Genomic DNA, 144,179 nt, shown 5'->3' on the forward strand with positions numbered 1-144,179 from the left:
GGTTGAGCAAAGAGGCTCCAAGAATCCTCCAGCCAATATGGCTATGCTTAGTGAAGATTCTCATTTGTCCAGAAATGTAGCCATTTCAAGTGCTACATGGCTTAATGTTAAATTAATCTTGAAGTAACACAAATACGTGGTAGTGGTTTACAGAAGCAAATTTAGAATTCTGAAAAATTCTGACATTTAAGAAATCAGGTAAAAATGGCTTAAATAAGAAGGATACATCTTGATTGTCTTCTTATCATCACAGTGTGATCCATAAAGATTTTACTCTTTTGTCAACCATGAGTATTTAAAATATATTAAGTTAACCGTAAGTACTTAAAATACAGTACATACTTTCCAAAAGTGATGATTACAATTAGGTGATGAGACTTCTCATCACGATTTGTTCTTAATGATGATTAATGTATTCTGTCTAATCTTAAATATGCCCTGTTCTTGTCTTACAGGTGACTTTAATCCCCACCCACGATTCAGAAGTGATGAGGGAATGGTATCAAGAAACCCATGAGAAACAACAGGATCTTAACATCATGGTTTTGGCAAGCAGCAGCACTGTTGTCATGCAAGATGAATCTTTCCCTGCATGCAAGATTGAACTTTAAAAAAAGCAAAAAGCAATGCTTCGCAACATTAAACTTTGTTTCCAGAAATTCTTCAATCTGAAAACACCTTTTCTAAAAATGTAATCCATCTAATTCAGCTGCCGAACTATATATACCTGCCAAATGCTATACTGTATCACAGTGATGCAAGTCACTATTTTTTTTCTTCAGTCTTTGCTGATTGCTAAGGGAAATAACAGTATTCCCACCATAGGGTTCAATAATTGCAAAAACCGCAGATCCAGGTTCATCTCTGCTGAAAACTTGGAAACCATGCACTAGCAAACACTGCTGACTTCTGCCAGGTTAGAGGCATTTGCCCTTGAGAGAAACAAGGAGAAAAAAGAGGGGGGGGGGGGGGGGAGAGAGAGAGAGAGAGAGAGAGATTGAGAAAGAGAGAGAGGAGAATAAAACCATTAGTTCTGCATTACTCTCAAAGCAATCAATGTATTGCTTCCTGATGTCTGCCATCACATAAATAGAAAGAATGTTTGCATCAGTCTGAGTTATTGCAAAAGCGGGCGTGAATTTATTGGTAAATTATCTAAAACATTTAAGTGAAACTGAGCATGGCTTTGAAGGGTCACGAGAGCCAAAACACTCCTTCACTGTTAGCAACTTCACCTTTAATGCTTCATACTCACATAACATAATTCTCTTAGGCAATACTGTGCAAATTGTTTCAACCCCATTCAGTTTGACATGCAGACATGTTGGTCTAAGGCATGCTCCCAGTAAAAGCCCACCTAGTCCTCTTAAATTTGACAAAAACATGTGTGCTGAAACACCCAAGTCACAGTCAAGTTTACTGAAGCAAAATACCAAAGCAGTTGGGAGCACATATGGTTGAGAATTTGCCTTAGAAAGTGACTTGAATGTACAAAGATACTTGATGCACTTATTTTTTAATGCAAGATAAGACATTTCTAAACCATCTGTGTAGGATTATAGTTACACGAGTACAGAAGTATGCCTGTGCATGTGTGCTACTGGAAACCTCTCTGATTAGTCAGTTTGGTGCTATGAATTATGTATGTAAGTTGAACACTTCATTGGTGCACCTGAAGAGCAACCCTTTTTAAAACATTTTTTTCTTGCCTTCCTTTTTTCTGCTTTATGGAAGTATGGAAGAAAGGGTGCCCAGTACCAGAAACAAACATATACAGAATGTTGCAAAAGGGTTCTCCGCACATCTGTACAGTCTTTTGAAGCCTTCCTTTGTCTTACGTAATCTTGACTGTTAATTTAAGAGTGAATATGGAAACAAATGTATAGAAGGATTTTTTTAGCTCTGCACAGACTTTTAATAGATGAATTTTTAAACAGAAGTTTTGTTTACAGTAATAATGCAAAGAAAAAAACATTCAGGTGAAGGCAGTGTAATTTCTTTTTTTTAATGTAAGGTAGTTTTTTAAGACAATGCATAGTGCTGTATTAAGGTTCTGCAAAGAAGGAAGTTCAATATAGCAGTAATGTATTTATTGAACACAATTAACTACCAGGAATTATTTTGCAGGGGGCATACTAACAAATATTGTTATGTGGTAATGATTAAAGAACTTAGGATGGAGAGGCTAGTTGTCTTCCTTTTAATCAGAAGGTAGTCTAGATTCTGAGGTGGCCCATGAATGCAATCACATTAAATAGTCTCTTGTTGCAGCAATATTTTTTCATGGTATTAGTGAAAGTGTTGTATGTTCTGAAATTGCAGCACACATCCTCAGTGATGCTTTGAATAACCCTGTTGTACATCTCTGAAACTGTCCAGTGCTGCTAATTGAGGCTAACCAAGTCTCTTAGACTTTGGTTCTCTTTCTCTTAAGTCAAATTAGTTCAAGGAAGTCAAACAGTTTGTCTTCTCATAATTTACAGAACTCTCTGAAAAGTTTAACTTGGTCTGTGTATATGTTGCATTCTGTAATAACACAGAAGAATGGCATAATTTGGTTCGGAGCACAGAATTCAGCTTTCTAAAAATCAAACCTCCTTTTAAAAAAGTTTCTAACCCGTAATGCTAAAGGGAGAAGGCAAATTACTTGCTGTTCAGGATTTCTGGCAGGCAGAGTGTAGGTCTTAGGTACCCTGTAAAGCCTTTCCCCAAGAACAAGAGAAGAAGAGAAATAATTCAAATATGCATAGTTTAGGTAGGTTGCAGAATTAAATCTTAGTTCTTACAGAATTGGGATTGTCCAAAATTTTGATTAAATCATGCACATTCTGAGTAGAGACAGCCTGAGTAAAAAGTACCATTTATGAAGATTATTAAATTCTTAAAGAATTGGAAAAGCATAGACCCTTTCATAGATGAATCTTCCGAGAGCTATTACTGGTGCTGGTAGAAAACTTTTGAGGACCAGGCTACATGTATTGAATACATGTATTGAAAACCATTATATTTTACATTGCAATTATCTAAAGGATTTACATAAGCTCGTTTCTTCTGTAATAGGAATTTGTAGTGTTCTGTGCCAATAATTTTTGCAGAAGGCTTTGGTTCCATTAAGTAGGGGGCAATGGCAGCATTTTATTTTCTATTTGCTGTATAATTTATTTCAATTGTTAACATTTGTCTATTTTTGTTTTATTTTATAAATGTGCATTTGCACTGCTAATTTTTATATATTTTTAAAACCCTACTCCAGACCCCTTTTAATTTGGGCCATGTTGCCCTGTTAATGCTGTGAAATATTGTTTGTTAAATGTTTTGTGCAGTTTAAAATTCTAATATTTTATTTTTTGTTTGACAACTTTAGAAATGCTGCTTTATTTATTATTTTATCCTGGTGGTACTTCAAACACTTGTGTTCTTGTAGGTTCCTGTGATTATTATGGGAAAAATAGACATGAAAGCACTATTAAGTTTGGCCCAAGTTTGTAAAAAAACAAAACAAAACAAAAAAACCCCTCTAATTGTGGTTCAAAAGGTGAAGGAAAGCATATTGTGGAAAGAAGCAGAATTGTTGAGCTCATAGTCCTCTAGGCTTCTAATATTAGATCTTGATGCTAAACATGGCTTTGCACCACAGCAAAGAGTCATAGCAGACTCTTGGCAGGGCATATTTGTCCTGCTTTGTTGCCTTTATGTTGAAGTACCAGGAAGCTCAAATTCTCACCTTTGTTGCTATGTTATTAAATATTACTTATTGCTTGCCCCATCCCATCTCAACAGTGGCTATTAGATAGATGATAGCTTTCCTGCATCTACTGATGTGGTGGTGCAACTTAACAGAGCATTCATCCACAGTGGATGAACCAGCACACTCCTGTCAATAATGCATTATGTGCTGCTGCTGGTGGGCCTGTGCTGAGTACATCATTATTGCACTGCATCCTGAGATTTGCTTTGCTATCAGATTACCTGAAAACCTTTTACAACCTAATCCTACACTGTATGTTTACTTAGGAGCACGTCTTGCTAAGATCAGTGGGGCTTCATCTTAGATGTCCAAGAATCAGAGCTCAGAAAAATTATTTATTAGGGTGAAAGCTCTCTTAATTCCCCAGTCCATTTTTCTGAACTCTGCCAGAAATTGAAGGTTAGTCTATCTAGTTACTAATGCAATATACCATATATTCATTTTTTTCATAACTGATTTTATTTTATAGTTGTTCTTTTTTAAAATCTACTTTGTAATTAAGCAGAATTTAAAGAATTTTGTCAAATGGGAGTATATTTCACTAATTTGTTGCCAAAAAAGAAAAGAAAAGGAGAATGTAGTTTTATCTGAGCAATGATGCTGTGGCTAGTGTGAAAATTGTCACTTGAAAGACTGCTCTTAACGAGGCTGCTTCTTTTAATGAAAAAACATGTTATTTGATTCATTGTTCAGCATTAAAGAACAATATTGCAGGCATATGCACTGCCTTACAGAATTATTCAGTCTTCTCTGACTGTTCCACATTTTGTTCCAGTACAGTCTGGAACTGAAATAGATTTGATTGGCATTGTTACCACTTGATGTACACTCAACATTATGAAGGCACAAAATATTTTTTGTGGCACAAAACATAAGTAAGCAAAACCAAACTGGCACTTGTTGATTGCCTAAGGTTTCACCTCCCTTAGTCAGAAGAATTACTGTACCTTAGTAAGTAGTTATAGGAGCCCTGGTGGCGCAGTGGTTAAATGCCTGTACTGCAGCCACTCACAATCCATAAAGTTGCGAGGGCTCAAGTTCGACTCAGGTTTGCATCCTTCCAAGGTTGCTAAAATGAGTATCCAGATTGTTGGGGGCAATTGGCTTACACTTTGTAAACTACTTAGGGAGTGCTTAAGTGCACTGATAAGCGGTATAGAAATGCACTTGCTATTGCTATTATACCTTAGGAAGCAGTTGCAGCTATAAATCATCTTGAGTAGCTTTGCTACCTGCATCCTGTAAAAAAATTCCTGTCCATTTCCCATTCTGTCTCTGTTGGGTTGGACCAGGGACCACTGGTGATCGCCAGCTTTTAAGATCTGTCATAGATCCACAATTGGACTGAGGCCTGGGCATTTGACTGGCCCATTTTAAAACATCCCAGTTCCTGTTTTTAAACCATGCCAGTGTTATTTTGCCTCTTTGTTGAGGGTTATTGTCTTTCTGGGAAGGTGAACCTCCACCCAGTCTCAGGTCCCTTGCAAACTTCAACCTGTCTTCTCCAGTGTTGCCTTGTGCTTACCTCCATATGTTTTACTATCAGTCTTGGCCAGTTTCGTATTTTAAAAAAATAATCCAGCTGTGCTTGGTACTTCTGCATAATTTGATCCTAATTGTTTTTGAATCACCTTAGTCATCATGACACTTTGTTTAGGTATACTCTCTAGTATACTCCAGGGCCTTCCAGAGACAGGGATATTTAATCTGAGATTATATGCCACTGAAATTACACACAGATGAACTTCATTTAGCTACTTCTGAAGGCACCAGAGCCTGCTGAGGTGTGTGTGGTTAATTTGGAGTATTAACCATACACACCTCAGGGGGGTTAATTTTGTGCTATAATGAAATGGTACAGTTTGGCAAGTTCAGTTTTGAATATCTTTCATAAATTAAATGATAGTAAGGCCAATTACCATATATACCCGACTATAAGTCAACCTCATGTATAATTCAAGGGCAAGTTTTGGGACCAGAATTATGGATTTTACTATGAATTGTGGATAAATCGAGGGTAAAACCTAGGGGCATGTAGCAAAGGATCTAAAGGATGAAACAAATATCAAAGAACTTACAAAATTCCAGCAAACATAACTCTTTGTGGTTACTCTTAAGGCTGGATGGGTGAGAGAATAGAGGGGGTCATGGCTTCCAGGACAGATTATACTCTTGCTTTTCACCAAGGCATGGTTCCTTCTTTTAAATAAGAGTTAAGATACAGTACTTACATTGACCTGTGGATAAGTCGGCTCAGTTTTTTTGGGTCAATTTTATGACCTAAATTTCTAGACTTATACATGAGTATATACAGTAAATCTATTTCAGTTGCAGGTGGTAACAAAGTATTGAAAAGTTAAAGGGAGGGAGATACTTCTGCAAGGCACTGCACATTTATAGGTGCAAAAGAGTCGTAATGGCAGCCCTACTGAAAGAGTTTGGAAAAAATTACCATTTGGGATACTGGTCATTCTGGCTGGGAGATTGTGAGAGCTGTTCCCCACCCCACCCCCCACCCCCAAAAAAAGGATGCCTGGGAGATCTTTTCCAGTCTTCAGATCATTAGCAGTCTCACTGCAGTAACATGTTTGAAATCAACATGACAGTACAGTTCTGTAGGTGTACTCATAAGTAAGGACCATTGAGCTTAGTGGGATTTATTCCTATATTTCAGAGGAAGGAACTGACAGGCCAACTCTGAGTATTTTTTGCCTAAGAAAACCCTATGAAAACTATGGGGTTACTGTAAATTGACAGACGACTTGGAGGCATATATACACACAGAAATAAGGTTAGGATTGCGGCCTTAATGAGGTTCAAATTTGGCCTTAACACTCTTTCACTTTAAGCAGATTGTTGATCACTCTCCTACATATGTTTTTATTGTAGAAGCAAAATTGTAATTAGGTTCTTATGTCAGCTGCTCTTTTTTATTTTATTCTTCAGAGTCTTTCAAAGCCCCACTCAGATCTTGGATGTCAGCAAACTTTTTTCTTTGTAATACTGGAGTGGCCTTCTATGGCTTGAACTCAAAGATCCTAATTGTGTAGAACTAGTGTCACTGATTCCAATCACTGCTGCTGTCTATTGTGGACCCCTGCAGTTCTTGAACGCTGGCATCTGAGAGCTGGCCAGTGATCTAGAGTTGCTTTTTTTGAGGATGCAGGAAGATACAGTGGGAGTGAAAGTGATAACTTCCCTACATGAGTGGAAGTGCCTTCCTTTTGTATTGATCTTTGGATCTAAGCCTGTGATAGCCATTTTAGGTTTCTGAATTAAATCTGCAAAAGTTGGGTATGCTGTACATTTCACAAACGATGCATTTTTCCCCTCACACATATAAACACATTTTATGCAGCAGCCAACTCTGGTGTTATGCTTTGCTTTGTTTTATATATATATATATATATATATATATGAAGCTCCTCTTGACCAGTTTAATATCTTTCTTGCCTGTGCAACTAACCTGAGTGTGTTAGTCACAGCCATACACAATTCGCTTAGCAAAAGTCTATCAGGACATACCCTGGACACCGTTGAGTTTCATGGCTCAGGACAGATCACTAAAAATGTGGGTTCAATATTGATTGGTCTAATTTTAATGGTGTCAATACTTGAGTGTTCAGAACACTCTAGAAAATATTACCCACTGGTAACATTCCCCTGATCATGGCCTTTCCAATAGTACTGTACTGCTGGATGAAGTTCAGTGACACAGCAGTTGAGGTCACAGTTCATTTTCAAACATAAAACAGATCTTCTTTCGCATACCTTTTCATTCTCCTATGGTGGGTCTAATTACAACGATTCCTGTCTTTTAATCCCATTGGTCCATTCTTCCATGTTTTCATTTTGACTTCACATACTATGGCGAATGGATCCAAATGTGTATATGAATGTATTTAGCTGTCTTTCATAGCTTAAGCAGTTTAGGAACCTTGCAACACAGAATCAAGATGATAAATTTGCTAAGGGAAATTGCCCTGGGAACTCACGCTCCAAGGAGTTTATCCTGCATTTTCAGATTTTGTCATAAGCCTTTCTTTTGTCCATATGTAACCAGAATTTATTGCTCAGAGGGAAATAGTAATTGTAGTGGTCTGGCATTATTAGCAATGGGAAAATATGTTTACACTTACCCGTCCCCACCCCCACCCTGCAATCCTGTGTTTCTCCTTTTCCCCCCACACTTAAAAGTTGAACAAACTATGAAAATCTGTCTAGGTACAAGCAGTTCTTCAAAAGCATCTGCAGTTGCATTGCTTGCCTTGTTAAAGATGTTTGCTATTAAAAAAAAACAAAACTATTGTGATCTTACAAATAAAATGAAATAAAAATGCGGCATCAAAACCTTAAAGGTTGGGGGGGGAGGGATGCTTCTCTGCACTAAATTAGCTTAGGAGTACCATATGCCCAGAGCTACCATTATATTCACGCAAGACTGGGCTGTAACCATGCCAGAAAAAGAGCAATTCTGAAGTTCCAGGATGCTTTCACATGTTTGCATGCAGCCATTTATTCTTCCAAATCATGGAGAGAAAGTCTTGTTGCTGGCTGAGAAGCACCTCACACACTCCTCTCTCTTGTTCCAAATGGTCTTGTTTGTGTCGGTCTGCAGCTGTGTATGGTTTTGTCTTATAATCCTTCATCACACTATTCTATCCAGTCATATCTAATGTAGAAAACTAGTTTCCAGTGAAAAGTAATATGTAGTGCTTTTATGATATTTGTGTGCAATATCCCCTCTTCCATTGAGGATATTTGATGTAAAAGAAACAGGCTCAGTTCCACAATAAAATACAAAAATAGTGCAAGTGCTGTTGGTATGAATTTTTGTCTTTAGATGTACGTTGGGGGTGGGAGAATGCCTACTGTAACTACCTTCCATACCCAGCTACAAGTTGCTGGAGACAAGGGGGAAGTTAGGGTGGCCATTCCTATCATCATATTTGCAAACTTTTCAGGACATCCCTTCGTCAGAGTATTAGATTAGGTCAAGCCAGGGAATGTGTGGCTCTCCAGATGCTGTTGGACGGCACTTCCCAAGGGAGGCGTGCAACTAAACTGTTGCAATGGGTGTTTCCCCAACTAGGTCGAAGAAAAATGCTGTGACTTGCTGGTTCATTTAATAGATAAAAGGAATAAGGAAAGTGGAGTTCTTGGTGGTTTTTAAATCTATAGTCACCCAATCTTTCTTAATTAATCCTAAATATCTGTATGTTATAGATCTCTCAAGTGTGAAGGATCATGTGGATATTCCATGTACAGTGGATGACAATCAGATTTCTATTGGTACCAATAGATCTACCAGACTATCTGCAACAGAATAACAAGAGAATGACATTTATGCAAAATTTGGCTGATGTTGGAGGACTGACATTGTTATGACTGACAGATCCTTTGAACACTTGCTCCGAAGGGATTTCTTGTTTCTTCAAGGATTCACCTCATCTCCCATTCCAGTTCAGTATGCATAATGAAGCCACTAAGCAAGTGACAATATGCTGAAGACACTTAATGTTTGTTCCCTTTTGTTCTTTAACCTCCCCAGAGCAGCTTAAGTCTTTTTATACAAGCCTGGTGGCAGCAGCCATTACACAATCATATTTATTTCTTCAAGTATTTACATTCCACTCTATAACAGTGTGATGTAATGGTATGAGTGTTGGACTAGACTCTAGAAAAACAGGTTTTGAATTCCCGCTAAGCCACAGAAACCCACTTTGGGCAAGGCGCATTCTCTCAGCCTTAGAGGAAGGCAATGGATAACCTGGAATAACTGTTGCCGAGAAAACATGACAGGGTTGTCAAAAGTCAAAGCTGACTTGAACACACTTAACAAAAACTCAATACTGTATAACCTCAGGACAATGCACAATAAAATCAGTAATAATAATCATGTTGATGGAACAAGGACTGTGATACTGATGTACCAGTACATGTAGCTACATATAACCTTGCTGACAGTTTGATTTTATGCTGTTTACACTGCATCTCTCAGACTAGATTGGCTCCTCTTTTCTGGGTGACTGAAGGTAAAATGATTAAAGCTCAAGTTTGAAAAGATCAGTTTACCTATGAGAGCACCACATATCTAATTGTGAGCGTTCACCAGTCAAGGAAAATGTAGTCCCACAAGCCCTCCCCATAATTTTTAGAACAAAAAATAGCATTTAGCTTGGAGAGGTTGAGATTCTAGAGCATAAACCAACGTTTAGTGTAAATAGTCTAGCACCCTACTCACATTCTGTTTTGCTCAGCTATAGTCTGCAGCTTGGACCTTGCTGTTCATAACTAATCTGAATGTGAATGGACTTACTAATATTCTTTTACCAGCTGTGTAGACAGTTGCTTGATTGTAGGATAGCAAAAGACTGTCTGACACTGAGCTGAAATGAGGGGAAGTAGATGTGTAATTTTCCTCTTGTGAATAATGGACCTTTCTCTATTGGATTGAAAGTGTTGTGAATAATAAAGGAAAGGCAGGGTTGTATATTTGCTTACTTATTCATTAAAGTATTTGGTGTCTGCTTTGAATTTGAATCAGCAATTTGCATTTCAAATGAAACAAAAAAATTAACTCTTTTGTAGGCATTACTGGATATAAAAAGCTCTCAATCATGAGCTGTCATTGGATTAAAGCACAAGGGTTCTTTAAAGGCAGGGCACAGTGTGGACACTTCACCCATTTTCAATTCACACCCTGTAAAATACAAAGCATGTATACAAAACATAATCACTATAGGGAAATACTGAATATACAAAGTGTTGATTCTTTCTACAGCATCCTCACTGGTTATATGCTTGCTGTTCATAAATGAAGAATCCTCTTTAACGGTCTGCAAGTATAAGCAATACAGATAATTGCACAGGGAAAAGACAGACTACAATCTTCTATCAATTTACCTGGAATAATCCCCATTGAACACAATAGGATTTATCTCTGTGCCCTGTACTTTTCTTAAGTGTTAAAGACACAGGACCTGTTTCTGTGCAGATATTTTGCTCTGTGTCTTCAAGTTGTTTCTGGCTTATGGCGACCCTAAGGTGAACCTATCTTAAGATTTTCTTGGCAGGATTTGTTCAGAGTTTTGCCATTGCTATCCTCTGAGGCTGAGAGATTGTGACTTACCCAGAATGAGTTTATGTAGCTGAACTGGGATTCAAACCCTGTTTTCCAGAGTCCTAGTCCAGTGCTCAAAGCACTGTACCAGATGATATCCTACATAAATATGGAGAGCAGTTTAATGTATCTCCCAAGCATTTACATATGTATAATTAACAGAAGAGTCATACAATATATGGTAACGTACGAACTGATGTTACACTGTGCTGCACCCAACAAAGCCATATACCCTCCACTCTTCTTGTCTATTAGTCTTGCATGAATGCCTACGTGTCCTCAGAACTTCATATATGTACACACACCCTTAAGACTTAAGCTTAGTCTACTAATGCTGTGGAGCGAGGGAAGAATCAAAAGCTTTTCTTGCTGGGAGGATGAAACTGCTAGTAGAAGCAGAGAACTGGGAGCTTTGTGGCAAGTAATCTCTGTACAGTCCTAAGGCACTGTTAGAACTATCAGCCAGACTTCTTTGGAAATCTTGGAGCATAAAACAGGCCAATTCCTATTAAAGCACCAAGTACAAGGACTGGTTTATGTTTTGTAACTTATTTTCAGTAAAAATTATAATCCACATTTCACCAAAAGGATTAATATGCTAGGCAAAGACTGTAACAACCACAAGTTCTCAGCTGTTTATAGGTAGACAAATACATAGAGGAAGACACTTGCATTCTTGGAGTTCCTTGCCTGCTGAGTGTATAATCCTTGTACGTGCATTTCCTTATAAAATGGCAGGTTATTCCTTATGAGCTTCAAGAGAGTATCCCTGAGTATTACATTGTTCATGTTAGTTTATACCGAAGACATCTAGAGCAGCTGACAGAGAGTACCCTTTCCTTGTCTAGGCAGTGATCAAGTAGAATTTAGGATTACATAAATCAGAGCCAAAAGACTATCGTTCAAGACAGTTGGATGACTGCTACTGTCTCTGCCGCAAGGCAACTTCATCATGTTATGGGCCAAACTGATGAATGCTCAATTCAGTATCATACTTGACACATATCTTTTGATGCTTGCAAGAAATAGATAGATAACAGGTTTTTAGCCACTGTAGAAAGGGAGAAAAAAACCTGATTTTTAGACAAAAAAAAAGAAAAGAAAAAAAAGAAAAGAAAAAATATTTTTAGGCAGTGTAAAAAGACAAAAAGCAGTATACAAAGAGACTGAAGACATGGTAAAGGTTCCAGGACAGAAAGAACACATTCAATTGGGAAGCTTTCTGCAAAACTAGAAAAGTTACTAAGTTCAGTACTTCCATAAAAGATGGGATTCTGCAGATCAATCAGAAAATATGAAGAAGAGTCAAACATGGAGCAAGAAGGGAAAAGATAGCATTCTCACAAAATTAAAATTGGTGAAGAGCAAACAATGGTCTAAAACCAGTGTTTCATCAGTACCTTTCCACTGCAGCATTCTGCATTGCCTGAAAATGGTCTGGAGGATTTTCCAGTCCTTTAGAGGTTTCAAGATTTCCTGGGTAGCTGTGGAGCTGGGTGTCAAGGGGGGGGCGGAGTCCTCTCTTGTTTTCTGCTGTCTAAAGCAGTTTTATTAGTAGGCCACTGTACTGGGTACTGACTCTTAGAAACTATGATATAGTTTGCAACACAATAATAATAATAATAAACCACATCACAGAATCACAAACATTTCAGGTAACAAAGAATACATTCTTATATCATGGAACTGATGGAGCCAACTCTTCAATCCATTGCAATAAGAACTCAAGACACTCTATAGGACAGGATAGCACAGCAAGCAAACTGGTTATGTGATATAAAAATAAAGCCTAAGAAAGTGTCATGATAAAGTTCTTCAAGAACATTATGCATTTGCAAGTGGTCAGAGGTTAGTATGTAAGCTGAAAAACACAGCCAAAGCCAGGGGCAAGCTGCAAACAGAAAAGGTCAAAACTGATCTGCACAAGGATTCAAAGATTATGCCTAAATGATCTGGAATTTTCAGTTTGAGCCATGTAGCTTATCTTGCTAAATGAGTCTAAAAGCATATTTAGAGCAGAACTCAGATTCCTCAAAAGTTTATAGATAAATTGCTTGTGACAAGCTTGGAAGCAGGCCACAGAAGAAAAACCTTGCAATAAAAGTTTGCAGCACAGTACATGGCCCTTGATGCACAACCCTCCTTGAAGGCTCTGAGGCAGTAGAGCTGGAATGACTATCCAGGGAACCTGGAGAGCTACTGGGGCTTTGGATAGATACTGCCAAAGATAGATAAATCAACGTTTTGAGCTAGTTGGACCCATTATTGGTATTAATGTAAGACAGATTCAAGTGTACTAAATGAGGAAGTTCCATCTTTTTGAGCACACAGGTCAGCCTTCCCTAATACTGTACATTGCTCTACAAAAATGTTGTCAACAACATTGCTTCTCAGGCTGTATCAAAGACCAGCCCATTGGATACAACTCTTTCTTTCCTAGAAACTTGTGAGGGACCAGCCCCAGTCCAGGGACCACGTTTGCGTAGCACTAGTCTACAACTTCTATCAGTCGCAGAGAGCATAGCATGGCTATATAGGATCAGTGCCCTGGTGGTGCAGTGGGTAAATGCCAGTACTGCAACCACAAGGTTGTGAGTTCAATCCCAGGGGCTCCAAGGTTGACTCAGCCTTCCATCCTTTCATAGGTCAGTAAAATGAGTACCCAGCTTGTTGGGGGCAATTAGCTTACAGATTGTAAATTACTTAAGAGAGTGCTGAGTTCACTAATAAACAGTACAGAAATGCACGTGTTATTACTATACAGCAGTATAGGATCAGCAGTCCTATACATCTGGAGGGTGTCAGGTCAGGAAAGGTTAATCCAGGTTAATAACCATTAATAGCTGTTTGAATAAGTAGATACTTGTGGCCCCCTGAGTTGAAGGATGGACCCCAGCAAAATATATAAAGTTTTGAATTACTGTTAGTAACTGTGTAGGTGTGGGCACAACAGCAAATAGTGACTGTGGCCACGGCATTCTGACTATACGATCTCACTGAGCTTGTTTTAGAAATGAGTTCTTCCATTACATGACAGATATTTGCTTCTAGACACAATAGAGAGAAAATGAAGATATTCAGGGGAAGAATCATGCAGCTTTTACAGGGGCAAGGAAACAGTTTTACTAGATAAATAAGATGTATTTGAAAAGGTTTAATTGGAATACAGTCAAGGCCACATGTCAACATGGTTTCTGGCCTATTTCATAGTAGCTCCTGTACATTGCCAGGAGCATCTCTGTCACATGAGAAAGTTTATAAGCAGAATATCAAGCAGATGCTTTTACTGCATCGCGGGCTTCCAGCTCCTGCTTGGCCTTTTCCCTCATTTCTCTCTCCCTTTCAGTCAGAGCAGTTCGCTCTTGCTCCCACTCCTTTAGTTTCTGTTTGTATTTTGTGGTGTCTTCCACTTCAGCTGCTGGCAGCTCCTTCTCAACAAGCTGGGTGGTCAGTGTCAACAACCGAGCAGATTCCACCTTGCCAAGCGACTGTAGTTTAGAATTCAGTTCCTGCCACAGTAGGAGGGGAAGAGAGAGAAAAAAAGAAGAAAACAGCAGGTAATCAACCCGTCACAATACAGTAACAACACAATCACCAGCCCCAATAATCTTGTTTTCACTGGAACTGGAATATGGAATTTCTACAATAGTATAGCTGGATTGGATTTTGTCTTGGAAAAGTGTATGCCAGCTGCAACAAAGGATTCCTTGTACCTTCCTTCCTTCCTTCAAAAAAAGAAAAGGAGAAGCACTAGAAGAAGGAGCAGGAGAATTTATAGGCTGGATTTGTATTATTTAGCAAAAACAAAGAAGAGACAAAAATGAATCAATTTTTAATTCTACTAAGTGCTGGGGTTGGCCATGCTTCCACAATGAATGAGAAACATCACTAATAAAAATGTTTTAAGCCAAGAAATGATGAATGGCTAAGCTAGCAATCTAAATGTTTTAAGGCTCCCTACCCCCAGTATAATGCTGTCACAAGGATGTGCCCTGAGTAGCTTTGGCTAACCTTCCTCTCAACAGATGGGAATAATTTAAATAGTCTTGTGCTAATGGCATACTAAATAGATCCCGTGAGCCCCCACGTGTTTGCCCAGGACATTTCTATATGGCATTTTTTTCGAATGCATCATGTGATTTTAAGATCGGCTCTAAGTACACATCCACTATAAATGCTTTCATCCTTCTTTGCTGTGTGGGTGTGTGCTGGAGCTGGGGGTGTTCCATGCCAGTCATGCTGCACTTGGCCAGACATCTAGGCAGTATATCTTATCAGAGTTCCACTTATATATGTGGTGCAGTATTTCATGCAACACACCCAGATGAATCATAAAAAATATTAATTCACTTAAGTGCTTTAAGATGCAGAGCCATTTGTGGTTTTGGAAGTTTTACTGGACAGCTTGATGTTCCCCAGGCAAAGTCAAATTAATTGCCCTAATGGGGAAGCTTCCCAGAGTGTGGGAAGAGAGCTGCCTAGGAAGGAGACAAGATGCCAGCCAGAGGTTCATGCTTTTAAAAAATGGCTTTGCTATAACAGCAGAAAGAGTCATTTCCTCATACTGGATGTATTTTAGTTATGTAAAGATTAGATTATATTGACATCTAATGTAGTCAAATAATATTAGGCAATGAATCCTCCATCCCAAGATTCTTAGGCTGCAACACATCTGAACACAACCGCTCTTACATTTGAGTAGGCATGTTTAGGATGTCAGTGTTATTTACTCAATAGCTTATTTATTTAACTGTTATCACAAGGGCATGTCAGGATGAATATGGAACCTGTGAATCTCCAGATACTGTAGGACTCTTAACTGCTATTGGATCCACCACTAAGCATGGCTAAAGGCAAGGAATGACAGGAATGTTGAGATGTACCCACGAAGTCACCCCATCCTTGGTGTCAATAGTGCATCCCTCCCCATATAATGTTATCTTTGTAATAAATCTGTGTAGCATGTAAGGCTAAGAACTATCCCAAATCATTTGCTGATGTTCATGGAAATGTGGCTTTTTGAAGATCAGTCACCCCAGCTCTAGCCCATCATTCTAACTCAGCAAAAAGGAAAGTAAAGCCCTCCAAATGTTGCTGGTAATAGCTCGTGTGAATAGCTCATGTGAAGCTCATGTGTCATTCAACAAAATCTGGAGGAATGCACTTTGCCAACTTGTGCTCTAACCACAACTTCACATTGGCTTGCTTCACAATAAAGATACGCAGGATGCCTATATAATAGAGAAGACTGAAAAATGTCAAATCACAAGTGCAATTTCTGCTATCAACAATAGCGACAACACGAGCTGTTTCAAAGACCACCTATGTTTGTACACTTTCCTGTACTCCTTGCTTTATGTAACCTGTAATTTCCATCTGACATTCAATTCTGATCTCCACCAATGCTCACAACCATCCTCTTCTGCAGGGTAGGTTTCAAAATAAACAGCTAAAACGTTCATTCTGTGTCACAGCTAAGACAGAACAGAGACAACCATTTCCACCCATCTTGGGTCTCACACACCTATAAAATGCCATCAAGGTGGCTCTCCTGGGATAGGAGCAGCTTTGATATAATATGTGTTAACAATCTTCATCTTCCTTTTTGGCCCCAGATGACGTAACCAATTGTGAAATCAGACATGCTGCAAATGAAGATAAAGTAGTGCAACAAAATGGCCTGCTCCACATAATACTGAATACAATTAGAGCACCTCTCTGTAATCCAGCAACCTCCAGTTGTGTTGGACTACAACTTTGGTGGGGCTGGCTGGAAGATTCTGGGAGCTGCAGTCCAACACACATAATAATTAATTTAATAATTTGTTTTATTTATATACCGCTATTCCAAAGATGATAGCGGTGAACAGCAAGTAAGCTAATTAGCAAGTAAGCTAATTTGCCCCCAACAGTCTGGGTAATCATTTTAGCGACCTCAGAAGGATGCAAGCCTGAGTCGAGCTTGGGCCCTTTTGCTGGTCTTGAACTCGCAACCTTGTGGTTTTGAGTGAATGGCTGCAGTACAGGCATTTAACCACTGCGCACATGGAAGGTGCTGGGGTACAAAAAGCTGTACTAGAGTAGGACAGAAATGTTATCTATTTATAAAGAGGCTGTCTTTATAAATTGGTTTGGGTTTGGACTGGAAAGATCCAAGAATGATCCTTCCAAGCCCAGTCAAGTGATGGAACCTTCTGGCACTTGCATCTCTCAAAAGACCCCTGCCAGGTTAATTGTGATAAACATTCTGGATAAGTTCTACAGAGAAGATAAATAGGAGGAGCCCTGATGAATCAAACCAGAAGCCTATCGAGTCCAGCAACCTGCTTCTCACACCACCTAACCAGATGCTCACAGGAAGCCCACAATTAGGACACAAGGGCAATTGTGCAACCTGCTGTGTTTCTTCCCTACAACTACATCTCCACCTAAGCATTTTTAACATGTTTGAACCATCATCTGTCCTCAGGGGGAGCGAGGGGCAGGCCAGCTCCATCAGGCCAAGCTAGAGGAAGAAGACCCTCCCTCCATCCACTCACATCTGTCCTCAAACGGAGTGAGGGGCAGGCCAGCTCCATGAGGCCTAGCCAGAGGTAGAAGAAAGCCCTCCTTCCAGTCCATCTGACATGGTCCAGACCTCAGAGAGAGAGAGAGAGAGATCTGCTGGACTTGAACCCCTTCCCCACTGCTATTCCCTTCTCCTTTTGTGTCATGTCTTTTTAGTTTGTTAGCCTGAGGGCAGGGAACTGTGTAATTAACAATTTGTAAAACCATCTGAGAGTCTTTTTGGCCAAAGAGCAAGGTATAAATACTTCTAACAATCATCCTCAGGAAGAACTTCCTGACAGTAAGAGCTGCTCAGAGTGTGGTGGAGTCTCCTTCTTTGGAGGTTTTTAAACTGAGGCTGGGTGGCCATCTGTCGGAGCTCTATTGATTGAGTTATTCTATGGTACTCTATTATTCTATGGTATTCAGAAGCTGATAAGGATTATTGCCCATTCAACTGGTATCATTCAGATGTTGTTGTTAACTGCCATCAAGTTGACTCTGACTTATTGTGATCCTATGCATGAAAGACCTTCAAGTCACCCTATTATCAACAGCCCAGCCCAGGTATTGAAAACTCAGGGCTGTGGCTTCCTTGACCTAGTCATTCAGCTACTGCATGTTGCCTTGCTTAGCACCTTTTTTTTTACTCTTCCCCAGCACCACAATGGCAACGTTCTTAATATTCACGCTTAAACAGAAAATGCCCGGAAATATCATGTTGTCTCTTTTCTGAGAGATAGGCATGAAATACAGGCAGATAAGGATAAACACTGTGTGGCGCTCCTCCCCTGGTGCACCTGGTCCTGGATGACACAGGTCACCTGGCTTTTTCAGAAAGATATGCCCCCTTCTCAGAGTTGTGTAATATGATATGGATCAACAGCATGGGATACTGTTCAAACTGTGACAAAAATGACTACAAGCCACCTGGAAGGCTGTATGCAGATAGACAGTAGTAATCCATGCAAAGAACAAGGCAAAATCTATTGGAGGCTGGGCAGGAGGGAGGAAGAATTCCTGGATGCAGATAACATTTCATTTAAAACAAGTAATCAAGCCAACACTGCTGCCCATCAGAGGATCACTTTTTAAAAAACATTTCCTCTATACACTGGCTGCAGGTCTAAGGCTTGTACTGAGAGGAGAACCTGCAAATCTTGTTTATCTCCATCACACTTCTACCATTATGTACTTTTCTTGAGCCTCTCACAGAATAATAGATCTGGAAGAGACCACAAGGGTCATCCTGTCCAACCCTCCCTTAATATCAAAGAACCTGAGTAGCCAACTTGAAGGCACACAACAACAAAACTATTATTATCCCACATTTTGTAGATGGAAAGACAGAGTCAAAGAAACAGAGAATCTACTGTGTTTGTGGCAGAAGTGAATTTGAAGCATCAGGCTTCCTGACACATCGCTCAGGCTCTTATCCATTATGTGATAAGACCCACTGGACTCACTGGGAGTAAGCTTCTGAGGAAACAATGAAGTAAAATCTTCCCAAATCCTACAGCCAGCACAGTCAGTGCGGAGCATAGGCCATGCAGGCTAGTTGTAGTGGACTAATAGTTTTTGTTCAGCAAGCCTTCCAAAATTTGAGCAATGCTGGAGGGTTTATTCTAAGTTCACCCCATCCCCTGCATACAAAACTCAAGGTACCATGGAGGTGCTTCTCCCTGATCCATCCACCACCATATGTTACTTTGCATGGCCGAGAATGTGATATTTGCCCAAGGTCACCCAGTGGCTTTCCATGGTCAGGCAGGAATTTGAACCCAGATCTTCCAGTGTCCTAGTCCAACACTCAAATCAATACACCTCACTAAACCCTCTTACCCCAGCAATATACTATTAATATAAGGTTAGTTAGATCAAAATATAATAGTATTTATTTTTAATTTTTATTGCCTTACCTTTTTCTCATTTACTTGATTTAGGAATACTTTGTTCCTGATTAAAGCTCATATTGCTAACTACACAGAAATCTATTTTCTCCTGCATATTTTATTCTCCTACAGCACAAAATTTGTCCAGCTGTACTTCAGAATAATGCCTGCATTGCTGTAGATATTGATCTGTAAAGCACCATCTATGCCATTGCTAAAAAGGGCCTTTCCAATGCCATGACTAAAAAGGAATGTAAAAAAGTCTAAGGCTACATTTAAAAAACAAACCAAAATATAGTCATTTACATACAGAAGCAACAGTTATTAGCTGGTTGCATGAAAGAGGGCAGGGGCTAACAAAAGTATTATGTTGTGGTAACTTCTTCCACACTTTTCATAGATGACTAGTATGAAAAAATTCTACTTCATGAGCGGATATGAAGAAAAGGCAACAAACCTTTGACAGAGAACCATTTTAACCTGAGAAGCAGAGGTGAAGAACAAAACTTGCCTGAATGAGCTAGACATAGAAGGGCAAATAACTGATCCATGTTAGTTAACAGGTGCCTGTATTACTAACTTTGATGTATGAAAAGCTAAAATAGCATTTGAACAGGGCAGGAGGTCTGCAGCATGTTTGCACAAGACATATTCCCGTCTGAAAGACTAAGAACATTATTCACTAGCAGCCCTAAGCCCAATTGTTACAAAACTCTCATTGATTGCAATGACCTCCTCTAGTTGGGATGAACATCTGGACTCAAGGAAGAAAAAAATGCCCTGATATATATTACAGGTGGAGTACCTAGACAGCCTCTGTGTAAAGGAGAAGCAATCATCTCTTTTACTAGAAACAGTGGAAGCTAGCACTAGCCGGTTAATGCCCTGGGGGAAGGAAACAGCATACCGTAAATCGATGCAGGTACTCAGGCAGCTGAGCTATCTGTGTTTCTTCTGTTTGTGCTTGCTTCAGCGTTTCTTCTGAATCCTTGGCGTCCTCTTGTGAAGCTTCTGCCATAGGAACAGGCTGCAAAATGGCTGCCAGAACATCCATCTTTGCAAGAGAAAGAGGAAAGACAATAAATGGCTTGGAAATACAGTGAAGAGTGTCACAGTAGCCAAAATTATAGGGATTGCCAATGCGCCACTCCCATGGGCATCATTCTGAAGTTAGAGGATCCTTGTTAAAATCTTGAGAACACAGCCATTTTTTTAAAAAGTACATTTCTAGCCTACATAAGTCACATTTGAAAAAAACAAAAGTAAACTGGTAGAAAGCTTCAAATGAGATGTCAAACCAGCAGTACCCTAATTCATGCATGGTTTTCCAACACTCATGATTTTCTGTTCCTATTATTGTTTTTTTCCTCCTTTAGAAAGAACTACAGAACAGCTGCTTAAAAAGACAGGCTGCTGCTGTTTGAATCACATTTAAAAACAGAAATGCACCAACAGAAAGGAATCAGCAATGGATTCTCTGACAACGGTTTGAGGGTGGGTGGGAACCACTGGGAATTTAAAGACAAGTTTTGCTTTTCTCTTGAAAGTGCCTGAAGGCAGATCAAAGATAGTTTATGAAGCTGGGCCTTTCTGAAATGACTATTGATTTTCTTATTGGCTCCAGATAGGTCATAGATTCCCTTGCTGAAAATCAGTGAAATGTTCCACAACGATTACATGAAGAGGAAGAGATTACTGCAAGCTTATACAGTGTAACAGGCATCACAATTCTTGTTTTGTCAAAATGCATCATGGCCTTATCTTGTCTTATTTGATTTTCAATATAGTCATCTATTTGTTTCCTCACTTTGACAACAGGGGAAAAAAAGAAAGCCTGTCCAGGTGAGGAAAAGGCACACACTGACTCTGCACTAATGCTCTTGTTTCTCTCATATGGGAAAGATGCAAATGTTCAATTTCAGTCAGGACAGAAAGGTGAGGTTACAGGAAGCACAAAGAACATGCTCTTGTATTGGTGTCACATCCAAAATCACTCATTAGAAACCCCATGTATTGATTCTCATTATGCATATGAACATGTAAACAATTCTGTTTCCGTAAGGATGATAATTGACTATCCAATGGAGCTGAAACGGCTGCAGAAATCTTAGCAGCTAAGGGTGTATCCACACTGCACAATTAAAGCAGTTTGACACCACTTTAACTGCCATGACTCCATCCTGTGAAATCCTTGGATCTGTAGTAGGGCCACTGCGTGGAGAAGATGGCAAAATGCTAACAGAAGACAGAGAAAAGGCAGAATTACTCAACACCTTCTTTGCCTCAGTCTTCTCAGAAAAGGCAAAGGGTGCTCAACCTGAGGATAATGGAGCAGAGGACAGAATAGAGGAATTTCAGCTCAGAATAAGTAAAGAGATAGTAGAGGAATATCTTATTAATCTAAATGAATTTAAGTCTCCAGGACCAGATGAACTCCATCCAAGGGTATTAAAAGAACTGGCAAATGTAATATCGGAGCCATTGGCAATAATCTTTGAAAACTCCTGGAAAACAGGAGAGATCCCAACAGACTGGCGGAGGGCAAACGTTATCCCCATCTTCAAAAAGGGGAAAAAAGAGGATCTCAACAATTATCGTCCAGTTAGTCTGACATCAGTACTAGGAAAGATTCTGGAGCAGATCATTAAACAGAGAGTCTGTGAACATCTAGAAGGCAATGCCATAATCACAAAAAGTCAACATGGGTTTCAGAGAAACAAGTCATGCCAGACAAACCTAATCTCTTTCTTTGATAAAATTACCAGCTTGGTAGATGAAGGGAATGCTGTGGATATAGTATATCTTGATTTCAGTAAGGCCTTTGACAAAGTTCCCCATGACATTCTTGCAAACAAGCTTGTAAAATGTGGGCTAGACAAAGGAACTGTTAAATGGATCTGTAACTGGTTGACCGGCCGAACCCAAAGGGTGCTCAACAATGGCTCCTTTTCATCCTGGAGAAAAGTGACCAGTGGGGTCCCACAGGGCTCTGTCCTGGGCCCAGTGCTATTCAACATCTTTATCAATGACCTGGATGACAGAATTGGGAGCATACTTATCAAATTTGCAGATGATACCAAATTAGGGGGAATAGCTAATACCCCAGAGGACAGGATCAAGTTTCAAAATGACCTGAATAGACTAGAAAGCTGGGCCAAAGCTAACAAAATGAAATTCAACACAGAGAAATGTAAGGTATTGCACTTAGGGCGGAAAAATAAAATGCACAGATATAGGATGGGTGACACCTGGCTGAATGAAACTACGTGTGAAAGGGATCTAGGAGTCTAAGTAGACCACAAGTTGAACATGAGTGAACAGTGTGATGCGGCAGCTAAAAAGGCCAATGCTATTTTAGGCTGCATCAATAGAAGTATAGTGTCTAGATCAAGAGAAGTAATAGTGCCACTGTATTCTGCTTTGGTCAGGCCCCACCTAGAATATTGTGTCCAGTTCTGGGCGCCACAATTCAGAAAGGACATTGAGAAACTGGAGCGTGTCCAAAGGAGGGCGACAAAAATGGTGAAGGGTCTGGAAACCATGCCCTATGAGGAACGACTTAGGGAGCTGGGGATGTTTAGCCTGGAGAAAAGAAGGTTAAGAGGTGATATGATCGCCCTGTTTAAATATTTGAAGGGATGTCATATTGAAGAGGGAGCAAGCTTGTTTTCTGCTGCTCCAGAGAACAGGACCCGGAACAATGGATGCAAGCTCCAGGAAAAGAGATTCCACCTGAACATTAGGAGGAACTTCCTGACAGTAAGGGCTGTTCGACAATGGAATGCACTCCCTTGGAGGGTGATAGAGTCTCCTTCCTTGGAGGTCTTTAAACAGAGGCTGGATGGCCATCTGTCAGGGATGCTTTGACTTGGATTTCCTGCATGGCAGGGGGTTGGACTGGATGGCCCTAGTGGTCTCTTCCAACTCTATGATTCTATGATTCTATGACTTATTTAGACTGGTTTGTCAGAGTTCTCGTGCCTTTTTTGACAACTGGCTGTTTTTAGTTGTTGTTGTTGTTGTTGTTATTTATTTATTTTCTTAGTTTTGACAATTGGTTTTATATTATGTATTTTTACTGTAAAGCTCATTGAAGCTATTAACATGAAAGTCAATATAAATTGTCCATAAATAAATAATTTACTCTAACTTTCTGTTTCCCACAGTGTCTAATCAGATGTCTGTGGGGATCCTACATTCAGGAGATGAGGGCATCAGAATCTTCCTGTTGCCATTCCCCAGAATCCAGAAGCACAACACAAGGGTCTGCAATGGAAGAGAAACAGAAGCTCTGCCAGACCTTCTGGGTGTTCTCTTATGTCAGCTGTAAATAGGGCCCACAGGAACCAGCAACCATACTGGTTGCCTGCTTTTGGGTAACCACTTTGCCCCTCCACTTACAGCTTCCTTGCAGAGCTTGATACTGTGGTCAGGCAGCAGTGCCACACTCTCCATCACTTGCAAAGCTCTGTTCAGGTACCCAGGAGTCCACATAAGGGGCATTTTTCGGTACACATCTTGGAGCCCCTTGTGTAGCTCCACCTTTCCTGTTAAGAAACAACCACTCAGAAAGTTACTATATACCATTTAAAGGTGGAAACAAAGTTAACAGCTTTTTCATTCCTGGAAACAAAATTAGACATGGCAGAGAACATGTCATTGGGTATCATGTACATGTTTGTTTTTTAAAAATATTAACATACGTGTAGAAGTGAGGGGTGGACACAGCATTTAGGAAGGACAAGGTTTTGTCACTGGATTCTCAACACATGGCAACAAGTTTAAAAACCCACACAACCCAAAACTCTTCTCCCTCCCATGCCTAATATTAGAAAGAAACCTCGTAGGAAAGGTGGTGGTAGGACAATTATCACTAGGATCACGCTGAAAGAAAAGGTTTTCCTTTGCACATGATTCTCAGTGACACATTTAGCATCACTCAGGGTGGGGCTTGTAATTTTTTTTTAACCTTTGTAAAATATGATTTAGTTTGTACGCTGCTCTGGTTCCTCTGCTGTGAGAATAGGTGTGATATAAATCTAGTAATTAAATAAATAACATAGTATAAACAAAATTTAATTTGCACATAACTTCTTTGAAACTGACTTGACAAACAACAAGACTAACATATTAGTGTTTTTATATGTATGGAGAATTACACACATAGGACTTCTTGCAGACTGATACAGTATTATCCATTTTCCACATGGAAAATACTTTCGATGTTTTAAAATCATGGCGTGGGAATTTAAAAAAACCCTGAATACTTGTTGAGTTAAAATTCTTTATTAGCAAGAACCAACCCCTGCTGCTACCATGCAGCAGGTAAAAACCTGGTATTTGATGTTAAACATTTCTGATGTGGATTTACTTTCCTTACTGGTGTCTGTTATCACCTCTAGCTGTCTACATTAATCATAAAGGTACATCTAACAATGCAAACGACTGCGACACACCTTCACCTCTCTTCTCCAAGCAGGGGTCCATGGAGAACTGCAGGAGTGTGTGTGCAAATAAGAGCTCACTGAGCTGAGGCTAAATATGAACTGCTAAGGTGCCCACAGGCCAGGCGATGCCCACAGACATCTTTCACTATTTGCAGAGTTCTACTCCATTTGAGTTGGCAAGACCTCAGAATGTGTGACATTGCAGAAAATAGCTTTTGATCTTCTGAATGTCAATGTCAAAGGAGGAGGTGGGGGTGTCACTTGCACACAGCCAGTAAAATGATTTGCTAAGTGTAATGCTTTCTCATATTATTCAGGCTGCATTTTAAAATATATGTATATAAAACGGTGACCAAGCCGGGGGGGGGGGGTTGTTAGGGCAAACAAGTGACTATGCAAATAAATAGTAAACCAATTCTTCTGGGAAAAACATGCTATCCATTTGTTTATAGCTTTATTCCATTAAAATCTGGAAGGTTGAGGGTTATTTTCCCCCTTGTCTTACAGTCAGGCAAAATTAGACTCAGCATCCTTATCCTGTCACATCATGGGTGCTCTTACAGTTGTTAACAAATTATGATATGTAAGGAGAGGGCAACTGTTTGACACTTTGAGCCAAAACTGTCTCACACCTGAATGTAACATGCCAATGAAAAACTATTTATAGGGAGGACAAAACTACAGCAGGCTTGTTTAACCTTGCATGAAAAAAATTAAAAAGAAACATTAAATGGATACTGAGGATATAATCGAATGATGTTGTTGTACTCAGAGAATTGTTTCCTTCAGCAAAACCAGGTGGTGGGCGATTCCCTACCCTCTATGCAACATCAAAATCTACGCTGAAGGCAAGGAAGAACCCTGAGGAGAAGTCTTTTGGGCAGCTTAGAAAGATGAAGGAGGGAGAGGAGGGAAAGAAGGCCTGTAGTGCTAGATCCTGTTAGCATGATCCTGAATTTAGGCCTGAACTAGGGAATTGTACAAGCTCATTGACCCCCCCCCTCCCCCAGGGCTTCTTTGTGTCAAAAAGAATGCACTATTTACATTTTACCCATTCCTAAAGTAAGCCCTCTTTCCTCCAGGGGTTGGGTTGTGGGACAGGAGAGAGACTGGTAGGACCTGCAGTTGAACCTTTGGGGCTTTGCAAGCATTCAACAGGAAGGCACAGAATGCCTGATTGATTTTCTGGGCTTGCCAGATGGGCCTCACATTGCTTGGTTTCTATGCCAGCTCAGTGAATTTGATTTAGTTCCAATTTTGTCACATGTCAAAGGCTATATTAGAATTTAATTGAAGAATTTAACTTAACCCAGCTATTCTGAACTAATCGATAAAGCAGTAAGGAATACTTTAATTAAATACTTTTAAAACCTACCAAGAAGAGCATGGCCATACAGCTGAGAACTGAATCCCACAGTGTTGTTCTGCTTCAATCCTGTTAACATGAGGGACGCTCCAAGATTTCTCTCTTCCTTCCACTAAAAAAAAAAGAAAAAAAGAGAGGGCATACATCATTTGAAACAAATGATAAAGCAGTATGGGCTACAGCTGGCAGTGCTTTGGCTTTTGTTATTATGCCCTGTGCATTCTCTGCCATAAGCATGCTTCTATGTGCTACAATCAAGATTGACAAGTCAGATAAATGGAGTACAATGCCATAGCAGCTGCATGTGTGTGTTATTTCTCTCATTTTAATGTTTATTGTTGATTTTAAAAGTTGGCATCTATATTTTAAAAAGTCCCATGTATTCTCAGGGCTTGCATCTTCATTACTAATTTTCTGATATTCAAAGGAACTAAGAACATCATAAATAACACCAAGTAGCTTAAAAAGTAACGGCATACATATTAGGGAACCCTGATGGTGCAGTGGTTAAATGCCAGTACTGCAGTCAGTACAGTGGTACCTCGGGATACGAATTACCCAGGTTACGAAATTTTCGGGATACGAAAAAATCTAATAGAAAATAATTGTTCCGGGTTACGAAGGTTTTTTCGGGTTACGAAAAAACTTCAGCGCTATTTTAAACGGAACAGCGGCTTTTCCCCATTAGCGCCTATGGCATTTCGGCTTACGAAGGCTTTTCGGGTTACGAAAGCGGCCGCGGAACGAATTAATTTCGTAACCCGAGGCCCCACTGTATTGCAGTCACAAAGTTGTGAGTTTGATTCCAGGACTCCAGGATTGACTCATCCTGGCATCCTTCTGGAGGTTGCTAAAATGAGTACCCAGCTTGCTGGGGGCAATTAGCTTACACGTTATAAACTGCTTAGAGACTACTTAGCTCAGTATAAAGAGGTAAAGAAATGCAAATGCTATTGCTATACATATTATTCAGAAGGAAAACTACATCTCTTCATCAGCCAAGGGGAAACAATTAATAGATACTTCCAGACTCAACTCAAGACATTGGTAATGGCTTGGGACTGCTACACTTGAAGGAACGCCTCTCGATTTATGTGTCTGGCTGAGATTTAAGATCTCCTGTAGGAGGTCTTTTTCTGTGCTCCATCAATCAGGGCAATATGCTTTTGGAGGGCATGGCAGAGAGCCTTCTCTGTTTTGGCACCTCAATTATCATACATCCTCCCATTGGAGACCTGACTTCTGCCAGTATTGCTGCTGTTCAGATGCCAAGTGAAACCATGGTTGTTCATGAAACCATTTGTGACTTTACTGATTTTACTAAAACCATTGCATTACTTTACTTCTTTTTATTATTTTATTATTTTATAAACAAATACATATAATACATATAATATCTATTAACATACACCTAAACATATAAACCTATCAACATAAATTACATACAAACATATAGTCATATAAACACCTAAACATCTCTCATCTTACCAAACAGATCTTAGTCGTAAACCTCCTTAGTCCTATCCATACATACCCCCATACATACACATACATATACAAAAACATGATCCTTATTCTTGTATTCTATATCGATTATTCTCTACTTAAAAAACCTTCAACTGATAAAACTTGTTATTTTCTATCTAAAATGGATTTGTTCCTGCCCAGCTTAAGCTTAATTTGAACTGATCCTCTTATCTTTTCCTTATCTACCTCTTATTTCTTTTTTATTTCATTTCTTAATTACTCTCTTAAATTCAATCATACTTTGAATTATAATTTAACTCATAGCCTCTCATCATTTTTTTTCTTCCTTTCCTCTTCGTCCTTTCTTTTCCCCTTCAATTTACATTAACATTCCAATTATTTCAATTTCCTTTATTTCCTTCCTACCCAGCTATTTATATCCAACATTTAACTCTTAATAATACATACACATCAATACAATACTGAGTACATATATGTATATATCTAAATATGTATCTTACTACATATCTTCATCTATATCTAATCATATCTCTTTATCCATATTTATTATTTTATTAACTCCTCCACTGAATCAAGTGTTCTTGTTTATTACTGTTTATTTATTTCTTAATTTCATTATTATTTTCAGCAAGTTTATTTCTCCAAAAGTTAATTATTAAATTCCACTCTTCTTCTATCTTCCCTTCTTCCTTTAAATTCTTTGTAAGTAAATCTAAACCTTTCATATCTAACAGTTTTTCCAACCATTCTTTTTCCGTAGGTATTTGAGAAGATTTCCATTTTTGTCCATAAAATAATATGGCTAATGTAACTATGTATTATATAATTTTCCAGTATTTACTTTCTATTTCCTTCTGTACCACCAATGTTATATTTAACAAATACATTTCAGGTTTCATAAAAAAGAAAACTCCAAGTATTTTCATACATACAAAGTGAATCATGTCCCAATAGAATGCACCCTTCTTTTACGCGGGAGATCCGTTCCAGACTCCCCCCCCCCCAGGAAAAGAAACTGCGCGTATGCTCGAGCCCCATTACAAGTAATGGGGCTCGTGCTCGCAGTGGCGAAGCACTGCACCTGTGCCACAGGGACAAGCGCCATTGTTCTTTCTGGTGCATGGCACTACTTTTTCCAGCACTGCTTTCAGCATATGCTGAAAGCAGTGTATAATGCACAGTGTATATGACACAGGCGCACTGTATTTTTTGGCTTTACTACAATTCCACCACATAAGATCCCTCTTTTACTTTACATTTACAACATTTTGGATCTGTGTTATTTTTATTCATTTTTGCTAATTTAAGTGGAGTTAAATGCCACATATATAACATGTTATAGTAATTTTCCTTTAAATTTTGGCACAGAGTGAATTTATTGGTTTTTTGCCATGTTCTTTTCTCAGGTTTCTATATCTATATTTTGATTTATACACTGACTCCATTTTATCATTTTCTTTCACTGCTTCTTACTCCAATTCTCTTTCTAATGATAATTCATAAAATTTAGATTTTTTCCCTTGTATTTCCAAAAATTATATCATCTAATTCATTCGTACATTCTACTATTCCTACATTCTTTAAATCTATCTTTGTTCGTCCAGCTAATTATCTATATCTAAACCAATGTATTTTTATTCCTTCTTTCTCTTTTTCCTCTCTTGATTTTATCTTTATTCTGTCTCCTTCTCCATCTGTTATCTTAATTTACTGTTTGAAGGTAGTAATCCATTGTTCTCCTGCATCTCTAAGTCTTCCAAACAGAGCTTCTTCTGGAGATACCCATAAGGGTATGTTCTGATAGAATTTTGATTTACATTTTAACCATATTTTCAACAAACTTCTTCTAATGTAAAGATTGTTAAAATCCTTATTTTCTTTTAGTTTCCCAAAACAGGTATACCAGTGTCATCCAAATATCAAATTATACTTCTTTTTAAATTATTTTAAACTCTTTTAATCTGTCTGATTTATTAAATTGTTTAATATACGTTAAGCCTTTTTAAAATCATTTTAATTATTCACACTGATTTAAATTGTTGGATTGGTTTTATTGTATGCTGCCTGAGCTCTCTGGATAGAGGGCAATAAGGAAGGGGGGAGAAGGATGGTAACTGAAGGGAAAAGTCGTAGGCTGGCCTGATACTGAAATCATGGTGACTGCAACATCACATTTCAAATTACTAGGTAGTTTCTAGATTAAAAGTCTAGATTACTTACTTCATCTAAAAAGCAGCCTAGTATCTAAATCCACAAATGTAATAGAACACAATGGCAATATAAAAGGGACAAAAAAAAAAGTAAAAAATGGGAATGGTCAGGAACTAAAAACTGTAACAAAAACAAAAGCAAAAATTATCTTTTATTTCTCCTAGATATATATAAAAAAGAAGGAAAATCATTTACTAGGAAACCTAATATCAAAGGTTTTGACATATGATTACCAAACCCTCTTCCCTTCATTCACTTTGTACATAGCTAAACATGCGGAGAGGAGATAATGTTTGTAAAGGATTATGCAGGCATATGGGGAACAAACACAGAACTGGGACAATCAAACATTCATATAATGCAGAGTTTTACTGTATACTCTGCCAATACCACTGCATTTTTCTAAGCCTCCTTATTAGTGGTCACGGGCTGGATAGAGACATGGTGATATTCTATGGAACTGGAATTTATATGTAAGCTTATCATGAAAAGCAAGCCACAAGTGATACTAGAAGATGTGACCTAAATTAAAAAGAATAGTAAAATCCTAAAATAGGCTGGCCTCACAGAGATGCTGTATATTAAGTTCAACAATGAGGAAACAAGCTCCACATGCTCTAGAATGGTCAACTATTCAGTGTTTAAAAAGCCCAATGTGTTTTGGCCACAATGAGAAAGGCCTTTTGCAAATTCTGTTCCCTTTAATCTCTATGATCCTGTATTTTAGAAAGTGTTTACAACTCCAGTGACTTCTTTTGAAGGGTATGTATAATTTTGATAAGGACAATGTGGGTATTTTTATTTTATTCAATCTCAGTCTCAATCGCAATCTGTTTATTCAGTCACTGACCAATATAAAATAATAAAAACCAATAAAATAATAATTGTACAGCACAATTACTAACTATTATTAAAATTCAAATCGAGGAGCGTACAGCAGAGTCAAACTCTATCTATTATCGTCGACCAACTGCAAACATAACTTACATATGACATAACAGAATTTAGCTACCTTAATTACATCATATGGATTCTAATTATCTAGCAAATAACATAAATAAAAGGTATCAGAGTGCCATATAACACAATTTCCCACCATTTGTAAAGTAAACGCACAAGAAAGGTTAGTGTGCTACTAAAATTGCTTTAGGATGGTTGAATGTGGCCCATCAGATGCATAAATGCTGGCATAAACAACAGGAATTAATTTCTGAACCACAATTAAATTATGTTATTCTTTATTGAGTGTAGTCCTAATTATAATATATGTATATTTGTATTTGTTTGTAGCCCCTGAAGAAAGCCTTTCCCATTGTGGCTGAAAAATGTTGGGCTTTTGTAACACTGAATAAACAGTTGACCATCCTAGAGGACATGGAGCTTTTCTCCTTATTGTTTTCTGCTTTTCAGTTCTCTTTTCACCAGTATACTAACTTCAACATGAATAAAAGTAGACAAAAAGGAATCAAATGTTGACTTGATGAAATTACAAAACACCATATTTGTATAGATTAGACACCTGAAGAAAAACCATAGCCCTCTTAATCACACATTGTACGTGGAGAGGGATACAGCTTCTAGGAAAATTTTCTATAAAACATTGTAGATATACACAAGTGCAGCAAAAATTTATCCAAACATATATTTATATTGGAAATGCAAAAATACAACAGATGTATATTTCCATAAATTTATAGGAGGGTATTCCGGTGAAAAAAATAGTTTTGATATTGTTCCATGTATTTAAAACGTTACTGGGTATGAGATACAAACAAGACCTAAAAAGTACTGTTAGCAAGAAAGATATATGTTGAAGAATAACTTGTAGTACTGGATTAGTTGTTTGAATATTATTACTGGCAAAAGCCCTTTACTCCAGTTCTTGTTCAAGGGACTAGGAAAAATCTGGAACATGATGTTAAGTAATAAAAATATAAATATTTGTTATTTGTTGTTAACTGCCCTCAAATTAGCACTAGTCCATGGTGACCCTGTGGATAAGACTTCTCTAAGACCCTTTACCCTACCCTACCCTCCACTGCTCTGCTTTGGTCCTGCAGATTCAGGCCCGTGACCTCCCTTATTGAATCCAGCCATCTGGCATGCAATCTTCTTCTTTTTCAGCTACCTTATACCTTCTCTATCATTATTGTCTTTTCTAATGAGTTGTGCTTTCTAATGATGTGGCCAAAGTACAACAGCCTCAGTTTCGTCATCTTGGCTTCCAGGGAGAATTCAAGGGTTGATCTGTTTTAGGACGCATTTGTCTGTCTTTGGCCGTCCATGGTATCCTCAGCACTCTTCTCCAGCACCACATCTCAAATGAGTTGATTTTCTTTCTGCTGGCTTTCTTCACTGTCTAGCTCTTACATCCCCATACACGTTGATGGGGGATATAATGGCTTGGAAGATTCTAACTTTAGTACTCAGTTGTATATCCTTACACTTTATGATATTGTCTAGCTCATTAATAGCTGCCCTTCCCATTCCTAGTCTTCTTATTCCATTCTGATTGATATTTGATCAGCAGTACGGGAAATCTTTGACTATTTTCATTCCCTCATTTTCTAGGCTAAATTTATATAGATTCTCCATAATCATTATTTGTGTTTTCTCAGTGTTCAGCAGTAAGCCTGCCTTTCCATTTTCTTCTTTAAATTTCCTTAGTAATTGTTCCAAGGTTCTGATATTTTCCAATAGTAGCATGATGTCATCGGCATATCATGAATTGTTGATGTTCCTTCCTCCTATCTTCATAAGGACCCCTGCATAATTCTTGAAATTTTAATCAAAAATTTGACTCAAAAAACCTGGGCCAATTTATCCATAGCTAAATGTAAGCACTGTACTTTAAACTCTTATCAACAAAAAGGAACCACCCTCTTCTCTGAGAAAAGTGGGAAAAGGTGAGAGCTTATTCCATCCTGGGAGCACCTAAAAGAAGCACCAGCTTCCTCTATTGTCACCACCATGGCTTCACTTCTGACTTTTTTGAATGCGGGGACAGGAATATGGTGGCGGTGGCAGCTCTTTGGTTCTTCTATGTTAAGGGGCGATGGCAGCAATTGAGATTTGAAGGTTCTGAATAAGACATCTGTGTATGCTTGTCATCTTTTCTGGGTTAAAATCAGGCAAAGTTATCACATTAAAATTAAAGGCTATAATCATTGCTCACACAGACCCCGTTTTCTTTGCTTTGCCGTTTCATCCCTTTTGATATAATAATAATAATAATAATAATAATAATAATAATAATAATAATAATAAATTATTTATTTATAGCCCACCCAATCATGAAGAATACGGGCGGGTTACAGCAGTAAGAAAAATACATCACAATAACAATAGAATAAAAATAACATAACAAATTACAATAATAATAAATAGCAAGAAGATTGCATAGCAAATAACAACAATAATAATTTTGATATGTGTATGTTTTCTTAGCCCCACCTGTGCCTAGTTGCCTCTCTCACACATCACGTTGCCACAATTTACTGTCATTCCCTCCTCAACCATCCAGCCTTTTGGGTAAGCACAAAGAGTTATGCCTGCCAGAATTCTGTAAGTTCTTTGGCATTGTTTTCCATTGCTTGTCTTTCACATCCTTTGTTACATGCCCCTAAGTTGATTTATCCATGGGTCATATCAAAATCCTTAATTTGGGCCCCAAAACCTACCCTCAACTTACTATCAAATATATACAGTACTTAAAACCCTAAAACATCTGGAGCAGAAATAGTTGAGGACCATTACTACACAGCAGGGTTTGGAAGACTGGGAATGCTGCATCTGAATTACACCACTGTCCTGCCACCTAAGCCACAGCAATGCACATAGCTTACCGTTAATTCTGATTTGGTTGCCAAATATTTGTACATGACATGGAGTGAGAGAAGCTGTGTAGACACTTCCTCAAATTTTTCCTGTATCATGATCTCAGTGACTACAGCCATAGCATCTAGCAATTAAACAAACAAACAAATAAATAAAAATGAACAAACAACAATAATAAAGCATTTTAAAATGAGTGGTTTTCTAAGACAGTTGACTCACAAACATTTGAATGCTTTACCATTTCTGTCTTGAGACACATAAGCTGTATCAAAATAATACAGACAGAAAAGAAATGGATATATCTATTGCATAGGTTAAGAGGCATGAAAAGAAAGCATTTTGAAGCAGTTAGTGTGTCAGCACTTTTTTTAATGACAAAGTCGTGCTCTGAGCCAGGAAACATCAAAATGCAAAAGCATTACATTAACCAAACAGGAGAGGAACTTCAGCCTTTTGACTGATTGAGTAGCATTACCAAAGCCACACATGAAATAAATTAATATCTGTTGTCTTAAAGAATGGTCTCTGGCTACCAGAGAATAATAATAATAATAATAATAATAATAATAATAATAATAATAATAATAATAATGATGTTTATTTTTATCCCGCCCCTCTGTGCAATGCAACCGGGGCGGCTTACAACCTTAAAATATACATACCATATCCGCCAATTCCACCCTCATTTAAAATACAATTAAACAATTTGCAATACAAAACAAAACTTAAAATAATACACAACAGACAGTGACTGCAGCAAAAATCATGGATCAACAAGTTAGGTTTTCTTTTTGGTAGTCAGGTATCTAGTCAGGAAAAGCCTGCCAGAAGAGACCCATCTTCACAGCTTTTTAAAAAGCTGTTTAAGGTGGTTATATGACAAATCTCGTCTGGCAGGCCGTTCCATAATCTGGGAGTGGTTGCTGAAAAGGTCCTCTGGGTAGTTGCAGACAGCCTAACTTTTATAGGCTGCAACAAGTTCCTCCCAGAAGGTGGATTATATGGAAGGAGTTGGTCCCGAAGATAGAGGAGGAGGAAGGAACACCATCCCAAGAAGAGCGGAATATCCAAGTGAGCTTTTAATGTATGGTGGACAACTATGAAAGGTTAGGGAGCCACATTAATCCCCAAGGAGACCTTGGAGTGCTCCACTGCCCCATCATATCCTTCTTTACACAAAAAAAAAAAAGGGGGGGGGGGTTGCCCTCAAACCTGGGTGGCATTTTCATCATGTTTTGGCTCTTCCTGAGTCATTTTATGCCCCGAAGAGTCCTTTTTTAAGTAACAGAAAGTAAGTCAGTTATTTCATGGTCATCTCTGGTTTAAAAACAAAAAGCCTTCTTCTGTGCCTAAACTGATGCAGCCCCTGCCCCCGGGCAGAAATGCTCTGGCACCTGTAGCATTTGGGAGCAAAAAAAGTTTTGAAAAAGTTTGCAATTCTTTTACCCCCATTGGGGCCCAAGGGACCTCTGAATAGAGTGGAAATGCTCTTCCTAGAAGACATTTTAGAGCAAAATAAAAAAATGCCATTTTCTTACCCTTGGAGGGGGGGCAAGGCTGGCTCATGTGGCCCATGCACCACACTTTGTTCACTCCTCCTTTAAGGCAAATTAGTTCACTGTTTTAATTTGCATGATGCAATTACTGGATTTACTGCTTGAATGACTGGTTCTAGAGCTACTTAGGACAGAAGGCTGTATCAATTAATATTTTAGAAGTTTCTTTTTTATATACAGAAGACTCTGTATGAGGGAATGCTGTGAAATACTCTGGACAGCATTAATATTAATATTAACAGCATTAATATTAACAGCATTAATAGCTATCCCCCAATTTCTCTCTCTCACTTCCCCCTTTTTAGTTCTTGACTGGATACCACTGAAAGAATGGCAGGTAAGGTAAAGAGGAAGAAATTAAAAAAAAGGGGGAGGGGTGTCATCCAAATAGAAAGGCACATGATATATGGCCAATTAGTAGATATTTTATTTCTTACCTTCATAATTCCCATCCTTTATAAAGGAATCCAATAAAAGATTTAATGTAAAATTATCTGGAAATATTCCATATTGTACCTGAAATAAATGAACAGAAAGTACTTAAAATGTAGAAACCTTATACTTCTGCTATCAGTAATTAAAACAGGAGCACCAGCAACAATATTTCTGGAACTTCTAAAATGTCATCAGCCCATGGCAAGAGGCAAGAAGTGTCAAGCAAGTGACTGCCTGTCTCAATGATTCTTCACTTTTTTGCATTCATTAACCTGTTTGAGCATCTGATGAAAACTATGGGTCCTCTCCAGATAAAACATAAACACAATTATCAGACTAATAGGAAGGAAACTGAAATACAAAGACAGCTCTTTTGCACATAGTTAACAGACCCCCAAATCCATCCATGGACCCCATATAGGCCCACAAACCAGTGGCTGAGACCCCTGGTCTGCCTCCTTGTGCTGCCACCGACACCCTAGGCTGTCACTGAGACTGACAGAATGAATTGTCTTAAGCTTCAAGCTGTATTTTCATATTTGCAGTTCTCCTACCACCCTCCCCTTAAACCAATTCTTTGAATTAAGAAACAAACATGCAGCAGAAATAGTGCTGCCACACATCTCCTTCATGGTTTGAAGCACTGTGTATACTGGCACTACTCAAAGTGGTCGTCTGTGGAACAGTACTAGTTTGAAAGCCATTGGCTGCCAATCTGTAGTGAACTTCCAAGAAAGAAAGAAATAGTTGTAGCCAATATGTGCCTATAATGGTGCTGGTCCCTGGCACACTGGGGAAAAATACGCTGCCAGTCCCTCACATAATAGCTTAAAAAACACTGTGAACACAACCAGTCAAGTACAAGGAGACACAACCATATTTATTCCAACAAACCTCACACCATTCTGGCTCTTGAAAGTTTCTGTAGGAACCAAAAATTCTTGTACCTTCACTTTTCTTTAATTAGATAGAATGAGATTTCTTAGGCATACATCTCTCAACATTTCCCTTTTATGTGTAGTGTGTAAAAAGAATTTTAAGAGACAATGACTGTTTAGGTGTGCATGTCATTTCAATCTGGGTTTTTCTTTTTCCAAATTTGGATTTTCAAGACAAAAGGGTCTGCCCTAGCACTATTTCCCCAAAACCTTTGTTTACCAGCAAAGCCCACTTCCTTTGTTTGTACACAGACGTCAAAATAACTCTGTCTCAGATGTCAAAATATGTCTATAAAAGAAGACCCCATCCACCTCCACCTTACAGTCTAAGCTTCTAAGCTATAAAGACAAATCAAAACACAAACAATATTTCTTGGAAAGATCATCTCACAAGCATATAATCTTATGCATCTGAGGAAGCAGACTGAAGTCTAGGGAAAGCTCATGCTGCCAACTTCTTTATTTCAGTTAGTCTCAAACATGCTACATAAGATTTCTCTACATACTGATTCTACAGACTAACACAACTATATCTCAAAATCTTATATGAATGTGAGGCATATGCTCACATTTGTCCACAGAGGTTTGGGGTCTTACAGTTTGCATAATATCACACTCCAAATGAATGAAATAATGAATTGATATGTTAAACAAATACAGTAACTTATTAACAGGCACTGGGCAAAATCGAGGCAGAAATACAGCTTTAAGCCTACAGATTTTCGGGGATCAGGAAACAGTTAACATGGCTGACATCATTGGAATCAAGGGAACTTGTTTAACTTTGGCTGGGTTTTCTCCAATGTCAAATGGGAATGAAAGATATTGTGCCACATTTAATTACTACTGCACACTATTATATGAAAAATGAATGGAGTCTTTGAAAAGGAATCAGACCCACTGCAAGGTTCCTGGTGTATCCCATTATGTTCTTCATAAAAAGGCATTTTAACATCACCTGATAAGTGTCTCTCTCTCTCAAAACATTACCTTATTTTGAAAAGTGTACAAGGCTTTGTCCTTTGCACCAAACTTGAGGCATTGTCTGATCCAACTGTGGATTATCCAGTCTCTTAAGTAAAAGCAATTAGGGCTGTGACGAAACCTAAATGATGAGACAAGCATAAAATATTAGAGACCAAAGCAAAGGCTGACCCTCCAAGATATGTACGTTAATTAAATATGAGCAGTACAAAAGGCCAAATACTGATTTTATTTGTAATTACATCAACACAGATTTCTAAATGTAGAATTTAGATCCATTTTCTAATTTCTCAGATGTAATAATAGGAAAAGAAAAACTTAGCAATTGGCATAATTCTTAGGCCCAACTCAGACAAAATTTAAATTTAAATTCACTGTTCTCTATAAGAAAATGAAGTGCTGCTTCATTCCACACTTAAATCTAATTTATCTTTATATTTACTTGTGGCTGCTAATAGTGGGGGAACCTGTCATTTTTGTCTGAACTGGTTAGGGCTGTTTCACATGCTATAATGCAAAATCTCCAACATACAATTAGAGACTCCTCAATTGTAGTTCACTGGGAAATCAATTTCCATATAAATATAATCTGAAACACATGTTCATCCTGTTCATATTTTATATTTTTGGTATGCAATTTTAAAGAATTTGGCTGTACACCTAGACAATCATAAGGTGTGAAGATGAACTTAGAAGCAACATAGACTCCAGTTTAATGTATTATCCAACCAGAGAAACACAAAACAAAAAGCTACAGCAAACTGAGACAATAGGTTGAATAAATAAATGTTACTAGATCCAACATAATGTTTGAGAGGAAGCAGTTTTCAGTTACAGTGGACCCTTGTTATACGCTGGGGTTTGGTTCCAAGATCCCCCGTGTATAACAAAATCCGTGTATGCTCAAGTCCTATTAAATATAATGACATAGCAAAATGGTGTCCCTTATAAAAATGGAAAATCAAGGTAAATTTATACTTTTTTGGAATATTTTCAAACTGTGTATGCTTGAATCTGTGTATAAAAAATCCGTGTATAAGAAGGGCCAACTGTATTAGGGCTCAGTTTTTGAAATATGGAAATCATAATTAATAGCAACAGCAATAGCAAGTACAGCATGCCTGCACCATACCTTACATGGAAGATTAAGACGCCGGGGAAATATTGGTGCGCGTGCCACAGCAAATGCAGAAACGCTCCCCCATTGAAACAAATGGGGTTTGAATATACACGTTTTTCCCATATGATGGGGGGACGTTTCCAGAATGGATCCCCCACTTATGGGGAGGGCCCCTTGTACATTTCTATAATGTTTGACAGTGAACGAACACTCCCTAAGCGGTTTACAATCTGTAAGCTAATTGCCCCCAACAAGCTGGGTACTCATTTTATTGACCTATGGAAGGATGCAAGGTTGAGTGGACCTTGGAGACCCTGGGATCGAACTCACAGCCTTGTAACTTGCAGTACAGGCATTTAACCAGTGTGCCACCAGGACCCCCTAATTAACATCTATATACTAGTTCAATTATCTCAGTTTGATCAATCTGGGAGTCATACACAAAACTAACCCAATGGAATATTTTGATGGATAAAAAATTTGTTTGTAAAGGGACCAATAGGACCTGCAACAAAATCTGTAGAAAGTCTTCCAACAAGATATCTATCTGGAATCCTCATCAAAGAAATATTCAGACACCATGTGAAGACCTCCATCCAATAGGCATCCAAGTCTTGATTTTTTTTTTTACATTTTAGCTTTGTTTTGGTGCTAAATTTTTATTGTAGATTTGAAAATTTTGACACTGCATAGGATAATTTTGCATTATAAAATATGTAATTTTATTGTTTCTGTTTTTATATCTGTTAACCAAGCCAAGTGCATTACTAATTGGGCAAACCTTTCAAATAAAACACATAAAGTAAATAAAATGTTGCTGTTGTTCAATATTCTGGCCTATCACCTATCTCTTCCAGGAGGTACCATTCTATTTCCCCTACACTCCATCAAGTCTATCAGTATTCCACTGGCCACTAAGCATGCTTTATCATCACTAGGATATATCTGAGGCGTGGTACAGACCACAGAAAAGGGGCAGTCCGCAGCCACCCCTTTCCGCACCGGGTTGGGGGCAGGGCAGCCTCACCGACAGCCCAGAGGCCCCAACCTGCCGCTTCTCCATGGCCTGGAAAGAAGTGTCCATGGGGCACCCTGCCCCTTTCCACTTTGTATCACTGGTGTGACCATGTAGAGGCTGCGCCAGTGATACACACACGCAAAAGGAGCACCATTTTGGAACTCCTTCCTGCAACACTGAAAGGGTGCCCCAAGCGCCCTGCAGTGCCGCGGTGGCATCACGCACGCATTGGTCCGTGTGGAGGTGGTGCGTGTGTGACACCATCATCAAGCACAGTGTGTGGACGGCGTGCCTTTAAAATGGTGCCGTCCATACAAACTAGGGCTGGGGAGCGTGCAGTTGCTGCGCGCTCCCCAGCCCTAGGTTTGGCCCAAGGACGGTGCTACTGCACTGTCTGTATCAGGACTGAGTTTCCCTCTTCACACTAAGGGATTCTCCCCCACCACCACCACCAAAAAAGGGGAAAAAATGGAACTTCTGCTAATCTTCAGGCTTCCTCAAACCTACTGAGGACACTGTGCACATGGTTATTGTTAGTTTGGCTACACAAAGATCCACACCAGAGAATGTGGATCTTTCCTTGTTCTCCTCCTCCATGGTCCATGGGCCACAAGTAGTCCCAATGCTATTTCTGCAGTTCCTGGAAACCCCGGGGGCAAAAAACCCCTTCTTTCCACCAACAAAATTAGAGAGTTGTGGCTTTGGAGGAGTGAATCTTTTATAAAATGATGTATGTCCTCACAAATACCCTGCTGTATATATTATGAGGGTTCTGGAGTGGGAAAATGGCTTTCATTTCCTTGGAACTTGGCCAATCCTGGTATACAGGAGATGGACAATGAACAGCCTCTTTATGCATGACAGAGTTCTGCAGTGGAACTGGCTTCTTTACTGGAGGGCTGCACATTGCTCAAGCTGGGCTCTGACATGGATTTGTGTGGATTGGAACTAGGAGACACAAAGAAATGAGCAATGGTAACAATATCAAGAGGGATGAGTTCAGCACACTGGTGGCACAGTGGTTAAATGCCTGTACTGCAGCCATTCACTCAAAACCACAAGTTTGCGAGTTCAAGACCAGCAAAAGGGCCCAAGCTCGACTCAGGCTTGCATCCTTCCGAGGTCGCTAAAATGAGTACCCAGACTGTTGGGGGCAAATTAGCTTACTTGCTAATTAGCTTACTTGCTGTTCACCGCTATGATCTTTGGAATAGCGGTATATAAATAAAACAAATTATCAAATTATTATGGAAGAAGAACTAATGACAGATTCTTGTCCAGCATTTCCTGTCACCACCATCACAAAATATATTGGCACCTTGAAACTGATCCTAATTGTTATTATCCATGCAATTATAATAATGTTCTTGTACATATACTAAAACACTGTAATACTATTTTTTATATATAGAGGGTTGTACAGTTGGCTCTCCATGTTCACAGATTCTGCATCCACTGATTCAGCCACTTTTGCAGTTTTAAAAATATCGCCTTTCCCCAAAGCCCCCAAAAGCAAACTTTTGGCATTTTAAGGGACACAATTTACTACACCATCGTATATAATGACACCTGAGCAGCCACGGATTTTGCTATGCACAGAGGGTCCTCAAACCAAATCTCATACTGTATTTTGCAAAGAAAAGGGAAATTCCTTTTATACGGGCTTTGTAGTGTATGCAGCACCCCTTCCTTTGGCTTAAGGCATTTTAACATTAGATCAGGGGTGCCAAAATCTGTGGCCTTGCAGATGTTGCTGGATTGCAATCCCCATCAGACCTAGCCAGCATAGGCAAGAATGAGGGATCATGAGGTATGCAGTCCAAATTATGGAGGGTCAGGTTTATCATCCCTACAACAAAGGTCCTGTCTAAGATTCACACGTGGCAGTTGTGGCATGGCTAGTACCTCTCTTGTACTGCTGATCCTAGAGCAATAGTTTTAAACTGAACACAAGAGTCTCCCTTTCCCAGGTAATGGCTATCTAGACTTCTGTACACAGAATCTGGAAAAGCTGTATTTTCAGACTACAAGTCCCAGAATCCCCTAGAGAGCATGACTATATACCATGATGGTTAGGAGATGAAGAGTTGTAATAGTCCAAAAAAGTAGCATTTCCAAAATCTTCCAATATTACAATGCAGGTCTCCACCAAGCAAGAGAAATGTGCACATTGCACAGCAATGTGCAAAACTTAGGCCCTGGTGCTTGGAATTAGCCTAAACAATGCAAGACAAACTATAGACAGTAAAAGTATCAAATCTCCTGAGATACACTTTGGTGAACAGTTCAGAGAAAGTTATCCGATATTGACAAAAGACATACCAAAGAAAAACACAGCCAATGGAAGTGTTGAAACACCACAAGGTTTTATGGTCAGGCAGCTACTTTCTAGTGAGTGCCAGTGGTTTAAAGACTAAAGATTTGGGAAAGGAAATGTTGGTTTAGGCTGTAGAAAAACATACAATTACCTTAAGTTCTCCAAGTCTTTCTCATAAACTCTCAGGCCCTTAAAATATTCCCAAAGGTTACTAGTTGACAACTGATAGCTAATTCTACATTCGAAAATGCACTTAAATACATGAAGTCTAATTTGTTATTAATCTGTTTACAGAAGCAATACAGTATTTTCCAATAAAAAAGAATGACATAAAGAATCACAGTCTTTATAAGAGTGTGGAGGTAGGGGAGAAAATTTCTTAACATGTGCCCTGATCTTTGAGTAGCAGAATGTAGCTCTTAGAATAATGCAACCTGTAAACAAAAAGGGGCATAAAGCATTATCTCTAACCAAAATGTGGAAATAGTACTCTTTTGGACAATAATTCCTAGAATTCTGGAAAATTATTATTATTATTATTATTATTATTATTACTACTACTACTACTACTATTATTATGCTTTATTTATATAGTGCTGTAGATTTGCACAGCGCTGTACATACAAACAATAAAATAATAAGAGTAAATCTGCCCATGGCATACAATCTAAGAAATAATAGCATAATACATATAAATAATACATAACAATACAGGAAAGAGTTCAATAAAACAGGCAACAAATTAAAAATGTCAAATAGCAAATAATAGTCACACAATGCTTGGGAATGCTTGTCTGAACAATATGGTCTTCAACTTAGTTTTGAAACTAGTTAAATAAGTGATGGCCCTTGTTCGTGGGGGAAGGAGATTCCAGGAGTGAGGGGCAGCAAGTGAAAAGGGATGAATCTGGGATGGGGCAGAGAAAATCCTAGGCTGAGACAGCAGACCTTGACTACTAGAATGGAGGGCACTAGTGGGAAGGTGAGGAGAAAGAAGGTCTGATAAGAGGGGCCAGCCCATGGAGGGCTTTAAAAGTCAACAACAGAAGCTTATACTGAATACAGAAAGGGAGGGGGAGGCAGTGAAGGGATGACAACAAAGGAGAGATATGGTCGGAGCGGTAAGATCTGAATCTCTTGAATATTTTTCCAATGTCAATTTCCCAAAACCACACTGCAAAACTGGATCTGAAATATGATATTTAAAGTTCCAAAACTGCACACAGCAAAACAGCAATTGCTTTTGGAGCAGAAAAAGAAAACCATAACCTACACCTTGTGTAACCACCACACTGTTGACGTCTCTTATATATTAATCCAGTTTGGCACTGCTTCTAACTGCAAGGCTCCCTGCGATGATGGGATTTTGGGCACAACAAACCACCAAGCCCAGAATTTCATGCATGGAGCCCTGGTTGCCGGTAAAAGCAGTCTCAACATGTCACAACAAACTACAATTCCCAGGATTCCCTGGTTGAACAAAGGAATTGCCTCCACACTTCCAGATCACAGCCCCAGAGAATGAGTCTACAGCATATCAGTGTTGCCAATTTAAGTCCACTTCTTCAGCTGCATTTGGATTTAATAATGATAATAATAATGGTGATGATGATAGAGAGATCTTGTAGCACCTTTGAGTCTCACTGAAAGAAAAGTTGGCAGCATGAGCTTTCCTAGACTTAAGCGTATTTCCTCAGATGCATGGGAATTGTAGTTCATTGTGGCACCTGAGCTCTTTCTCACAAAACTACAATTCCCAGGGTTCCCTAGCACTGAGCCAAGGCAGTTAAAGCAGTCTCAAAATGGATTATTTCTGCAGTGTGTCTTGGACCCAATTCAGGCTGCATCTTCACTCCAGACTCCAGAGACAATCCAGTTTCATACCGTTTTTACTGCCATGGCCTAGTGCTATGAAATCCTGGGAATTGTAGTTTGTTGTCACACCAGAGTTTGCTGAGAGAGAAGGTTAAATGTCTCAGAAAACTAGAATTTCCAGGATTCCCTAGCACTGAGCCATGGCAATTAAAAGGGTGTCAAACTGGATTTATTTCTGCAGTGCGGTTGCAGCCTAACACGTTTCTATTTGGCACAAAGCTTCCTGAATCCCCTTCATGTCAAAATAAATATCTTAAAAGGACTGAAAGATTCTTTGTTTGGTTCAATTGTGATTTTGAGAGTTGAAATAAGTTACAATTATTTTTATTCAATTATGTTTACGTTTATTTGCAAAATATCTGCCATTTTAACATTATGGGAATTTTCTGGGAATTGTGGCTGAATATTCCGTGTGATCTGGGGGGATTCAGCGGGTTTTGGACAAACATTTCTGGGAATTATCTCCGAGGCTTGTTGGCAACACTGCTCTCAGGTTGAGAGAATGTAACTTATCCAAAGTCAACCAGTGCATTTCCATGGTCAAGGAATTCAAATCCAGTTGTAGTCCAAGACTCAAACCACTGCACTATAATGTCTCCTATGAATGAGAGACATTCAGACCACCCTGTAATCAACACTCTATTTGGGTCCTGCAGACTAAGAGCCATGGTTTCCATGATTAAATCAACCCATCTGAAATGTGGTCTTGCTCTTTTCCTACTGCCTCCTACCATACCAAGCATTATTATCTTTTTTATTAAGTCATGTGTTCCCATGATATGGCCGAAGTATAGCAATCTCAGTTTAATCATCTTGGTTACTATGGTGAGTTCAAGACTGATTTGCTGTAGGACTCATTTATTTGACTTTATTATTATTAGTTGTGAAGTGTGTGCAAAAATGTACTAGTATTCAGAATGCATGGGTGTGCTATTACATGGGCTGCACTCCTCAAGGGTGCCCACACCTATTTTGTTGGGTTTTTGGCTGTTTTCCAGCAATTTCCCAAAAGTGTCATATTAATTTAGCCCATATTGGCTGGGTAATGGCCAAAGAAGATGGTTTCTGGGACGTATCAGAAGGATGGGGGTTTGGAAACGGTTAAGCATGATTTGGTGATGAAAACTGCTTGAAAATTACATCCCAAAATTGGGTGGTTGGGCATTTCAAAGCCACAATAGTGAGATCTGGGGCCACACATGGCTTGTACATTACACTTTCCCCACCGTTGGCCTACTGTCTCAGTCTCTCGCTCATACATGCACACACAACCATAGCTGATAACTTTTTTAAACAACTGAGGTCAACAGATAAGTTGCTGAGTGATACTAACAAAACATAATTACCTGGTGACCAGAGGGAGGCAGGAGGAACAAAAACTGCAAGCCACTAATCCCTGTTCCTCCACAAAAGTACTGAAAGGAATGGAGGCATGTAAGGAACAGTGCTTGGTGGACTGCACTCTAAGATTACAGAAAGGCAGCTATAGTAAGCCAAGGGATAAAACCCAAGTAAATGAAATGGCAAACTCCAGCAGTTCTTATGTACCACATGGAAAGACTAGGAGGTTTCCCTGTGGTTTTTGGCTACCTACAGTAGATTCTTTCAGATTCTAATCACACACTCTTACAAACAGAAAAATAATCCCAGTATTCATTCTGTTTAATACTAATGCACAGCAAATCAATAGAGCAGATCCTCAGAGCCACTGGACTAAAAGCTATTCCAAACTTTCCTATCCAGCAGGAAAGGGCAATTGAAGAGTATTCATCACCAGGGTCACACTGGAGCTACTTTGACCCAGAAAGATACAGTTCTATGTAAGAAAGAATCCAGACTTGATTTCTTCAGGCCAGAAGACCTGCCTTTTAAGACTCTCGGATCCTCTGGAATGGATCGGAGCCTAAGAGTAGGAGTCTCTGCTCCACGAAAGATGCCTCAGTTGAGTTTCATACCTTGGTAGAGGAAGTTGTCAGACTGGAGCTTGCCAAGGTGCTGCAACTCTAACCTGACGATACAACACTCACACATTGTTCTTGCATATGATCAGGTGCTGTATAAAACAACAGTGACCCCCCCCCAATATAATTACATTATTATGGGTTGTTTTATATAGCACCATCAATTCACATAGCACAAAACAAAGGAGGAGTCAGACAGCCTTGCCAAAACTTTCCAAATCTGCATTTGGAGGATGACAGTGAATGCCAATAAGTGATAAAGAAGCAATTGCTTCAATCAAACTGGTCCCTCCATCTTGACCTTCACTCACACAGAAATTAGAAAGACAGAGTGTGTGTAAGCTGGGCAGCCAAACTGCAGTTTGTGGGCCACTTGCAGCCCCCACAGCTTGTTGGTAGCCTGCTGGACCACCCAAAGGTCCAAAGAAATTGTCCACAGATCTCCTCTGGAGATGGGGGGATTTTCCCCATGTCTTTGGCCTCCCTGGACAATTTTAGACCTAAGAGAGCCCTTTCCCTAAAATAGGAAGTATCTTTTCTTCACTTCTTTTATTTTTAAGGCCTCTTCTTAAATGGCACAGGTCTGAAAACATGGTAAAAATGTTCCCTACACTCCCAGAAGGCACTTGGAAGTGTTGTTGTTATTATTATGTAACTTCAGGTCACTTCTGACTTATGGCAATCCTAAGGCAACCCTATCACAGTGTTTTCTCATTTGTTCAAGATTTGAAATGGGGATTTGAAACCTGGTCTCTCAGTGTCCTAGTCAAACATTCGAACCACTACACCATAATGGTTCTCATTATAAGCCAAGCTGGCCATGAAGCCATTGTCCATGTTCATACCTCTGCTAATGGATTACAATTTGTGAATAAGATTCACAGAATCATAGAATCGTAGAGTTGGAAGAGACCACAAGGGCCATCCAGTCCAACCCCCTGCCATGCAGGAATGGCCATCCAGCCTCTGCTTAAAGACCTCCAAAGAAGGAGAATCCACCACACTCCGAATTCAGTTCAGCAGTTTTTGTTTCTAGTCTTCCTTTGTAATTTTCTTGTTCAAGGACTGTAACTTGTAATCACTTACTGTATGTCCAGGAAGGCTGAAATGTTCTGCCACTGTTTTTGGGGTGTTGCCACTTTTAATGTCAGATTAATCCTCATGTACAGAGACTGTTCTGCTTGTCCAAAGTAGAGTGTGTAGAGGAAATGTTGGCAGAGGATGGTACATGGGAGGCTTACCATGTGTATATTGTCAGGAAATTGTCAGAAATAATGGAAAACCCATGATTGGCATTCACATCCCCACATGCTTCTCCTGTGAGTAAATTGTAGTGGAGGTATCATCGCTTGCTCATCCCATCAGTAAAAGGTCCTTAGAGCCGCCATTTGGCAATTACGGAAGATCCCAATATTGCCAAATGGGAGCTCCAAGGACTCTTTACTCATGGGACAAGTGAGTGATGCCACCTCCATGACGATTTATTCACAGAAGTGTGAGGGTGTTAGCTCTAAGGGGATTCTGAACCCCATCAAAAAGTGCTGCTGGATAGGAAAGCAAAAGTGATACAATACTTTTTTGCTGTCTATGATTTGCTATATCATTTATCATCAACAAAACTTATTCTTAAACAGTAACATGTTTAGATCCAAAATAACTCTTTGGGAAGCCTGCAACTACATCCATTACCAGCAAAGAAGACCATGAACCTTGTTCCATGGTAGTCCTCATTCTTTTCAGTATTACAAACTTCCCTTTCTCATTTATTTTTAATGACCAATGCTCTTAAAGTTTTGCAAAGTGCCACCATGTGGCAAACTACTGTACTGACCTACTCATATATAAACTATTAATAATGAAGACATGCAGTACGTCGGCAGAATTGCAAGTACATAAACGTCAATACTACACCTAGAAATGCACGCACAGAACCACATGAAGCCAGGAAAAAGACTGCCAGACAAAGAGAGCACTCAGTCTTTCTCTAACTTAAAATGGGAAAGAAAACAAAAGAGAGGGGGAAAGGAATTCATAACAAAGAAAACTCAAATCAGCTGAAGTCTGTGCACAAATTACAGCCGTCTGCTGCTGAATTATTTTATTTGTAAGCTTTCAAATGTTGTTTGAATTAGCCTAATTTAGGATGGAGGGGAGGCACAATGGAACAAATGACATTTTTTATGCTTCCTTGCTGTTCTAAGGCCACGTCTCCCATTAAAAATTGAGAGCACACAGGATATGTGTACACAGAGTATATAGCATACTCAGCCATATCCAAAGTAGCCTGATGTGTCTATGTTTCTATCTTGGATGTTGACCAGAAAGCCAAGTCCAAATTGTATCTCAGGATGAAAGAGGTCCCATGGAGCCACTTGAAATGCAACGACATAGACTGTATGTATACCTTCACTGCAAATCTGCACATGCTCATTTACTTTCACAAAACGGATTTTCTCTCCAGTTCATCTCAGATTCTAAAACGTTTTGAAAGAACCCTCCCCCAAAGGAATAAATACTTCAATTGCTGATGAAAGTTTTAAACAGCCAGAAATAAGCTGATCTCTTGGAACGAATCCAAAGCTACTTCTCTTTCCAAATGCAAGTCACAGCTATGCGTTAAAGCTTCAGCTTAAAAAAACACACACCATATTCTTTCTTCCCAGCATATTTTTAGGTACAAAGCTTAATGATCAAATAGATTCTAGGCAGACTTAGCTCAGAGGGCTTGGGAGGACGTCACCAAGAAATCTCCTTTGTCTGCCATATCAAGCTGCAAGCAGTGGGAGAAAGCCCAGAGGCAACAGATCATGCCTCACTGTCAAAGAAAAGTGCCCCACAAACCCCTTTGCTCCTTTTTAATCATGCATGAGTAAAAGAAGCTTTCCTTTTATTCTCTCGCTTATGTCAACACTGTACCCTTTCGGATGTATGCATGTGCATACCCCATACTTCTTTTCAAGTCCTTGTACAACCTATTCAATGAACAACTTGTTTATAATGAAAGTTCCAGTACACATTTCAGCTTAACAACTCTATGTTCTAGTGACTAGTAGAAGTTATTCTTGCACCATAATAAAATAAATAAATGCACTCCCAAGTAGCATTAAGGGAAACACATACTCTGAGCAAAGATTTTTAACAACTACAGTAATGGTAAAAGAATAGTCGTATTTTACACAATTATAGAACTCAAAAAGGGCAAGGGAGAATGTCTTTGTTGTACTGAAAAACAAAAACACAGCTTCCTTCTTTGCCTCCTTCACTACCCATGGAAGCCAGACATATTTTTTCAGTTAACAAGCCTCAGAAACATAATCGTTAGTCATCTGCTCTTGAAAAGGGGCTTTCAAACCTGCTAATATTTTTGGCCAAGAATTTAAAGTTCATTTTAATTCTTATGCTTCAACCACGTGACACCAGATAGCTATTGAAATCACCAACATCATGGGTTTTTCTAAAGGAGAGTCTTCATCAAAATTATATCTACGCTCTTGATAAAATAATAATAAATAATAAAAATTTTATTTTTATCCCGCCCTTCCAGGGATCAGGGCGGCTTACAACAAGATTAAAATACATACAATGCAAGACAGATTAAAAAATCCATAAAATACAATAACAAATAAAAAGCCCCTATAGCCCAACCTCATGGCCACGGAAGAGGAGGGAGGCCCACAGGATATTTATTCGGGGAATGCCTGCTGGAATAGGAAGGTTTTGAGATCCTTCCTAAATTGGGCCAGGGTGGTAGATGAGCGGAGTGGTAGATGGCCATGTTAAATTTAATGTTGCATGACCAGTCTTTCAAAAATACAGAGGAACTGCGCCTCTTCCTCTTCACAGCCCCCTGTCCCATGCTTTTCCCAAAACTGTTCTGGCTCTTTCCAGATAATTTTTTAAAATTTATTTGGGGGGGTAGGGGGTGAGCAGACAGACAAAGAATGGGCTGGAGGGGGCCTCCATTCCACTGTTGGGGGACACATAAAAGTACACTTCACTCTAAGACTACTAAAGCATTAACTACACAAAGGCAGTTAGATAGGATCTCAAAGGCTGCATCTGTACTGCAAAATAATCCAGTATGACACCACTTTAACTGCCATGGCTCAATGCTATGGAATTCTGGGAATTGTAGTTTTATGAGGCATATAGCCTTCTCTGTTACAGAGCCCTGGTGCACAAAAATTACAATTCCCAGAATTCCACAGGATTGAGCCATGGAGGTCAAAGTGGTGTCAAACTGGATTATTTCTGCAGTGTGGATGCAGCCAAAGTAGGCAATCTTTGAACCATGCTTAAATTTGGCTGGACAAGCTCTGGACAGTTACATCTTGCAATATTCTTGACTTGAGTTTTCAAACCATTGATCAGTTTTGACAACATTTATCAGACAGTGGGGGCCAGATGGAAACTGCCTTATTTTACTGAATGTTAACATGTACTAATATGTATTACATTTATTTTTGTAGAATGTATGCCATAAGCAGGTTTATTTTATCTATTCTAATTGATTGTATGTACAGCACTGTGTAAATTTACAGCACTATATAAATAAAGCTTAATAATAATAATGATAATGATAATGATAATGATGATGATGATGATGATGATAATAATAATAATAATAATAATAATAATAATAATAATAATAATAATAATAGATGAACCCAGAGGTTGAGTCACTCAGATTTGCACAAAGTCACAGAAACTCTTCTAGAGATTATCTCCTTCCTTTTGCATCGCTGTCCCATTCATTCTAGCCTGGAAGAAGGAAGAGCCCTCCCTCCAATCCATCTGCCTTGGTCCAGGCCTTAGAGGGAGAGAAGAACCACTGGACCTCATCCCCTTTTCCTCCACCATTCCCTTCTCCTTTTGTTTCGTTTCTTTTAGATTGTAAGCCTGAGGGCAGGGAACTGTCTGATTAAAAATAATATTGTAAGCTGCCCTGAGAGCCATTAGGGCTGAAGGGCGGGATATAAATACCTAAATAAATAATAAAAAAATGCACACCTTCAAGAACAAAGGAAGAGGCATTTGCAGCAGTTGTTGCCCACAGTTGTGGAACTACCTTCCCTGGAAGCCTAGATGTCTGCCCAAGTCCATGGCATCTGTTAGGAACCCCTGGGCTTAAACTAAAACCAGCACAGCCTGATCAGATACAGCTCAGCTGAGCTACTCAAGCCTCTTCAGGAACAAAATGGCAATATGTAGCCTGTGGAGCAGCTACATCTGTTATAAATACCAGGTGTCTTAACATTTTGCCCTTGCCTGATCTCCACAGTGATTATTCTCACTGTACTTAAAAATTTTGTTTAGTCTAAGGACCAAAGTACACATTATCATAGCTGCATATATTTCTGGCCTTATGTGCCAGGGCTGTCCCAGATACTGCCAGTTACAAGACCGTCAGTGTACATCAGTACCTTAGAAAGGGGAATAGGCAAATGGCATCTATAACAACAACAACAGCTGCTGTCTTGATACAAATCTTCCCTTCCTCTACACCCACAATTTGCATTACCAAAAAAAGTTTTTCATGCCTTTCTATGTATCTTTTTCTGCCAAGACAGATCACAGGCATAGAAGTAGCAATCCAGCTCTGAATCACACTGGGGCAAAGACCTAAAACCTAGATCTCAATGACCATCAGTGGCTTCACAGTTGGCAACTTCAGGCAAGAAACACACTTAAAGAGTAGAACTACTCAACTAAGATAATATGTTGTTAGCTTTTCCCTAAGATGACAAAGAAGGGCTGGATATATCAGAAAGAGATGTTTGCACAAAGGTTTTTACAGTGCAAATTATGCACTAATGTAGAGCAAGAGAGCCTCATTGCATGAGAAAAGAAAGCTAAAATGTATCAGGAGAGTAGCAGCTTTCTCCTAGTCTCTCCATATGCTGTTGTAACACTTCTATTTTCTTCCCGAGGGAAATGGTCATAAACATGTGCCTTTTGCCAAACAGATTTTTCCAGCATGACAAAAGTCACACTTTTACAACCATCTCCCTTGGGAAGAGAACAGAAATGTTTCAAAGGCATGGAGAAAGCCCCTACTATCCTGATCTGTTTCGGCTTTCTTTTCTCAAACAATAAGGGTCAAAGACTTCCAGAAAATCACTGAACTAGGATCAGCAGTATGGTTTCACTGCCCCCCTTTTAACAGGTATAGGAGGGGGTGGGCAACCTCTAGGGCTAGAGGGCCACAACAGTCCTCCCATGGAAACTATGTTGTTGTGTGCCTTCAAATCATTTCTGACCTATGGTGACCCTTAAATCAAACGATCACAGGATTTTCTTGGCAGAATTTCTTAATGGAGGGGGTTGCCCTTGTCTTCCTCTGAGTGTTGTTCAAGATCATCCAGTGGGTTTCTATGGCTGAGCCAAACCCTGGTTTCCCAATATCCTAGTCCAATCACTATCCCATGTTGGCTCCCATGTGCTATATTTAAGTTCTGTAAATAAAGATTTGTCGCTGTTTTGATATACATTTGGCCTCTGGAAACACTTATCTAAGAGCTTGGATTCAGACTGTTGGAAGCACTGAATAGAGAGAGATGTCTACTGGGCATGAAAGTTGCACAACTCCTCATGTGTACTTTGAGGGTATTTAGATGGTCCCAAAGTTGGTGTCACAGAGGTGGGTGTCAGGAAAAGCCATCACTCTTCGTAACTGCAGTGAGAACCTTGGAAATCCTCATAGCTGATGGGTTACAGGGGAGCAATCTCACATTTAGCCATAGTGTTGGGACTGCCTGAGAGGAATTCTCACAGTTGGAGGCACTGGTGGGATTGCTCAAATGTAAACCCCCCACAATTGGTGGGATAAGGATTGGAAAAAAGCTTACATTGGTAGTGTAAATAGACCCCTTGTGCTTTCAGGACATTTGAGCTATTGAAGCAGCAGTGGACATCATCCCCTGCTTTAGAAACAGCTTCCACCTAGATCTGTGTCTGGTTGTAAGTGGAATAGGCTGGCTCTTGTTGATTTGTTTGTTTAAAAGGAAACAAACACAGTTTTCTACTTTAATAATCCTTATATGATAGTAAACAGGAATGGAAAAAAGAGAGAGATCAAGGTTTATCTTTGTTGACTCTCAGTGTTCAGGGAGGTAAAGCTAATGAAATAACAATCTGAAACTAGTTTCCCTGTGGCTTTCCTCCCATTTCAGCTGCCCTCCCATGCTGCTTCTCCTTGTGTACAAAAAGAATCATAATCTGCCTTTCACCTATAAATAAAGAATCGAAATGACTCTTCATTGCAGAACTAAAATCCCCTTGCAGATGAAATGCATGAGGAAATAGGCAGAAAAATAATATTGCTTTTAAAAAAAGCTGCTGACAGTAAAGAAAGCAGTCAGTAAAGATTTCCCTCTCTCGGAAAGACTTACTGGATTTGAATACAAATTCCTTTAATAATCTAGTGTTAGAGCACACAACGCGAGACCCAGGAAAACACTAGAGGATGATGGAGTGAGTTGTTGCTATAGCAACCTGATAAGAGATCCTCTGGTGCTTTCCACAGTCCCAGCACAACCACAATAAAGCCTCATTTGCAACAAGACACTTGCATGAATAATATTTTCCCCTGTTATTTCCATCATGGTAGTTTTCTTTTTAAGGAAGCTATCCAAATCGTTTAACGTCTTACTCTGGAAACATTATCCAAACATCGGCAATGGTAGAATGCATCAGATTAAAAACTTCTGTCATCTTTTCCAGGAAAGCTTCAAGTCGGATTCACTTCTTAGCTGCATTTTTTTCTTCCCAAACGAAATTACACATAGCCTCAACAGCAAATAAAGAATGTGTTTTTTCAATCTGTCCCCTGAGTGACTGTAGATGTCTGTTGTATATTTAACCAATTCTACACTATGCCAAAGCAACACTTTCTTCGGGGTTATTCACACTGTGAAAATAATCCAGGATGAATCCAGGTTGAACCTCCATGAACCTTCATACACATTCCAAATACACCTGAATAAAGTGTTGTTTTTTTAAATGGGAGCTGCCAAAAAAACCACTTAATCTGGGATAATCGATATCAGGTTTCCCAGGTTTTTTTTACAAAGATCCGCACTGTTGGTAGTGTGAATAACCTGAATAAATCTGGGATGAAATGCTGTATGCCTTGAATGTGTTCCAAATGCATTTGCATCATCAATTCCATTTTTATTCAAATGCTTGCACATGAGAGCAACAGAACTTGCAGAGATGCACATCAATTCTGGAGTCTTAATAACAAACCCAGAATGTGTGACTGAGATGATTTGCATCGTCGTGCTAAAACAATACGACGTCTGCATGACCCCTCCAATAGCCCTCAAGGTGGAGGGAGAGTTCATTGCACAATTAGAGGAAACAATGGCTGCCTCTAGTAGTTTTTTATGGGATTTTTGGGCTATGAGGCTAGAAGAGTTTATTCCTGATGTTTCGCCAGCATCTGTGATTGGCATCTTCAGAGAATGTTGGCATGAAAGAGAGTGGGGTATACAGTGGTCATTCGGCTTATGCGGGGATCCGTTCTGGACACACACACCCGTAAGCCAAAAAATGTGTAAGCATGAGTCCCATCCGATTGAATGGGGTTTGTGCTAGCAGCACGGGAGAGCATGTGCGCTGCAGGCACACACGCCATTCACTCTCCCATCGTACTGCTTCCATGTAAGTGCACTTGTATGTATTGTTGGTTGTTGAACAGAATACCAAAACAGCAAAATCAAGACCCAGCAAATGCAAATGAAAATCACCCAGGGTGAGGTGATTTCCCAGCAGAAAATGGATCGTTAATTAAACAGACGCCCTGTAGGCCTTGTCAATCAACAGCAGAACAATACATAGATTAACATGTAAATCACTTCCTCTCAACCAACAGTATATATACCCCACTCTCTTCCACATCAGCATTCCCTGAAGATGCCAGCACCAGCTGCTGGAGGAACATCAGAAAACACCCCCTCCCTACACACACACACAAACTATAGATGCCAGCCATGAAAGCCTTAAGACTTCACAGTGGCTGTCTCTGCACTGGAGAAATTCCCAGAATTCCATAGCACTGAGTCATGGTAGTTCAAGTGGTGTCAAACCAGATTATTTCCCCAGTGCAGAGGCAGCCAATGGGTCTCCTCAATACTGGCAGCAAATGGATTCAAGCCTACAACCTACTAACTAATCACATACTCTTACTGGCAAATGCTTTATGTCATGTCCAAAGGCACACATCCTAAATGTTTAAACAAGGCCTCTAAAAATCTTCCAATATTTTTAAGGATTCAAAATCTTGGAATGGCTAGCTGTATCCATAATTATCAGCAGCATGCAAAAAATGTGACAATACAGTGCACTCTTCTTTTATGCGGGGGATCCATTCGGAAACCCCCCTCCCCCTGGTAAAAGAAAAAGCATGTATTAATGGGGCTCGTGCTCATGGTGGTATGTGGTGGCGCACATGCCATTGTTTCTTCCAGCGTGTGCTGCTGCTTGTTCCAGCGCTGCTTGCAGCCTATGCTGAAAGCAGCATATAATGTGCCCACATATGACATGGGCACACTGTAGGAGGTATCCATCATGCAAGAAGAGAACCAGCAACACCTCACCTGTTGGAAAATGGGCCTGAATATGTTATCAAAATCCATCTCTTTGACTAATAGTGGCCCAAAGATAGCTACAAGTTGTTCTACAGCACTGCTACAGATCACTACTGCAGTCATACTTCATACTGTACTGATAAATATGTAATTAATTTTAAAAGCTTTATTGTCCTGAACAAAATTACACTGCCTGAATTATACCCAAGAGGTGATGGCTTCTAACAGTAAATTGTTATACAATTAGTTCCATCTGCTTCTTTTGGTTGTTAGTGCTGCTGACACCTTCCCGCTTATAGTTCAAGAATAGCTGTTGGAGAGCCACTTTACCAGAAGCAGAGGCATCCTACATATCTTTGCATCTGAGTATGATAAACAGAGAAAGTAAGCTGGCTCAATGAAAACAAATAGAGAAATATGTGGGGTATTTGTGGGCAGGTGAGCTGGGAGATGTAAGGAAACTGTCCCTTTATTTCTGATAACCAGTTGCTATTGGATAAATACAAAGGGATAAGAAAGCTTTAGTGGGAAGATTAAATACAAAAAGGAACGGGCATGAATCAATATAATACCAATGAACAGTGGCCTCAGCTGTACTTGAAGCATCTTCATTCAGATCTCACTGACTATCTGGAGGACTGAGGCATAATGACCACTGGGTCTAAATACTAAGGCTTCATTTAGACCCAGAATACTGGAAGCAAAAAAGAGTTACCCAAATCCATTTTCATCTAAATGTTCTGGATACTAAGCAGCTAACAGCAAAGTAAAATTAGAGTGTATATACAATACACTGCAGAAATAATGCAGTTTGACACCACTTTAACTGCCATGACGCAATCCTACAGAATCCTGGTATTAATCGTTTTGTAAAGCACCAGCACTCTTTGACAGAGAAGGCTAAAGACCTTGCAAAACTACAAATCCCAAGATTCCACAGGATGGAGTTTAAAGTGATGTTAAACTGCATTATTTCTACAAAGCTGGTGCACCCTTACTTGTAACAAGCAAAGGAAAAGTAAGATGCCTTTCAAATAACACATATTTGTTAAATTTTATCTTGAAACAGAATGAATTACCACTGACAGAAGAGACATACTGTTGCATTAACAAGACTAATGTCTTGACAATATAATTCCTTGACAAAATACCAAAGCAGCATTCTAGAAAGACCAGCTTTTATACCCAACAACATATTTTTCTAGTTTTGTAGTGTATGCTTGAGTCTCTGATATCAGTCTGTAATATTTGAACAGGACACCAGTCAGTTTCCCAACACAAGAAGTTAAAAAATGCACAACTGCCAATGGCTCCTCCAAGTATACCTTAAGACCCATATGTGCTAAATGATTGCTGCATGGCAAACTAAATACAATTACCTTCCACACTGCCCAGTAAATTTGCTAGTAAGTACAGATTTTAAGGTGATGACAAATAGCTGATAAATTTTTACTTTTCACTAATCTGAACTTCTTTGGCAGTCTAAAAAAATGCTTAATTTTCTCAATCAACCAGTTTAAACGTCTTCATGCATTTATCTTCCTTACAAGTCCTAAGACTGAGGCCAGTCTAGAAGGGTCTAATCTTAGAGGTGTATTACATGACTTGTCTACAAAATATCCCAAGTTCAGACCCAGAAATCTGGACTTGAAAGTATACCCATACCATCCAGCTGGAGTTACTATCCTGCTCCCTAATTTGCTACAGTAGCAAGAAAAAAATAATAATTTGTGTGTATGAAAATTATGTGTCTAGGGAATACATTTGCTTTCAGAGCAACCTCCTCAGCTTGCCTTGGAAACAATAATTCCCTTATCCAGTGCTTCATGGAGACCTAAGGAGCACTAACAGCCTCAGGAACAAGGTACCGTAAATGTGCCCTGGATGTCTTATTTCCACTTAAAGAGAAGCACTCATATATTTCCCCCCCCCCCCCCAAAAAAAAAACCTATATTCAGTCTATTCTAATCTAATCTAGCCCAAAGCATATGTATTGCCCATCCAGATTTAGAATTATTTTAAGTAATAAGAAATCAGAGGAAACATTTTGTATGAGATATCAGAAAGCTGCTAACAAGTAGCGCACTGAGATAAATAGCCAATGGACTGCACAATACAGGATAGTTTCAAACATCAAATTGTTAGTACCATTTTGCAGATCTGAGGTTGGGTAGAGGACTATTGCAAAGGGTAGAGGCTTGGAACTGAAAGCAGAAACAATATTTGAACTGAGGAGTTTCTACTCTGAAGTAGCACACTGAAATGGAGGTAGATCATTCACATATGTCAAGGATAAACCACATCCCTCTTTCAGCTATTTGCCACTACTTATTATACAAGAAGTATTTCAATAACTCACTTTGATGCTGCTGTAATTGCACACCAAGCTATTTTTAAGAACAAAAATTAAGCAGATAGTCACTGAGGAAAAGGTGACAAACTATATTCTAGAAATATTATGCTGTGTTATACAAACCTGAGAAATGTATTCCTACACTTTCCTTTTTGCTTGGCAAGCAATCTTCACTCTGCACTTCTGCACAACATTTTTTCTTAAATTCAGGATAATATTAAAAAGCCAGACTACTTATATTTATTTTTCATTACTGCTGGAATATTATAATAATTTTAATTGATTTTATTATTTATTATTTACGAGAGCCAGCATGACATTGTGGTTATTTATAAGACTGCATATGGCTTTCCATTTGGCCAACTTATTACTAGGGACAATATAATATAATATAATACAGGGGTCGGCAACCTACGGCCCGGCGAGGCCTTGGGACCGGCCCCAGCCTGGTCCTGCCACCGATTGCCACCCCCGCCGCATCTTCCGTGCTGCTCTAGGCGCCATTTTGAGTTCGGCCCCCCAGTTGTCTGAGGGACAGCAACCCAGCCCCCAGCTCAAAAAGGTTGCCTACCCCTGATATAATATTTCCTCTGCAAACTTGATGCACAGATCAAACAGAAATTAATAACTTTTTAAAATGTCAGTGATAATTGTAGAATATATTAAACATAGTGTAGTGATCTGAGCATTGAACTAGAACTCTGGAGACCAGGTTTTGATTTCCCACTCAGCCACAAAGAAGAAGAGCCCTCCCTTCATGATAACTGTCATCCTTCGGCCTGCGAGGGAGTGACCAGGCAGGCCCAGCTCCACCAGGGCTAGCCTGAAGAAGAAGAGCCCTCCCTCCAGTTCATCTGCCTTGGTCCAGGCCTCAGAGGGAGGGAAGAACCACTGGATCTCATCCCCTTTCCCACCACCATTCCCTTCTCCTTTTGTGTCGTGTCTTTTAGATTAAATAAATAAATAAATAAATAAAATGAAACTCATTGAGTGCCCATGGGCAAGTCATATTCTCTCAGACTCAGGGGAAAGCAATGGAAAACCTCCTCAGAATAGATCTTGCACAAAAAAGTTTAAGTACACCCTAGGGTTGCTCTAAGTCAGAAATGACTTGAAGGCACTCAACAACAATTTTTTTATTAACTTGCTCAAACAATGGCATATGCTTTGGGGATTATAAAACATTGTTGTGTGTGCCCTGGAGCCCTGATGGCACAGTGGTTAAATGCTGGTACTACAGCCACAACATTGTGAGTTCGATCCCAGGGCTCCAAGGTTGACTCAGCTTTCCATCCTTTTGTAGGTCAGTAAAATGAGTATCCAGCTTCTTGGGGGCAACTGGCTTACAGATTGTAAACTGCTTACAGCAGGGGTAGGCAACCTTTTGGAGCCGGGGGCCGGGTTGGTGTCCCCCCGACAAGTCGGGGGGCCGAAGCCGGGGGTGGAGCTTCCACCCTCCTGGGCGTGGCTGCATGCTGGGGGCGGAGCTTCCACCCTCTAGGGCGGAGCCACCCTCCGGGGCGGAGCCACTCTCTGGGGCGGAGCCTCTACCAAAGCCCTGCAAGGAGGAGGAGGCGTGTGCCCGCCCTCTCCTCCTCGGTGCCTTTCTGGACAAACACCCCCAACCTGCATTCCAAAACACACACAACAGCACAGTTGTGCATTTCACATGGCTTTACTTAACATGGCCTCTTGCATATTTCAGAGGCTTATTCCATAATCAAACCCCTTGGGTTTAACACTTAGCATGGTTTAACATGGCTATGCATATTGAACATGTCAAGGTGGTTTCACCGTTCTTGGACCAAGTGTACTTCTCAGAAATGTGTACTTGGTTAAGGGACTTTGGTTTTTCTTCACTGCACATGGGTTTGTAAAAATCACAGCAATTTACATTGGCCTTGCCTCAGAGGCTTTCTGATATCAATATCGCCATTAAAGAACCAAAAACACACAGAAAAGGCACTTTGGAAAGTCACACTCTCTTGGCTTCAGAAACAGTGCGTGCATGCCTCTCAAGCTGACTCATATCATTATCATTGTCATCATCATCATCATCATCATCATCACCACCACACTATCATTGTCAAAGCAAAGGAGACTTGTTAGCATTAAAAGCACACAAAACACACTTTGCAAGGTCACACTCTCTCAGCTTCTGAAACAGTACAGTAGTTGCATGCTTCTCAAGCTGCATCATCATCATCATCACACTATCATTGTCAAAGCAAGGGAGACTTGTTAGCATTAAAAGCACACAAAACACACTTTGCAAGTCACACTCTCTCAGCTTCTGAAACAGTAGTTGCATGCTTCTCAAGCTGCATCATCATCATCATCATCATCACACTATCATTGTCAAAGCAAGGGAGACTTGTTAGCATTAAAAGCACACAAAACACACTTTGCAAGGTCACACTCTCTTGGCTTCAGAAACAGTGCCTCCATGCCTCTCAAGCTGGCTTATATCATCATTGTCATCATCATCATCATCATCATCATCACACTATCATTGTCAAGGCAGGGACACTTGTTAGCAATTAAAAAGAATGCAAAATAAAACAAAAAAACCCATGTGGCCTCTGGCCACTCACCACCTTCTCTTCCTCTCTCTTCCTCCTCCTCCTGCTCTTCCTCCTCCTCCTGCCCCATCTCCTCTTCCTCCTCCTGCTCTTCCTCCTCCTGCTGCCCCCATCTCCTCTTCCTCCTGCTGCTGCCTCCTCCTCCTCTTCTTTCTTCTCCTCCCCCTCCTCCATGTGCCGTGCGGCCTGGGGGCAGGACGGAGGAGACAGAGGAGGTTGGCAGAGCGGGGCCGCCCGCGTGGAGCCCCGCGGGGAGGCGGAGAGGGCTGCGCTGGTCTTCAGCCTTTGCCTCCTCCACCCCAGGCCGCACGGCCCTCCTCTTCCTCCTCCGCCGCCGCCATTTTGCTTTTCAAAATGGCGGCGAAGTCTCGCGCGACCTTTCCCCTCCTGGGAAAGGTCGCGCGAGACTTCAGCCACCATTTTGAAAAATAAAATGGCGCCCAGAGCGGCGCGGAAACGGCGGCAATCGGCGGCAGGACTGCGCGGGGGGGCGGCAGAAAGGCCTCCGCAGGCCGGATCCGGCCCGCGGGCCGTAGGTTGCCGACCCCTGGCTTACAGAGTGCTGAGGTCTCTACTAAGTAGTATAGAAATATAAATGCTATCACTAAATGCTGTTGTGGGCCTTCAAATGGTTCCAACTTATGATGACCCTATGGCCAACGAGTCACAGGGTTTGCTTGACAAGAGTTGTCCAGACGGGGTATGCCTTTGCCTTCCTGTGAGGCGAAGATAGTGTGACCTGCACGAGGTCACCCAGTCTCCACAGTTCCAGTCCAATGCGCAAAGTACTACACCATGCTAACATATTCTGCCATTATCACTGCCATTTTAAAAAGTCATCAATTTCTATTTGATCTGTGTATCAGCTCTGCAGGGGTAACATTAGAACTCTTGTCCTTTGTAATTTGACAGTCAAATGCAAAGTCTTATACAGTGGGCCCTTGGTATTTGCTGAGGTTTGGATCCAGGGCCCGCAAAATCCATGGATACTGAAGTCCCATTATGTACAATGGTGTAGTAAAATGATATCTCTTACATAAAGTGGCAAAATCAAATTTTGCTTTTTGGATTTTTTAAAATACAGGATGTTTTTATAAATACCGTATACAGTCATCCCACCATTTCCATGGACTTGAGATCCGTGTCTTTCGCATCTAAACAAGTGGGACACGGAGGGGGAAACAATGGGCTGTGCACCCATGGCACGCATGTGCAACTGCCTGCGAGAGCACCCCCAATTCAAGCCAATGGGGACTCAATATACTCGCATTTCCGTTTTCGCGGGGGTAGTGGTGGTGGTGTCCAGAACGTATCCCCTGTAAAAACAGAGGGGCGATTGTATTTTTTCAAGCCATAGATAGCTGAATCCAAGGATATGGAGGGCCAACTGTAATAGTGACTGATATAACAAATAACGCATTAGACAATAACAAACCATATGCCAGTTTTTAGCAAGGTTATTTTATGTTTCTTTCTCCATTCCCTAAAGGTATTTAGGTTCCTGCGAAAATGAATGATTCTACACCTGCCATCTATATTCACTATTTGTATAAAGGTTGCATTCTGAATAGGGGAAATGATGGGAAGTTAGGATGGTGAAAAATTTAGTCCAGTCTGGTGTGTGTAGTTTTATACATTAACTTTTCTGAAATGCCCATTTTTAAAGGACTGTGCCATTTTACACAGTGACACAAGCTAATTTCCCACTCAATATACATTTAATAGTGAGTTACAGCAAACCATAAACGCCTACTGAATGTCTCTGTATGTATGCATATGTCACATTTATGCATGCTTCAGTACATATTGAAAAACGAAGTTATTCTTCTTCTTTGTACTTATCTTGTTTCATTCTAAAAAAATGATCTAATCATTCCACTTTGTAATTTACATTTGACATTACAACAAAAGAAACGCATGTTAGATTTGACCAGAAGTAAATTTAAAACAAAGCAGAGTGAAACTGAAGTGAAAACATTCTGGAGACACTATAGCAGATCACAAATTCTGGAAAGTGATAAATTAACACTTAATTAAAAACGGATCAATTAGCACTTATAAAAAAATCTTTCCATTTGCCAGTTGGTGCTAAGCTTGCCTTGTAATTAGCCTCCCAAGCAGGCACAGATGTTTGGCTGTGTATGTAATGGACAACAAAATATTACTGACCCTCTCCATTCCCACAGATGCTGTGGATCATTTCCAAAAAGCTAATTTGTATTCTGTACTCTTAGATCACTTCACTGTTCTCTCACTAACTCATGGCATCGAGTAATAAGTGCCTAACTGATGTAGGTTAACTATAAAATCATAGGTTCTCCCATTAAATTGTTGTCCAAACACATAATTACAGATGCAAATTAATCTAATGTAGCTTCTTTTTTTAAAAGTGTGTGTGATTCCCCTGTACCTTATTGTGATATTTGCGCTTGTTAAGATCGCAATTACTAATAATACCTGTTGTAGGCAGGTGGCTAGCCATATTCACTGCACCATCTTGACTGCCATCTGTGTTTTCCAACTATTCCTGATCTTCCTGTGACATCTGTACCCCATTTCCCAGCTGTTACTACATAAGCAGGATAGCTAATAATGAAACAATAATTAAATATTTCTGATGCTGAGAGTATATGCAAATGAAAACTGTCTCTGAGGTCCAAACCAGTAAGCTGTTGAAACTTTTGATTACTAGGTCACCACTGCACAGCACATTTTTTCCTAGTGCTTGAAATCTCATTTTTTGTAGCAACTAGTCTTTAATGCAGATATTTGTCAATGCATTTTTAAAGGATATGCAAAGAAAGGCTTTATTAATAGAGGTGTTTTAGGCCATGGGTGAGGAAGTTCCACTAGGTTTACTACTTTGATAATTACATTTTATCAGAAGGAAGAATGATGAGCCAGCGAGTGACTGATCCCCCACACTGTCTCTCTCTCTCTCTCTCTCTCTCTCTCTCACACACACACACACACACACACAAAGCCTTAACTCCAGTTCCACTATACGAACATCAACAAAGTTTCTGAAATTTTGTTACAAGGCATCTCACCTGTTCTCTCCCATTTGCCTACAGCAGGCATAATGCATAATAACAAAATTCTGACCATTTCATTATGGAACCTGTCCTGATTCTTACAGAAGTCATCTCTCTTTCTACCATGGATCCCTTTTTGTAAAATGAAGATAATGGTGGTCTACCTTACAACAGCATTTCCAAAACAAATGAAGCACTCTGCAATACATGAACCCAACATTTCTACATTTCTTGGAACCAAACCCTTGTTATACGCTGGGGTTTGGTTCCAAGATCCCTCGTGTATAACAAAATCCATGGACGCTCAAGTCCCATTAAATATGACATAGCAAAAGGGTGTCCCTTATAAAAAATTGAAAATCAAGGTTTGCTATTTGAAATTTATACTTTTTTTGAACATTTTCAAAGCATGGATGCTTGAATCCATGTATAAAAAAATCTGTGTATAAGAAGGGCCAACAGTACCATTAAACATAGTGGAATTTATTTCTGAATAAACATGAACAGGTTTGGGCTTTGTGAGTACTATAAATCCATTAAGATATAGTGATGGTGTCTGCAATATTTTGGGGCCTATATGCATATTTGGAAATCTAAGACATTGTCCTGGGCATCACAACAAAATGGCTATCATGCATGGTCTGAACCTTAGTACACAAAACATCCCCCCCCCATGCCCCCCGCGCTTCTGAATTCACAGTGATATTACAGATTATCCTTTCATTTTTCAAGGCATAGAAAATAAGTGGGTGACTCTGCAATTCTTTGCTCACACTATACCAAAAGATGTACTCTCCAGTGATGAACTGGAGAATGTATCTGTGGGTTCTTAGTCCCTGATAACATCTAGTTTGATCATCTATCAGTTACTTGAAAGCAACACTTTACTGATCCTGACCAAGAACTGGAAAAAAAATCATGTACTGAATCTTTCTAAGTTCTCTAGCTCAGAAATGAATCATAACAAATTAAAAAAAGTGGCTTACTTGTAGAGATAATATTCAGCTTGATCCACATGCTCGCGACAAGAAATGTTGTCTATAAACTGAGGGAAATAAAAAAAGCTTTAGAGATACATAGCACAATATAACTTAAGTCACATGTAAAATTGTGTGTGTGCACAGGCACGTGTCTACAATTTGCCTGATAACTTATGACAATCCCCTGAATTTCATAGTTTTTCTAGGCAAAGAATACTCAGAGGTGGCTTTGCCAGTTCCTTTCTCTGAAATAAAGCCTCAAGCATCTGACATCGGCAGTCTCCCATCCTACTAACCAGCTTAGCTTTTAAGATCAGAAGGGACATGGTGCCTTTTAGGGTATTTAGACCCTCTTATCATAGCCTTAATTCATTTTTTAAAAATTAAAGAGCATTCAAAGCATGATAAAAGTATTTACTTCATAATTAGATAATGTTGTGTATTGAGAGAGCTTTCTCTTGGATCTATCCCTGACACAGGTCTGTTTGATAAGGTCACAGAAGACAGCCTTCTTGGCTGATGCTACCAGGCTATGAAATTCCTGTTTACAAGGGGCTAGGCCAGAGCTCCTCCACTCTCCTTTCAACAGCAAATAAAGACCTTTTTACTTATTTGGTAATTAATTAGTTTCAGGAGAGCCTTTTTTATGCAGGGAGGGTTTAAACAGCATTTTTATTTTTATACAGGCGTACCTCAGTTAACAAAACTCTGACAAAGAAGCTCTTTTTTGCAAAGTCTTTTTAAACTTGCCTATCTCCCTGTATCAAAATTGGGAGAATGGTGAAGGCAAGCTGGGGAAACACAGACCTTCAGTGTTGGGTTACAGCAGCATCAGTGCAATAAAGCTTAACCTGGGAAAGAATGGGACTCTATTCTAGTCAATCTACTGTAGCGGTGTGTGCCTTCCTACAACAGCCAAGATAAATATCAGGTGTCTATGAATCTCTTATGTGCAAACAGAATAACAAACAAAAGGAGAGAGCAGATAAGCCTGCCTTTCCAACTACAGCCACCACGTTAAAAAGGCAGAAATTTATTAGTTTGGCCCTCAAAATAAAAATCATAAACACATTGGAGACTGGTGAACGGGAAAAAAAATCATCTCTGGATTCATTATGGAAATAGCTTTCAAGTGTTCTCTCTAGAAGAGCCAGAAAGTTTTTGGTTACTTATGCAAGGCTTACCCCTGACCTTTCACATGTGCATATTGTTAGTTTTGAATAAAATGATTGCTGAAACACGTTGAAATGCTTTTTTTGGTGATGTAGGAACCAATTCCTATTCTTTCCCTGTTATTTCTTCCTTTGATCCCAAAGTTTCTGTTAAAGTAATGCCCAGGAACACATTTAAGCCAAACAGCTACCATTGTACAGATCTGCATGTATGACTGATTTACTATTATTATTATTATTATTAGCCTTTATTTATATAGCACTGAAAATTTACACAGTGCTGTACGTACAATCTTTTTAATTAAACAGTTCCCTGCCCTCAGGCTTACAATGTAAAAAGAGATTTACAACTATTCCTACTATGACTGAATATATCTGTGTTTTATATAATGCCCAAACACCTGCAAGTCTTTGGTTAATTAACCTTTGGTTAATTAGTAATTGTTAGGGTGTAATACTCTCAGTGAGTTTAGGATTACAAACAAAATTGTAGTAATGGATTTGCTTGCAATCAAGCACAAAATATGACAGTAGATACTGGAAAAAAAAGTTTAAAATATGGTAATGTAGAATGTTTCTAATATTCAGTATTCCAGCCAACCAGTCATACTCTATTATAGGCTACTCCACTCCATCGTTACTGCTTCCATCTGGTTGTCTGTCCTCTATCCCTACAGCCAACAAAGATACTGCTGCATCCCTTCACACTGCATTGTTTTGCTGAGGAGGGGGAGTTCTCTTACTGATATCCCTTTCTTCTATGGGATTGTTAGCCATTTGACTTCATAAGCAAGAGGAGTCAAAAAATTTAATCAGAATTAAACTGTCGAAGGATCCTACATCCTTGAATGTCTTCCTTTTCTTTTAGAAACTTGTAGGATGGCAAAGCAAGTCTTATATTATGGGAAGATCAGTTGAGAGTATCAAGCAATGGTCACAAAGTAGGGAAGCAATACCATAAATAGGTCTTTTGCCATTTCAACAAAAAAGCAAATACAGTGAACCCTTGTTATACTATCTATCTATCTATCTATCTATGGTATTTATATCCCGCCCTTCAGCCCTACGTTGGGGTTAGGTTCCAAGATCCCCCGTGTATAACAAAATCCTTGGATGCTCAAGTCCCATTAAATATGACAGTAAAATGTTGTCCCTTATAAAAATTGGAAAATCAAGGTTTGATATTTGAATTTTTTTTAACATTTTCAAACTGTGGATGCTTGAATCGGTGTATAAAAAACCCATGTATAAGAAGGGCTGACTGTATAAAGTACAGTAATTGAAACAAGTAATCTAAGCAAAAATGTGTTAAAATCTGAGTAAGCTATAAAAGCCACAGAAGTCAGCTTTTTTTGGGGGGGGGGGTTACTAAACTGCTTTGTTGGCATGCAAAATACATATGGACCCACAAGAAATGAATGGCGTCATCTAGACCAGGGTGGTTCTGATAAATGGCTGTGCTCCAGATGTTGCTGGACTACAATATAACAACTTCTGCAGGCCACTTTGCCTACTCGTGATTTATATAGATACTACTATATCCATAGATAATTTCTTTGGGAATGTGGGCTTAGATCATTCCACATTTATAGGACACAGATAAGAGTAGAAAGCTAGAAAGGCTAGATAGGAACACACCCAAAACAACAGTAGGATGTTCAAATTTGGAGAGACTGCCTGAACATTTACAGCTGTTGCTTCTCCAGCGCTGTAATGGGAAAAATAATTACATATATATGGCCAAACCAAAAAAATCTGCTTTTCAACTCTTAAAAAATAGCCAGAAGCGCTAAGGGAACTGATCATGAGATTATTCCTCAGGTAATGGATGCAGCACCAGGGACATATAATAGCATTTATCCTAACAGCCAAGTGCAAGGCAGGACTGTCCTGACATTAGATAATGTAAAGGTCTCCTTCCTTCCTGTGAGTCACCAAAAATCTAATGAAATGAGTACAGCAGCTCCATCCACAGGGTTTCATAAGACCCGCCTATTGATAATGGCAAGCTTCAAAGTATCACAGAAGCTGCTAGTGTGAGAGTCAAATCACCAAAGAGTTAGCTCCTCTCCTTGGGAAATGATCACTTGGTGGACATGGAGACCCAAATTTCACAGTATTTGTTGGGGAAGGGCAGCAAACACCTGATCTCAAGTCCCTGGGTGATAGTGAAGAACAATCACTCATCCTCTCTGCTTTGGCGCTTAAGGGCATATGTCATGCATGAAAGAAGCATATCGAGCTATCTATAATTATCTGTGAACTAGAAGGTGTCAAACAGGGAGCAGCTGCTTTTTCTCTGACACAGCAGAATAGAGGACATCCAATTAAATAAACAAACCATATGTTTGTTTGTTTTACAAAACAGTTTTTCACATAACACTCAAATAACCAATGCAACTTTATACCACCAGATTTCATTATGGCCAACAATTTAAATACCGTAGGTTCCAGGGGTGGGAAACATACTCAATGAAGGTAAGAAAATCAACAGCTATTAATATAGTTGATCTTTTATTTATTTTTTGCTAGTTTGTTTAACATGCTGCCTTTCTACTAAATTGAACCCAAGGCAGCTCACAAAAGCTACTTTATAAAAACAAAGGACAATTTTAAAAACACAATTAAAAACATCACATTAATATAACAAGTTAAAAATATAAAACCATTGAAAGCATACAAAAGCGAACATCCCTAAAAAAGCCTCTCTGGGTGCAGTTATATACAGTATTAAAAGCCTGCTTGAAGAGAAATATTTTTGCCTCCTGGCAAAAGGAGAACAGGAAGCAGGCCAACCTAGCCTCCCATGGAACCAAAGGGTGGGAGCAGCCATTGAAAAGGCTCTTTTTCATGTCCTCACCAAGTAACCCTGTGGTGGCGGTAGGAGTGAGAGAAATTTTCTCCTGAAGATCTTAAGAGTTTTAGTAAATTCATATGGGGATGTATGGCCTTTCATTATAGGCCTTTATTACAGTTGGCACTCCTTACCCACAGATTTTTTTATCCACGGATTCAAGTATCCACAGTTGAATATATATACAGTGAGCCCGCGCCATACATGGGCTTCATTTCTGCAGCTTTCAGCATACACTGAAGCCATGGGATAATGTAATGAATGGCGTGTACGCCCATGGTGCGCATGGCACCATGTGAACATACCCTATTATTTTCAATAGGGCGTGAGCATATATGATTTTCCCCTTATGCGGGGTGTGTGTGTGTGTAATGACTGGGCCCTCCAGTCATTTGGGGACTTCCCCTGAACCACAAAGGGTTAATCTGGGGGGAGGTACATGCTAATGAGAGCTGACATCACATGCTAATGAGCAGCTACATCATAGCTGACGTAAGGCTCATCTGGCCAATCAGCAGTGCCAGAGCGGCCTTTTCAAGAAGGTTCCAGGAAAGGACTTTAAATACCCTGTAGGACCATGCTTCCTTTGTTCTCCATCTTTGTGTTTGTTTGGAGAAACCAGCTGTGTGCTCGCACGGAAGCAGGAAAAAGTGATGCAAGTGGAGCTAGGCCATGAGGGCCGGCTCCTTGCATCCGAGAACTCAACAAGGACTGCAAATCCCATCCCTGTGTGAGTAGCTAGGAACTGTGTTAGTTAGTGCGTCTAGGTTTTTGTTATGTTTATCTAATAGCTTGCCTGAAATGAATACTTTGTAACTATGCTTTCTATACCTGCAAGGCAAGGAGGCTTTGCATGAATGATACCTTCCTATCCTATGCTATTTCTTTAAAATAAATATCTTTCTTTACAAGTATCTGCTGGCTCTCCCTGCTCCTGTACACGCGTCTTAGCTCGGTTGTGAATTGCTCAAGTTAGCAAGGAAAGGAAACTAGATCTCTCCCTAGCAAGTCCCAGTGTGTGCATTGAGATTCACTGGGTGGTGGCAGCGAAGAATAGGACCTCAAGGGGTCGGTCTCATCCAGCTCGGCAGGGAGTGGGAATGGAGACCTAGGAGATCCTAGAGGGGAAAGTGTGAAGGGGACGCCCTGGGAGTAAGAGCCACGCACAGGGCTGGTTGCTCCAGGGATCACCCCCAGATCACCACAGGGGGAGATCTGGAATGGATCCCCCACATAAGGGAAGGGAGAACACTCTGTGTGTGTGTATTCTAAAAAGCAAACCTTGATTTTGCCATTTTATGTAAGGGACACCATTTTACTACTCCATTGTGTTTAATGGGACTTCAGCATCCATGTATTTTGGTACCGGGGGTGGGTGGCTCCTGGAGCCAAACCCCAGTGGATACCAAGAGTCCACTGTATGTCATAAACAATACTTTGAACTGTGCCTGGAAATGAAGCAAGAGCCAATGAAATTGTTTTAACAAGGGAGTTATATGCTCCCTATAACTGACCCCATTTAGCATTCTGGCCATAGCATTCTGGACCTGCTGAAGTTTCCAAAGCCAGCCCAATATAGAATGTGTTACAGTTGATATTCTTCTTCAAAGTGAAAGACTGCAAAGCTCAGCAGCAGAACATATGTATCATGGTATAATCGTTGGTATCTTGCCGAAAAGATAGCGAGCAGCTATCCCCATTTTCAGTGGGATAGTCAATTGGTTCTGGGTTCTAACATGAGAAGAGCTAACCAATGTACCCTGAACCTAGAATAGCTTCTTTTCAGATTACAATCCCGATCATACTCATTGTTTCAGTTGAAATCCTGAATACATCAAGATCCTGGAGAACTGCAACCACAGTGGATTAGTCGACAGACTGACTTGGTATAAGGTGGCTTCCTAGGTTCCTGTTACATAGGTACCAAATCATATAGGGCGCAAGCAAGCAACTAACAGTGTTGGAGTCCTGCTGCCATCAACTCTACCCAGAGAAATCAATGATGAGTAATGATGGGAGCTGCAATTCAATCACATCTATGCAGCCAGGAGTTTGTTTTTAGTATATTAGTATATTATTTTAGCATTTTATAGTGTTGTGTTTTGTCATCCATTTTTGATGGATGTCTGATATTCCACCCTTTAGTGGAAAGGGCATTATAAATAAACATTATTGTTATTAGCCACAAATTGCCCTTGCCCTAAAGGGAGAGCACAGTGTATTTAGAAGTTCATGCTTATCTTTGCAACTCCTGTTTCTTGGGAGTTCAGAGTAGGCAGGTGAAAGGGAAGCAAAAACAAGCAGCAGGAACAACAACTCTATTGACACTCACATGACCTCTCCATGCCAAATACACTTTATTCACACTTCAAGACTCAGAATCTTATCTGATGGCCTAAGGGAACTGGGAAGTAGTGTTTCTTCTGAAAAGCATTAATCCTATATCAACAGAAGGTGAGCTCAAGAGCTAGATGAGGTATGCATATTTAAAAATATGAGAAGAAAAAAGCATGACAATAGAGATTGCAGAGAAGAACCAAATCATGCCAAAGCAAATTAATTAATTAATTAAATCACACCTATGAGTGTGGTCTCGGCAAAATGCCAATCTAGTATCTGAATAAAGAAGCAGCATAAGCAATACAGCAAAAATATTTCAGTGAAAATTCTTTTAGAAGAAACATGCCACATCTGTCCTTGCAGTTTTTAATCCAAATGGAAGCTTGTGTTCTTACCCGAGATACAGTTAAAGAGCTGACTGGAAGCTTTCTCTCATAGGTTCTGTCCATCAAATTGGCCAAATCAGCTGTAGAAATAAAATAAACACCTTCAATTCACACTAGTGAATGGTTATGGTGGGTTTAGGGGGGAATTAAGGATACCAACCAAGCCGTGAAAACAGCATTCTTGTGGAGAACCAACTGCCTACTTGCCTCTACATCATAAGTAAAAAAGAAAACCTCCCAAGAAGGAAGCAAACAGAAGTCCATTTGCCTTCCTGTTGTTGTTGTTAACTGTCCTCAAGTCAGCCCCAACTCATCGAGACTCTGTGGATGAGACAGCTCCAAGACTCGTTATCTTCCACTTCTCTCCTCAAGTCCTGCACACTCATGCCCATGTCCTCCCTGACTGAATTTAGTGTGCAGGCTTCCTTTCTTTCTGCTGCCTTCCATCTTCTCCAGCATTATTGTTTCTTCTAATGAGTCATGCCTTCTCATAATGTGACCAAAGTGCAGTTCTCCATCAAAGCAGAGCTCACAAGCTAGTGAGTACTACTGTCCCCAAGCAAGTCAGTGACTCATTTCCTCCCAGTCATTGCCCCCTCTTAGTATCTAGCAGTGATCACACAACAAAACCTACAAAAGCTCAAAAGCTTCTAAATAAGGATTCCAAACAATTTTATATGAATTCCACTGGTTTCCAGTTTGTTCGGAGACAAATATATGGTTGGGGTTTTGAACTTTGAAAGTCCAAAATGACTTTATATAGGCCACTTCTTTCCCATTATGATTCCACTTAAAGATTTTTGAAGAGATGCTATTGTACAGTCAAATGCTCTACCACTGAGTGATACCCCCTAACTCCATTACATTAACCTGCAGAATCGTTACTTGTGGCTTGATAGGGAATATCAAGCGCAAGTTGCTTTTGTGCAAGGTACTGCTCAGGGTGAACCTCAAACAGAAGTTCCCCCAGGAGCTCCCCAAGAAAGAGCTGCAGTTGTTGTTGAAATAGACAATATGGAATTCAATGAACTCAGGAAAGGCAGCATGATTCAGTACAACTGACTGTATCTCAGCTAACAGAAACACTACTGGAAGAGAGGAACAGGTGACAGAAGAGGCTTTGGGACTATCTGAGGAAGAAATTAAAAGGCTTGAAATGAGTACTTACAGGTCAGCACCTAGAGAATATACTGTTCAGATGGATTCTGATGAGGAAAGGGAGGCTCTAATCATCAATATGAGTTAACATATTATAGTATGGAAGGTAAAAGGAGGTGCTCTTTTTCTCAAGAGATGGATTAGAGGGTGAAGCCTTTACTGCTCCAAGCTGCTGACCTCGAGAGCAAAATCCCAATATCTCTTTCTGACTTATTTGGTGATTCTACATCTTCTTGTTTTCTTGTGCCTCACTGGCATCCTATAAATGCGCTGAACTTACTGTGTGAATTATTTTCCTTCAAAATAATGGTGTGCCAATTTGGGATAGTGAACTTCTCACAAGCTGCTGTTAATGCTATGCATTGGACACAGTTGTATATATTTTCAGTATGCTGTGTATTTTTTTCAATTTCTTCCTTATGAAAAGTTTTAAAGGTACATCACACTTGCTCCAAAGTTGACCTGAGTTGCTCTTTAACAATGGAGTATTATATTTGCTAAGAAAAAAAAATGTGGTCTTATCAATAAGAAGCTGCTGAATTTGGGATGTGTAATATTCTTTGGGTATAATGACTGAATACTGTTGAATGGGTTGTAAATTATATCTTTTCTATATATAAATTTATTTTAAGAGAGTTAAACTATAAATTTGGGGAGAAACTTCTTAACTGTTGGGTTTCTTGGCTTCTGCGTTATAACAGGAAGCATACAGAGTGCAATACAGGGAGGGGGGCAAGCTGGAATTATTATGAGTTTCACAACGTTAAACAAAATCTTAAGAACTGAAAAAAAAGAGATGCTATTGTAGGTCTTTGAGGTTGATGAAGAAGTCAGAACTGTAACCTAAGAATGGATCCCTCTCATGAGTTGGCTTCCATTTTCTGGAACTTTCTTTTGAGAGAACCTCATGAAACACATATCCTTGACTCACACCCCCCAATCTTTATAAAAATAAAAGTTTATTTTGGAAGGAAGGGGCAGGTCAAGCTTCAAAGGGGTTGATCCCCAGCTGTATGCGTTTAGCCTCCTACTGGCATTAGAATGTATTTTATTGTTGCTATATTTATGGAGCTAATGTTTTACTGAGTTTACAGTTTGGCTATTTCTGTGCTGCTTTGAGTACTGTAAAGTTGAAATGCAGTTTATGAACACACAAAATAGCATGCCTAGTAAAAGGCAACTGAGGCAACTGATATTTTGAAAGACAAGTAACTAACAAATAATTTTACAACATTCCATTTCCAAAAGTAGGTGAAACAGACAAGTTATTTTCCTAGGCCAGGAAGCTGTGGTATATTTCTTTTCCTGTCAATGGAATCCTCCAAGGCCCACATACACTGCCAGAAAGAAAGAAAGAAAGAAAGAAAGACAAAACCAGAAACATCTAGAACTCCACTCCTTGTTTGCAAATAAAGGTTTTTTAAAATGTTGAATGGAATTGAGAGGAAGGCTGTGACCTATTTAAAAGAAGGTACAATTAATGGGAAGGGTAAAAAAAGGCAACTCAGCAGAGCTGGAGCATTAAAGATGAGAAAAACAACTTAGGTACCACTTGCAACAACAGTGTCACACTTTTTCCACATCTGACCTGGCCTGTACCATCTGAATTTATCTATATTTACTCAGTAGTAAAGTCCCACTGTATTCAGTGGAACTTATTCCCTATAAGTGTGGGTTGAATCAGAGCTTTATTTGTTTCACCCTTATTCGGTATCAAGCAAATCTATCAAGCTAAGAGAGCCATTTGCAAAAATCAAACTCCTCAAGCATTCCCAACCTTTGTGTAAATGAACTTCCCTAGTTTTATATACCCCAATTAAAAAAGAAAAGAAGGATAGAATGCATAATTACCTTGTTTAGTAGTGAAAGGGAACTATCTGGCTAGCCCTTACACACTCTTGGGAAATGACTTTGTGGCTAATATCTATTTGGTCAATATCTATCTGGAATACCCAGCTCTCCATATTACTCATGGATCAAACTGCAGCATGTCATATATTGTCCTTCTGCAAAATGGTGGTATGGAAATGTCATGAATCAACCAAAGAAAATCCTAACTCATTCTAAATTCAGTCTGGCAATATTACCTTCTAAAATAATGGGATCTAGGATTGCCTATTGATGAAACTGCCTGTGAAGATTAAAATTCCTGCTCTCTATAAATGCATGGCTCAAGGGACTAGTAACAAGAGATAAAGCTTTTTACCTCCCCAAAATTGCTGGTTCAAATCTAGCTCAGGTCAGCACAGATCAATAAAAGGTTACAGTATAATAGTGGTTTGGTATCCTTTTAAAAATAAATCAGTGGTCTCAGTTTAAGTTCTAATGGACAGTACAAATATTCCCAGCACAAAGAGTAGCTTGCAGTTAGTCACTTTACAGCTGTCAATACTCAGTGGGAATATAATAAGATTATAAATGTACATATAAATAAACTCTTGTGCAGCATTGTAAGTCACTGTAAAGCAGTAAATATATCCTGTCTTTCATGCAGATTTGTTGTTGTTGTCGTTGTGTCCTCAAGTTGTTTCTGACTTATGGTGACCCTTTCACAGGGTCTTCTTGTAAGGATTTGTTTGGTGGGGGCATGCTTCTGCCTTCGTCTCAGGCAGATACAAGAAGGCTAAAACTGTTTCAAACACTTTAGTCCATTATTTACACAGCATATGTTTCTATCATGAAGCACTAAATGCATTAGGGTATTTTAATCCAATACTGTTCTTTAATATGATGCTTCTTTGTTTTTTAAACTATTATATTTGATTTTACTGTATTCTGTTTTAAACTACTGCATGTACTCTGCATTGACGTATCCACAGGTCAATGTAAGTACTGTACTGTATTTAAAAATGGAACCAATCCCTTCTCTGAGAAGAGTTGCAAAAAGAAAAAGCTTAGTCCGACCCAGCAGAATCTAAAAGAAACACTAGCCCCCTCTATCGCAGTGGTGCTTCTGGACATTTTGAAATAGTGAAAGTGGCACCTCCCCTCAAAGGATCTATGAGAGTAGAGTGGTTCAATGTTTCTTTTAGGTTCTCACAGGACGAATAAGCTCTCATCTTTCACCACTCTACTCAGAGAAGGGGATGGTTCCTTTTTTTGATGAGTTACTAATGCATCTCAACTCTTGCCATTACATCCTTTTTTACATGTGTGTGTTTTCTTAGCCCTGCCCACACCTGGTAACCTTCCCAATACATTGCACAGCTACTATTTGCTATAGTTCCAGCAAAGCTTTGGGATGAGTCATGCCTACTAGAATTTTGACATAATTTTCCTTTGCTTCATCCTTTACATCCTTTGTTACATGCCCCAAAGTTTTATCCTTGATTTGATATGGGCCATATCAAAATCCATAATTATATGTAATTTAGGCCCCAACACCTACCCTCAATGAAGTCGACTTAACATGTGAGTATATATGGTACGCTGTAAGTCACCACACTGAAAGAAGGTCAGACTGTAAAATAAAATACAGTTGGCCCCTGGTATCTGCAGGGGATCCATTTCAGATCCCCCCCCCCCGGCAGATACCAAAATCCGTAGATGCTTGAGTTCCATTGTGTCCAATGGTGGCACGGCCACGCAGCTATGCTGCCATTAGAGACAACCCCTGTTGATCACAATCTTGCCTTCTATCATCTTCCCTGCAGCAGCAGAGGAGGAGGCGCACTGCTTCACCTTCCTGGCCACCGGCCATAAGAAACCCTGGGCAATGAGGAGCGGCAACCAGCATGAGCACAGTGGTGGCAACAGCCATCACCCAGAGCACCAGGTGAGACCAGCACTGAGGGTAGACAGCAGCTGACTAAAAACTGACCTGGACTGGCCACCCGAGGACACACTACCTGTCCGGAAAAGGAAAGGGGGAACCAGAAGTCACTGTGCAGGGGTAGCTGCTGGTTGGCTGGCATGCTTCTGCTTCTTATTGTGGGAGTTGTAGTCTATATAAAAGGAGCTGCAGCAACAAATGGAATAAGCAATACCTTTATTTGGACCAACTATCAATATACCTTTTCATTATGGGGCTGTCGCTTATGGTGGCACAGCCATGTGCTCGGCCACGTGCACACGCTGCCGTTGGGGACAATGAATGCTTGCGATCTGTGGATGGTTGAATCTGTGGATGGGAAGTCCGCGTATACAGAGGGCCGAGTATACTCAAAACACTGGTGCACATTTTGCTGTGCTACATAAATATCAGTGAACTTCATATACCTTTTGCAAAATGTGCACAGTTAAAAAATGGTACAAGTGCAGATTCTCCATCAACCCTCATAAAAAGAAAAAAAAATCAATTGAACTGCACACCAAAGGCCATTCTTGCCCTCAGCATCCTGTTTTTTTATGGTGACAAACCAGATGCCCATGGAATGTCCACAAGTAGAGGAAAGCCCACATTTAGGGCACTACCCTGCTCTTGCTTGCCAACAACTGGTATACAGAAGCCTGATGCCTCTGATTGGGAAGGTGGGGAGAGAAGCATACAAAAGCCACAACTAGTAATAATTTCATTGCCTTATTTGCTATGAATTTGTCTGGTCCATTTTTAAAGCCATAATTCAACTGGTAGCTATTTAATGGTGGCAGATTACACAGTTTAACTATTTGCTGTGTGAAGACTCTTTTGTCTGATTTGAATCTCTGATCACTCAGCTTTATTGGATGACCCTGGGTTGTAGTAATATGAGGGAAGAATCTATCTAGTTTGTTCCCACTGTGTGCATTTTCCTAAATTTCTATCATGCCACCGACCTCTTACCCACATTTTTTTCTCAAAAAAAAAGGAAAAGGAAAAGGAAAGGGGAAAAAAAGGAAAAGGCCTGACTAGTGCACCCTTTCCACACCGAAGAGTTGCTTCAAACCCCTGTTCATTCTGTGCCTTCCCCTACACATTTGTCAGTGCAGAGGGCTGGAACAATCCTACATTAATCCTCACTTTTGTTCCTCCAAATTAATAAACCTGCTGTGTAATCACAAAGGTATTTTGTGAAATCACAGCTCATTTTAATGTTTTTTAAAAGATTGATCAAATCTGGGCTTTAACGGCTATGGGTGTGAACAAAAGGGTGTTTAAATAGTGCCAAGAGAAAAGCTGTCCTTACTAACAGCCACTTCATATACCGGTACAAAATAACTATAGCAGTTTCTAAATAAGTAGATGCACAACACCACAAACACTTTATATGATTTTTCACATCTGTTTTAAGACTGCCCCCTCCCCCAGGATAGACAAGATTATTTCTACTATGTGTAATTGTAAAGCTTCTGTGAGTGACAATTGTTACAAAAACAATACAATCCCTTGCCTGAGAGTTACCATCATCCCCAAATACAACAGTGCCATCTTGTGTTCAAGCCACATATGTCACAAGATTGCTGTTTGCAACTGACAGGCTCTGAAATTTCAACCCAACAAGAGAAAGTTGTTTTGATGCATGACTTGATTGACCTATATGCTCTCTCCAGATTTCTATAAGATTAGAGTCCTGAAATATCAGTTTCTTCTTCTTCTTTAGACTATTAGCTTATCTTACCTGCTTAAAATATGCTCAGTGCACTCAGCACAGATCAATTTACTGATCAATTTACTACTTGAGCTTTAGGTAAAATAATGTTTTTAAAATATAATATAAAATTATATTACAAATAATAAGACACTGTTTATGGATTCACATATTTTAGCATGAGGGTTTTTTGTTTTGTTTTTTGTTTTTGTATTGTGATTACACTACTATTGGCAGAAAAGATGGAGTGCTGGAATGAAAATATTATAAATGAAATAACTGACTCACTCACTATCAGCCACCATGGATACAATGGGGAATATAGCCTGGTGGAGATATTGTGTCACATTCTAACAGCTTAGCACACAGGCTGCCTCTTGACCAGACACTCTTGCCAGCATAATCTAACTCTCAGGCTTATTATGGGAGGGGGGAGAATTATATGACTCCCTGAATGCTTTGAAAAAGGGATGGAGCATAAAGGTTTTATCAATCAGTGCCATAAAGAGAATGAATTGTGAAGACAGTGTTGGTGATTAAAATATTTATATCCCACCCTATATCGAATATTTATATCCCACCGGGGGGGGGGGGGGGGAGAAAAAATTTGTTCAGGGGGGGGTTTGCCTTTGCCTCCCTCTGAGGCTGAAAGAGTATGACATGCTTAAGGTCACCCCAGTGGCTTCCATGGTCTAGCAGGGATTTGACCCCTGGTCTCCAGAGTTGTAGTCCAACACTCAAACCACTACACCATGCTGAAGATATCAGGTTCAAATCCTGCTAACTCTAGTAAAAAAAAAGAGCAGATAGGTAACATGAAAGTACCTCTGCCTGAGATCCTATAAAAAGGTGATGCCAGTCAGAATAGCTAATATTATTCTTAAGACTGTTTACTCTCCCACTTTCATGATGCCAACTAATAATTAATCTGTATCATGATGTGGTGCATTTCATCACTGGTGCCAATCACAGACAATAGCGTCGAGTGAGGATGGGGAAATGCTAGGAGCTGAGAGAGCACAACAGAGGCAGAGCACAATATGATGCTACATCTCATGGAAAAAAGAAAGGAGTGAACCAAGCTTAGGAATGTCTTTTGCAGTGGCAGCTCCATCTCTCCCAAATCTATAGCATAGTTTGGTTTTACGGGTCCCTTTGTTCTTCCTGCAACTGAGATTAATACAGCTGTTCTGTAATTTAATATCTGGACACTATACTACAAATTGTTCCTACTACTTTTGTTAAATATGCCACCATCAAGGAATCCAGCTGTCTGCTTTGGGAAACCTTGAGTACACATTTATGGCATTCACACAAAAGCGAGTAGATAATTATCCAGGTAATTTATTATCCCATTATTTGAAACTTCAAGTGTCCAAGATTAATGAAGTATTTCCTTACCCAGCTTGCATTGTTCTTTTTCTCTTTGTTCCCATGCCGTGCTGTCCACATAAGCTGCTGAAAGAATACATCTTTTACCTAAGTGGAAGAAAAAGTCATGATCAATATATAAACAAGATCATTTTAAAAGGTTCACATTTTTCAAAATGATTTTTATCCATTCTCTAAATTAAATACAATAAATTTTACAAGCTCATATATGAGAACCCATTAATTTCCATCATACTTTAGAATCCAAACTCTGTAGAAGGTAGAACCCTAAATTACCTGTGTCAGCTTTACCAAATACTATTTTAGAGATGTCTTCCTACCACAGCATAAATTAGATTTCCATAAAACTCCAAAAGATCTTGTAAATCATAGACTGTTATGATCTAGACAGTTACTCTCGTGACTGCATATATACTATTCTCTAACATCTGGAGAGTGTCGACTACAAGATAAAATGTTTATAAAGCTTTTATATGGCCAAGAAGTACCACCAACATTATAACTACATCTGGACTCCAAGCAATGGCAGATACAATGATGTAGCCTTTGATACAGAAATCAACATCCTATTTTTCTCTTTCTTGCAAATAAGCAAACATCACTGCTGACTTCCACAAACTGCAATCAGATGAACTAGACTACAATCCTCACCTCAGTTGGGAATGATGGACACATATGCACCGGCAGAAATGTAAATAGGGCCTAAACATGCTAAAAGCACCAGATCCTGTCTTATCATGGAAGCGAAGTAGGGTCAGCGCGGGTTAGTACTGTACCTGGATGTTAGACCACCAATGAATACCTAGTGTTGTAGGCTATAGTTCAGAGGAAGGAACCGGCCAAATCACCTCTGAGTATTCCTTGCCTAAGAAAACTCTATGAAATCCATGGGGTCACAATAAAATGACAGACAACTTGGAGGCACTTGAAGCTAATATCATTCAGATTCTTCAGCATAAAACCAGACAACTAATTTATTTACTTTTGAGAAGCCGAAAACTAAATAACTACTTTTTAAAATTGCAATGGAAATGGTAAATACTAAGTACTGTAGTTTTTGTCCCTTGGAATTGTTCCCATTCATGCCTACCCCAAAATGTTTTACTATGAAAGGGAGCTATTATGCCAGATTAGGGTTTCCTGGTCATTTTGATTACATGTGATGGGTTCTTTCAGCACAGAGTCTCACTACGGAATGTTCCCCTGAGCACATATACAAAAATGTTACTCAGATGTCTTCGTATCTGCAAAATGATTAACAGAATCCAGAACAGAGGAGGCGTTAAAATAAATGCTTGCTTACAGAGCAAGCATCCATGAGTACTGATGATCTATCCTTACTTGTCGATAGTGCACTTGAGGTGGATAACAAGGGTAAAAGTCTATTATATTGTTACACTACATCAATACAAAATAGAAAATTGAAAGCTGGTATGTCTCCCTCTCTACTACTAGCAATTGATTATGTTGAACATATGACAACTGGCAAATGGAAGCAGATCTTGCTTCTTTCTCTGCTATTTTGTTGTTATATACCTTCAAATCAACTCTGACTTATGGCAAACCTATCATAGGGTTTCATTAGCAAGGTATATTCTGAGGAGGCCTTCCTCTTAGGCTGAGAGTGTGACTTGCCCGAAGTTATCCGGTGGGTTTTCACACACAGGTCTCCTGGTGACCCAGTCCAACTACACCACATGACAAATGTTCTTGCACTGGAACTGAACAAGGCAACCAAGAGCACCTAAACCATTGGTTCCCAACCTTTGGTCATCCATTTGTTTGAAGTTCAGATCCCAGAAACCTCAGACAAGTTGGCTAACAGTCAGGAATTATGGGAGCTGGAGTCTGAAGCATCTGGACGACCAAAGGCTGGGAACTGCTGAACTAAATGGTGATGACCTGCAACTCCCATCAGCCCCAGACAGTGATAAGGAGTTCTGGGAATTCCAGTACATCAGCATCTGGGCCTTATGATTCTTATCCCCATATTAGCAGAAGATGGACACTCTTGCGCTGAAACTGAACAAGGCAGTGGAAGGCACATAAAAGGGAATGGGGATTGTAGGGGTTATGTGGTGCATGCAAATGTTGCTGGACTGCAATTCTCATAGTCCTTGCCAGGAGAGCCAACGCTTAAGTATGACAATATCCTGAAAGCCACAGATTTCACCAACCACAGCCTAAACAACTGAATTTTGGTGGTCGCTATTCAATAAAGGTTTGTTGTTGTTAGCTGCCATCAAGGTGGCTTCAACTCATGATGACCCTATGCATGAGAGACCTCCAAGTCACTCCATCATCAACAGTCCTACTCAGGTCTTGCAGACTCAAGGTTGTACCTTCCTCGATTCAGTCTATCCATCTGGAATGCATTCTTCCCCTTTTCCAACTACCTTCTACATTGTTAGGGATAATTTTCTTTTCTAGTGAATCATGTTTTCGCACGGAATCGCGGCTTTTCCCCATTAGCGCCTATGGCAATTCGGCTTACGAAGGCTTTTCGGGTTACGAAAGCGGCCGTGTTACGAATTAATTTCGTAACCCGAGGCACCACTGTATCTTTATAATTCAGGATCTTGTCTAGGTCCTTCATTACTGCCCTTCATTGCAGCCACTCACTCATAAACCATAAGGTTGTGAGTTCAATACCAGCCAGGGACTCAAGCTTGACTCAGGTTTGCATCCTTCCGAGATCGCTAAAATGAGTACCCAACCTGTTGAAGGCAAATAGCTTACACTTTGTAAAATGCTTAGGGAGTGCTTATGTGCACTGACAAGTGGTATAGAAACATACTTGCTATTGCTATTGCTTCCAAGTCCTAATCTTTTTCTAATTTCTTGACTGCAGTCTCCATTCTGATTAATAACTGAGCCAAGGTATAAACAATCTTGAACTATTTTGGAACTTCTAGTCGTGGGAGGCGGCGTTCAGACGTGTAACGGAGGAGCTCCTGCTCCGGACCCATTGACGCGTCCTCCGAGACTCAGACGCGGTAGGCGAGCAACTGCTAATAGCCCTTGGAGAAGAGGGCTAGAAATTGTGCTCGAAGGAGGTACCCAGCGCTGTCCCGTGGGTGAGATGAAGCGGGACTGAAGAGCATTCAGGCTGACCTCAGCTTCCTTGGAAGGTTCACTGGAAAATGGCCCTAGCCGCTTTACGACCATAATATCCAGAAAGAGTGTTTGCTAACAGGGAATAACACTCATATTTGTGTGACATTCAGCCTTCTGTATTAACTCCAGTGAGGATGTTATCTGAAAAATCAGTTGATGTTTTGACCTTCCTCCAATTTTTATGCATCCTTTCTCCAAGTGTAATTTTGCTTTACATAGGATACATCCAGAATACAAGTTGAATGGATAAAATGATAAAATGTAGCCCTGAATGATTGAGCCAAACCCATTTTGGGGCTACAAACATTGCTGAAGGGAGAAGGGAGATAATTGTTCATGAGTAAAATCTCAGGTTTCAAATATGGTAAAAGTAAAGCAGAATACATTGCCATTCTTGTGTTTAGAAAACAGGATTTCTTTGCAACACAGGGCCAAAGTGCACTGCAGAAATAATCCAGTTTGAGACTGCTTTAACTGCCCTGGCTCAGTGCTAGGGAATTCTGGAAACTGTAGTTTCTTGTAGCATCAGAGCTCTCTCAAAGAGAAGGCTAAATGTCTCACAAAACTACAGTACCCAGAATTCGCTATCATTGACCCAGGGCAGTTAAAGCGATCTCAAATTGGCTTATTTCTGCAGTGTGTTTTGGCCCATAGGCATAAATCTAAGAAAGACTTGCAGCCTATATCAACATCATCCTTATTTTCACCTTGCCTTTTTGCCAAAACTGGGACTCATGATGACTTACAAATTAAAATAAACACAGTGCAGTAAAAAAACAAACAGATGATCAACAGTAAAATGGAAATAAACTAAAATGTATAATTAAAAACAAACTATTTTTAATAACACTACAATCAAAACATTACAGCAGTCATTTGAAAGTCCTTTCTTTAAGGCACTACAGTTCCCAAATACCTGTCAGAATATTCTTTAAAAAGCCAGCCTGCCAATGGAAGGACAGTAGGATAGAAATCATTCTGGCCTCTCAAAGCATAGGGGCAACCACTTAGGTCTGCCTTGTGTCCCCAGCAGCCATGGATTCAATGAAAAAAGTATGCACAGATGAACATCCAGATACTGCCAGCACAATTATAGCATTTGATATGAATTTAACTGTTGCGGCTCCATTCCATGAAAGCATGGGATTTGTAGCTTAGTCAGGGCACTGTCTGCCAGAGAATTCTAAAACTGTAGTTCAGGGGAGCACACCAGAAACTTCTAATCGCATCACCAAAGTACAACTCTCAGTATCCCATAGGATGGAGCTATGATAGTTAAAATGATATAAAATTGCTATAGTTTGGCTCCAACTCAGAACTACTTTCTGGCCATCAGATGTGTCAAGATAGGAAGATCACATCTCTGAAAAATATATACTGTACCAGGTTTAGGGTAGCCATAAGCCTCCTGCTGGTGGGACATTCCCGGTTTTTCACCACTAGGGGGCGTCCCTGCACGGTTTCCTCCTTGACTCCCGGCCCGCAGTGTTGCCAATCTGGTGACTTTCACACCCAAATGGGTACTTTTCAGAGCCTTTGGTGTGATTTTGGTGGTTGGTTTTAATGGTAATTTTGAGATTTGTAATAAGTTCCAATTATTTTTATTCAATTAGGGCTACGTTTTATTGCCATATTAACATTACAGGGACTTTTCAGGGATTTTGACTGAATATTTGGTGAGATATGGGGGGGATTTGGTGAGTTTTGGCCAAACGTTTGGGGAATTATCTTCAAGGCTTGTTGGCAACAGGAGGTTGCCAGACTCAGGAAGAGGCACTCCTCCTCTGTTTGGTCCCAGCAAGGCAGCAGGGGGGAGAGGGCCATTTGCTTTGGTACCGAGGTGAGGATGATGAGGAAGAGGAGGAAGAGGAGGAGGAGGTGCGTGGCCATTTTCAATATTTATTTTTCTCCTGTGTATTTTTTCTAACTTTGTCTGCCAGGGCTCAATGCTCTGGAATTCTGGTGTCTGTGAGGCATTAAACCCTCTCTGGTGCCACAATAAACTACAATTCCCAGGATTCCATAGCACTGAGCCCTGGCAGTCAAAGCAGTGTGTTTTGGACACAGATATCCTCCTTTTGTGAGTTAATGAATGAATCCAGTCCCTAGCCTTTCTGTTTCTCTCACACACTGCAGGAGTAATAACCCACTTTGAGACTGCTTTAACTCAATGGTAGGGAATCCTGGGAATGCTAGTGTTTGGGAGACATTGAGACTTCTCTGTCTGAGATGGCTCTGAGGCCACACTAGACTACAATTCCCAGGATTCCCCAGCACTGAGCAGTCTCAAACTGGACCATTTCCTCAGTGTGGATGCACCTGGTGAGGCATTCTGGGCACTGCAGTTCAACTACGTTTGGAGGGTTATGGGGCTCCCTGTCAGAGATAGCTCTGGGGCCACAATGTACTACAATTCCCAGCATTCCCCAGCACTATCCCAGGACAGTTCAGTCACTCTCGAACTGGATTATTTTCTCAGTGTGGATGCAGCTTTGGTGAGGGACTCTGGGCATTTCAGTCCAGCATTGTTTTATTTCTGCAGTGTATTTTGGACCAGAGACAAGGTGACCAGACATCCTCCTCCTTTTCCAGGACATGTCCTCTTCTGTCACATTTCAAAATGTCCTCCATTTGGATCATGCCTAAGAAACATGTACAGTATTTATATTAACATTTTAAAAAAATCATCAATTTTTTTCGTGTGTCTTCCATTTATTAAAACTGTGTCCTACATTTGAAAATGTTGTCCTACATTTGTCCCAGTTTGGAGGTCCTGACTTATGGCAACCCTAGGTTTACCAGAAATGTATACCAGGCAAGTAGACCTTGTGTTTGAAATACAGTTGGTCCTTCTTATACACGGATTTTTTATACACGGATTTTTTATACACGGATTCAAGCATCCATGGTTTGAAAATGTTAAAAAAAGTATAAATTTCAAATATCAAACCTTGATTTTCTATTTTTTATAAGGGACACCATTTTGCTATGTCATTATATTTAATGGGACTTGAGCATCCACGGATTTCGTTATCCATGGGGGAACTTGGAACCAAACCCCAGCGTATAACAAGGGTCCACTGTATGTTTTTCCAAAACAAAGCTATCCTGAATGGATTGTTTTTTAAACTATATGAAGTGACAGAATTAGATAAATGATGTAGCAATTAAAAAATGATTCAATAGATAAAATGCATGATGAATGGATGCCACTAATAAAATTTCTTGAAAAAAGATGGGGCCCACTAGCAGCAATAGGTTTTTCAAAGTAACAAGATGGGAATGGATAATTAGATACAGTAGTAAGATATATGGAAATATAAAACATTCAGATAATGAAGGATATGGGGTATGAATAACATCAATATGTTTATTAGAGTTAGAAAAAATTATATTATATATTAATCAGTATGAACTGGAGAAGGCAAGGGAGGAAGTCAAGAAGTAGGAATGGAAGTGCAAGAGGTATGGAAAGTGTGTGAAGGCTGGAGAATGCATGATGAGGGTACGTGTAGGTTTGAGAGATGGGGTAGAGGTTAGAGGATAGGAAAGGAAAGGAAAGGAAAGGAGGAAGATGAATGAAAAAGAGGAAATGGGACAATATAAAGATGGGTATACAGTATATGGAAGTATGTTAATATAGATAAAAAGATGTAGCGGGGGTAGTAATAAGAAAAGTTTGGGTTGAAGGGAGCAATGGGATTGAAGAAGAGTATTTAGGAGGAGTACAAGAAGGGAAATGATGGATAGATAAATAGGGAGAGATATGATTGTATTGTAATATGCAAGATATTCTGAAGGATGTTTGTTATTGTTTTTATGCTCTTAAGAATTTGTTCAATATGTTATTGTTTGTGATTGTTCAATGATATATTTCTAAGTGTGGTTAAGATAAGGTTTTATGGCTGATTACCATATATACTCATGTATAAGTTTAGAAATTTTAGTTGAAAAATTGATCCATATATCCTGAGTCGATTTATCCTTGGGTTGATGTAAGTACTGTCCTTTAACTCTTATATTTTAAAAAAGAAAATCATTCCCTGGTGAAAGACAAGAGAGTAATCTGTCCTGGAAGCACTGACCCTCCTTCTAATCTCTCATCCATCTATCTAGCCTTTAGTATGAGCACGAACAGTTATACCTGCTGGAATTTTCTAAGTTCTTTGACATTGTTTTCCTTTGCTTCATCTTTTAGATCTGTGCCCTTTAATAGATTTTGGACTTCAGCTCCCAGAAGCCTCAGCCATGTTGGCCAATAGTCTGGGATTCTGGGAGCTAAAATCCAAAATCTCTTAAAGGGCACAGTTGGGGGACCACTGCTTTAGATCTTTTGTTACATGAGTTTTACCCTTGACTTATCCATGGGTCATATCAAAATCCATAATTCTGGCTCCAAAACCTGCCCTCAACTTACGGATAAGGTTGTCTTACAGTCGAGTATATATAGTAGTAAGGATGAGCTTAATTTTTTTATGGAATTTTTTTCTTTTGTCTGTTGTTGAGTTTGTTGTTGTTTTTATGTTTGTTTTTTAACTGCTTATACTTGCCTATTGTGAATAAATAAATATTAGAAAAATATGTTTTTCCACAGGCTGCTGCTAACTTGTTTCCACCCCCATTTCCTTCACCCCATGTAACAGCCTTTGAACCCTTAAACACTGCACTGCAGCAACAATTAGTTTTATAGCCCTGTGTATGTATACAAGACACCAATGTATATCCCAAACACCAAGAAACTGAATAATATTTCTAGACTGTGCTAGGCCTTCTACAGGACACACCACCACAACCACCCAGCAAAATGGTTATAACAACACAGGGCTACAAGTCACCACCTCTCTGCCACAGCCACAGCCCTGCAATATTGATATAATAATTACAGTCCACCCTCCACATTTGTGGATTTGACTTTTGCAGATTTGATTATTTGTGGATTTGATCAATATGTTCCCTCTAGGAATCTCAAGAGGAGGTTGGGTGGAAACTGACTGGGTGACCTTAGGCAAATCACACTCTCTCAGCCTCAGACGATGGCAATGGCAACCTGCCCCCAAAGAATCTTGCCAAGAAAAAACAGTGATAGGTTCAGCTTAGTGTTGCCATAAGTCAGAAACTACTTGAAAGCACACAACAACAATGGACACTGCAATAAATACTTTTAGGACTGGGCAAGCATCCCATTGTACCCACCCTATAGATTTATATGAGCATAACAAAAGGTGTAATTCATCAGTCATTTAATTCACAGCAATCCTCTTGACTTAGATGGAATTGTGTGCATATATGTGGCTTCACAGTATGGTATAGTGGACTATGACTCTGGAGACGTTAGGGTTACCATAAACTGAGATGATGTGAAGGCACACAACAACAACAACAACAACAACAACAACAACAACAACAACTACATGTGCTTTCATGCCACCTGTTATCTTCTGGCTATCTCATGACTTTCTAAGGGTTTTCTTAGGCAAGGAATACTCAGAGGTGGTTTTACTTCCTCTGAAATATAGCCTTCTTGTTGAACATCAAGAAAACAAAAATAACAGCCACGGATAAAGAGAAAATAGAAGTACTGTAGTCAAAAAGTTCCCATTCCTTGGATCAAATATTGACTGTGACAGTGACTGTACTCAAGAAATTAGAAGAAGACTAGCTTTGGGAAGGGCAGCTACGAAAAAACTGGACAAGAGACTAAAGTGTAAAGATATAAATCTGAACACCAAAGTGAGGCTCGTCCAAGCCATCCTATTCCCCATTACCATGTATGGATGTGAGACTGGAGAAAGCAGATAAGAAAAAATTAATTAATTTGAGATGTGGCGCCGGAGAAGAGTGCTGAGGATGCCATGGACAACCAAAAAGACAAATAAATGGGTTCTAGAACAGATCAAGCCCAAACCCTTCCTCAAAGCCAAGATGACAAAACTGAGGAGGCTGCTGTACTTTGGCCACGGCATGAGAAGGCATGAATCACTGGAAAAGACAATAACGCTAGGAAAGGTAGAGGGTAGGAGAAAGAGAGAAAGGCTGCATACCAGATGGACAGACTCATCAATCGGGGAGGCCATAAGCCTGAATTTGCAAGACCTGAGCTGAGCAGTGGAGGACAGGGGTCTTGGGGGTGTCTCATCCACAGGGTTGCCATGAGTTGAAGCTCATTTGAGGGCATTTAACACAACCTTGTATTGATGAGTGTGGCATAGTGGTTTGAGTGTTGGATTATGACTCTGGAGACCAGGGTTCGAATCCTGGCTCAGCCGAGAAACCTGCTGGGTGACCTTGGGCAAGTCACAATCTCCCAGCTTCAGGGGAAGGCAATAGCAAACCTCCCCTGATCAAATCTTGCCAAGAAAACACCATGATAATGTCACCTTAGGCCAGGTCACCATAAGTGGGAAATGACCTGAAGAGACACAACAACAAAAACCTGGTATTGTTCAGCATTCTTCCCTCCAAGTACTAAGTAGTGCTGGCCCTGTTGAGTTGGATGGGATCACACCATGATAAATGATTTGTTACAAGCTAAAACCCAGGACCATCAACGCCATTTCAGGCTTCATTCCCAGGTGGTCCTTCTAAGAACAACCCTAAGAGGAAAAGCACATCCTGGCCTGCAGACTAACCACTTTATGCATGGGATATTTGTGAATTCCCACAACTCAGGTCGAAAACATGCTGCAGAAATAATCCAGTTTGAGACCGCTTTAACTGCCCCTGGCTCAGTGCTAGGGAATTCTGGGAACTGTAGTGTTTGTGAGACATTTAGCCTCCTGTGTCGAGAGAGAGCTCCGGTGCCAAACATTGTAAAGCATTCAGAATGTGAAATAGATACAATTTTAAGATCACCTAAACCAACCCCATCCCCTGAGGAGGAAGCCAGGGTTTTAAAGAGCTTGCTTTAATTTACAAACCAAGACATTATTACAAGCCATCCCACAAACTCCTCTTAAAGAGCAGGAAAAAATGGGGGGTAGAAACAGACCAGGACTGGAGCCAAAACACCCCCAAAGCACCAAACCACGTCTGATTTTAAAAGCTAAGCAGGGTCAGCCCTGGCCAGTACTTGGATGGGAGACCGAGGGTAAATTTCAGAGGGAACTGGGGGGGAACCACCTCTGAGTGCCCCTTGCCTGAGAAAAACCCTATGAAATGAAAGGGGTAGGCAAGAGACGTGGAGAAACACGCATACACGCATGCGCGCGCGTTCCCACGTGCAGAGAGAGACCCACCTGCAAAGACCCAGGCCTTGGCTGCCTTCTGGAACCCGCGTTGGATCAGAGGGGCAGCCATTTCGGGGCGTACCACTTTCTCGGCGGCGGGGGAGGTCCGACGGCGCAGCAAAATGGAGGCGGAGGAAGGATGCTAATGAGCGTTGTGGGCGGTCCGTGCGTTGTTTCCCACCCCCCTCTTCGCTCTTGGTACGCCCCGGGGGCAGAATGGCCACAGCGGTGGTGGAAGGCTCCAATCGAGTTCTCAGGGAGGCCATGCTGCGTTCCAGGCAGAGCGTGATGGTCGCGCTTTCCCCTGGCTGCTGGCAGCTCCCGCAAGGAGGTACATGGCAGCAGAGTGGGAAGGGAAAGAGCAGGGTTTGCACCCCTCCGCTGGCAGAATGGATGCGCCATCACTGCAGCAGAGACAGGGCCAAAGCAACACCGAAGGAATAACAACCCACTTTGACCCCTTTTCAACTGCCCCAGGGTCTCAGTGCTGTGGAATTCTGGGAACTGTAGTGTTTGTGAACCTTTTAGGGAATTCTGGGAACTGTAGTGTTTGTGAGACATCTAGGTCCAAAATACACTGTAGGAATGTCCCACTTTAAGACACCTTTAACTCCCTGGCTCTCAGTGCTGTGGAATTCTGGGAACTGTAGTGTTTGTGAGACATTTAGCCATCCCTGTCAGAGAGGAGACTGCTCTGGTGCCTCAATAAACTACAGTTTTATTATGCATATATAAAACATATGTATTTTAGAGGCAGCGTGGTATAGTGGTTTGAGTGTTGGACTGGTGTCTAGACACTGGGAGGCCAGAGAATCCCAGTTCAGCCATGGACATCCACTGGGTGACCTTTGACAAGTCACACACTCTCAGCCTCAAGGAAAGCAAAGGCAACGCATCGCTGAACAATCCTGGATGGATTCAGCTTAGGATGCATCCACGCAGGAGAAATAACCCGGTTTGGCACCGCTTTAAGTGCCCTGGCTGAAGGCTATGGAATTCTGGGAGTTGGAGTCTGTTGTGGGGCCCAGAGCGGAGCAGAGCCCACAACAGACTCCAACTCCCAGAATTCCATAGCCTTCAGCCAGGGCACTTAAAGCTGGGTTATTTCTCCTGTGTGGATGCAGCCTTTGGGTTGCCATAAGTCAGAAATGTCACAACGAAAGATACAGTACCTACATTTTCTTTGTCTTCCATTTCCAGCAAGGCGTTATTTGCTAACGGAAGATATTGTGCAGTTGCAAGGATTCCAGCAGCAGAAACTGGCAACCGGATATAGAATATATGGTGAAAAAGGTATTCCTTTCATGTACACACTTCATTCTCATTAATACTCATTCACTGATATCGCGAAGCCTAACTTTAAACACGGATTTACCAGATCTGCAACTTGAGTACGCATCTTTCAGTTGTACATCCAGTCTGAGATCATCCCTTATTTCTTTCGCTGTTTATGGGAAACAATGGGAAACAATTTTATGTTTATGGGAAATAATTTGCATGTAAGATGAACAGAAATAAGTACATGTCAATATCTCAATTTCAGATACGTATTTTAGAACTATTGAAGAAAAGTTAGCAAAAAATAGACTGATTCTCAAAGATGATTTGAAAACATTACTACATTTGTGCCAGACGAAAGATGAAGTGGAATTAGTCAAGAGAGTTATTTACAGGTACAGTCTGTGCAATAATGTGCTGTTACTTCATTTTTAATTTGATTTAGTTCAAAATAGCACATAACATGTGACCATTGTGCATTTTTCTAAAGGGATTGGCTTTAATTGGTTTATGCTTGAAATGTTTCAATCCATGCTTTAAAATCATTGGGCTCAGGCATGCTTTACATGTCACTGCCTCGTCTAATTTAGCATCGTTACATGTGGTTGTTCTGAAATAAAATGCAGTTTTATCATAATGCACTGAATCAGGTTGATTGAACCAGGAAAAGTTATAGATGTCTAGCTTTTTAAAAAATGTCTGAGAAAATAAAATGACTGTTAAATTTTCTTCTGCTTGGAAATATTGTGTATTACCAAATAATGAGGAGAGAGTAATATGAGCAAAAGCTTTTATCTTCTAAAATTGTTCAGTGTTGTGTTGATAATACAGAGAGAAGGGTTAGTTTTGGAAGATGCTATAGGCCAATTTTTCTCTACTTGAGATCCCTAGATGTACTACAACTCACAGAACCTCCAGTCAATATAGATATTGTCCAACACACCTGGAAGTACCAGGCTGCAGAAGGCTGATAAGCTTGTGTTCCTTTCTCTTGGCTTTTACTATTTTGTGTTAGTGATATTTCCATGTGTTAAACCAGTGCTACTCAAAATGGTGATCCCTGGAGTGGTTCAGGTCCCTGAACAGCCCCTAGCTTGTTCACAAGAAAGCAAACAACTGCATCCAGTGAGCATAAATTTAACACTTCACTTCTTGGCTTTCAAGGTGTCATATGCAAACATGAAAAATATATTTATTGCAAAAAAATTATTTATTAGCAAACTAGAACATGCTAAAGATGCTATAAGGTCTGAAAATCAACCATTCCCTATGTGTTTAGCTTGAAGAGGAGAAGGCAGATATGGCATGTTAATATCTGAAGGGATGTCATGTAGCAGATAGAACAGGCTTGTCTTCTGCTTCCTCAGAGACAAGGATATGAGCCAATGAATTCAAATAGCAATTAAAATTATTGTACCTAAACATTAAGAAGGAACTTCTGACAGTAAGTTTGTTTGATGGTGCAATAAATTAACTCAGAAGGTGATGGACTCTCCTTCATTGGAGATCTTTAAATAGAGGCTTAGTGGACACATCTTGGGAGCGCTCTGTTTATGTATTCCTGCATGGTAGGGTGTTGGACTTGGTGACCCTGGGGTACCTTTCAATTGTATGTCTATTTCAACTCTTAAAGGATGCTATTTCCCATTTATTCTTTTCTTTCTTATAACCTGTTCTTTAAAACTAGACCAAACACCAGTCTGTGTCTTTTTTTTAGGTATCATGCAGAAAACAAAAATGTGGCCTTTGGAGAGTTCAAATTTGGCCCACTTTTTATGAGGCTTTGTTATGAGCTAGACCTTGAAGCATCTGCATTGGAACTAATTAAAGACCAGGTAGGTAGAGTTTGGAACTATATGTGTCATAGGCCTGGTCAAGACAGACGGGATAGGACGCCCTCGTCACGTGCGAGGGGTGATGCTTCTAGATGCCCCTCGCCCCTCGCACGTGATGAGAGCATCAAAATGGCAGCACCCTGTACAGATGGGCGCCGCCATCATTATGTGACGGACGCCTAGCGTCCGCATGTCACAGCGCCATTATGACATTGCGAGTGTGCCATTAGTGCACTGCAGCGTCATAATCGTGCCGCAAGAAGAACCCACTTTTTGTGGGTTTCTTTTGGTCTGTGGGTAAGTCCCGCAGTCTGGAGGCTGTGGCTTCCCTGCGGACCAAAGCTAAGCACAGGGAAACCATCCTTTTTGGACGGTCTGTCCCGCACCTTATTCTTCATTTTAGAAAAATTGTATAATCCAAAGGGGACTCTTTATTATGTAAGTGTTCATAAATTCAGTGGGAGTTCTGCAAGAATGCCTGGGGTCCAGTATATCTGAAGGATCATATCTTCCTATATAATCCTGCTCAAGCCCTAAGATTTTTGGAGAACTCCCATTCTCTCAGTCCCATTGCCTTCCCATGTATGCTTGATGGGAGAGGGCCTTGTTGGTGGCTGCTCCCAGCCTCCCTCCCTGAAAAAACTAGGATAATTCCCCCTTCCTCCACCAGGTGAAAACTTTCCTATTAACAGGGTTTTAGGAATCTACAGCTATGGACATGCTGTGTTGTTTTGTTTTTCTTTATATCATATCTTCTATTGAATTTTTAAAATATTTTAATTTTATACATATATTGATTAAAAAAAAAATAAGTTGTATATTATATTATTGATGTCTTTGTGTGCATTTACAATGGACCCTTGTTATACGCTGGGGTTTGGTTCCAAGATCCCCCGTGTATAAGAAAATCTGGGGATGCTCAAGTCCCATTAAATATAATGACATAGAAAAATGGTGTCCCTTAAAAAAATGGAAAATGAAGGTTTGATATTTGAAATTTATACTTTTTTTGAACATTTCCAAACCATGGATGCTTGAATCCATGTATAAAAAATCCGTGTATAAGAAGGACCAACTGTATTGTGTTCTGGTTTTCATATTCTGTAAGCTGTCTTGAAACTTAATATTGGGAGAAAGAGAATATAAATGAATAAAATAACAACAGCTACCACCACTACATTGGATTTAATTGGAGTAAATAATAATAATAATAATAATAATAATAATAATAATAATAATAATAATAATTTATTTATATCTCACCTCTCCAGCAGAATTCAGGCAGCTTACAACATTGGTAAAATTCATACAATAAAAACCAACCCCACAACTGGCATTCATTTCAAGAGGGCTGTCAAAGCAGAAAGTGCCTATTGATGCTGGTACTAAGCTCAGTAAGCATTGGCTGATGCTGTGGGAATTTATTTTCCAATATTTAAAGACTTCTCCCATTATAGAAGAACATATGGGGAACATATCCTCCAGCTGTTGTTAGATGGGAACTGCCGTCAGTTCTATCCAGAATAGCCAATGGTAAAGGAGGATGGAAGTTACAGCCAATATCTGGAGACCTCCCTGTTCTCCATTCCTACATTAAATTCTGAATGTCTTTGTTCATGGTTGGGCACCTATTGATGTTACCGGTAGTGTTAGACTACAGCTCCCATCTTCTATCAACATTGACTATACTAACTAGGGTTAGTGAGAGCTGCAGTCTAAAACAGTTAGAAGGAAACCAATACCTAGCTTCTAATTTGGTTGATAACAGTCTTCTAGACACCCTCCACTCTCAGATTTTGTTATAAATGAATGAGTCAACCATGTTAGCAAGATTTCAGGGTTGTCAGTTTTTCTCGCCTTTCTTCACCTTGGGACATGAACTTATTTCTACTGTGCATCTGGTTCTCTTCCTTTGTACTTATATTGGTTCTTTGGATTAACAGCCTTATAATGCAACCTGAACTTCAATATTCATATTTGTAATAAAGTGGGTTTATTCATGATATCAAAATCAACATTGTAACAATATTCCAGAATTGCTACCTGGAACAAACAACCTCTCCCTTCATGAATAGGTGCATTTGCTGTATCCCATTCACAGATCCTTACATTTTATATAGAATTATGAATAGTTATTTGGGGAAAACTCCCTACAGTTCTTTATATGCCATTAGTATGAGTATTTTATTAAAGTAGTCTGTACTGGAACAGAAATTTCAAAGAAAAAATTAGTTTTACTTCTGGATGCCTACAATAGATATTTTTAAGTAGGAATAATCACAGAGGTGTATGAGTAACAATGTTTTTTTCCTGTTAATCTAGAGGCACTGCAATCATGGGCATGTCTTGTCAGAGGTAATCTCCTGGGGCTGAAGGAAATTTGCTCCAAGGAAAATATGTTTAGGACTACAGCCTAAGACTGGCATACAAAGGGTTGTATAACAGTGATCTGTGTGTGGTATGGTGCTTTTGGGACTTCTCATCCTCCTATACTAATAGGGCTTCTTATTATATTAATATTCTTCCCACTACTATCTTGTGTTATCTGAAGTCTAATCCTGAATATTAGGAAAAATAAATAGGGATCTATTTATATTCCTTGTAGATTATGCTTTTTTTCCTCTACAGACTTTAATATGTCACAACCAGTTTAGAAATTTGCAATTAACATCATAGGTTTACTCTAAAAAATTATGAATAGAAAGGTGATTTGGTTGTAGATATTACCACTACTGAACAATTGCTGCAAACCAGTTCTATTTGTATTCTTCAGGCTCTCCATGGCTTCTTTTCAGACAGCACATCATTCAATATTTTGATGGATATGCTGTTTACCAAAGGTCATTATGAACGTAAGTAGCATGTGCCCCAAAGGTACACACTATTAAAAGTAAACTTTTCTTTAACATAATATTAAGAAGCTGTAATTGACACTGAATTGTTTGATCTTTGGAGATGGCAAGATCTTATCTAATCACTTTTGGGTATTAAAAGAACTCTTAACACTTTTTGTAAATATAATTGAAGAGCGCTTTTAGCAGTATGCTCATTAAGCTCTTGCTGTCTTTCTGAGAATGTAATCACGCAGCCCTGCAACTGTCTTGTCTTGTCTTTCTTTAAATTCATCCATGCTTTCCTGCAGCTGCTTTCTTTGAGGACACTGGGAATTTTTAAAATTCATTTCAGGAAAGCTGAACACCACATTGGAGTACTACATGGGTGAGGGAGTGGGTGTTGAGAGCACCAAATATACAGTAGAATCCTATGCATGTCTGCTTAGAGAAAAGATCCACTGAGTTCAGTGGCTGAACTGAGCTGAAATTGGCTACAATTCCAAGTCTGATAGAGAATAATAATAATAAATAAAATATTTACACATTTATTTTATTTATGCATTTACTTTATATCCTGCCTTTCTCCTAACAAAGAACCCAAAGTACCTTGCAAAAAGGTTAAAACAAGACACAACTAAAAACCTGATGATATACAAGTTAAAAATGAGTTAAGGAGCTATCATAGAAAATCACCATTAATTTAAAACAATATATAATTTTTAAAACATAGCAATAGAGATAATAATGCAGTACACACACCATTATGAAGGGGATGTTTAGAAATATGATTTTATTATAATTTATATTCTCTTGTTGCTTATGTCTTGTAATCCGCCTTGATTCCTTTGGGGAAAGGCGGAACATAAATATTATTATTATTATTATTATTATTATTACTTTATTGGCTTTGTGGCTGGTTAGTTGTTTCAGGAGGTGGTCTACAGCATAGAAGAACATCACAGCCTTTTAGCTGGTGGATTCTATCTTCCTCTCATAACATATAGAGTTGGGCACCTAAACAATAAATGCTACCTAGACCATCCTACAGATAAACCTACAGATTCCCACAACTGGATAACACTGGCTTGGATTGCACCACCACACCAGCACTGTGCAAGTGTGGCCTATCTCCTGTCCTAACAGATATGAGAACAGTACATAACATTGCTAAAAGGAAGGTTGACTCTTCTGGTCTGTTCCCAACCAGTTGTGCATCCTTGAACTGCCAACTAAAGCATAAGCCATCTAAACAAGGCCTGCTGAACACTTATTAGGTCACTAAAAACAGTTATTAACATTTGGTTATGTGGCTGACCAGGATTTTGGAGCCCTTCTGCCTGGTAGGAAGGAGCCACATTCACTACATATACAGTAGATTCATTTCCAAATAAATGTAGCTTTACCACAGTTATTGTATTGTTTTTTAAGTATGTTTTATGTTTTTAATTCCACACTGTTTAATTGTATTTTAAGGGGGGTAGGTTGAGGGTTTGGACTGTATATTTTAACTTTGTAAGCTGCTCTGATTGCTTTTTGTAGAGAGGTGGGATATAAATAAATTTTATTATTATTATTATTATTATTCGCTTTACTTTGCTAAAAACTGCTAGTCTGTATCAACCCTTAATCTGGGCTGGGAGCAAACTACTCTAAAGTATGTTACTATAGCCATGTTTGGATGACATTATTTAAGTTACAATGTACTATTTTGTATTAAAAATCTTTCTAAAACAATAGAGGCTAGGAACTTATTTTGCTTAGTGAATGCTGATGCTCTTAGGAGTTTCACTATCTTGGCTACACAGATAAAACTTACATTTAATTAGCAGGTTTTAGAAACTGAATTACATCTGGCACTAGCTTTTTTAAAAAAAAATCAGGTGTCAGTATTGCCCATCTGTAAAGTATTTCCCCCAGATTATAATGATTTTTTAGAACTCAACGTGCAGTTCTCTGAAATGTTATTAATTAGCAGTTGGGGGTATGTGATTATCACAATTAATCAACTAACATTAATTGAAAATCTGTTTGGCAGGTGCTCTGGAAGTGCTGTTAGAAATGAAGCAGCAAGGCATAAAATTCAACAGAGAAACCTATTTGCTTGCATTTGCAATATGCTACAAACTGGTAATAATACATATTATATAAGATGTGTTTCCAGGTTTTATCGATAGAGAGAGATATCTATATACCATCAGTCCTAAATATGTATTTTCCTAATTTAGATATTTGTTTCTTTATTTTATTTAGTACATTTGTATGATTCATCTTAAGCAAACATAAATTCTAGGGCAGCTGACAAGATGTACCAAATCAGTACAGTGAATAAAAACTGATAATCTAACAATCAGCAGCAGGTAAAACTTCTCAAAAATAGGTGAGTTGTGCTTTAAGGGATGTTTTGATTAGAGCAGGACATTTAAAAATAACTCTTATAAAAACTGGAACCTATTTGAAGCATAATACATTTTACGTGTCTTTCTCACTAGATAGTTCTTTGGCACCTCATCATCAGTGGTGTTTGTATAAAGCTATGATATACTGTACAAGAATTTGTTAAGAGTTTATACCAGGCTATCATTCTCTGTTTGCTCAGTCTTGCATTAAATTAAATAGTTCATAGTTATTGCAGTCTGTTATTTTACATTATTTATGTGTAACGAGCACAGTAATAAATGCTGCCAACCTCTTTCTTTCAGTTAGTCTCAGAGGTGCTACAAGATCTCTCTACATACTGATTCTACAGACTAACATAGCTGTATGTTTAAATTCAATCACAGTAATACTTTGATTAATAGAAGGAGATGTCCCTAATAAGTATGTACTAGTAATAGGATGTGAATGGAGTGAGCCTTATCCTGCCATGTTGGGTTGAGATATTCTTTGTTTGCTTGCTTCAAATAAATGAAGTTTGTATTCCATTGGAACAGATGATGCTCCTTTTTGTAGCTGCAGTTGTCTCCTGCCTTGAATCCAAATCTAAATGGAACTCTCATAACCCAACTTTCTCTCTTACATACACTAGGATGGAATGTCAATCACTAAGGCCTGTTACAGACTGCCAAAATAAAGCTGCTTCAGGTCTCTTTGGAGGTATGCTGTTTAAATGATGCATGGGTCCTAAGAGTCTGGAGGTCGCGCCAAAGCCACACCCCATTCCTAAGCACTGGAGTGCAGTTTTGGTGCAGCTTCCGGATTCTTAGGATGTATGCATCATTTAAACAGCATACCTCCAAAGAGACCCGAAGCAGCTTTATTTTGGCAGTCTGTAACAGGCCTAAAAAACTATAGTTTGATACATGGATCTTAACATGTCTCATTTTTTCAGAGCTTTCTTGTTAGCCGTGAGCTCTGGGTTCACATGCATGGCAAATTTCAGCTTTCTGAGCTGTATGAAAATATCTAAACCATTTGGGGATGCACTTTTTCCATATTTGGTTCCATAGAGCTATTCCTTTCAGAGATTTTTAGAAATCAATGGGGCGTATAGTATGCCTATGACAGGTTTCAGCTATCTCAATAGCCTTAAGAGGTACATTCAGAGGTACATTTAGTACCCCTTTTTGAAGAGGATGTGTACAAAGGCTCTGTTTTCTTGTTTTTTTTAATCATTATTGGAGAATTTACATGCATAAGATTCTAGAGAAATTTCTGAACAATTTCAGTACTCCTGGAATTACGCCTTCGATAATTCAGTAAGGGCCTAGTATCTTTACAAGCACTTCGAACTGTTATCAAACATGCACTTTAACCTTCTGTTCCACAGAACAGCTCAGAGTCTTGCAAAATTTGTACCACACTACTTGAAGAAGCCCAGCTCAAAGGAGATCAGATGCTAAGAAGAGCATACTATTTTGCAGTCGCATTTGCTCTAAAACAGGTGCTAGATTGTTTGCTTCATTATCTATGTTGTTTGGATGTTGAACAGGTAGAATAACACACAGTGCAGGTATATGGTTAGTTACTTGGGCTCTATTCCTAGGAAACAATTTTAATACATAGTCTCTAAATATATATGTATTTGGATATTTCATTTTCTTCTTGCAACATTTCCTGAGAGAGGGTTTTTTACTTGTAATGGCAGTTTCATTTTGTTGAGTGAGGTTTAAATCTAACCACTTAACAAGAAATGGTCATATGTCCCATCCATCTGAAAATTCAAAAAAAGAAAATCAAGGGGAAGCCTCACACAGGAGAAGCATCACAAACTGAATATTCTGTGGCACCAGGTAGTCTACTAACTGTTTATGCATAGTGGCACCTGGAGCATCTTTGTCTGGCTTCCTAGTGGCCTTAATGTTTTGTGGCTGTTATTTTGAGTACATTCTGGAAAGGCAAGGGACCATTGCCAGTCTACTTACTGAAGGAAGTACCTCAGAAAGCAGGTTGGTTTTTCAACCTCCCAACTGAATCTTGGAAATTTTAAGTTCACATGCTTCACATCTGTGAAGCTCTCCCAGGTAAATAATGCTAACATTGCTTGTAGAACCTAACTATCGAAGTTGGGGTCAAATTGTTTTAGTCCTCAGAAGAAAATCGAAAGGACAGATTTCCCAACAAGAGCACAGAAGTTGGTCATCCCTGCTTTGTGGGATACTTTCTTTCAGCAGGATAGCTGTGAAGAGATTAGATGCACCCCAAAAGTGATTATAAAGTAGGACTACTGGAGAAGAGATAGTTGCATTAGGGATGAGTTTGGGGGCATTTTAAGAAATTAAATGCATGCTGAGAAAAAAAGATTGCCTTAGATGACTTAAAACTGGTGTCTCTCTTGGGGAGCCTACTAAAAATGAGTCAAACAGCTTTTTATCCTAAAAAAGTGTATCATGATGGATACATTATTGAGTGATTGTAGAAGTAGTTGACTTGGTTTAAATGAGGATTAGCAAAGTGTGGGCCAAATATAGCCCACAAGGGTTTTTAAGGGCCTTGGTGCCTCTCTGGACCCCATGTTGCCTCCTGATGAAAACTGGGAGGGGTCAGTTTCCATTGCTAGGGATGATGGTTTTGCTGCAAGCCCTTTTTTCTCCATGCCTCCCAGAAAACAGAAATGGATGACTAGCCACTTCCTGTTTCAGTATCCCCCCCTCCCAAATTTTGGCATGTAGATGATGTGGACTATGATGTGTCTTGGGTGCCAAAAATTGGACCCTTGGCACATGCTCATTCCTGACTTAAATGAAATGCTTGATAACACTTTACCTCTGAGCATAACCATACTGCTGTCTCTGTCTCTTCCTTCTAGAATGATGTTGCAAAAGCTCGCTCCTATTTTTCCCAGATCATAAACACAGAAAGTAGGATATGCAATAATCTGAAAGTAAGTGTGTTGAATACTCATTCTGAACCCTGAGGGTGTGTTGTTTTTGTTTTAAGGAAAGATTCTTCAGTGCTTTGAACAATCTTAGGACACATAAACTCTTATTGTATTTCAACAACTCTTGACAAATTACCATTGCCTTGCCTTGCTTAAGATTGCTGTTTGGCAGACTTGCATTGTGGGGATTTCAATAAGTACCTTTCTCCTACTGTTCTTCAGTTTTAAAGTGTTTTAATGAGCTAGCAAAGCCTCTGATGTTGTTTGGTATCAGGGAAGTGGAATCATGAAATATTTTCCACCTCCTGTTAGAAAAGGGAAAGGTTAGTCTAGAGGAAGATAATGTTCACCTAACTCCCTAGGTATAGGAGTGGCCATTAGCGTGGAACAGTCCAGAGAGAGAGGAGGACCATAATAACAGGTCAACTAGAAGACAAGCAGCTTACATGTAGAATGGCCCAAGGAGGACAGAAGTGTAAGAAATAAACTAAGAGGCAGGATCTTGAAGGAACAGCAGGTGAAGATGGATGTTGTCTGACACAGAGACCTGAGGAACAGGTAGAGAGAAAGAAAGAAAGACAAAACTGAGGAAAGAAGATACAATGAAACTGGAAGCAACTATGCAAAACCTCCATGCTGAGGACACAAAGAGAATCAGGAGGAAGATGAAACTAAAGATCAGGGAGCATAGCTACTGTTTACAGTGGTACCCCGGGATACGAATTGATCGCGTTACGAAATTTCCGGGATACGAAAAAGTTAGATTGGAAAAAACTGTTCCGGGATACGATGTTTTTTTGGGTTACGAAATTTATTTCGGCGCGAAATTCAAACGCAAAGCGCGGCTAGCGGCTTTCCAGCGCTAACGGAAAGCCTTTTCTGGTTGCGAAATTACTCGGGTTACGAACGGAGCGGCGGAACAAATTAATTTCGTAACCCGAGGTAGCACTGTATTTAGAAATAAAGCTCGCACCTTCCATTTTTGACTAATTCTGCCCCCAACAGCATAAACTTCCTGGTCTGTCATAATGACATAAACTCGTCTTTGGGTATTAATTCTAACCCAGTTGCTTAAAAATACTGCTGTATACTCAATATCAAAGGCCAGCTTCCTTCAGAAAAGCTTGCTTAATCCACTTAGGTCATTTCTGTAATGTTTTTGAGGAGAAACTTAACAGTGAGAAGAATTGTATTTAAAATGTGTTATTTTTAGGAAGAATGGTCCTTGGACCATCCCTACCAGGGTCTTCCTTCCTAGGTCAGGTTCATTGAATTGGGTAAAAAAAATATCATACAGAATTATGAAGGCATAAAGAATCTTACTGCAACTTTTGTAATGGAAAAATAATACATAAAATTTATCTGGACATTGGTTAATGTTCGTTGTCAGTACAATAAAGCTGTTCAAGATGAACCTAGAAGGGCAAATTATTATCAGCTCTCATTGTCCCAGGCCTTGAAAATGCTGATGTTGTGTGAATTCAGAATCTAAGCAAGGCCTGATTAATATGTGGACAGTGGTCCCTGGGGATTGGGGAGTAGGAAAAAATTCTACTTGAACCTCTGGAGAATCATTGGTGCCAGTCAGAGCTTCAGTATTGGGCTAAATGAACCAATGGTTTGCTTCAGCAGCTTCCCATGTTCTGATCCCTTTTAATTAACAATCCTCCTACAGTTCACTATGGAATTGCTGTAGTTGGTGTGAGAGAGGTGGCAACACTGTTTAGATCAGTGCCACTTAGAGTGGGAGTCCATTGTACCACTGTGAAAGCCATGGGCTGCCAGTCCCTGATGACTTTCCAAAAAATAAGGAAAGAAAAAAGTTGTAGCCAATGGGGGAAATTATGGTACTGGTCCTTGGCACACTGGAGTGGGTGGGGAGTGCTGGTCTCTAACATCAAGATAGCTTAAGATTTTTTCAGCTTGTACGTGTTTTGCTTTCCAGAGCTTATGGAAGATTTATTCATTATTAGTGTATTTGTTCAAGCTTCTTCTGCAGGCTGCATCTGGGGACCTAAATAACCTTGTTCAGACCTTGGAAAGAGCAGCTGATCCCAGTACTTCAGATTTTGTGAAAAAGCCTGAGTTCTGTATGCACGTGGTAAGTGGATGGCTGTTGTGGAAGCAATGAGTGCAAGAGAGCTTTTTTTATAGCTAGGAGTCTGGCCTGTTTCCTCCCTTGACGAAAGAAGGCTTACTTTTTATCTCATGGATTCAGGATCTTGCAAGACCTATAGTTTTCTATTTGTTTGTTTGTGGTTGTGTGTGTGAGTGTGACACGTGTGGGTAACTTGTGATTAACCAGGTTCTGTTGGGTTCTGTGCTGATTAGACTGATGGGAGCTATAGTGAAATGTGGAAAACCACATGTTCCCCAGCCCTTCTGTTCTCAGTATCCTCAACCATTAGCTGGGCTGGCTAGTGATGATGGAAAGTGCAGTGAATATCTGGAGGCCCATATAGTATAGATTTAGATGATATAGGGTGCACCCACACTAGACATTTATAGTGCTTTGATACCACTTTCAGTGCCATGGCTCCATCCTATGGAGTCCTGGGATTTGTAGTCTTCTGAGAGACTTCTGTGCCAGAGAGCTCTAGGGCTATAGTTCAGGGAAATGCACTAAAGAATTCTAAGTTCCTCACAAAACTACAAACCCAAGATTCCATAGTATAGACCTGTGATGGTTAAAGTGATATCAAGCTGCTGTGATGGAAGAGTATTTATCAGAGAGCCTTCAATCATGTGGACAGCCCTTTTTTGCCATATGGGTGGACTACTGATTTGCTGCCTGCAACCTCCTAAGTGTTGTCACCCAGGAGAATATTTCCTGCTCATGTGATCCATCCCAGTTAATGCTCATTCAGGAATGGCATGCTGGTTTTGAAGCCAGCATGATGTAGTGGTTTGAAGGTTGGACTGGTACTCCTGACCAGACCAGGGTTCATATCCCTGCTCAATCATGCAAACCTGCCATGTGACATGGACAGGTCACACTCTCGCAGCTTAAGAAGAGGACAATTGCAAGTCCCTTCTGAACAAAATTTGCCAAGAAAATCCCTTGACAGGTTTGCTTTAGATTTGACATAAATTTGAAATGACTTGAAGCACACAAGAACAACAACAGCACTAGGTAGTCATGTCCTATTTTTACAGCTTTCTCTAATCTCTCCCCCCCCCCCCCCCCCCCTCTGCCACTTCCCTAGAAAGTAGGTTCTGTGGATCAGTTGAAGCTAGGCATGGAAGGGTATGGTTGTAGCTGATTGCAAACCATAAGGGAGTTCTGTGATGCCCTGTTGGCCAGAGGATGCTGCATAAATTAGGGGTGTGGTTTTTTGTTTGTTTGTTTGTTTGTTTTTGCTGTATGGAAGATGCAGATTTAGTTTATAGATGGTGCCCTGATCTTTGCCCTGATCTTTTCACAGCTGACTACAGTCAGGGAGAAACTGGAAGACAATCCAGCTCTCTGTATCTGGTTTGAAGAAATCTTCGCCAAGCTGCAAGCCTCAGGACAGGTGACCTCTCTGTCTCTTGATGACTTGCTCTGTCAGATCCCACAGTCAAAGAGACGCCACTTGCAGCTTCTGAAACAAAAACATGTGAGTCGACGGACTCTGAAGCCTCTACACTCTGCTCTCCTGGCTGAGTAGATCCCATGTTTGGACTATTCTTTCTCATACTAGAACTAGAATCCAATAAAACGTCTCCTTTGTTTAGAAAAGTGAGTTTCTGTTTTCCTTGGTGAATTCTGATGCTTCAAACAAACCAACCAAACTTGGTGACATCATGCTTTTGAATGCTGCTTTCAAATCCCTCAAAGTTTAGCATGGTAACGTCTGAGGGGCCTGTATCTCCTAGATTCCCTCAGACAGCTTGCCCACTAGCTCAGGAATTTTAGTTGTTATCCCCAAAAAGAAAGAAAAGGAAGGGGAAAAAATTGTAGCTTTACCAGATTCTGCAAACTAAATGAATAAATAGTATATAAACAAGTAAATAATAAATACACCTAGAAATGTCAAAAGCAGTCATTTTGTAATAAAGGTGGCATGATGACCTCCAGAAAGTAGCCATCATTTGTACCCTTTATTTTGTCCCTTTCCTGATCACAAGTTTCCAAGTCAGAATAATCCAGCTCTATCCATGTTTCTTTCTACAGGACTACAGAGACAATAAGTATCCATTGATTCCTACTTGGAGGCGGGGCAAAAGTGTTGCCAGTGGGTTGCAAACTCCTTAAACTCCTGAAAATACCAAAGCCCCCAATACTTCTTTTAAAAAAAATATTCAGTTGGGTTTTTTTTTTTTGCCCAAAATATCATCTCAAAAGGGTCAAAATGAAAGTGTCACTATCACCCCAAGCTCCACACATACCTCCAAAACTTTTTTAAAATCCAAATATGATGCTACTTCCAGTCATGTTGGGTACTCCAGTATGGTCCACTGGGATGGTGGGTGGGAAAACAATGTTGAAAAATGGCTCCCACACCCACAAGAGTTTTGCCTACCCCTGTACTAAAGTGTTGATAACCAACGTTTTGGTTAATTCTCAGGTGTCATGTCTGCAAGCCTTCAAGCAGGTTGCAAAAAACAAAACAAAAGTATTAACAATAAACTACCAATAACCATTTAAATATGAAAAGGTGAAATAGAGAAATAGCAGCAGGATGAAACCAAATAACTGTTGATTAAATCCTTATGAAACTAAAAATTCAGTTTGCTGCTTAAAAGACTGAAGAGCTGGCACCAGGTGCCACCATAAAAACTGTTTCATTTCCCAAGCATCATCATCATCTTTATTACAATTCAGTTGATACCCTGTCCTTCCACACAGAAGCTCACAACAGTAGAATTCAAATCAATGTTGAGGATGTCAAGATAACGAGACCTCCTTTTCCCATATATGGTGGACTTGTAAGAAGGCAAAAAGTTACTGTTCTAAGATTTATATGATAATTCCAAAAAAAATTCAAGATAAATTTTGTAACGTTACCAGAAATGTTTTACTTAGACATTATGGAAAAAGAAGGGGTAGGGACGCAGTGGCATTAAGACCGCTGACTCTGATGACTGCAAGGTTGGTAGATTGGCAGTTTGAGACCTAAGCACCATGTGACGGATTGAGCTCCCATCACTAGTCCCGGTTTCGGCCAACCTAGCAGTTTGAATGCATGAAAAAGTGCAAGAAGATAAATAGGTAGATAAATAAGTACTGTGGTGGAAAGTTAACAGTATTCCATGTGCCTCGGCGTTTAGTGATGCTAGCCAGGTGACTACGGAGTCATCTTTGACAACACTAGCTCTCTTGGCTTAGTAATGGAGATGAGCACCACCCCCAACAGTCGGACATGACTAGACAATCATGGCTAAGGGGGAACCTTTACCTTTTAGTAAATATGGATCCCTTCTTTGATAGAACAACAGTGCAAGAATATTGTTTGCTCAAACCTGGAAACAGACTGGAAGCACCAGCGATGGACAAATAGATTGTTAAGGTCACAATGACGTGGTACAGACTGCACAAAAGCACCATGCTGGCACCAATTTTATGGCTAGGGACCGTGCGGCGTGGTGCCATAACATTGGTGGCGTCCCATGTACACAGGCATGCCATTGTTAGGTAAGTACCGTGCAGCATCTGCATGTTGCTGCACATCACTTATGTAACAAGTGCGCCAGTGGCACACTCGTTACGTCAGCCCTGTGGCACAACCCCCCCCCCGGTTTTCCGGGTTTTTCCGGCAGAGGGAAGCCGTACAATTTGGCGGCTGCGGCTTTCCTCCAGAGGAAATTAGGCCACCGGCTGGCCGCCCTTTTCAGGCAGTCTGTCCCTCGCCTGAGTAAGGCCAAATGGCCAAATTACAGTGGACACTTGTTATACGCTGGGGTTTGGTTCCAAGACCCCCGTGGATAACAAAATCCATGGATGCTCAAGTCCCATTAAATATAATGACATAGCAAAATGGTGTCCCTTATAAAAATGGAAAATCAAGGTTTGATATTTGAAATTTATACGTTTTTGGAACATTTTCAAACTGGATGCTTCAGTCCATGTATAAGAAGGGCCAACTGTAACGGTTTCTAAAGGATAAGCCAAGTGAAGACTTTTGAAAGATTGGAAAACATTTATTTATCGTATTGGAAACCATTTATGGGCTTTTTGAACAATAAGAAATCTAAGTAAGCAGGATTATTATTTGGATCTGTAATAATAGAATAATATTTTTTCTCTTTTTTATTTTTCTTTATTTTTCTTCTCATTATAGTCAGGATTGGGAATCAGAGCCCTACTGTGTTTATATAACTTTTTCCCTTTTCTTGCTTGCTCTTTTTTCCTCTTTTCTTTCTTTCTTTTCCTTTCTTTTTCTCTTCTTCCTTTTTACCTCTTTGTTTTCTCTTCTTTATCCCTTCTACTTTATCTTTGCATATTATTTTGATTGTAAATCAGTTCGTGTTAACAATTAATAAGAATTAATTTAAAAAAACAGTAGAAGACCTGCTCAGCTTCTAAAATGTGTTAGTGCTTAGAACCACTGAATCAAGGGGAATATGGTACATCAGGTAGAAAGCTGAGGGAATGGGGCCAGTTACACTAAAATAAATGGCTTTAAAATACACTGAAATCTAGGGCATAAATCCACTTGGCAGTCACAACTAGTCTATGTCCAAGCTGACATACCTGGGATCAGTTAGCGATCTGCTTTTAACACCTATATCTCTAATAATTCAGTTAGTTTAAAGGTAATTTGCTTAGTCTGAAAAGTTATAACCCTGATAAATTTGTTGCTTCCACAAGTGCACTTGGCCTCACATACTGTAACAGAATTCCCATTTGCCAATGTCCTTGCAATCAAACTTTCCTTCCTGATACTATTAATGGGGAAGGAATAACTAGGAAGAGCTTTCCCACCATCTCCCCAAGAGATTCTCTTACAAATTGCTCTTTCCTTGCATGGGGAGGAGAAGGAGAGAATGGAGATTATCACATTGGGAAGAGGATGCCCTTTTCCCATCCTTTCTCCTGATTGCGTGAAAGATTTTCAAGTCACATCATGCTAATGTGATCATTGTCCCGTCAGTGAGCTGCAATTGTCCACAATCACGCAAAAGGTGATCATCCCATCAGTGAAGTGGAATTGTCTTGTCATTTTGCATTAACGTAAGTTTCCGTTATTGAAAAGTGAGAGGACAATTCTGCTTCATTGACAGAATAATGACAGGATGAGCGTGACATGTAAGTCTTTTGCACAATCGCACAATAAGGACAGGATAAAGATGGGAGAAATCCACTTCGATCCCGTCCTTTGTCCCCCCATGTGATAATCTTTAATGCTTTCTGTTCCCTCCCTGTGAGGAAAGAGGATTGCAGGTGTATACTGTATTTGCATTTGGCCCTAAACCAAGCATAGTCCCAGCATCCCAGCATAGTATAGTTAATCATAGAGTTGGAAGAGACCGCAAGAGCCATCCAGTCCAACCCCCTGCCATGCAGGAAATCCAAATCAAAGCATCTCCGACAGATGGCCATCCAGCCTCCGTTTGAAGACCTCCAAGGAGGGAGACTCCACTACACTCCGAGGGAGTGTAATAATAATAATAATAATAATAATAATAATAATAATAATAATAATTGTATACAAATACTGTATTGGATCAAGGCGGGTAACAACAAACAAAAACAATAAAATCAAACATGACTATCAATAGATAAAAGCATAACAGGACATATTAGATCCTAGTTCCCCAATCTCCCTCCCACCCTAAAATTCCATTAAAAACAATTCCCAATAAAATGGTTAATAAAATAAATTGAGATCAAAGTCCAGTGGGTACAGCTAAATAAATGGAGAGTGAAAATTCTGAGGAGATCAGTTTGGGAAGGCCTGCCAGAAGAGACCCGTTTTTATTGCCTTCTTAAAGGCCTCCAAAGATGTTAGATGGCAGGTCTCATCCAGCAGGTCATTCCAGATTTGTAGGACTAGGAGGCCAGAGTATGGATCCCCACTCAGCTGTGGAAACCCATGGAACCCTTTTCTGCACTGGCCAGAATACTCTAAGGGCAGCCAAGTGTATTCTGGCCCCACAGCTGCCCCAACCTGCCCCCTTTACCTGGCTCTCCATTCCCACATTACCACAGCTGTCTGCACAGTCATCCTGCTGTTCCCACCTCCCATTGCTGCCACAGGCTGTTCATGTTTGAGGTCAGAACAAGGTGCCCAGTGATGATCACAAGCTGGCCACCTTGTTGTGACCTCAGAATAAGTGACGATGGATGCATTAGGTGGCCCAGTGGACTGCCCATGCAGACAACCATGGCAGCGTGGGACCTGATGGCTCCAGATCTTCCCAGAAGATTCAAAGCAACATTTTAAACCATGTAAAATGTTATACCCTGGTTCTGGTGTGAAACATGCCAGACATCATCCAGACTGCTTGCACCAGAACCAGGGCTCAGGCCATGCATTATTCAGACAGGATGACACCAGAATGTGGGGGTGGGACAGGCCTTTTGGCCCACGCAGACAAGGTCTGCATGACCTTAGGCAAGTCACACTCTCATCCTAAAACGAAGGCAGTGGCAAATCTCTGAATGAGTTTTGCCAAGAAGACCCTATGATGACAGGTCTTCTAGGAGTCAGTATCAGCTGTTGGCACATAACAACCACCACCATCACTATCACATGTGAACTTTTAGAACTCAAATCTCCTACAGAATAGTATTTTTCAAATATTTTTTAAAGCACACATTAAGACCATGATGAATTCCAACATCCAAATAGTACAGAGTAGACAGCAGAGGGCACAATGGATCACACTATGTGGAGCAATACATCTAGTTTCAGCAGGGAAGTATAAGAAATCTGTACACAAAGCCAAACTCCAATATTACACTCAAGATTCTGGTGTTAATTACCTATAAAATAATGAATGGGAGGTGATAAAACTCAAACATTTATAAGTCTGATAATCGTGCCCGATTTTTAAGAAACTATATTCTGGATCCATACCTGGAGATGCATAATGAGCCTTGCAGGAAAGCAGCCCCAAACCTTACAGCCTTCCTCATCCTGGATTCCTCTAGATATCATAGATTCCAGTTCCTATTAAATCCAGCCAGCATGACCAATGGTCAGGGACAAAGGAATGTTGTAGGCTAATTAGGGGCACATATGGGGAAAAGCTGTCTTGGAGCTCATTTGGCAACAAAAAGGATTAAGAGACATCTCAAGTAGGCATGTATTAATTTTAATATTCTTTCCATAGTGAATCAGTGAGCAAATTAGGTATGCCCTGTTATGCTTTGATTATCACTCTTTAAATATTCTAATCTTATGCTGCACTTTTGTTATCTGGTTGAGAGCCAGGTATCTAAATTCCTTAGTATACCAAAGCCTCAGCATGATGCCTTTTTAAACAAAGTCAAGTATCTCTCAAACACTGCAGATGATTACATGAGAAGAGAATCTTGTTAGATAGGCAAAGTATCTGAATAACAGTAAAGAAAAACAGAGGGAACTGTAAGTCTGCAATCCTAATCATTCCGAACAGGAAACAAATAATATATTGAATTCAGCAAGCACTTCAGGAAACATATTTAGGATTGGACCATATGAGAGTTACTAATGTTGCAGCACCACAGCAGAATGGTTGCACTTGTGATCTTTCTTCTTGGCCTTATGGTTACAAAAGACAATATTCCATATATTTCATCGATATTGTTTCTGATCAATGGAGAGACTCTTATTATATTTCAGGAAAGAAGGGAAGACATCAGATTTGATTAAGAGGATTAATCAACAAGTTAACAAGGGCTGGGGAAAAAGGTGAGCAGAACGGCCAACTGAATAATGTGTTTCAGAGTGTTGTGAATTAGACTTCTGCCAGGAAAAAAAATAAAGTACCGGTATAACATTTTTAAAAGACAATTAAACAAAAATTAAAAAAACACTGAGTTTGAAATGAAGGTCCCTGCAGTACCATGTGTATGTAAAGAGATTCAAAGGGGGGGGGGGCAGGCAAGGGGAACCAGTGCATTTACATTAAATAATTTAAACACTTGCTTTAAGACCATTTGCAGTGACAGAAAAAAGATATGTCAAAAAGCTAAAGTGTAAAAGGGAAATGGGCCTACAGGGATTTTATCAATTGATTTTTATGTCACCTCTGTCTTTTCATCCATTTTCATAAATAAACTGGAAATGGGGCCTTTTGCTTCATTGGTAATCTATGAGATTATTTATCCCATCATCTTGCACCTCTTGATATCCTGAGTTACTTTAATACACAGGGCTGTGCCCATTAGCTTCAGTGGCAGTTGGTGAAGGCAGCTTCTCGCATTTGTTTTATACTCTGGTTCTTAGCTGCTGTTAGGGTAGCACCTAGCATTTATTTGATACATTTCAAGCATTCAAAATGTTTCACAAATATAATCCTTACCCCCACAAATCATCTTATTTTCTATAGATTGGGTTGGGGGTGAGTTTGATAGAATGAAAATAATCAGAAGCCTAAGAGTGCATGTACATTGTAGAAATAATTCAGTTTGACGCCACTTTAACTGCCACACCTCCATCGTACAGAATCCTGGAATTTGTAGTTTTGTGAGGCACCAGCATTCTTTGGCAGAGAAGGCCAAAGACCTTATAAAACTACAAATCCCAGTATTCCATAGGGATAGGATGTAGCCACAGCACTTAAGACCATGTAGGGAGCTCATCTCAGAGGCAGAATTCAAGCTACAGTTCTGACTCAATGCTTGCTCACTCTCCAAGTAGTAGACATCAAGTTCATGCCAATCTTATTGTAATTATTGAAATGCCCAGCAGTATGTGTCAAAAATGTGTTGTCCTCCATTTTTATCCTGATTTGTTTACTTGCTTTCTCAGCCACAGAAGGACTTTTGCAGTATAGTTCTCCAGCAAACTGCAGTGATGTCTCCTGGTGGCAATTACAATTAAGCTAGCCCACTCCATCAGCCCCGTATTCTCTATTCATAATGCTAGCACAGTAGTACAAACTGTTGTTACACAGGCAGAGCAGCTTTTGGGAGAGGCTGTAGTTCAGTAGCAGAGCTCATATTCTAGATGCACAAAGTCCCCAGGTCAATCCTTGATAAAGATATACCAGCCTTCTCCAAGCGTGTGCCCTATGGGTGTTAGACTACAACACCCATGCTCTCCAATCCATATGGCATACCTTCCAACAGTCCCTGGCCCAGTACGTGCTCAGTATGTCAAAATGGCGGTGCCCTGTCTACATGGGCGCCACCATTTTGACGTAACAGCCGTGTCACGTCCAAACGGTGAGGGAGTGTGTCCTACTGTCAAACAGCTCTTACTGTCAGGAAGTTCCTCCTAATGTTTAGGTGGAATCTCTTTTCCTGTAATTTGAATCCATTGCCCCATGTCTCTGGAGCAGCAGAAAACAAGCTTGCTCCATCCTCAAGATGACATACCTTCAAATATTTAAACAGGGCTTTCCTTCCCTTCTCTTATCCAGGGTAAGATAGTCAGCTCCTTAAGTCGCTCTTCATAGGGCATGGTTTCCAGACCATCCTTTTGGTTGCCCTCTGGACATGCACTAACTTGTTCCCACTGTAACGTGGGGAAAGAAGGAAAGGGACCAAACAGATTCAGGAGCAAATGACTGGAACCAGATAGGCGATGGAAATGAAGAGGAAGGAAGAAAAGTGTGAAGCAACTTGTGATGGAGGGGAGGGAGGAGAGGATGTCTTTTCAGAGCAGAACTTGGAAAATATCAATTCTTGAAGCACTGCTCTGAGTCTCCAGCTAATATAACCACTGTCTGTGCTGGCTGGTGGATTCTGGGAGTTGGGAAAGTAACTTTTCCAAAATCTGATCTTGCTCACGGCCTTTATAAAATCTAACAGCACAACTGATTCTATCCTAGCAGTAACTGCGTATCACTGGACTACAAATACATTTCCCACAAACTTTCATTTTTCAAACAATGGTATGAGAGGGGAAGGAGAAATAAAAAGACACCATATTTTGGGAAGAACTTCTCCTTTATGTATCAAGTTCTGTCAGTTCTCACAGCAACATGCCCAAGAAAAAGAGAACTGGGATAGAGAAAGACTGATACATGTACAAAACCCACCCTGTGGTTAAGCAGTTTCAGGGGAAATTCTGACCACAGGATCTGATCTTCTGCACTTTTACTACCTTTCAGAGAGGTGTTAGATTTAGAAGTGGTGGTAAATTGAGGCTCTGAAAGTCTGACAATTTCATCTAAAGAATGAAATAAGGTTCTCTTTTAAAATAAGAATAAAGGTATATTTGGTATTTTTCTCTAGCCTTCATACAAACATCTTGAGATTTATCTCATTACTGAATAATGCCATACCCTCCAGTTGTCCCAGTTTCACAGGAACATTTCTGACTAATCCTCCGTTGTCCTAAATATACTGTACTTGTAATTTTTGGTTACAACATGGCATAGAAAGCTAGTGTGGTTTGGTGGTTTGAGGGTTGGATTAGAACTCTGGAAGATGAGGTTCAAATTCATGCTCAGCCATGGAAACCCACCAAGAAACCTTGAGTATGTCACACTCTTTCAGCCTCGGAGGAGGAAAATATCAAATGTCCTCTGACTAAATGTTCGTCACATTAAATATAATGACATAGCAAAATGGTGTCCCTTATAAAAAATGGAAAATCAAGGTTTGATATTTGAAATTTATACTTTTTTTGAACATTTTCAAACCGTGTATGTTTGAATCCATGTATCAAAAATCCGTATATAAGAAGGGCCGATTGTACATGTTTATTGGGATATTATTGGAAAGAAGGCCAGCAAACTCTCAAATCAGTCTCATCAGGTTATATATACCCTGATAACCAGGAAAGTCAACAAAACCTCATAAATTTTGAGTCTCCATTTCGAAAATACAAGAAACGCACACCCTTTGGAAATTCAGGTTCTTTCCAATTCAGAACTGTAAATTGAGAAGAGAGAATTCTTTAGCTGGTATTCCATAGGTGGAAAATTCGAGTGCTGGAGCAGACATAGCAAGTCCATAGAAGCCAAATTGGGTAGCTTAGGCCCGTTCCGCACGGTGTAAAGTACGTCCCCAGGACGTACTAGGGTTAGGAAAGGGTGTGCTTTACGCACACCCCTAACTCTAGTATGTCCTGAGGATGTACAAAATGGCGGCGCCCTTTCTACACGGGTGCCACCATCTTGACGTAGCGGATGCTTAGTGTCCGCACATCGCACGGCGCTAATGACACTGTGAGTGTGCCATTGGCACCTTGCGGCATCATTAGTGCACCGCAACAAGAAGCGCCATTTCTTTCAGGTGGTCTGTAATGTGCCTTAGTTGGAGGGAATGATTTCTGGGTGGGAATAGTCCCATTTTAAAGTAGTGTAAACCCCTCCTTCTCCAATGTTGAAGTACTAAATGTGGTAGCATATTCTTCACATCACACAAAATGTAGGGTAGCTGTGCTGACCAGATGACAAAATACAACAGCCATATTGTTATGGCTTTATTAGGACAACCACAAAGGGCACAAAAATCTCAGGTGAGATAGGCAGAGATAAGAGATGTATTCCAATGTCTCTGAAACATGTTGGGTCAGGGATGAAACACCCAAACTTGTGTGAATGAGGTTGCAATCCTGTATTCTTCCACGTAAAAGAAAGAGTCACTGAAGACAGTCAGATTTGTTTCTAAGTAAATGTGCATTGAATTTAATTAGCCATGGTCAGTAATCAAAACTGAAACAAACAACCATGCTTCACATGAGATGCTCAAAAAATGATGCATGTTTCTATATTTTTCAGCATAAAGGTCATGTCTTTTAGCTGAATACACTATTTGGATTACATGACATTTACTTGCACGTTTTCAGTGACTTAACTCATAGAAATGACTCAAACCTTTGCAGTGTGTTTCATGAAAAATATTGCATGAAATTTATCAAGGCAGTTCAGCAGGCAGCATAGATAATATTACTGCTATTCTGCTGTAACTGAGCATTTTGAGTTCTCTTCTATTAAAGATGAATATTTTTTGCTAAGGTAATGAAAAGTATGAATCATACTGACATTCTAAACAAACTGCACAGAAAATGCAGTCAAGCATCAGGCAGTTGCAACGGTGGGTTTGAATTTCTGCCTTATATTAATTGGGACATGACATGTGATGGGTAAGAAAAAAACGCAGGTCATCAGTTCTGAAACATATTGAGCAGAGGTCCGTTCACACTAACAATATAGTGCTATGATTCCACTTTAGCTGTCATAACTGCATCCTATGGAATCCAGAAGTTTGGAGTCTGATTAGGCACCAGAGCTCTCTGGCTGAGAATTTAAATAGCCAGTGCAAAAAAACCATACAGGAATCAGGATTCCATAGGATGGAATCATGGCAGGTAAAGTGAAATCACTGCACGATTATTGGGAAGCATGAACAGACACCTAGGGTGAACAACTGCAGTGGGGACCAGCTTTGGCACAACTGCCAAAGGCCACATCACCCATTTGAATCCCAAAATTGCAATGAGACGTGAGTGTCACTTTCCCTGTTTGATATACTATCTACACTCTGTATCCACAGATTCCTTATTCATGGATTCAACCACCCACAGCTTGAAAATATTTAAATATTATATAAATTCCAATGCGTAAATCTTGATTTTGCCATTTTATATAAGGAACACTATTTTACTACACCAAGGTATATAATGGGACATGAGTTATCCAGTGGATAGCAAGGGCCCACCGTAAATGTTTTAAGCAAATCTTCAATTATTTTACCTTTCCAGGTATCTTGCCTACAAATGTGGGAGGATGGAGGTCTCAAGAAAGGGATTGGGGCTGCATGTGACCTGTAGGCTATTCCTGCTGACATGCAGATTGAATGACTTGATTAGCTATGTTCACCTCTTGAATAGCTTATTGTACCCAAGTTAACAATTCCTTTATGCAAAATTATAGAAAAATGGCTATTAATTCTTGGCTTTATCTTCTAAAGAAAAGACTGCCATTAATTTGTACTTATTAAAGGTTACATGGTTTCATGAGTTAGTTCCATTTTAATCTATGTTGTACCCCAGAGTAAGAAATTTTATTGTTGTTGTTGCTGTAAGTTGAACTATAGGTATATATTTAATTTACTTATTTCCTGTCTTTTTTCTGAAAACTGGAATTCAAGAGTGGTACAAAATAAAATTAATCTTATAATTTTAATGTATTTACAGTATTTAAATATGCAGTTAATCAAATAAATATAACACTATTAAATTTAAAAGAAATTTAAAATACATTTATTAAAAAAGTATAGCACTTGTTCAATAAAAGCCCCTTTCTCAGCGTATTTATTTGCTTTTATAGTTTCACATTTCTTGTAAAGCTGTGGTTGGTGACTGGAATGGGGCAATTTTTGCATCAAGAACACAATCATTATTTTCACAAGAGCAAAGGTGTTTTTTAAAAAAATCAAATTCTCTTATCCATAACTGAGCTAAAAATATGTAATTTAGCACCTTTGAACCATGAAATAAAAATAGAATTATTCCCTGAAATTTTTGTTGTTGTTGTTGCTGCTGTTGTTGACTACAATCAAATTTACTGACTTATGGTGACCCCTATGTATGAGAGACCTCCAAGTCACCCCATCATCAACAGCCCTGCTCATGTTTTGCAGACTCAGGGCTGTGGCTTCTTTGCTTGAGTCTATCATCTCAAATGCAGTCTTCCAATTTTCCTACTAATTTCTATATTGCCAGGCATAATTGTCTTTTGTAGTGAGTCATGTCTAATCATGATGCATCCAAAGTACGGCAGTTTCGATTTAGTCATCTTGGCTTCTATGGAGATATCAAGGTTGATTTCCTGTAACACCCATTTATTTCTCTTTTTAGCAGTTCATGGTATCCATACAACTCTTCTACAGCAATGGATTTCAAACGAGTTGATTTTCTTCCTGTTTTATTCCATGTCCAACTTTCAGAATCATAATAGAAATTGGAACTAAAATGGCATGGACAATCCTGATTTTAGTTTTTTATGGGGTTTTTGGGCTATGTAGCCATGTTCTAGAAGAGTTTATTCCTACATCTGTGGCTGGCACCTTCAGAGATTCCACAGCATGGAGCCATGCCACAGATGCCAGCCACAGATGCTGGCGAAATGTCAGGAATAAACTCTTCTAGAACATGGCCACATAGACAGAAAAACCCACAAAAAACTATGGATGCCAGCCATGAAAGCCTTCGACTTCACAAATCCTGACTTTGTTATTCAATAATAGATTTTTACACTTCAAGTTCTTGTATAGGTTCTCCTGACCTTTCAAGTCCTTGCTTTCTTCTGATTCCTTGACCGCAGTCCCCATTTTGATTAATGACTGAGCCAAGGTATAGGAAATCTTTCACTATTTCAATGTTTACTTTAAAATTAAGTGGTCATTATTTTTGTTTTGTTTTCATCTGTAAACCTACCTTTGCACTTTCTTCCTTGATTTTCTTCTAGAGTTGTTTAAGTCTTTGGTATTTTCTGCTAGTAGTATGATGTCATCTGCATATCCAGTTTTTCACACATCTTTGCTCGGAGTCGAATCCAGTTTTGCCTATGATACATTAAGTATACAAGTTAAACAGACAGGGTGATAAAATGTAGCCTTGCCTGACCCCTTGCCAATTAGAAACTACTTTGTTTTTCTATATTCTGTCCTATTGGTGGCCTCTTATTCTACATGAAGGTTATGCATTAGTATAATCAAATGTGATACACCCATTTCTTTCAAGGTGATCCATTCACTTTTTTTTAAGTGCACTTCCCCCAGTTAAAAAAAATGCATCCATCCATTTGGGAAAATGTCATATAAAAATGCACCAAATGTCACTGGCTATTTTAAAAATGCACCATACTAAGAAAATATCTTACAAAAATGGCATATTAGGGTTTATCAGTAAAAGTACACAACCATCCTTGACTGCAACTTCTTGCAAAAAAATAATAATAATTAAATCTCAGCATTTGAGACAAACTGTGTGGAAACATTCTCTAAGTAAAGGATGAACCAAATTGAAAATCAGGAGAGTGAGAAATGGAGAGAAGCCAACTGCCAGATTAATCCATTCCTAGTACATATGTCTCATTATGATTATTAATGGAATCAGATGAAATCATCTGATATCAAATCATTTTGGGCCTCCCTGCACTGCAGATTGCACAGATGGTACATTTCAGAGCTTTCTACTGACAGACAATAATCATCAGCCTCTCCACCAGCACCACTTCAGGAGCCATGATTTGTTTCAGTCATTTCCTTTATTTTATCTAAGCATTCCAGCGTTTTCCCCAGGAAATTCTTTCCTATTCATTTTGAGTGTCTTTCAGGGAAGCCAACAACATGAAAGTTCTGAAAAATGTTGTCTTATTTTGACATCATAATCAGATGTTTCCCCTTTCTTGTGGCTATGTGAGAAACAGCCCTTAAAAGTCCTTGGGACAAAAATGAAAAAGAAAAGAGGAGCTATTAAAGGCCTGTGTAGCTGAGAGTGAAAACCTGGCAGCTTAACTCAGTGGATAAAGATATCTTTGGAGGTGATAAAAGAACTTAAAGAATTTCAAAATTAATATTTACTATCTGCCATCTCAAATCCAGAGTTTGGCTATGTTGGCCTTTTTTGACTGCAACTTCCAATGGCCATACTGGCTTGAGACTTTCTGGGAACTGTAGTCTAAAAAAGTAATATTTTCAAGTTCCATTCAAATCTAAACAAGGCACTCATTCTATTTCAATATTGCTGATTATTTTCTCTGAAACAGAAGCTATAGAGTCCATTAGGTGAAGGGAACAAACCAGAACCAAAAAACCAAACCAAAACAATATGCTTTGATTGGTCTTATACAAGGATGGATAATGCATTGCTTTAGGGTGTTTTGAGATTGCAAATCTTCACACCCCCAATCATTGACTATGCTGGCTAGGGATGGTGGGAGTTAGAGTCCAACGGCTTCTGGAAAGTACAAATTGACCACCCCTGCTTTTATAGCTTGGCAGAACTAGGGGCAGGTGCTGATCACTGCCTAGAGTATGATTTGCTTCTCCATAGTAGGAACAGAAAAACAGGGGTGTAAATCTTCATAAATTTTGTCACTGCAGGCAAGAATGAATAATTTTACATTCTACTCCTCACTGCAAAACAATTGTCAAAAACTGTAGTTTCTGAAGACTATTCATAGTTGGGAATTATTCTGTGTAAAAAAAAAAAAAAAGCAAACATGTATTACTTTGTTTTGGTTTTTTACATAGAAAATGGCAATTCCTGCATAGAACAGTCTTCAACACATAAAATTGCATTTCTATGCAGAAAACAGGTTTCCTACAAAGAAAATAAGTTTCCTGCATAGACAACATTTCTACACAGAAAACAAATTTCCTGTTAAAAATACAGAAAATAATATTTCAGTTTCTTACACAGAAAATATTATTTTCTGCTCAGAAAACATCATTTCTGCACAGGTTCGGGAAATCACAAATTGTTCACCCGTGCTTTTATATCTTGGCAGAAAACAGAGACAGGACCAGGTCAGTGCCTAGGGTATGATCTATCTCTCACTGCAAGACTGTTTTTGAAAAGAAATATTATTTTCTGTTTAGAAAATGCTGTTTGTCCATCATAAATATGTTTTTGGCACAGAAAATGCTATTTCCCCTGCAAGAAAATCCACATGCATTTTTGTATACAGTAAGTCTGAAAGTATGAAGATTCACCCCTCTAGGGTTTTCCTCATCAGTGTTTCTTGCTGCCCGAGAAACCTGTTTTTGAATATTTTTGCAAAATTTGTGGTTCCATCACTAGTAAATTAAGATGCTGCAGTTTAAAAACTGGTACAGTGGTCCCTCCACATTCACTGGGATTAGGGGTAAAAGAGCCCCATGAATGTGAGGAAAAAACACAAATAAAAAAACATTATTCTATTTACCTGAGAGAACACCTCTCCAGGAATCTCCAGGTCTTCTATATATAGTCAACATCTCCAGGTTCTCCTCTACAATTCTATGGTCAACATCTTCCAAACTTTAATCATAGAATCAATTTCTAGATTCTCCAGTACAACTCTATGGTCAACTTCTGGCAGATTTGTGCTGGAGGACCTAGAAAGAACATATTACAGTGTGCTCATGTCATATGCGGATGCGCTTTACGCGGCTTTCAGCATACTCTGAAAGCTGTGCGGGGAGAAGGGGCAGCACGTCCCATAGGGATGAATGGGTGCATGCCTGTGGTGCGCGTGTGCTGCCATGTGCACAAGCCCCATTCATGTAAATGGGGCTTGAGCATAGGCAGTATTTGTTTTATGCAGGGGAGTCTGGAATGGATCCCCCACATAAAGAAAAGGCAAACTGTAATCAAAACCACAAATCTGCAGATCTGCAAAAATCAAAGCTGCAAATCTGGCTAACTGTATACATTAGCATTTCTCTTATCACTATATAATCCATGGGTGCTCTGGAGTCCTTTCCTGTCCATCTGGACCGGGCCTATGAGTTAACTGAGGTATTCCCACATGAGTATTTGGTATTTCAAAAAATATATATTTGTAAACAGCTTTACAATTTTTTTATTCAGAGTGGCATACATATTTAAGGAAAAACAAATAAAATGTCAAAGAAACCTGTATCTGATCTGAACTGCTTGTTGGCTGATGGAAGTTGTTTAGCTCCATGAGGCAGTTAAATGGAAGATTACCACAATGTAAGAGGTACATACATGGGGCCCTTTCATAGGATGTTGCCACTTTAACTGCCAGGGCAACAACCTATGAAATCCTGGGATTTGCAGTTTACATAGTGGTACTTAGAATATTCTACCAGAAAACTGTAGCACCTCTCTAAACTATCAGCTGAAGTAGAATCATAGCACCATAATTATGTAGTATGAAAGGCCCCCAGGACTGATGGTATTAGACTGGGAAGGCTTAGATATACACAGAATGCACATGCAAAGAAAAGTATTGCTCTCCAGGCAACTGCTTGGCTTGGTTTTTGCTGTTAAGCTGATTGTCAATGACTGTTTCATGGATGCAACCTCTCATTTGTTGTTCCAGGTATAAAGACGGTTATGTGACCAAAGGCAGAAAACAGCCAGGCACTATTAAATGGAGTGCAAAGACACAGGCCCTGAACAAACGGGCACCCAAGTACATACTCTGTACATACTAGGGTTGCATGAGGGTGTCTCTTTTAGACATCTGCAACCCTAGTACGTATGGAGTACATACAAAATGGCAGCACCCTGTTCACATGGGCGCCACCATTTTGACGTAACGGATACCTAGCGTCCGCACGTCATGGCGCCCAGGTGACATTGCGAGTGTGCCATTGGAGCACTGCGGCATCACTTGCATGCCGCAAAAAGAAGCCACTTTTTGCAGCTTCTTTTTCCACTGCCAGGAAGCCTCACCATTTGGAGGCTGAGGTTTCCCATCTGCGGAAATTGAGGCGACGGCAGACCACCCTTTTTGGGCAGTCTGTATCCCGCCACAGTTGTGATGTTTGTGAGAGCCAATAGAAGAAGGGTGCACCTACACTGTAGAAATAAAGTAGTTTGACACCACTTTAAGTGCTGTAGCGCCATCCTATGGAATCCTGGGATTTGTAATTTTGCAACGTCTTTAGTCTTCTCTGCCAGAGTGCTGGTGCCTCACAAAACTACAAATCCCAGGATTCTGTAGGATGGCACCATGGCAGTTAAAGTGGTGTCAAACTGCATCATTTCTACAGTGTAGAAACACATACTATTGGCAGCGCCTTGCACAAGCCAACTTTTTTGTACAGAAGGGGATTACCAGAACAAGTTCCCACTTACCCCGTTGTTTCTGCAGCTGTAGTCTGCTCACTGTACAAATGGAACTAAGAAGACCTCACTGAGCATTTTTTTAAAATTGTGATGGTGACTGGGGAAGAATGTTTACTTCATAACTAAAACAGATACAAGATATCCACCCTAGCCAGGGTAGAGTTGGTTATATTACTTACCTAAACCTCCCCCACATGTGCATTTCCCCCCCCCCAAAAAAAAGCCTTTTAAGACCACTAAAAATGCAAGAGTCCCTCCCCCCTGCACTTCAACAGTCCTATAGAAATCACACTGGGAGAATTTTACCTTTGTAGAACTGGAATGGTAGTTTTGGATTGTAATTATTTATTTCTGTGGTGCTATTGGAGCACAACCCAATAACAACAATAAACAAGGACATATTAAAGTTGTGTGCAATAGAAGGAGCCATCAATCACTCCCTTGTTCCCTGAACTGATTCTTTTGTCCAAGTCCAAAGACAAATAGATTCAGGGGGTTAATTGGGAAGAAAAGAGATAATCATGGTGTCTGTCTGGGATCTCATTGTCATGATGTACAGAGAGTAAATACAGTAGTCAGAATGTGCTATGTTTTCACACAATGGAACCTCTTTGTTTTTTAACAGGATCTCTCTCTCTCTCTCTCATATGTGTCTGTGTTTATATGTGTGTCCATGTGTGTACACACACGCAAGATTTTTGCCCAGCTCAAAACAGAAAAAGAAGGAAGTTTGTACATCAGAGAAATTGCTTCCTATTGCAGTGTGAATAGCCCAACTGGTAGCAAATTGGCTGTTTGCCATTTCAAATTCAACTGCAAGTTGAATGGTGGCCCACTTCTTCTCTCTACCAGCACTGATGCTATCAAGCCAGACCTCCCATGCAACTGTTTTTTGGCTGTTAGCTGTGGAACAAGAACAGAAGAAAAAGGAAGCTTGTCAGACAACATATTTTGTTATCTTTCATTATCTGGCAGCTGGCAAGTGATTCAAGGTTCAAGGGTCCTGAGACACCTTTGTTAGGTGCGTCCAATTCCATAAATAAGAAGATACTTGTGTGATGACAATCAGTTATTCATCTGCAGGTGATGAATGCCCAAATGAAGCTTTTATTCACCAGCTATCAATGCTAACAGCTATACTGTCCACCAGCGAAAGATTTTCATAACCTTTCCAATTTAAAATTTTATTGGTTGCATAATATCATGACAGTATTTATAGAATCCATTGCTAGACAACAATATTGGATGGCTCAGCACCTAATAGGAAAAATATTAGAAAAGTCATTCAACCATACCACGATTCTGTAGTTAAATATAACTCACTCTGTGCTGTCTGAGGAATCTGATGCAGAGTAGTCAGACTTAGAAAGGGCTCTGGCTCCAGATGACAGATTCCTTTAGAATCTGGGCAGGTAGTATCAGATACAGCTAATGAAGACCTTTAGCAGTATGGTCTACCTTAGCCAAAACTGAGTGACATAGAGGAGACCCCCCAATTTTTTTTAATGGTGCATCAGCCAGAAAAGCAGCAATATAAAAAGAATCTCTTGCACAAACTTAAATAAGACATGCTGGCTATTAACCAGCTGGCATCTCAAGGTGAAGGAACTATAAATTTTATAGCAGTTGCTTAGAGTTCTTGTAGTAGATATTGGTTCCTCCAGACTGTCTTGTAGGACACTCATGCTCTTGGAAATTATTTGGATTTTTGACCACAGACAACTATAAGTAGCTTGTTGTCTTCCCCTTTTGGCTTTGGTTATCAGGACTGCTGATTGCTTTTGACTGATTCTGGCTGAGATCTTGCTACGTGCCTCCTTTCATATCTGGTGAAATCCTTAGATTACTTCTGTGTGATCTGGACTTGCTTGACTCCTCTAGGCATAATTATTTCCCTCTGAATATGCTGCCTTACCACCTCTAGGCATAGGACAATATATATTATATTAGACTTAAGCTGGCATATTAAAACACTCTCATGCCATAAAGCTTTTAGAAACTGAATGGGATGAGTTTTTAATAGTGTGCTGTGGAGTTTTATGGTCTGTATAGTTTTTCAATGTACTACTCTCATCTGCTACACCAGAAAGTGAAAATCTAAAGAATTAACAATTTATCAAATGATTGGCTCTGAGGAATCCTTAGAGCCAGGTGTCATGGGGAGGAAGCCCTGGGAGTTTACTTGCTCTATAAGCTTAATCAGTCTTCTAGGGAAGTGGTTCTCAACCTTTGGTCCTCCTGATGTTTTGGACTTCAGCTCCCAGAAGTCCCAGTCAGCATGGCCAATGGTCAACACTTCTGGGAGATGAAATCTGAAAATCTGGGAAACGAAAGGTTGAGAACTACTGTCCTAGGATACACCATTCCCCAAAGCCTGGCTCTAAGGAAAGTCCTTCCTTTGTAGAGAGGCAAGCTGGCCACAACAGGTATAGTTCTCCTCATAGCTCCCCTGCTCACAGTTTCCCTCTCAAAGACAAAAGACAGTCTTTTGGAATAGGAATAGCAAGTAAGATGGGGAGCAGTGAAGAAGATTTTCCCGGCCACCTCAGGTGGGAAGAGAGTTTTGCTGTTCAAATTGTACAAACAAAATATACAAGGGAAGGTCTTCCTACTCTCTGCAAATAAGTAGATGTTACCCAAATTGCTGGTGTCCTGGGAGGGCACCCACAAATTAATATGTTTATGGGGGAATTTTAATAATAGCTCAAGTGAAATGATATTCTGGCCAGGGGAACAGTGGCCTTGGGGACCAGTCTAACTATACCAGGTCCAAATCACACAGAACTTCAGAGGCAAATCCAAATAGGTTTTTGTATTTTATTTTTATGAGGAGAATAATCAAAACACAGACATGCAACATATGCACTCATGCACACACACAAGATCTAGGAAGCAAAGGCTGGAGAGATGGAATAGTTTGACGCCTTGCTAATAGAGATACATTACTGGCCATAGATCTTGATTCCAGTTGATGGGAGTCTGGAACAGAGAAGACTCAATAGTCGCTGTGGTAAATGAAGGGTAGCTGGGTTATTGAGGAGCTTAGTCTAGTCTAATTGACAGAGTGCTTATCTGCTTGTAAACTAAATTGGAAAACTGCTGCTTTCAGAGACGTAGCCAGGATTTTGGGAAGGGGGGGGGGGTCCAGACTAAGTGCCACCATTATAATGGGGCTTGGGTGAAGTGGCGCAGTAGCACACACCATTCATTTTATCTAATGGAAGGGGGTGGTCCGGACCCCAAGAACCCCCCCTGGCTATGTCCCTGCTGCTTTGCTACCTATATTTATACTCAGAACCTTGTCTTGGGGGCAGAAACCAAGGCATAAAAGGATTAGATTCTTGCTCAGTGGTTTCCCAGGAGGAAAAGAATGGCATGGAGTAGAAGTGAATGGTCAGGTGATTGATGTGAACATATTGGACAATAATATTTGCATTCCTGTCACAGGTAATCGCAAACAATCACCTTCTTTGGCCAGGATCCCTTTACCTCCCTCTAAAGAAAAAAGAGATGAATCTGAGCACTCAGGCAATCTCATAATGATAATAATAATGATAATGATGATGATGATGATAATAATAATAGTATTTATTTATAACCCGCCTCTCCCTGTTTTGGATCAAGGCGGGTAACAGCATATAAAAGAGAAAACACTCAAATCAAAGGCACAGAAACGGTAGATAAAAGTGCACTAGACTCCACTCCCCCCTCCCTAAAATTAACATTAAAAGCAATTCCCAAACAATGAGCAATAAAATCATTCAATAAAATTAGCTTACTTGCTAATTAGCTTACTTGCTGTTCACCGCTATGATCTTTGGAATAGCGGTATATAAATAAAACAAATTATTATTAATTATTAAGAACAAATCAGACCGAAGAGAACAATTTAAGCAAGTGGAGAGTGAGATTAGAGGATCAATTTGGGAAGGCCCGCCGGAAGAGATCCGTTTTTATTGCCTTCTTAAAGGTCTCCAAAGATGTTAGTTGGCGGATCTCGTCTAGCAGATTGTTCCAGATTTTTGGAGCGGCAACAGAAAACGTCCTCTGGGAAGTAGTTACCAGTCTAGTTCTCTCTAACTGCAGTAGGTTCTTCCCAGAGGACCTGAGAGTGCGGAAAGGATTATATGGGAGGAGGCGTTCCCTCAGGTAAGCTGGACTCAGGCCATGTAGGGCTTTATAGGTAATAACCAACACCTTATACTGTGCCCAGAAGCTAATAGATAGCCAGTGAAGGGATTTTAGAATGGGTGTGATAGAATCAAACTTAGAACTCCCAGTCACCAATCTGGCTGCCATGTTTTGGACCAGTTCCAGCTTCCGAACTTGGCATAAGGGTTGCCTCATGTATAGCGCATTGCAGAAATCGAGACGAGAGGTTACCAGGGAGTGTACAACTGTTTCAAGGTTTTCCTGTTCCAGGAAGGGTCATAGCTGGTGAATCATCTGGAGCTGATAGTGGGCACTCCTGGCTGTCGCATCCACCTGGGACAACAGGTGAAGTGACGAGTTGAGGAGCACCCCCAAGCTACAAACACAGTAATTTAGGGGAAGTGTAACCCCGTCCAGAACTGGGGATCTTATCACCATACCCGGATTGGGATTGCCTATGACAAGTATCTCCGTTTTATTTGGATTCAATTTAAGTCTATTTTCCCTCATCCAATCCATTACTGACTTCAGACAGTCATTCAGAGGAGAGATGCCATCCTTGGTCACTGAATCAGTCCGAGACATGGAGAAGCAAATTTGGGTGTCATCAGCACCCCGCCCCATGATCTCACCCAGCGGCTTCATGTAAATGTTGAATAGCATTGGCAACAGTATCGCGCCTTGAGGGACACCCGATCTGAGCTCCCTCTTGGCCGAACAGCTGTCGCCAAGCAACACCATCTGAAATCTGCCTGAGAGATAGGATCGGAACCTCTGCAGAGCAGTGCCTCCGATTCCCAATTCCCTCAGGCGCTCCAGAAGGATACCATGGTCTGTGGTATCGAAGGGCGCTGAGAGGTCTAAGAGCACCAACAGGGCCACACTTCCCCTGTCTATGCAAAGATGGAGATCGTCAACCAAGGTGACCATGGCAGTCACTTTGAAATGGATCAAGATAATTGGTGTCATCCAAGACTGCTTGGAGTTGGTTGGCAACTGCCCTCTCGATCACCTTATCCAAAAACAGTAGAAGTGATATCGGCCGATAATTGGATCTCTCTAGGGGATCGAGGGAAGGTTTTTTAAGAATTGGTTTAACAACAGCCAGTTTCAAACTGGCTGGAAAACAGTCTTCTCTGAGGGAGGCATTGATTATAGCTCTTAAAAGAGTCCTAGTTGCCTCCCCTCCCTGAATGGCTAGCCATGAAGGGCAAGGGTTGAGAGAGCAAGTGGTCTTTTTAACCTTTCCAAGCAGCTTGTCTACGTCATTGGTACTCAGAAACTGAAATTGATCCAAATGAACCTCATTAATGGAGTAGCTGGATACCTCTCTTGTCATTTCTGTATTAAGGCTGGCGTCTAAGTCGGCCCTTATCCGAGAGATTTTATCTGCAAAAAAGTCATTGAAAGAGTCACAGCAGGCCTCCGTAGGTTGAAGTAATGGATTCAAGGTGGAAGGAATCTGAGTTAACTTCTTAACCTACTTGAAAAGCTCTGCCAGACGAGAGTTTGCAGATGCAATAGATGCAGAAAAGTGGGGTTTCTTTGCTGCATTTATTGCCACTCGATAGGCTTTGAGAGAAGTCCTATGATGGATGCCCTCTAACTCCCTTACTAGCATGAACTGGTTTTTCCAAGTGTAAAGAGGTCAGGTATCCACAGTGGGTCACACACACCCCTCCCCAGCATCCCTTTTTTATATTAACTTGATATTAAATATGAGGCATGATCAGGGGCCTGGTCTTGGGGTATCAACTGTGTTGACAAAGGCTTATTTTACAAAAGGCTTAGGGGAGTTGACTCAGTGGCCTATCCAAGTAGCTTGTTCAATCACATCTGGGGACCATTTCTTCAGAGGTACCAAACTATTGTTTTCAAATTGATGAGAACCGTAGAATCAGTGGAATTGGCATAAGTGTTGACACACCAGTTTTCCCTTGATTCAGTGGATCTACTCTTTTTAGGACTAACAATTGGATTCAAGCCCTGGAATGTCACAGTAACTAACCACATGGAAGGAAATGGTTGTTTATAATATGTACTGTACATGTCACCTTTTCCTACAGAAGCTTAAAGGCAGGCTTCGTTCGAGATATTGACCATAGCCAAACCCATTTAGCTTTAACCTGCATGCTGTCCTACATGCTTCGAGACCAAGCTTTACACTTCCCTAGGAACAGCATGGGCTGGAATCAGCCAGTTCAGCAGTAAATGCTCTTCACTTCAAACATAACAGAAGGGATCTTGGTACCACTGCTTCAGTGAAGAAGGGAAAATCCAGCTGGTAAGAAGCTGGAACTTTTCTATTGCCTTCCCAGAACTGAGAAAGTTATTTTTTTTGGACCATGTCATGCTAATGAGATAATTCTGAAACATGACATTTTAAAAAGCCTGGTATCCCCAGCCAGCGTGATGTAGAGGTTTGAGGGCTGACTCTGGAGATCAGGGGTTGATTCTCCACTTATGCATAAAAACTCACTGTGTGACCTTTGGCAGGTCACACTCTCTCAACTTCAGAGGATGGCAGTGGTAAACCCCTTTGAAGAAACTTGCCAAGAAGAAAACTCAATGGAGTTTATCACATGGGAGGCAAAGTGCCCAAATCCCATAAACAGGGTTTGAATCCCAGGGAAATCCTGCAAAAGTGGGATTGTTTTCACACACATCGGGCTCATTGAGCATTAACATGACATTAACCTGTGTGGAAAGTGGGGGAAATCACATTGCTTTTTACTTTTGGGATTTTCCCGAAAGTAAAAAGCGGTACGATTTTGTGACTTTCTGCATGGGTTAATGTTGTGTTAATGCTCAATGTACCCAATGTTGACTAAAAACAATCCCACTTGTGCAGGATTTTTGCATAGGATTTGGCTGCTTTCCTCCTGTGTGATAAATTCCTTTGATAGGTTCACCTTATAGGCACCACAAGCCAAAAATGACTCAGAGAAACACAACAACAACAACAACAACAACAACAAGGCCCTATACCATTCATTAATAATTGACTTCAGTAATTAACAGCAATAGCATCTTCATTTATATACCACTTAATATTTCCTAAGCAGTCTCTAAGCGGTTTACAACTGTAAGCTAATTGCCCCCAACAAGCTGGATACCCATTTTAGTGACCTTGGAAAGGTGCATGTCTGAGTTGAGCCTGAGCCCCTGACAAGTATTGAACTCGCAACCTTATGGTTTGTGAGTGAGTGGCTGCAGTACAGGCATTTAACCACTGCACCAACAGGGCTCCTAATTAAGTCCATTATCTTGCATTTTTAACTGTACCACTGTTGAAATCAAGATTCAGTGAATGGTAAGGTGGATGCAAATTCCCCCCCCCAGCTCTCCCCATCAGCATGCCATGATCTTATAGTATCCATGGTAGCAGCTCTAGGTAATAAACCATCTCAGCCATATTTGAAGCCCTCCTGCTAATGATGGTGAGTGGGGTCCTCAATTTTCATTTAAAAGTCCTGTCTGATGATACCAGTGGACATATGTGTAGATTGCCAGGAATGTGTTAGATCTTTATGTATGTGTTGAAAAGTTCCCAGGCAAGATATTTCACAATTGTAACAATAATAAATGAAAATGCTCGTACACAAACCAGAGTTTTTCTTTTCAGTTTCTTAAAAAAAGGCATCTGGGTGATTATTATTTGACCATGATCAAACACATTCTCAGTGCTGGAAATATTCCAGCAAAGACCTCCAGCTGTGCACTCCAACATGCAAGTATTCAGTCGCCAACATCAACAGGCTCAATGCTCACGTACATCTTGGGTTTAGTTTCAAAAAATAATTCCACCTGTGAGTCATCTATAGCTGTATGCACAATGTTATTGCTGCCTGCAAAACCAATGGAGCTAGTTAATATTAATAGTGAGAGTATATAGTCACACATGCATTAATGTAGTGAAGATTACTTGGGGGCATATGGTTCCCTCAGATATTGTTGGACTACAACTCCCATCATCTCTTAATGTTTGGCAGCCTAGTTGGGACTGATAGGAATTGGAACCCAACAGCTCCTGTGGAGCCATCAGTTTCCCAGCCCTAGTCTAATTCTTGATGCCTTAAAGGGTAAACAACTTGTAATTATGCAAACTTATTTTATTAAAGTATGTAAAGACCGCCGCTTGCAGCGGTCTGGCGCCGCCGCCAGAAGGTCCGCGGGGGAGCCGGAGCCGTCAGACGCCCGACTCCCGCGCGGACAGAAAAAAAGAAGCTCCAAAATGGACTTCTTTTTGCGTCGCGTTTTGCGACGTAGCGAGGCGCCAGGGGCCGCGCTCGTACGTAAAGCAGCGCCGCGACGCGTCTGGACGCTGTGCTCCGATACGCAAAGATGGCGCGCCCATGTAGAAAGGGCGCCGCCATTTGTAGCATTGACTACGTATTAGGGTTAGGGGGGTGCGGAAGCACCGCCCCTTCCAACCCTAATACGTATTCAATACGTATTTTTGGTGGCGGTTGTAACCCGCCTATGTTGGTTGTTTAATCCCAATTGGCCAGTTAACAGACACCAAAATAAAGCTGCTTCGAGTCACAGTGGGGTATGGTGTTTCAATGATGCATGCGTCCTAAGAGGCAAGAATTTGCAACCAAGCCACGCTCCAGCCCTAAGGACGGGACGTGGCTTTGGTGTGGCTTCTGGACTCTTAGGACGCATGTATCATTGAAACACCATACCTCCACTGTGACTCGAAGCAGCTTTATTTTGGCTGTCTGTACAGGCCAAAGTTTTCTAAAAAGATACTAGTGGACTGCTAAAAAGACAAATGAATGGATTTTAGGGCATATAAAGTCTAAACTCTCACAAGAAGTGAAGATGACTAAACCAAATTGTTATAATTTGAACATGTCCATGGGGCGATGTGACTGGAGAAGATGATATGCTTGGTAAAGTGGAAGGCAGTAGGAAAAAAAGGCACACTATACTAGAGAGTGGCTTGATTAATCAAGGAAGCCACAGCCCTGAGTTTGTAAGATCTGAACAGGGCAGTTGATAACTGGGGCTTGTGAAGTCTCTCACTCATCAAGTTGACATAGCCCAAAGTCAACTTCACAACAAATAACAACAATACATGACTATTTCCTGCTTGGAAAACTTCCTAAACCATTGTGCTATAGTTACGCCACCTGAGAAACTAAGCATAGCAGATAAAGCACCTCCTACCTTCCACTGGACATCCAAATGTCCAAGTCCTCATGTACACAACAGTGACATAGTAGTAAATTTTGAAGTACAGTGCAGGTGCTCACCATGGCATAGTTACAACAACCAAGAGAGAGCCAGTGTAGCATGTGTAGTTGAATGCAGATTCAGGAAGTTAGTTAGTGCAAAAATTAATTAGGGGCATGATGAGGATGACATTGCAATAGCTCTTCCTGGATAGCTCCTAGGAAAGGCAGTTCTTCACCGTGAAAGGCACCTGATTGTTAGGGATGCCCCACTGATCCCAAGCAAAGTAGCTATGATGGCATCCAAGGCCTATCAATCACTTCTCCTGCTATTCCTAAAGAAGGAAAGCAATAGACACATTAATAATATATGGCTATACCCAACAATTAACTAACATGTGGAACTCAGGCTAATATCATGGGAGGTACCTGTATGTTTCACTCCCTGAAATGAAATACACTTCCCTTTTATGTATCCGAGACAACTGGAATAGCACTTGGATCTTTTCTCAGCACTGATAATGGGACAGTGCCCTCCACAGTTACTGAAGACAGCAAGCAATCTTGGGCATATAACAGGTTGCGTGACACACAGACTTCTCTTCTAACCCCTTGCTTCCACTTTATAGCATCTGCTGGCGGAATGGAAGTACGGCCTGGGTCTCAGGAAGCAACGCAAAGGATTTTACTGGACACTTCCTTCCCGATTCCTAAAGCAACCGATAATGTCCAAACTAAGCTCATGTCTATATCTTTATAGAGCGTTAAAATGACAACAGAACCATGATTAAAAGAGAATGGTTTTGATATAACACAAAACATGAACACACGTAAGGGAACACATAGCAACAATAGGACAGATTTGAGGCAAAGGTTAGTAATTGTAGTTCTGTGCAAGTTCATTTCAGGGAACAACATGAATGGTGAAAAGCATTTGATTGTATATTTTTGTTGGCACTAAAATTCATTCGGCATGTGGAGGAAGCTCTGTGTCTTTGATAGCTGGGAGTGACCAGCACAGTCCCATGTGGCTCAGTATCAGTGTGTCGGCATTTCCTCTGCTAGCTTCAACAATAAATTTTTAATGACAAAAAGCACTTGAGCAACCTTTTCATAATTCACTTATTTCATATTCCAGTTAAACTTGAACGGGGTTCCTTTAAGTCCTGTAGTTGCCGGAGAGGAAGTAGAACCCAAAGCCTAACCCACTGCTAAAGGAGAGCTCCACTTGCCACATTTTGGCCAGAACTTATTGATGACATATACTAGGTAACCAGTAGTTCTGCATGTGTAGGTCCTTTTTTTTAACATTGGGGAAGGAATATTCAACACCTCCTTGCATAACACCCCTTCCCTTCCCAAAGCAGATTCTAATCCCCTGGAATATGCTGCCATCAGCATTTAGAGTAGGGGCCACACATACAACACCCAGGGCCCATTCACATTACAAAAAAAATCGGTTCTGAAACCGATTCAATCACGTGAAGTTCCTACTCACCCCGAATCTCACAACAAGCGAATCCGAGCTTGCACACCCAGTTCCGTGTTAAATGCCCCTAGCACGGGTCTTTTGAAATCAGCGCAAATACCGTTCTTTTTAAAAAACCGGGTCCTGGGAATAAGAACTTGGCCTCGATCACGATCAAGGCAAATTGAGGGAGGGATTTTAGGTCAGAGGGTGGGCAAAGGGCAAGGCATTTCCTCCCCTCATCGGAGGGGAGGGGGAGGAGGAAAGAGCCCTGGAAGAAGGGAGCAAGGGAAGGCATTCTTTAGGAGCCCCTTTTCCCTGCATCCCCTGCCCAAAGCCCTCTGTCGCTGGGCATTCCTTCCCTTGCAGGAGGGATGAACGGAGCCATGTCAGGCAAACCCCCCCCCCTTTTCAAATTCAAACATTTTTTTTGAGCGAACATGCGCATTGTTTATATTCCAGAATGTTCAAACAATGTTACATTTTTAACAATTTTTTTGAGCAAACATGCGCATGGTTTATATTCCAGAGGCAGATGGAGCCAGGCTGTGCACTTGGATCTCCTTGGATCCCTGCTTCTTTCTGCAGAGAGAGAAGCTACAAATGTGCAAACAATCAATGTTACATTTTTAACAATTTTTGAGCAAATATGCGAAGGATTGTCTCTTGAGCAGATACAGCAAGGGAAGCAAAGGGAAAGCTAATGTTGCTTTTAAAAGCAAAAAAAAATGCATGGCAATCCATCCTTGCCTGGGACAGGGGCAGATCTGACCCAAAAGCCCACATTTTATAAAAAAAGAGAGGCGAGAGAGAGAAGCGAGAGAGAGCAATCTCTCTCCTGCTTCAGCCGCGGAAACCCTGTGCCTGGCTCTTTAAAAAGGGAGGACACTTCCCCCGATGCCCTGCAAACGTCACCATGACGATAGCTTGATTGGCAGCGGCCATCTACAGAATGCATCGATTTCTGTCAAAATGCATTCGATTTCAATTTGTAGTGGGCACTTGCTAACGGAGACGATTTGGGGAGGGGCACCGGATCATCCCAGTTCCTCCATGTCTTTTAGGCCATTATGAATGGGGCCCCAATTTAGTTACAGAACTGGAAGAAAGAAGCAGACTCCAGATGGACATGCTGAAAGTTAACACAGACTCCTTCTCCAAAATGAGTGCTGCTGGGTGCCTTTTGCCTTCCCCCGCCCCCTTCTCTCTGGCCAGTGAACAGGTACGGCAGTGGTATGCTGAGTGGTTGGAAATGGCCATTTGGGGGATAGAGGATGCATAGCTGGAAAGGTTATGCTCTAAGCCATGTGGATGTAAGATGCTGGCCAGTTGTACAGACTTGGCTTGATTGCAATTAGATAATGTACAGTATAATTAGATAAGTATGACAATAGACCTGATGCTCTTATGGAAATGGTGCTCTTTAGATGGAAAGAATTGCATTTCTGGAACCTCTACTCTCCCCGCTGTTGAGAGGCATCCTGGATTTCTGTCAAAAAGTTCTGTTTTGATGGCACTAGTGAACTCATGTACATCTTCAGGAACATTTGGATCTTTGCCTTGAGAATTGCTTGCCATGAGGAGGAAAAACTTTTGTCTAAAAATTATATCTATAATATCTACTTGTTAGTTAATGGCCCTCAAGAGCATCTTCAACATACAGTCACTGTCCATATCCATTGGTTTTTAATCCACGGATTCAAGTATCCACAGTTTGAAAATATTTAAAATATTTTCAATGCCACTGGCTATACTGGCTAAAGGATTCCAGCAGCTGGAGTCCAAACTAGTAACTTTCAAACTCTACCTTTCTTTCTTTTCTTTCTTTTCCTAAACCAAGCACAATCCTTAACAAGGTATCTATTCTCCCAGAGTGTTCATTGGAGATATGGACTGAACATTATCTAGTTATAAGCAAAAAATTTCCAAAAGAAAAATAACATCTGTCCTTAAGCAGATGGTTCCAGCCTGACATTTTGTATGTTACCCACTTTGTTTTTCACCAGCTTTGATGGTCACATACCTTTTTTGAGAATTGACATCCAAAAAGTGGGAGGGGGAGGCACATGAGGAAAAACATAATGAGAATATAAGTATAAATATAAATGTGTAGATGCACATTTAGAAAGAATTGGTACAATAGAAAAGTTGAAGTACACCATGGTTTTACAGGTTTTTAGCAGCCCTCACAGCACTTCCTTCACTGTAAGTTATTATTTTATTATTATTATTATTATTATTATTATTATTAATTCTATTATTATTACTTTATTTATGAAGCGCTGTAAATTTACCCAGCGCTGTACTACAATCTTTTAGTTAGATGATCCCCTGCCCGGGCTTACAATCAAAAAGACAAGACACAGAAGGAGAAGGGGGTGGTGGAGGGAAAGGGTAAGAGGTCCGCAGTTCCTCTCTACTCCAAGGCCTGGACCAAGGCAGATGGACTGAAGGGAGGGCTTGCTTCAAAATGGAAGGTTAATCATTACTCTAGGGAAAATATATACTCCAAGTAGGATAAAGCATATACAGTAAAAGACAACAGGAAATGGTTCAATAAACAGAGGCACCACAAGAACATCAAATAGTAAGCGACAATATGGCAATGCCGGGGAGGCTTCTCTGAACAGGATGGTCTCACACTCTGTTTGAAGCTGGTTAAGAAGTGATGGCTGTTGCTCGTGGGGGAAGAAGGTTCCAGGAGTGAGGGCAGCGAGTGAAAGGCAGAATCTAAATGGGGCAGAGGAAATCCTGGGCTGGGACAGGAACCCTTGACTACCAGAACGGAGGGCCTGGTGGGAAGGTGAGGAGAAAGAAGGTCTGATAAGTAAGGAGGGGCCAGTCCATGGGAGGGCTGGGATGTCGACGAGCAGACTTATACTGAATGCAGAAAGGAGAGGGAGCCAGTGAAGGGATGCCAACACAGGAGAGATGATGTGGTCAGAGCAGTGGTGGAAGTGATAATGCGTGCAGCTGAATGCTGAACAGAAGATAAAGGACGGAGGTGAGAAAGAGGAAGCCCAGCCAGGAGGAATTAAAGTAATGCAAGTCGTGAGACCACTAGGGCATGGACCAGGATCTTGGCAGTAGAGGCGGAGAGATATGGTGGATTTTGGCAAATATGTACAAAAAGAGTCTACAGCCGTGGCTGTGGTCTGGGATCTGAGGGGATACACGACAGAGAAGAGTCAAGGATAAAACCAAGACTGCGGCATGCTGGACTGGTGTGAATAGAAATGTTGTCCACAGAGACAGAAAAGGAGTGTTGAAGGGTGGGCTTAGGAGAAAGACAAGAAGCTCCATCTTGGACATGTTGAGCTTCAAACGCCGATGGCACATCCACTGCAAGACAGCTGTGAGGCAGGACGAAACTTGCTGTTCAAGCCTTGGAGAAAGGTCAGGGGCGGAAAGAGACAGCTGGGTGTCATCGGCATACAGATGGTAGGAAAAGCCAAAAGAGCTGATGAGTTTTCCTAAGGAAGATGTGTAGAGAGAAAACAAGGGGACCCGAAACAGAGCCCTGGGGAACTCCAACAGATAAGGGAACAGGAGATGAAGTCTGACCTCCTGCAACCACTGCAAAAGATCTGCCAACAAGTAAGATCTAAACCATTCGAGAACAGAGTCTGAAGACCCAAGGTCAGAGAGTATATCAGCTAGAAGACAGTGATCAACGGTGTCAAAGGCTGCAGACAGATCAAGAAGGATGAGAAGAGAGTAAAGGCCATTAGCCTTGGCCTGTAAAAGGTCATTCGAGATCTTGGTGAGAGCTGTCTCTGTAGAATGCCTTGGGCGGAAGCCAGACTGAAAGAGATCGAGGATGGAATTGGCTTCAAGAAACTCAAGACTGTGCGAATAGACAACCCGTTCCAAAACCTTAGAAAGAAAGGGAAGAAGAGAAATCGGACGATAGCTAGACAAGGAGTTTAGCATTTGTGTGTGTGTGTTCTGTGCCTTCAAGTCATTTCCAGTTTAGGTCGACCTGAAGGTCATGAGGTCATGAGGTTTTCTTGGCAAGATTTGTCCAGAGGAGGTTTGCCATGTAACTTGCCCAAAGTCACCCAGTGGGTTTCATGGCCAAGCGAGAATCAATCCACTACACCATGCTCAGCAATCTTTGAGTTGCCATATTGCTGATCCTATATTTCCTGCTCCAAGCAGGTGGTCTGGGAGTTGTAGTCCAAAAAAGTCACTTTTAAAGGTTCAGGTAACTGGCCATTCCTGGCATCTGTCAGAAGAACTGGTGAGTTATTGCTCTCTTGGTTGTTGTTGTTTTCCTCCAGCCTGCCCTTGGGGGACCCTAGATTGGAGCTTACCACCAGCAGAAACAGTCAGTAGTAAACAACAATTCTTGCCTGCAAACCTTCCTACAAACACACTGGAGGAACTAGCACTGGGTTAGGGTTAGGGTTAGGGTTAGGGTTAAGGGCTAGTGGCCCAGAAACAAAAACTGGAAATGGTCTCCCATGTACTAGCCCCAGGTCCAACCGGATCTATTCTCCACCCACTGCAAATCATAGAATCATAGAACCATAGAGTTGGAAGAGACCATAAGAGCCATCCAGTCCAACCCCCTGCCATGCAGGAACTCACAATCAAAGCATTCCTGACAGATGGCCATCTAGCCTCTGTTTAAAAATCTCCAAAAAAGGAGACTCCACCACTTTCCGAGGCAGTGTGTTCCACTGTCAAACAGCTCTTACGGTCAGGAAGTTCCTCCTAATGTTTAGGTGAAATCTCTTTTTCACTAGTTTGAATCCATTGTTCCATGTCCTAGTAACTGGAGAAGCAGAAAACAAGCTTGCTCCATCCTCAATATGAGATCCCTTCAAATACTTAAACAGGACTATCATATCACCTCTTAACATTCTCTTCTCCAGGTTAAACATACCCAGCTCCCTAAGTCTCTCCTCATAGGGTATGGTTTCCAGACCCTTCAACATTTTGTTGCCCTTCTCTTGACACGCTCCAGCTTCTCAATATTCTTTATGAATTGTGGTACCCAAAACATTCCAGGTGAAGCCTGACCAAAGCAAAACAGGGTGGCACTATTATTTCTCTTGACCTAGACACTATACTTCTGTTGATGCAGCCCAGAATCGCATTGTCCTTTTTAGCTGCCGCATCATGCTGTTGTACAAGTATAAACAAACAGAGCTTTAAAAGCCACTTTTTAAAAGTAATTTGTTTCATAATTCATTACAGTTTTCAAAAAAATAACCCATTCCTGTTAGTCATTACAGTGGGGGAAAAGGTGAACTCTTTATGTTACCTTGTTGCACTGTGGCCTCATTCACTCATCTTTTTTAAGGGAACAATGGCGGGGTACAAACCGCCGCTTTGCGGTGCTTCCCCGCCGCCGCCATTTGCTCCGTGCGGGAGCCGCAGCAGCCAAACCGCGCGACTCCCTCGCGGAGCAAAAAAGAATCTCCATTTCGGAGCTTCTTCTTGCGGCGCCTCTATGACGTTGCAAGGCGCCTGGCGCGGACTCGCGATGTCATAGGCGCCGCAACACGTCTGGATGCTATGCGTCCAGTACGTAAAGATGGCGGCGCCCATGTAGAAGGTGCGCCGCCATCTTGCTTCCGCACCCCCCTAACCCTAATACGTATCCTATACGTACTATATGGCGGTGTGTATCCCGCCTATGTGAATAACCTCACTCATACATTCTGGGTTGGTTATTCGCACCCACCATGGAACAGCATCTTTCCAGGAACCACATTGCTCCACATCTCTGAGAGTTTGGTTGCTCACATGTGCCGGCATTCTTCACTTGTCTCCACACCCATCAGCACACCTCAGCAGGACAGAGGAGGGGTTGGCATCCCTTTTTCTCTCCTCACCTTTTCCTCTCCTTTCCTCTTTTCTTGCCAGCGGTGGCTATTCCACTGGGGAAGGGGGGCATGTTCTCAACAGTGTGGGCTGTCAATGATGTGAATGCACTTGGAACCCCCTTAAAGGCATGGAGTTTTATCCTATTTGGGTCTATTTGCACTGTTGTTCAAGCAAATAATCACACAGCTGATACGCATCTTTTGAAAAAACTCAGGGAAAAGCCTGGGGTAAGTGAGATTTTTGGCAGCTCCCACTTTCAAAACTTGATTAAGTGCATTCGGGATATGTGTGAACAATGAAGATTCATCCTGAATTCATCTTGGATTATTTTTCATTGTGTGAATAACCCCTAAATTACTTCAAATATTGAGAGACGGCTATTGTATCAACTCTTGATCATCTCTTGAGGCTGAACACAAAAATATAAGCCCCTATAGCTTTTCCTGAAAAGAATTGGCTTCCATACCTTTTACCATCTTAGCCACTCTCCTCTGGACTAGAGATTTGAAGGCCTGGAAAATTCAGGGGGAGGGGAACAGTATTTTTCTGTGTTTTTTTTTTTCCTGAAGAGTTTTTGTTCCAGAGAAACATGGATTATGGGATATTTTCTTTTAGAATGCTGAATAAAATGTTTAAGAAAAAGTGTACATGTATCATGTATTCCCCCACCCACTTACCCACATTATTTCTATAAACAGTAATAGGTTGGCATTTAGGTTCTCCCATCATAGCAATTTATGTCTTGGTTTTTCTCTTCTCAATTCTTTTCAGTTTTTTTATGGGAATGACTGTTCAGCACGATGGAGAACTAGAGGAGAGAAAATAATTTCCTTCCTTTTAATAATGTATGATAGTTTCTTCTGTTTTAATTTCCCTGCACCTTATAGACTGGAGGGAAAAAACAAAGAGATTCCTATGTTCATGTATTTCCAATTGTTCAGGACCATGTCACTTCATTTGTAATTTAAAAAAAAGAAGAAAGTAAATTCAATTTGTAATTATTGATTTATGTGAACAAAGATAATGCAAATGTCTAGGGACAGGGTTATTGACAAAAAGTGGAACAGTACTTTTGGTATATCATTATTTATTTGTTTTAAATTAACAAAATAATATTTTACATGTAACTTTCAGCTGAGCTACTGGCTATCAAGAACTATATTGGAACTTTGGATTCCTCTTTTAAAGTGTCTACAGCACACCACCCACATATTCCAGCAGACAGATTACAAGAATACAAATTGTTAATGCTCTTACTTATTCAGCTACACAGACATGATGCATCATTCATTGAACAAATAGTAAGATATAAACAAATACTCTCTTTGGCATTAAAAATATTGCATTTGAAATTGCACTTTTTAAGATTTGAAACGTCTACAACCAAATGCAGAAAAACCACACAAACACTAGGATAAAAAAGATGGAGAACCAATGAGAAAGTCTTACCGGAAGAGCAGCAACAGAAAATCAACTTGGAGGCAACTAATTTAGATAAAATATGTGAAAATAACTTTTAAAAAAAAGGAGGACGGAATCATAACCATGTAGAACAAACTCATTCAAGCTGTCTTGGATGAAACCAATTATCTGGACCCATTTCAAACTGACTTTAGGACGGGATGCAGAATCGAGTCTGCCATGCTTGCCTTGGTCGATGATCTCTGTCTGGGCATCAACAGGGTAAGTGTGACCCTGTTGATGCTCTTGGACATCTCAGCAGCATTCGATATCATTGATCACGGTATCCTTCTGGAACGCCTCAGAGAGTTAGGTATTTGGGGCATTGCGCTCCAATGGCTCCATTCCTATCTCTCAGGCAGATTCCAGATGGTGATGCTGGGGGACAGTTGCTCCCGTAAAAGGGAGCTGACATCTCGTGTCCCTCAAGGCGCCATTCTGTCCCCCATGCTGTTTAATATTTACACGAAGCCACTGGGAGAGATCATCCGGAGACATGGGGCGCAGTGTTATCAGTATGCTGATGACACCCAAATCTATTTCTCTATGTCCCTGACTATTGCAGTGACCAAGGATGGTGTCTCCCCTCTGAATGCCTGCCTGGAGTCAGTAATAGGCTAGATGAGGGGAAACAAACTCAGGTTGAATCCAGAGAAAATGAAGGTACTGTGATAGGAACCCTTAGTCCAGGAATGGAGATTTGCCAACCAGTCCTAGATGGGACGAAGTATGCAGTTTGGGAGTCCTCCTGGATCCGTCTCTACAGTTGACATCTCAAGTAGAGGCGGTGGCCAGGAGTGTGTGGTAGCAACTTCGGTTGATATGCCAACTGCGCCCCTACCTGACCCAGGGGGACCTTGAAGCTGTGGTACATGCACTGGTAACCTCTTGCTTAGATTTCTTTAATGCACTCTACATGGGACCTTTGTACCAAGTTTGGAAGCTTCAATTGATCCAGAATGCAGCAGCCAGATTGGTCACAGGAACACCTAGATCGGACCATATTACACCAGTGTTAAAATCTTTACACTGGCTGCCGATCAGCTTCAGGATGCAATACAAAGTGTTGGTTATCACCTTTAAAGCCCTACATGGCTTGGGCCCGAGTTACTTGAGGAAACGCCTCTCCCTACCCAATCCGCCCCGCACTTTCAGAACATCAGGGAAGAATTTAGTTGACTACCCAAAAGCAAGACTAATAACAACTTCCCACAAGGCATTTACGGTTGCGGCCCCCAAATTGTGGAACAATCTACCAGAAGAGATCCATCTTATTGCCACCTTGGAAGCTTTCAAGAGGGCACTTAAGACAGATCTCTTCCGGTGGACCTACCCACCTGACCTATTATGAGGACTCTGAAAGAACCCCACCCGACTATGACAAGATGGAAAATAGATGACAAGCTAGCTTTTAGCAATAGTAGTGATATTGTGATATTGTGATTTTATTGAATATGTTGTAATGTGTATGTTTTTATGCTGTGATCCCGTCTCGATCCATAGGGAGAGGTGAGAAATATAAATAAAATTATATTATATTATTATTATTAAATTAATTGAGGTCTGATATCTTTTTTCACATAAGGGTAGAAGTAAATTTGTAATATAGGACCTTATCTAAAAAAATAATAATTTGAAGATGGTTCAATATGCCTCAATAAATCAGAGTTTAGATTTCATATTGTGCATCAGTTTATCCTAGACATAGGAAGCCTCCAAATGCATCTGAGCTCTTCTGAGTCAGCTGTTGTAAGACCAAACTCATTTGTTAATTGATCATCATGTCACTGATACCCTTTGTTGTCTTAGCCGCATCCTTTCAACATGAGCTGCAATCAATATTTCCTTGGAATTTTCCACTTGTCTGTCTGTTCTGCTGTATCTGGCAGAGTCCTATGTAGCTTCGCAGAATCTCTGTGCTGTGTGCTCTTGGGTAAAACATTTTGATTTTGATGAACTATTTAGATGCATCTTTAGCCCTATGTCTCTATATTAGCAATTTACCATTATCAAGACCCAGAAAATCATGGCTGCTCTCAAAGAATTCTGAATACTGCCATTGTGTGAGGATACTGATGATAGGGAGAATGAGCCATTTTAACAAGTATACCAGCTACAGTTCCAAGGGTATACTGTAAGGTTGATACAGTAGTTAAAACAACATGTTATTTTAGGTGTACACCCTGATAAATCTGAGTAATCAGACTGTACAATAATGTTGGCAATTTAGCCAAAGGACATCATAGTTATGGAACACACATACGCTCGCCCTACTATTAGGAGAGGCCCAAGGTTAACATCATGTCTAGAAATTTAGTCAAAAAATTGACCCAAAAATCCTGGGTTGACTTGTCCATGGGTCAATGTAAGTACTGTATGTTAACGCTTATCAAAAAAGGAATCATCCTGTTCCCTGAGTAGAGTGGCAAAAGGTGAGGACACCATCCATATTGGAGGAACCTAAAAGAAGCACCAACCCCCTCTACTTTCTCCACTGTGGCACCACTTCTGGCTGGAAAATGGGGGCAGTAGTTTCCTCCTTATCCATCCAGCCTTTCAGGTAAGCAGAAGCATTTATGCCTGCTGTGATTTTGTAAGTTCTTTGGTATTTTTTGTGGGGTTTTCGGGCTATGTGGCCATGTTCTAGAAGAGTTTCTTCCTGACGTTTCGCCAGCATCTGTGGCTGGCATCTACAGAGAATGCTTGCCTGAAAAGAGTTGGGTATACAGTGGACCCTTGTTATACGCTGGAGTTTGGTTCCAAGATCCCCCGTGTATAACAAAATCCATGTATGCTCAAGTCTCATTAAATATAATGACATAGCAAATTGGTGTTCCTTATTAAAAAATGGAAAATCAAGGTTTGATATTTGAAATGTATACTTTTGGGGAACATTTCGAACTGTGTATGGTTGAATCCATGTATAAAAAAATCTGTGTATAAGAAGGAAAGGAGGAGTTATTTGCATGTATATTGTTTTGTTGCTAATGGCAGGTCTCAGGGTGGGAGGATAAATTCAAATCACTCCTCTTTTTCCAGGGTCACACATTACATATATACCCAATTCTTTTCCAGGCAAGCATTCTCTGAAGATGCCAGCCACAGATGCTGCTGAAATATCAGGAAGAAACTCTTCTAGAACATGGCCACATAGCCCGAAAATCCCACAAAAAACTATGGATGCTGGCCATGAAAGCCTTCAACTCCACATTCTTTGGAATTGTTTCCCTTTGCTTCATCCTTTATATTCTTTGTTACATTGTCTTAAGTTTTACCGTTGACTTATCCACAAGTCATATCAAAATACATAATTTTGGCTCCAACACTTGCCCTCAACTTATACATGAGATCGACTTATAGTTGAATATATATGGTATGTCTTTGCATTGAATGCGCATATTTTAAAAATGCATATATAATAAACAGATGCAGTGGGCCAGGGAGGGAGAATTATGCAGACTGAAAACAGGCTTGGAGGAAGCATTTAATTATTTCTCTCCTTGCTGCCATCCTAAGGAAAACCCTTCTGTAGAGGGACTATTAGCTTTGGGAGAAAATCCCTCATAGATGCCTATGGGAGGTCCATGTGGACCACTGAAAAACACCTATAAGGTGAAATTGTTACAGGACAGTTAAAAATTCTGCTGTTTTATGAGCTAATGGGTCTTACTTGCTACATTGTTCCTGTTTTAAAGCCCCCACTGAATTCTGGTCACCAGAGGGGACTAAAAGATCAACCTCCTGAGGAAACTTCCTGAACCAATGGGATAGAGCAGGAAATATGACACAGTGATCTGACTCCCTCAACCCAATACTGTATTACAGGAAAGTCAGGCATGTTTCCCAAGTCTTGACTTGTACAATTGGCAATACAGATGTGAGCAAACATCACTAGCTTACAGTCCCTTGGACTGTAAGCAGTTCATAGAATCATAGAATCGTAATTAATAATAATAATTTGTTTTATTTATATACCGCTATTCCAAAGATCATAGCGGTGAACAGCAAGTAAGCTAATTAGCAAGTAAGCTAATTTGCCCCCAACAGTCTGGGTACTCATTTTAGCGACCTTGGAAGGATGCAAGCCTGAGTCGAGCTTGGGCCATCCAGTCCAACCCGCTGCCATGCAGTTAATCTCAATCAAAGCATCCCTGACAGATGGACATCCAGCCTCTGCTTATTGATTAGAAAATAATTTAATGTGCATGCACATGTGCATGCGCGCGCGCACACACACAATAAGACCTTATCTGCATCCTGCTGTAGTAGGAAATGTTTTTATAGCAATCAGCTAGCAATGGACAAGGCAAGGAAAGGTGGCTGAGTCTAGCAATTCCACAGTTTCTCCATTCTGAAAGCTTGTACTACTAAATCTTTGCTAAGCAAGACAAATGTTGCTTTAGTGACAGCAGCAAAGGGCATAGC

General features: G+C 40.2%; 3 protein-coding genes across 4 annotated transcripts in view; 2 read left to right on the forward strand and 1 right to left on the reverse strand.

The window, feature by feature from the left end:
• Positions 1–645, forward strand: part of MAP1B (microtubule associated protein 1B) — a 99,175-nt gene extending 98,530 nt beyond the window's left edge. Inside the window, exon 7 of the mRNA XM_042451329.1 lies at positions 456–645. Coding sequence (XP_042307263.1) covers positions 456–611 — 156 coding nt within the window. The 3' untranslated portion in view covers positions 612–645. The remainder of the gene's footprint in view (positions 1–455) is intronic.
• Positions 646–14,005: 13,360 nt separating this feature from the next.
• On the reverse strand, positions 14,006–89,708 carry MRPS27 (mitochondrial ribosomal protein S27). 2 transcript variants are annotated; one of them, XM_042449559.1, is made up of 11 exons: positions 89,564–89,708; positions 79,221–79,298; positions 71,164–71,234; positions 64,409–64,467; positions 37,578–37,692; positions 35,652–35,730; positions 33,667–33,782; positions 26,132–26,234; positions 23,711–23,856; positions 20,217–20,363; positions 14,006–14,380 (listed from the first exon to the last, which is right to left on the reverse strand). In XM_042449559.1, the coding sequence occupies exons 1-11, from the start codon at positions 89,622–89,624 to the stop codon at positions 14,141–14,143; spliced, it is 1,215 nt and encodes a 404-aa protein (XP_042305493.1). In that variant the 5' UTR covers positions 89,625–89,708; the 3' UTR covers positions 14,006–14,140. The 2 variants fall into 2 exon arrangements, with proteins under 2 accessions (XP_042305493.1, XP_042305494.1); XM_042449560.1 differs by lacking the exon at positions 71,164–71,234 and having other exon boundaries at positions 89,564–89,692.
• A 7-nt stretch (positions 89,709–89,715) lies between these two features.
• PTCD2 (pentatricopeptide repeat domain 2) lies at positions 89,716–104,539 on the forward strand. Its single transcript, XM_042449561.1, has 10 exons — positions 89,716–89,885; positions 90,755–90,847; positions 91,098–91,227; positions 92,550–92,667; positions 95,441–95,519; positions 97,537–97,628; positions 99,268–99,381; positions 100,747–100,821; positions 102,806–102,919; positions 104,244–104,539. Exons 1-10 carry the CDS (start codon positions 89,771–89,773, stop codon positions 104,466–104,468), a joined length of 1,155 nt encoding a protein of 384 aa, XP_042305495.1. The 5' UTR covers positions 89,716–89,770; the 3' UTR covers positions 104,469–104,539.
• The last annotated feature ends 39,640 nt before the right edge of the window (positions 104,540–144,179 follow it).

The sequence above is a fragment of the Sceloporus undulatus genome, chromosome 2, assembly GCF_019175285.1.
Source record: "Sceloporus undulatus isolate JIND9_A2432 ecotype Alabama chromosome 2, SceUnd_v1.1, whole genome shotgun sequence".
Taxonomy (NCBI): domain Eukaryota; kingdom Metazoa; phylum Chordata; class Lepidosauria; order Squamata; family Phrynosomatidae; genus Sceloporus; species Sceloporus undulatus.

Bases quoted from the DNA above. Each gene is read 5' to 3' on its own strand.
- MRPS27 (XM_042449559.1), bottom strand. From the start codon at position 89,624: ATGGCTGCCCCTCTGATCCAACGCGGGTTCCAGAAGGCAGCCAAGGCC. The intron at 64,468-71,163 runs GTAAGAACACAA...TATTTCCCTCAG, and splicing joins GCTCTTTAACTGTATCTCGG to TTTATAGACAACATTTCTTG. The intron at 14,381-20,216 runs GTATGCTGTTTC...CTACTGTGGCAG, and splicing joins AGTACCTGCATCGATTTACG to GAACTGAATTCTAAACTACA.
- PTCD2 (XM_042449561.1), top strand. From the start codon at position 89,771: ATGGCCACAGCGGTGGTGGAAGGCTCCAATCGAGTTCTCAGGGAGGCC. The intron at 91,228-92,549 runs GTACAGTCTGTG...TCTTTTTTTTAG, and splicing joins GTCAAGAGAGTTATTTACAG to GTATCATGCAGAAAACAAAA. The intron at 99,382-100,746 runs GTGCTAGATTGT...TCTTCCTTCTAG, and splicing joins TCGCATTTGCTCTAAAACAG to AATGATGTTGCAAAAGCTCG.